General features: G+C 39.9%; 1 protein-coding gene across 1 annotated transcript; it reads right to left on the bottom strand.

The window, feature by feature from the left end:
* Window positions 1-10,453: 10,453 nt before the first annotated feature.
* On the bottom strand, window positions 10,454-88,402 carry LOC145766430 (cytochrome P450 26A1-like). Its single transcript, XM_082578140.1, has 10 exons — window positions 88,305-88,402; window positions 38,944-39,071; window positions 38,523-38,679; window positions 38,032-38,067; window positions 36,170-36,309; window positions 35,627-35,761; window positions 32,416-32,573; window positions 14,976-15,119; window positions 11,278-11,372; window positions 10,454-11,065 (listed from the first exon to the last, which is right to left on the bottom strand). Exons 1-10 carry the CDS (start codon window positions 88,373-88,375, stop codon window positions 10,837-10,839), a joined length of 1,293 nt encoding a protein of 430 aa, XP_082434266.1. The 5' UTR covers window positions 88,376-88,402; the 3' UTR covers window positions 10,454-10,836.
* Between the last annotated feature and the right edge of the window lie 55,777 nt (window positions 88,403-144,179).

A 144,179-nucleotide genomic window follows, 5' to 3' on the forward strand; every position in this document is an offset into this window, starting at 1 on the left:
TTTTAGGACCTGAAACAAAAGGGACAGGATTAGTATCAGTTTTAGTTTCAGAATTTATGTCACCACACTGACCTTTGAGAACCTTTTGTTCTTCCTTGATTTGAGCCAAGCTGTTCAACACATCTGTCATCATGACTCTCAAGTCTTCTTTACCTCCCATTGCAGTACCGTAATTAATAGTAGACTAGTTGAATAAACATTTAATAGTAGTTTTAACACAGACTTCCTAGGCACTCATTTACCTTATTCAAATACAATCTAGTTTTAAAAATGTCGTCTAGTTTTAAAAATGCAATGATGACGTCATAAAAGATGCAATCATAACGAAACTACTTTTAGGAATTGTGAAATGGTTTTAGTAACCGGTATTCCAGCTAAAACCAACAGCAAACGACCAAAACAGGTTAAAAAGCAAAAACATATATGTAATGACGCCATCAATCAAATTATTTTGCGTTTATTTTGTCTCACTTATTTGTATGTGCTTTTTAAGTTAAAATATACAAAAATCAAATATGTAAGTACATAAAAATGCCGTAAAAAGAGCTGAAACGTGATTTCTGGGAAAATCCCCGATTTGGGGGTGATCACGTGACCCAAAAAGTTGAGGCACCCACTAAAATCAAAGTTGGGTTGATCAACTGCAAAAATATGCAAAAAAACGTGTAACACGTTTAGCCTATAGATTCTCATAAGGGCCTGCACTAGAGCCGTAGTTACGTTCCAACAGTGCATTTGGCCACTGTAACTTAAAATGCAATTTGAATGCAGTCGGCCTGTTAGAACTGGCCTGTTTAATGTGACAAATCAGGCCATATTCTTTAGTTCGCCATGACAATAATTGATTTAGTTTTGAGCAAGTCATGAACAGCATATATGCTTGACACCTGGCGAACTTAACGCAGCCTACTATGAGAAAGCATATAGTTGCGCACCGTAGCCTACTTGTAAAAATCTGATTAGCATTACAGAAATCTACGCTATTATTCCATAGCATTGTACGTAGCTAACTTTTAGTTCAAGGCGCGTTTTTACGTGTTCGCCTAAGTCAGGCCTGGCCAACCGGCGGTTCGCGAGCCGCATGCGGCTCTTTACCCGGTATTATGTGGCTCTTTCGTTCATATTGTATTTGTGTTTTTTAGGAATTAGCAACAAGCAAACATAGAGACTTAGTTTTATTACCAAAAAATGCCCAAGAAAACATGATCTTATCCTTTTGCTATGCCACCAGACAGCATTATTTTACAGGAATATTTATACCCACATTTTTGTTGAAAATGCTCTCAAAATGCACCAAATTCAAATTAATTTTTCAAAAATTTCTGGGGGTGGCCCCCAGACCCCCCCGCTGCTGGGGGTTGCCTTTGGCAAAGACGCCGTCGGGCTTCGACTGCCGGCCGTCAAAACCCCCCCTTTCTAAATTCCTGGCTACGCTACTGCCAATGGGAATGATGTGGCTCTTTGCGGTTAACACAGTAAGAAATGAGACTCCTAGTCTCTGACTGGTTGGCCACCCCTGGCTTAAATGGTAAGTTTTTCTAATCTAAATTGGCTCTGGACAGATGCGGTCTAGCATCCCTTCACAGTTGGCGCGGGTAGCCTACATGGAGAACTGATAGGCCTATACAGTATACATAGTGCAGTCGCGTGAGATTTTTTGTGGGAAATTTTTTTTATCAAGATGATTCTTTGCACAGACCTTCCCCATACTATGCAGATAGCTCAGAAAAAAATCCCCATCAATCGGAAGATGGGAAACCACCTTTTGGGCCCTTTTTCCAAATGACGTTACAATCCCTTTGGGTCCAATGAAAAATTTCAAGTTTTTCAAAAGAGGACATATTATACATTATTTTTTAGCTTTTTTCAAGGGAAACAACTTTTTCTACTAACCAGAACCTTGAAAATGTACAGAAAAAGAGGTATTAATTACCGATTAAGCAAAAGGATAAATCTATGAATTTCAGGCAAATTTGAAATTATTTGTCACCTTTGGACTTGATCTTCTATATTCTTTAACAACAAGAATTAAACAAAGTAAGCGAAACATAAATTGAAGCTATCATCATCATCAAAAACGTCAAAGGTGTTGTTTTCCTCCTCGTCTTGTCCTGTTTCTTCATTGTACGAACATTCCTCTTCTTCGGTACCAACATCGACGTTCTGCAGAAGTGAAAAAAGTCTTCACTCTTAAGTTTTTCGTCTAGTCTCTGGAGTGTGTCGTTCATACTAATTATTACATAGATACGAAAAAGATGTGAAACTATCTTTGTATTTCAAGCATACTTATTACTTGCTATACTATTACATTCAACACCATGACTCCAGATATTGCTGATAATTGCAGAATTCTCTTTTCATCTATGGTTATACGATCAATTCCTAATCGAGCAGCACACAGTAAAGAGGACAGCAAAAAGCTTCACCAGAATTTGGACAGATCTTGCGATCGAGCAAGCTCTTATGCGCACAATTAAGTCGCGTGGAGGATTGACGGAAGGCAAAGTATGACAGAAAGTGTTCGACATCTTTGGGTTTTGAGTGTGAGTCAATCGGCAAGTATTCATAAAGCAATGACGCAACAAAGCAAGGCTCAGTTTTTATGAAGTAACCAGCATGAAGAGTTGGGTGCTTCAAGAAAAAAGAGGGATTACGAAGATTGTGAAAAGTTTCTGGACTGGTTAACAACGAAAAACCTATTTTTGGGACCAGATGTAAACCTGTCTTTTCTTTCAAACGGTCTCGTGTCCATCGCTGGAAAAGATGACGTCAATTGTAAACAAGCGGAGCAAATTGGTCAAAATATCCAGAAAGGTTTAGATGGAGTAGCAATTACTAACGCATCAATCAAACGCAAACATTGATCAAGCGATTAGAGTCCCTAATGGAAGTAAACAAAAGTGGTGCAAGTGGTATTGGTTCGAAAGTCATGTTCAATACGATGATTGCTGTTGCTGAAAGAGAGGAAAGCCTTGAGGAAAGCCTTGAGCAATTTTTCGAATTCGAGTTGACTTCAGAGCCAATGTCGATATTCAAGGCAGGCATGAGAAAGCCTGACAAACCTTCCCTTCGAAAAGTTCTTTTGCCTGGTTCTTCGTCGCATGCCTTGGAGGAAATCAACAAGCAAGTGACTTCTATTATCGACGGTGGTGCACTACTACATAAAGTTCGCTGGAAAAAAGGAATGAAGTTTTCGGAGGTTTGAAATTCGTATGTGAAATATATCCAAAACCATTATACCCATGCTGTTGTAGTGTTTGATGGCTATGATGACGAAAGTACTAAAAGTCAAGAGTACTTGCACCAAAATTCCACAGAGCTCCGTTCCACAGAGCACGTTTGTGAAAATTGATCCGAGCAATTCACTTCCTTTTACTCAAAATCGCTACCTCAGCTGCATCGAAAACAAGGCTGAATTCATCAAGTTTGTTTCTACCCTTCTGAGACAATCCGAAGTTGAAGTACACAACTGCTCCGATGATTTTACAATAACATGTACAATAGGGTGGTCCCGAAAATTTTTTTTTAGAATTTTGTTACAACCTCCTTACCTTTTTTTACATTGCCTAACCCTAAAAGAAGTTAATGTGCAAAATTTGGTTAAAATTGAACAATGTTTAGAGGTGCCACAAAGCCATTTAATTTTTCTCTCAAGACACAATATAAAATAGTGTGGCTTATTAACTGTTTCTAAACCCTTCTGTACTATCATCATCATAATCCATCGTCGGTTTGTTCCCCACTAGTGGGGGTGGCCGATTGTTTCCGCGCAGCAATTGTTTTTATCCCTTTTCTCCATTTCACCCTGTCCCTTGCAGCTTCCTCCTTCAGTCCGACTTTTTTTAATTCATCCTTCACTTGTTGTTTCCACGTTCTTCTTGGATGACCGCGTTTCTTCTTCCCATCCATCTTTAGATCTAGTGCCTTTCTAAGAAAACTTCCTTCCTCCCTCCTTATCACATATCCATACCATCTTACTCCATTTGCCCTTGCCATTTGGTCTATGGTCTCTCTCATCTCTAGCATATCCAACAATTCTTCAGTCCTTTTTTCCCTTCTCGTTTTCACCCCACACATTGCTCTCACCATTGACCTTTCCGTTCTTCTCAGGATTGCCAGTTCACTCTCTCTCAATACCCATGTCTCGCTACCATATAGCATTGCAGGCCGCACACAGCTCCGATATACTTTTCATTTCATCCTTAGTGAAAATTTTCTGCCATACAACATTTCCCCACATTCCCTGAACTTTGCCCAGCCCAATCTTGCCCTTGTTGTCACCGCTGCTTCACATCCACCACTTCCATCTATCCGATCACCCAGATAACAGAAGTCTGTCACTGTTTCGATGCCATGGCAGAACTCATCATCATGGCCTTTCACTTCATTCCTTCCTTTACTGCACTTCCCACAAACAAAACACTTTGCCAATCTTGTTGCGGCTCTCTTGACATTAGCACATCTTGCATGTACCCACTTTCCACATTCCTTGCATTGCATTGAATTTCTCATCACTCTCTTGCCACATATTCCACAGGGATCTACTTTGCTCTCAACAACTGTTCCTTCTGCTCCACTCACCATCACTTTTGTTTTTTCAAGATTCACCTTCATACCCTTGGTTTCAAATGCTTCTTTCCATTTCTCAAACTTTCTCTCCAGTCCCTCCATACTATTACTTGTCAAGACCAGGTCGTCTGCATACAAAATTTCACTCAATAAGCCCTCCTTCACTCCTTCAGTTACAACGTCAACCACAATAGCAAATATCAGAGGTGACAAAACTGATCCTTGGTGTACACCAACCTTCACAAAAAACTCGTTTGAATAATTTGATCCAACTCTCACTTTTGTTCTTGCATTCTCATACATAGACATCACAGCTCTCACTAATACCTCTGGTATACCTCTTTTCCTCATTGCCCACTCCATCACTTTCCTTGGTACTCTGTCAAATGCCTTTTCTAAGTCGACGAAACACATATATAGTTTTCTCTGCTTCTCTCGGTATTCCTCCTGCATTCTTCTCAATATAAACAGAGCATCCACTGTACCTTTTCCTGGCATAAATCCAAACTGCATATCATTTAATTTCACCAATGTTCTCAACCTCTTTTCTAGTATTCGCTCCACAATTTTCATTCCATGCTCTAGTAGTTTTACACCTCTATATGCACTGCAACTTCTCACATCCCCTTTTCTCTTGAACAGTGGAATAACAGTACTATGCTTCCACTCCTCCGGCATTCCCTCTCCATCTAATACCCTTTGGCTAAGTTGTAGCATTACTTCAATTCCCAACTCTCCACTTGCTTTTATCATCTCTACGCTCACTTCTGATGAACCGGCTGCTTTATGCAGTTTCATTTGCCCCATTGCTTCCACCACTTCATCACGAGTCACCTTTCCCACTGGACCCTCCACCAGATCAACCTCTGTCATATGATCCCATACATTCTCCTTATTCATAACATTTTCCATATGTTCCTTCCACACTTCTCCTCTGCTTTCCGGGCTGAAATGCAACTTCCCATCTCCACTCCTTATACATCTTCCCCCTACAATATCTTTCCCATCCTTTTTCATTTGCTTTATGAGTCTGAATACTTTGTTTTGGCTTTCCCCCATTTTATTAAGTTCCTCCTCAGCACCATTCTTCATAGCTCTTGCAACAACCCTCTTTGCCTTCTTTTTCATACTCTTATACTTCTTTTTATTCTCTTCTGACCTTTCTCTTTCTTTTTCTTTTTTCTTTTCTTTTCTCTTTTTTTTTTATTCTCTTCTGACCTTCTGTACTATGTTATACTGTAATGTCATCACGACCTTAACAAATGTTTATTCCATGGGAATTGGGCCAGCTTTAACCATGTTTTTTAGCCCAGCAACAACAGTTCTTTTTGTTACATCTAGAAAGTTCTTGCGGTGATCTGCCACCACTTGAAGGAGGCATTGTCTTTGTTTCTCATTCTTTGTCAGAACATGGATATACTTCTGAATTAGAGCCACTCCTCTCTCAGCTGTGTCGTTAAGCACTCGAAACTGTGCTGCTTTCTGCTAACCCTGCAATGTAACCATCATTTGACAGCCACAGTGACGGTGGCAATGACAGGAAATCGGTCGACAAATTCAGAGCTTTGAAGAACTGCATAGATTTTACTGAAACAAAGTCTTCTATCTCACTTGCTTCAATTTCTTCCATCTTCAAGCTGGCTTTCACGGCACGACTACTCTTTTCCAGGCTTTTTATGGTTCTTAACCATTCTTTGCTTCCTCTCTTCAGCAACACCATCATCAAAGAATGCAAATGCCACAACTTCTTCACTCAGGTACCAAAGATGGTTGAGGAATTTTCTGCATGTCACTTTGGAGACACTGCTGTTGATGGAGGCATAAGCTTTCAAATTCTTCAAGAAGGCCAGGTCATTGGCTGGTGCTGAAACTGCTACCGGTGCATCAAACCAGGCTCTGAAATACATCAACACTGCGAACAGAACAACTTCTGCAAGACCTTTCTTTTGCTTTGTTGTCAGCTTTACTTGTGCCCAGAACATCCAAATCTTGAGAGAATAAAAGACCTTGCTCATCCACCGTGCTCTGTGGAAAGCTCCGGGCTTTCTGATAACCAAAACACCCTGATCTGGCAATTCACCAAGGAAGAGGATGATCAGTTCCAGAAATTCTCTGTAATCTTCTCTTGGTTGTTGTTTGCATAGATATTTCTTTGCAGACATCAACAAGGAATCACGTTCTGGTGCGATATAAATCTCCACTGAAGGTTCACTTGCTGCGATTTCATAATCATCTTGCTTGAGATGTGGTCAGCACGCTTGAAACTGCTTGAAAATCTCGATGTCAGGCCCTGATGACGGTCCCATTGCATTGTTGAATACTGCACCTATCACTAGTTCAAATACATGGTGCCGACACGGCAACCTTAGAAGTTCCTTCTCTAGCTGGACCTAAAGAAGATGACATGCTTATTCCTTTTTCGTGTGTTGCTGCTAATTGTATCAAAACTCATTGCTACAACATTGTCTTCTACAGTAGTACCCAATCATTCAGGACTTCTTTGACTGCCAAAGCCATCGATTGTCCAGATCCATTTGTCAACTTTGGTACAGCAAGCAACTTTTCTGTACCATCAATCCATCATACGATACAATCACTGGTAACCTATCGTATTTGTCCTGACACCCTGCTGTGTCTGGGATTAGCTTTCCATCCCAATGCACAACAACCTTAACTCCCAGGGCAAGAATGTCAAGACTGAAATTGTCCTTACTGGAAATAGCAGCTTCTTGTCTTAGTGACCTTCTTGACTGACAGATAGTTTTTCGATTAATGGCCAATTCATCCACATTGTGGCCTAAACTTTGAGCTGTTGCAGCAATGATATGAACAGCTGCTCTGTCACTGACTTTGGTTCTGTCCAGAGCTTGTGCTAGTCGCATTCTTCGCTCTAGCTGTGATTGTACATTTCCGTTTTTTTGGTGTCTGCACTTCTGAAGAACTGGACTGTTCACACTGTTCAGTATTTTCAGACTCTGATGACGATGTTGAGATATCTTCTTGATAACATGCTTGCACTGCAGAAGATGATACTTTTGCCTTTTCAGCTCGAGCTTGCTCCTCTTGTTTCCGCTTGACAGTTCGTGCTTCTTTCGCAGCAAGTTCGTGATCAACTGAACCTAGGAAACCTCTTCGTCCATCTTTTTGTGCCATCAGAAAAGCACGGTCTTCTTCAATAGTAGTCAGATCCAGTGCTTTCGCGTGTGCTATGTCAAACAGTTTGTCAAGATCGGCACTGAACTTTTCTTCTTTCTTCATCTGTGTATCTGTTCTCTTTAAAGCCGCCTTCTGGAGTCCTTTCCATTGCAGAAATAACTTTTCCAGTCTTTCTCTTGCATGTATTTCTATGCATGTTATAATCCTGGCTCTCTCTCAGAATGGAATACACAATTTGATAACTTCTTTGCAACTTTCTTTGATGGTTACCTTCTCAATCTTGTGGAGATGGAAGAACACGCTAAGGACTTCCTCAGCAGAAGGAAGCTTTCTCCCAGACAGTTCCTTGGAAGTGGGACCAATCAACCAAACATAATTGTCCTTTCTGGTTTTGGGCTTTGCACCACCGATAGGCCTACTACTATTACTGTTGCTAGCCATCTGAAAAACATAGAAAGAAAAACGTTCACAACTTCATTAGTACACTACGATCAGTGCTCATCGTTTAAGGACCCCTTAAGTGCATGAAAGTTAACCTTCTGTCAGTCTATAAACTCCTCCTGCCTCTTCTTTTTCATAGAAGTAGCATATTCAATTTAGAATTGCAATTTGTTCGCTATGCTTGCTATCTTGCAAGTTCTTGGCTTCGCTTTCAAATTCTAGCCATCAAAGAATTTATGCAATACTCATTGATTTGAGTGTAAAAAGAATTTGCTTGAAGAGAAAAATTCTGCACTGGGGAATTTTTATTTTGAATCGGCAGTACCAAAAAAAAAAGATTTTGAATCATTAGGGAATCGTATCAAATCGAAATACTGAAATAAGTACCTTTAACCCGATTAGCAACCTCGCGTGGCACCTCTAAATATTAACCAATTTTTCTGAAATTTAGCTTGTTACCTTCTTTTAGCCTATGTAAAAAAATTGTAGGGTGGTCGGAATGTTTCGAATAAAAAAACTTTTTCCATACATTTCGGGACCACCCTAATGTACAATACCTTGAAAATAACTGATCTACGCAATGAATTGAAAAACGAAATGCACAAGAATAAAACTGCAAAGCAGAGGAGAAAGGCACATCACATGGCGGTTAATTACGCGAGGCAATATGCTTGTTGGTGCTGACAGTTCCATTGTAGCGAAATCCCTTGATTATGCTTCTCTTCGAAAAGGTCTAGTAAATGTCATTGCTGATGATACTGATGTAGTTATTATGTTAATATGTTACTGCATGATTGGAAGACTGACACTCATGATGATATTTACTTCGTCCAGGAGCGCTTCAACAAAGCCTGGAGCATCAAAGAAGCCAACCCAAGTATTAACAATATCAAAGAAGATCTTCTTTTCCTCCATGCATAGTCAGGATGCGACACAACGTCATCGATATTTGGGAAAGGAAGTTTGGTTACAAGTTCACGAAAATCAGAAATGCTGAAAGAGAATTCTGCAATTATCAGCAATGTCTAGAGTTCCCAAAATAAGGTCGGAGAAGCATCAATAGCTGCATTCAAGATGTGGTATGGTGGCAATGAAGATTCAACGCTTACTGCACTCAGGTATGTATTTTTACATAAGGATTATATAAATAAAATAATGTTTACACTTTTAAGATATTGTCCAATTCTAGATACCCTGTATGTAACAGTTATCTTTGTTTATTTTTAGACATGGTAAATACATGCATATGGGATGCAAAGGGATAATTGCATCGGAAAAGCTAGCTACCACCAAGCCAAAGAGCAGCCTACTTCCATAGGCTATGTCTTTACTTGTTGAAGAATTTAAATTCAATGTTATGAATGGGGATGGAGAAACAATAGCAACAACGAACTTGTCCCAATATAGACAGATATGCCTATAGCACCAGAAGCATTGACCAAAGTAATTAGATGCAGATGTAAGAAATCAACGAAAAATCCATGTGGAACGAAAACTTGCACCTGTCGCAAGCATGGAATGGCATGTGTTTCTTTGTGTGGTGAATGTCATGGTGTTGAATTGTAATAGTATAAAAAGTATGCTTGAAATACAAAGATAGTTGCACATCTTTTTCGTATCTAAGTAATAATTAGTATGAACGACACACTCCAGAGACTAGACGAAAAACTTAAAGAGTGAAGACTTTTTTCACTTCTGCAGAACGTCGATGTTGGTACCAAAGAAGAGGAATGCTCGTACAATGAAGAAACAGGACAAGACGAGGAGGAAAACAACACCTTTGACGTTTTTGATGATGATGATAGCTTCAATTTATGTTTCGCTTACTTTGTTTAATTCTTGTTAAAGAATATAGAAGAACAAGTCTAACAGTGACGAGTAATTTCAAATTTGCTTGAAATTCATAGATTTATCCTTTTACTTAATCGGTAATAACTCTTTTTCTGTACATTTTCAGGGTTCTGGTTAATAGAAAAAGTTGTTTCCCTTGAAAACAGCTAAAAAATGATGCATAATATGTCCTCTTTTGAAAAACTTGAAATTTTTCATATGTTGGACTTAAAGGAATTGTGACGTCATTTGGAAAAAGGGTCCAAAAGGGGGGTTCCCATCATGCGATTGATGGGGATTTTTTTCTGAGCCATCTGCATAATATGGGAAAGGTCTGAACAACGTATCAGCTTGATAAAAAAAATTTCCCACAAACACCACTTTTTAAGTTCCCACGACTGCACTAACATGTTCGCACAGCACCATAACAGATCCAGCCACAGCACAAAAGTACGGAAAGTGTTCAAGGTAATGCTATTAATATTTCAACCGTCGGTAAAAGCAATTAAAACAAAACTATCAAACGAATGAAGTAATCTCTTCCATATAAACACTTCATCATGTGATTATCTCTGTGGCCATGGCAACCTATCGAAACGATAGCATCAGGTCGGGAGTCACATACGCCCTCCATCGATGGTGAGAAGCGACTCTCCTCGGAACATCCGTGCCATGAATGGCAATCGACAAGCCGAGGTGTCTCAACGCGATCGTGTGTATTCACCGTGGGCAGGAGGAAAGATTGACCCGCACAAGAGGTTTGAATAGATTCTATAAAATGTACCAGGGAATAATTTCATAATATCTTCGCACGATTGCATAGGAAGCTACAGTGCTGGGTCAAGTGCTGTCGTGCCTTGGTGCAAAAGATATCGTCACTTGGTCAACCGGCCTCGCAACAGGAAGGTACTTGTAGGTCACACTTTGTGATGCAGGCGACAAGCACCAGTCGTAGTCTTGAAGTAGCAGAGCGATAACGGAAAGTAGAATGTGACGCATGAACTTGGTGCCGATGCAGCAGCGAGGGCCCGCACCGAAGGCGTACACAAGATGCTTCATCCCAGCGTTGCTGAAATGGTAGAGACTTATAAGAAAACATTTGCAGAAAATCATAACGAAAACAAAACAGTTAATGTTCTAATTCCGTCATGGTAGTTGAAAATAGGATTTCTGATGATGCAGATTCAAGTTGTATCAATGAGATCCCGCCCAATCAAACAGTAACCAGAGAGTTGCAGTGTTTATCGATACCCGCTACTGTGACGACATAATGTCACTTACCATGACCTCCATCGGTCGGGATTGAAGACGTCCGGATGAGGGAAGACTTGAGGATCACGATGAGAAGAATGAGAGATATAGAACAAGGCGTAATCCTGCAACAACAAAGGAATTATAAACGTATTCACATCATTCCTGAATCAAACTCAACAAAAGCCTTTTCCTTAAAAAGCTGACCGCCTATTTTTGATTTAATGCCAGTTTCGACTACAAACCTACCATTTATTCATAGTTTGTCAGCAGTGACGTACGCGCATACAAAAAATATTGACGCCGTCAGCGTAAACGCAAACGTTCGAAAAACCATACGCCGTATGCGTCAACGTAACTTGTAAAAAAAGTTGGCGGCGTTAGCGTCAGCGCATACGCTAGCGTAAACTCATTTTTTTGCTAGGTGCCAAACATTCACACGGTATAAACCACTCGAAACAAACAAGTTTTATTTTGAATTTCCACGAAGAAACACAAGCATCTGAAAGTTCATCTGACATTTTGCTGCGTTTTGGTTTCAATATGTCTTTGCCCATTGAAAACATTCTTTCAACTTATTCAAAATTTGGAAAGTTTGATAAAAAAAAATGCAAACAACAGCTAAAACATTAAAAAGTATGCGTTGACGCTATGCGCTAAAAAACCGCGAAAACTTTACGGGGTAGCCTTAAGTGACAACTATCTAAAAAAATGTGGCCGCAAGCGTTAGCGTAACCAAAAAGTCTACACCGCAAGTCTACGGCCTAGAATTTGCGGCGTATACGACTTAGGGTGGAGTGAAAAAATTTTTTTTTTTTAAATCAAAAAATCAGATTTACCAAAAGTGGCGTATGAACTTAAAACCAACTTCTGAGAAGGTTTTGGGTTTGTGCCACCTACACCCAGGTGGCCCATAATTTTTAAAGGTCATCCGAGGGTCAAATTTCATGAAAATCCCATAACTTGGAAACCGGTTAAGCTAGAATGTAAGAATGTAAGTAAGAATGAATTGGCTTAAAACGTTCAGAAGATCCATGTTTATATCTGTTATATTGCAACTTTTGTCTCTATTTCAACCACATAAGCCAGAATTTGCCAAAATAAAGTTTTTGCCTTATTCACATGAAAAACGTAGCATCCATCATCATGTTCGATTTTCAAATGAAATCTTTAACAATAGAATATTTTAATAGCAATGATCATTGATCATCCCTCCCTTTCCTTTGCCATTGCACCATGTGATTTCTATCGAACTACACTGCTCATTAGTGCTTAGTCAATAGTCATTCTGCTAGGCGTACATGTCTCAGTGCAGTTTGCAGTAACCTAGTGTAGGTTTTACTGGTAAGTTTCAGTTTGTCAGCTAATAAACCAATCATATAGAAGTGCACTTGAAATAGCCTAGAATTGTTATGTTGAGATTGCTGGCCCATATGCTGTATTTCTGTCAATGGGCATGTTTGTTAGAAAAATTATGACAGTGCAGAAGTCTGGTTGTACCATCCTGCCCAAATGTATTTTGAAAATTATGTGAACTGTGTATTTTGAACGCTGCACATTTATTTTGTAAAATTCAGACCGTGAAACTATATTACTGAGTTTTGAAATAACCTTAAACCGTTGTTTAAAATGCTTACAGGAAAGGCTGTGACAAAGATTTGGGAACGTCAAGGAGAGTATAAGTTTATGAGTACTGGTTCATTCCCTATGGGTGTTCTTCCCACAAAAAGAGATGTACTACAAAGATTGTTGCATGAGCGGAACTGGAGAACAAAAGCAGCAATTGTTAACATCGCTTCCGAACTTGTTGAGCGTTGGATTCACTGCAATGTTTATTGCATCACTGTAAATGGTGTAGTTTTTAGACTTCAAAAGGTACGGTAGTTAAAGATTTTAGATACATGGAATCTCGGCCTAAAAAGAAATATGGGCAGCTACAAAAAGTGAAAATTTAATCTTTTACTCAAATTTTATTTCCCTAGCTGGTTCCAAATCAAGCTCAAGAGCAAGATTACTGATGGGCCAATAAATTTCTACAGTATTGTTGATCGTGTGGTGAAGTTTCCACAGAAAAATATACGAGATATTGCATTGAAAATTCTTCGAAGAAATGCGTATTTTGCGCACCATGAAAATGTTTTGTTGGCAATGCTGAACAATGACGATGAAAGCGTTCGCCGGCTTGGGGTTAATAAGGTGCTTAGCATGTGACGAGCAGCAGGACAGTATGTCACTGAAAATGAGGCATTCAATTGTGTTTATGATGGCAGCGACCTTCAAGAATTGGCAACCACTGAAGAGTTTGGTCACAGTTCAGATCAAAAAGTAGGAAAGTTTCAAATTCTAAAAATTAATCCAACTGCTAAAGTATATTATAAATTATCCAGTTTGAATCTGAAAGCCATGTACGAGCCACCTGCATTACAACAGTTGAAGAATGAAGATATTGAAGATTTTAAACAGAACAAGTTAAAACTCAAGCACCCATGCCACAACCAAGCCGTTGAAAGGCACATTAAGTTGGTAACCGAAGCTTCATCAGCTGTCGCCAGATTTGAAAGAAGGGACGGTCATATACGTCAGAAAATAAGATCGCGAAAACGCATGAAGAGATTCAATACAGAGCAACAGTTTGCTACATAGCCAAATTCTTAATTTAGTGTTTAATTAATAAACAATCAAGCATGTATTTTCATAGGATGTTTAGAATAAGTTTAAATCGTTGGGAACCAGTATCAGCAAAAATAATATATTTTGCTTTGCTAGTTATTTCAATAAACTTGTGCTGTGTATTGCTATTGGATACGTGTAATTACAAATGAATTGATGTCATGGTTTCTGTAACACTCATTGCAAACAGTGGTGGATTAAGGTTGGCAAGGGTCTTTACCAAAACCCAGTCAGCCTTGCCCAAATTTGCAATGGATCAGAGTCGAAATATATTTTTTCTGACTTTGATAGTCCTGATGTTTTCAGGTTGAAGGTTTTCAATATTTTTTCACCACATGATAATTTTTATAATGCGACCCTGATTGTAAGTAGTTTCTTATAAACTTCATGGAAACCAAAGATGTAAATTTTGAAACTTAATGTCAAATAACATTGTAACATTATTGCATATGAGTCTTTGCTACATTATTTTTGTCGTTGACTTTTTGTCACATATCCATGATTGTTGCTTGCATATCCTTTGTACTAACTACTTAGAAAGTATTTTAAGCAGTACTTAGTCAGTTTGTACCTATTATGCCTTAAGACATAACTATGGGTGCAAACAGTTCAAATATAGCATTTTCACTTCACGTTACATAGCTTTCAAACTAAAACGTCATTTTTTATTATCATCAGCTTATGTAGTTGAAATAGAGATAAAAGTTGCATTAGAGCATAATAAACATGGACTTTCTGGAAATTTTAAGCCAAAAACCAACATTCTAGCTGAAGTGGTTTCCAAGTTATGGGATTTTCATGAAATTTGACCCTCTGATGACCTTTAAAAATTATGGGCCACCTGGGTATAAGTGGCACAAACCCAACCCCTTCTCAGAAGTTGGTTTTAAGTTCATACGCCACTTTTGGTAAGTTGTCATCGTTTACCACATTTGGCTCAATGCAGGTCCAAACAAATATCTTCTTATCTATCAAAAATACAAGCGGAGGGGGATGTCACCAAGCTTTGCCCATCATAAGAAAACAAAACTGCCATATTGTTTCAAACTTAGCATCACCTTGGGTATCTTGTAGCCTCCTATAGTGGTTGTGCGTTTCGCCAGCCTCCTCCCCCCAAACAGAGGGGGCCATAAACGCTCGACCTCTAACAAAACGTCGTCCAAGAAACCCTTGTCCTCCCTGGCACGATCCCGCAGTGGCTTCTAAAGTAACAAAGGACTTGTAAGCACGATCCAGACGTGAGAAAACTTGTGGCAAGTAAGAGATAGTTATTGGTCACACTACTCTCATAATGGTCTTGGCTGGTAAACGAGACTGCCTTGTTCCTCAACCATAATTCAGTTGAAGGATCTTGAAGGCTCCTCCTGGACAGCCACCAACAAACACGACTCTACCGCATGCTCCAAGTTGCTCTACTTAAACGGACACGATTTATTGATAGGTTTAAAGAGGATTCGTAGTTCCATTGTGACGTTTGGCTTCGATCACCGCAAGCCCGCGCGAGAAACTAAATTAGTCTCGCGCTTGCCTTCAGATGATCTCACATTTTTTGTAAATTACACGTTTCATTTTTTGACTAGGTTGAGAAAAATGCATCAGTTTTAAGTTGGTTGAGTTACAGGACGGTTATTTATTTTTTTGCTTATCACTAGAGAGAAGAAACTGAATTAATAAAACAAAAGTGCACAATTATTGTTTCTCTTCATTTCGCAAGTCGTCGAAAACTGAGACCGAAGAAAGAAAAGTGAACAAGTAGCCCGTTTCGCGCACATTGGTGACCCCGACGTGATCTTTTGGACGTGATTACAATTTTTTAACGTTATAGAAACTACATTGAACAACAGTAAATACTTCAACGAAGCAGAGGAAGATGGACAAACAATTTCAAAGGAAAGTTCTAAAAAAGAGACGATTTTCCAGTCAATTCATTTTAAGAAGAAAGAAGGACTTACAAAGGAGAAGAGAACATATAAACTGAATATTTATTGTACTGTAGTTTGTAAACGAAAAATCTCAAACTAAACTTACGGATGCAAGCGGGTATATTTTTTTTATATTGAGTGCAGTTTTGTTGATAAATTCGTTAGTATCGCTTCTACATGTCATTCAGGGTGTTGTTGTTAGCATACATAAGTAAATACTGTTAATTATACTTCATATATATTTAAAACGCTTTCCTCTACCCCGCACAGGTTCCTTTCTACACTTATGTACTGGCAGGATTGAATAACAATCCTGGCGGCGTCGCACCAGTCAGATTTATAATTCCGGATCGCTGTGGCACATCCAGAAAGAATGGATTTGTGGCCGATGAGATCCGAGCTGACAAATAAAAGCATTCGAGGGACCCTTAGACATGTGCGAGAGGTTTGATGGAATTGAAAGCAAATACTTGAGGATAAGTATTTAAGTATAAGTATTTAACAACATTACACACAGCACACCTGGTACTATGAGCTAAGTTGGTAAATTTTATAGCGAATTGCTGTCCGATGAATTTCAGAGGTTTCTTAACAGAAATCTTACGGACGGAGTCATGTTATGCCTTGTACAAATCCTAGTTTGAACAACGTTTAGGTGATCTTCAGTTATGTTATTGTCGCTTTTTTATGTATTGCATTATTTTTTGTGTACATCATATATGTTTTGTCGATTCACCATTTTTGTTTGGATACTCACATGGTTCATCTGGGGGAGGGCTGGTGTGACGTTTGGCTTCGATCACCGCAAGCCCGCGCGAGAAACTAAATTAGTCTCGCGCTTGCCTTCAGATGATCTCACATTTTTTGTAAATTACACGTTTCATTTTTTGACTAGGTTGAGAAAAATGCATCAGTTTTAAGTTGGTTGAGTTACAGGACGGTTATTTATTTTTTTGCTTATCACTAGAGAGAAGAAACTGAATTAATAAAACAAAAGTGCACAATTATTGTTTCTCTTCATTTCGCAAGTCGTCGAAAACTGAGACCGAAGAAAGAAAAGTGAACAAGTAGCCCGTTTCGCGCACACCATCACTTTCATTTTGAGCCTACTTACTCTGCCATGACATTGTTTAACTTTAAGCTTGATGAGTATATTACAACGAAGGTGGAAATTAAATCACAAACTGATAGAACTAGCTTAGTAAAAACAACCAAACTACATGGGTTTTTTAAACGTTTAGTAACATAAAAACGATGCAAAATTATACATTTTTGCTACCTGGGTAGTCTTGGCCTGGCAAAAGCTTCTCAACCAAACGACAAAACCCTTAGGTTGCACATTACTTGTCGAATAGTTTTTGTGCGACTACACAAATGTAATGTTTCTTGATGGTGTAATGTTTTTTCTCTTATATCCCAGTCTTCAATCACGATAGCCTTTTGTAGCGCCCTGCGTTTCACCTTAGGTCTTTTCAACTTTTCTTAAACGCCTGTTACCGCCTTGAAATTATCGTTCTGTTGCATATATGTAATGTTACCCAGTAAGTCAAGGAATTCATGTAGTTTGGCAAGTGTGCTTTGGGCTTCCTGAAGTATTATTAGGAATCTGCTTGCCTCTTAAGAAATCGTATGCCAATCAGCTAAACGCATTCTTGCAACCGGCACCTTTCAATCACATATGCATAACTTTTCGTCTTTTCAACGTTTTAGCTTACAGATGCTTCATTCCTCAGCGACTATGTATATCGTGTTTTGGCCAACCATTCCAGAGACAGAGAATTTTACTTTTGGTGTAGGGAGTATGTCAGAGTATGGTATAATTTTGGTGCAGTTCACTATAACATGATTTTGGTACAGTAGTGATATTACTCCTGGCTCCGTCAGGCAACGTTCAGTGTGCAGTTTCCTGGGTTGGACTTGTGATTTGGATTACGTTCTGTTGTGGAAAGAAGATTGCAATCTTTTGAGTTATGTGGTGACAATAAAAGCATACTTGCAATAAACAAGTACAGACCTCGTTCTCGGATCATTTCTGCCACATTGTTGTGCCCGAAATGTCGCTGTAGACTAGTATTACAGCTAGGTATGGGCGGATAAGTTAAGTTACCCGTTGTCCGCTACACCTTTCATTACTAAAACCTACTATTCTGACACAACAATGCGGTTGAGATTGGATTCTTGAATCTCTTCAGTGCCAAGGACTTCCAAATCTGTCAATTGTGACTCATAATGACGTAACAATGCCCCTTCGGGCACCTAATGTTGCCCATTTGAAGTTCCCCTTGCTCCTCTATAAATTTGTGGCGTATTTTGTGGCGTATTTTGGAATTTATTTATTGTAAACGCCAAACTTGAACACAACTAATTTTGAATTTAGGGGATTTTTGGTTTTAGACTAATTTGTCACTGTCAGTCGGTTCTGAGACAAAATGTACTGATTTTGTGCCAGTTGGACAAGAATTGATTTTTAGTCTAGACTAGACGAGTAGTTTATATAGTATCAGGGTTTGCAGGGCTGCGATTTTTTCTTTCTTGTCGAACGACCAAAAATTCTGCGTTTGTTTGTCGAATAGTGGTATGACGTCACAAGAGTCAGATTATAAGCGTTTGGCCGCGAATTACTGCGTGATAGAGAATTTTTTCTTTGGCATCTCTTTAGTCTCGCTTAGTACGTTAATGGTTATGCACGTACTCGCATGCAAACACAGTTAGGAGTGAAACATGCAAGTTACCAAGAAATACAGCGAAGATAAAGCCAAAAATGAACTGCAAATAAAAGAAAACGGAACAATACCACGATAATACCAAACAACGGCGTAATGCTACAGGCCTACAGCGTTTAAGGTGTGCCGAGATGGCGAACAAGCCTCTTCGTACAACATTGCAACAAACTACATGCAATCACGTAAAGTAACACAAGAACAAATTAATCAATAACAGTGAAAAGGAAAGAATATTAGTAACAACACAAACATTAATGCCAGGGCATGCTTGCTGCTAGATCTTGATTTTGCTGCCTCTGCATGACTTTAGACAGGAGATTTCCGGTACTTTTTTTGAAGATAGAAATGCCAACCATTTGGGAATAGGCAGTCAAGTGCTTTTCGCAACAATGGTTTCGCCAGTGAAATCGGAGGACCGCACATGTCAACGAATAGTTCATCTTGAATAGCTTCGTCAGACAGCGGCCTTAATCGCGAGTCGTCCAGTGCGTAGCTGGAGCAGAAAGACTCGACGATACATTCGTTGCAACAGCGCACCAGGTACTTCAAGCAGAAGTGCATGAGCTCACTTAAATCCTGGTAGTTCGTCTCGTAACTCGTTGGAGAGCGTTTCAATTCAGACCTAGATCTTTCGATTGTTGGTGGTACTTCAACATGCGATTGAGAGGTTGTTGCAACTTCCTGATCGCTTCCTGATGAGCTTGAACATCTAGTGAAGACGTGCCATCGCCAGGGCCTGACCTTATATTTGCAAATGGAAGCTCACCGACCGAACTTGAACTGCTTGTTGGTTGTGCTTGGGCAAACTCAGAAACGTTATCACTGTCTCGTCGAGAAAAGAATGTATCGATGCATTGTTCCTTATGCACTTGAACGGGTTTATCTATAAAATTTTATTGTTGAAAAGTGAAAACGTAGTGGGCGCATTTTACTAAGCATGCTTTCGCTTACCACTATTAAATTAAACATGTTCAAAATTGAGAATGCTTTGCGACGTTAGGCTACTAAACGCTATTAGCCGGAAGTTTACCTGAATGATAAGTTCCAAAGTGACATGGCAATGCTTCTCTCGATAGCTCCTTCGAACAGATCCTGCACTTCACTCGCTGTTTGCTGAACCTTAACCGCTTCTCGATAAGACCGACCGAAGCTTTTGCCATCCGTGTTGTTGGAGGATTCTTTCGTTTTTTAGTCATTATAGGATACTGACTAACTGAAGACTATCCCATCTTTAGTTGGGCAAAGCTATGCTGTTCTTACAACTTGCCTATTACCTTGCCTTGTCCACTCCCAGTGACTACCTACTATTCTTCTAGAAGCGAACTCTTATATATAGCGACCTTTCTTATCTGTGTTTCTGATTCTGAACATCTGGTCGGTAACTAGGGTATTTTCTTGATGTAAAAAACTTGCGTAATAAGTAGGCTTTATTGTGTGCTTCCGCGATTATTTTCTCCTGTATCAATCACCTGCTTTAAGTTATATAACGGAAAGGAAATCTTAAATTTGTTTTCGTCATCAAGCACTGGCTACATAAATCCATCACTGCTAAATCTTTCAAAAGATGGCATCTCGCCTGGTGCGAGACAAATTTCCAGCAGATGTCCAGACTTCCCAGCCAGCAAGCTTGTTTATACATGTCATGCATTGTGATTCAACGTCTGCAGACGTTGAATCAATGTAAAAACGACAGGTCTTGCTAGCTGGATTGTGTGCTTTTGTAAATGTGCAAAATCGCACATTACGTAAAATCACAGAAACTCTTTTAGTGGAAGGAAGTCGAGTTGCAACCGTGTTTATCTGTCTACTATTCTTTATTCACATTGCAAAACATTTCTGCAATCTTGGAACAACAAGTGCATAAGTCAGACATAAATACAAACTTGCAAACACGTTGACAACTAAAAGTAGCCTACTTCGGTTATTTTATCTATAAAAGAAACCCGTTGTGTCGAATAGCACGAAACGTGTGTTGCAAAATGTTTAATGCCAGGCGTTATAACTTCGATCAAAGCATTCTCCCGAAGTGTTCAAAATGGCGGCGCTGAAGCCTTGGGAGTTTCTCGTGTGAAGCGTCGCTTTTGGCCTTGCTTTGAAGTACCTGGCGCAAGAAAGTTTACATAAGTCAGCACTTTTATGATTGCATCACGTGATGCCCCCCCCCCGATTGTTCCTCGACCTGACGACGTTTGGTCCTCTCTCAGTTTTTTTTTCCTTTTTATTTTCCTTTTTTTCGTTTTTTTTTCGTAAGGCACGGTGTTTGTCGAATAGTGATGACGCGTGTCGAGTGACCTCGTCACCAAAAAAGGCAAAAATCGCAGCCCCGAGGGTTTGTAAAAAAAGTTTTTCTTCACTCCAATTTCTTTGATTTAGTAGGAAAGCTGATGTGCAAGTTTTCGTCCTGGTCAAAACGATATGACGTCATACATTGGAATCGACCAAAAATAGGGTGAAGTTTTTGAATAGCACTCAAACAGGCAAAAGCTGTTTTATGCCTTCACTGCTACACCTTTTTTCCGCTGTTTTCCCTCCCTAAACACTAACTTTCAGGGTTTAAGGTTAGAATTTAGTTAGCATTTAAGAAAAGTTGTGAAAATACTATTCACCAACTTCACCTTGAATTTTGGTCCATTTCGATTTATGACGTCATGGCATTTTAACAAATTTTTGTTTCGACCAAGTTAGTCTATTTTTGCTTTGATGTTTCAAATAAAACATGTCAAAAGTTTCAATTGGTGAGAGTAATAAGGCTAAAGTTTAGTTGCAAGTCAGGCAAAAACAAGATTACTGATCAAAATTTGAATGTTCAGGCAAACTGTGTGCACAAGTAATGTTAGGCTATTCAAAACAAGACTTGCTTTTGATCAAACAATATTTTTTTTAACAACGCAAACCGTTGACATTACTTATTTATTTTGTTCCCAAAACTTTCAATAAACGTTTTCCCAATGTTTTTTATCCATATGCCAAGTAATAGCCTATTTTTTTGTGTAGCGGAAAGAAAAAAATCAACTGATAAATCGGCAACACTGTTGTATGTTATTTTTAAGTTGGGGAATCCCCCGAATACTGCTCTATAATTGGCTATGCTTTTGTTAATAGTTTTATGCAAATAAGGTCAAACTTAGCATTTGATATAATCCCTTGCAAATTCCAAAATTGCTTCTTTTTGTAACACTAAAGTATCGGCCAAAATATCGGTATCGGCCTAAAAAAGTGATATCGGTATCAGCCAAAATATTGGTCGGTACATCTCTACTTCTGACACCATTGTTACGCCCGTAGACACTGCAGATTAGTTACAGAAATACACAAACGTAAAGGAACTGAAATGAGGTCTTAACAGGACTGCAGGGCTGCGATTTTTGCCTTTTTCGGTGACGAGGTCACTCGACACGCGCCATCACTATTCGACAAACGCCGTGCCTTACGGGAAAAAAAAAAAAAACGAAAAAAAGAGGAAAACAAAAAGGAAAAAAAAACTGAGAGGGGACTAAGCATCGTCAGGTCGAGGAACAATCGGGGGGGGGGCATCACGTGATGCTATCATAACAGTGCTGACTTACGTTAACTTTCCTTCGCCAGGTAGGCCTACGAGAAACTCCCAAGGCATCAGCGCCGCCATTTTGAACACTGCGGGAGAATGCTTTGATCGAAGTTCCAACGCCTGGCATCAAACATTTCGCAACACACGTTTCGTGCTATTCGACACAACGGGTTTCTTTTATAGATGAAATAACCTAGGCTACGTTTGTCAACGTCTATGCCAGTTTGTATTTCGCCGTTTGAACTAATTAACAATATTGCTCTGGTAAAATGACTGTTATGATACTTGCTATGAAAGTTTTTCACATGTAGAAAACAGACTGGTTTCCGACCAAACGTTCAGAAATACAGATGAAAAAAGCCGCTATTTTTATGGAAAGGAACATTTTGAACACTGCGGGAAAATGCTTGGATCGAAGTTCTAACGCCTGGCATCAAATATTTCACCACACACGTTTCGTGCTTTTCGACACAACGGGTTTCTAACTTTCTTCGAAGTAGGCTACTTTTACTTGTCAACGTCTATGCAAGTTTGTATTTATGTCTGACTTATGCACTTGTTGTTCCAAGAATGGAGAATTTTTTTGCAATGTGAATAAAGAATAGTAGACAGATAAACACGGTTGCAACTTGCAACTTGACTTCCTTCCACTAAAAGCAGGCCCGTAGCCAGCCGGGGGCCAGGGGGCCTCGCCCCCCTGAAAAAAATTTCACCCCATCCTGGCAAAATCCCAACATTCTTGAGCAACAGCTGCAATTATAATGATTTTGCCTATTTTCGCGTTGCAGAGCTCCAACTGGCCCAATTAACTACAATTGTTTTGTTTAGTTAACAGGTATGATGATTAAACAATTTCGCCCCCGCCCCTAACTCCTCCTTTGGCAACCTCAACAGGTTCAATTCAACCAAGGCCGACACGTGTTAGGTTGGTAAAAAAATTGTCAGAAACTGTGTAAAATAAAAATGTTTTGGGAAAGAATGATAACCTAACAAAGAGGGAATGGATTTCCAGCAGGCCTACAAACCGGTACAAATTAGGCTATACTTAATTCTTACCATTCTTAAATACTTACCATACTTAATTCATACTTAATTCATACCCATTACTTACCATACTTAATTCTAAGGGTCAGTGATAACCAATTTGTGCAGTGATAAACCAAATTTGTGCAGTTAAGCAGTGTTTATTTTTTTTCTTCAATCCAATCAGTGTAAATAAATTTTGTTTCTAGTTTTCTGATCTGTGAAGTGTTCAACCTTGCAGCAGATATTGCTACATTTGAATCTAGCACTGCCGTTTGTGAGTGTGGATTCTCAGTGTTAACCCTTTCAGTGCGTGTACCCGGTGTTACCGGGTATAGCAACATGTCGGTGAAAAGCGTGTACCCGGTAATACCGGGTAGTCAGTTAAAACCTTGTTAAAGCTAGTTATTGACTTGCACGCGCCAGCTTGGCTTGTTTCTATGCACTAGAAGTTATTTGTAGCTGTTTAAAAACGTCAAACTTTAAAATGTCGGGGAGCAATGTGCGAGGTAGTCGGTTCAATACGGAGGAAGCGGTAGGTCAGATTTTTGCTGGCACAGACAGCCAGGACAATTTTGATATTGCTGATAGAGAAGTTTCGTTTCCGCATGTTAACTATGGCAGCCCGGGAAGTGATGGGGAATGTGATTTGAATGATTTTTATGATTTACATCTTGACGATAGATCCATGGATGTGTCTCCTGATTATGATGAAGAGGGTGGCCGTCGTCGTCGTGTGAGCCTCTGGGGCCGAGGGTCTATCCTTTTACCACCCCAGATTTACGATGTTCCCGGACTACACTGGAAGACTACTAGAGAGCAGCCAGTCTTTGGTTTCATCATCCATGACATGCAGACCTTCCACTCCATTAGATGGCTTGAAGATGGAACAGTCATTGATGATGTGGTCTGCGGTCTGTTCCTCGGCACCACAGTCACAGGAGGAGGAAGAGGCCATTCCTCGTTGGCGCATGGTTGAGCGGAAAAGCCCGACGCCGTACGAAGACAGTTGAGGCGCACCCATGCCTGTCTTGGTAGCCTTAGGCCGACGGGGTGTGTGTAGGCGTCGGGGCTGAACGAATAGAGTCTGGTGGCGCTTGACTTCCATTCAGAACTCTAGTTATGGGCAGCCCAAGTAGCCGCATTGATGGTCCGCCCAAGTTTGCCCTGACTGTCCAAGCCAGCCAGGCCTGCAGGCAGATAAAGATTGTTTTAGAGTTTACCACATAAAATTGGATTATTCGGTAGCTGCACCCAGGGCCGGATTTAGCTGATGGGGGACCGTGGGCACTTTTAGATCGGGGGGCCCCCGTGCAAAAATTGTTTTAGCTCCGTCGGCTCGAAAAACCACCTCTACGTGTAGCCTACAGTAGCAGTAATCCAGCACTGCACAGCATTTTTCAGAAACTTCAAAGGCCGAAAAAAAATAATAACACAAAGTACATTTTTTCTACGTCGGGGGTCCCTTCAAAAGGGGGGCCCGGGGCACCTGCACCCTCTGCCCCCTCCCTAAATCTGGGCCTGGCTGCACCTGATAAAAAAACAGAGATTCATTAGACGTAGCCTAAAGCCTACGAGTAAATGTCCAAATTATGCTCTCACCAAACTCAACAGCCTGAAGTTTGTACTGTGAAAGCAAGCAAACACATTTATTGAAAAGCATTAGCCTATGTGATAGAAGACTACAATCACTATGTAGCCTACAAACTATAACTATTTTTCAATGTATCTTTCATTTTTTACATGGTATTCTATGGTTCTTTTTGTCCGTTTTGTGTATTTTTATCCATTTTCAGTAAACAACAAGACATTCCAACAACATTTTACTAGAAAAAACTTTTTTTTACAGATTTTCTAAAAATTGAAGCATCTAAAATGGCTGCCACGAAGTCACGTGACAATCTATCTGCGTAAAATTTTAAATTTTTCCTTTTTTTTATTAGTTCAACCTATCTTTAAATCTAAAACATAAAAGAAACTTTCAAAAAGCTCTAAGAGGAGCTCATTTTTTTCACATTCATTATGAAATGAATATTTTTTTCTACTTTTTTTTTTTAATTTATTACTTTTTTTACCAGTTTCATTTTTTAAATGTTATTCAGTAATTGATTTTTGTTCGTTTTGTGTATCTTTATTCATATTTAGTAAGCAAAAAGACTTTCTAACTACATTTCATTACAAAAAAAACGTATTCTTTACAAATTTCACAAAAATGAAAAAATCCAAAATGGCTGCCATGACGTCACGTGACAATCTAACTGCGCAAAACTCTAAAATTTTGCCTGTTTTTATTAGTCCAACCTTTTTTCAAATCTGATACACAAAAAAAATTTCAAAAAAGGTCTTGTAGTACTTTTTGTACATTCATTTGAAAATGCATATTTTTTCCTAAAAAAGGGCTTAGCACAGGGACTAGACATTAGGGTGGGCCGTCAATGCACTTTTTTTGTCAAATCACTTAGCAACTCGGCTCAGATAGGAGGCTTAGGTCACAAACAATTAATCTAAACATTTTTTTTAGATCGGGCGGCGGGAAGACGCCGCACAAAAAAATCAATATCACCTAAATACAATAAAAAACGTTTTTTTTTTCCAAAAAAAAATAAAAAGTGCGGTAGGCTAATTAAAAAAGTAAAAAATACACAAAACGACGTAAACACAGTCAAAAACAATCACAGAACGTAATATTTCTTTGACTCAAAACGTGAACGCTGTGAGCGAGCAGCAGTTCGCGTCAGAATGAGTTCATGTCTGCGGTCATGGCCGATGACTTCATCGCTCACTTCGGTGACGAGTTTGATTGCGCGCTCAACTGCTTGTGTGCAGCACGGAAAACTGTCAATCGATGTAGGAAAATCGGTCTCGACGAAAAGCTCTGTGAGCTGTTGGATGCTGAAATCGCGTAAAATTGGTGGCTCAGTGAGCTTCTGCTCGCTCCACCGGAGCAACGAGTTTGTTGTCAAGTCTGTGTACTCAAAGTTTATCCGATTGAAATCATCTTTTGTGTCCAGTAATGTTGCGGTGGCGAGGGCAGCTGCTGCTCTACTCGAAATTCCATACCTTTCCGCCTCACGCGCAACTGTACGAAGATCGAAAGTACATCGCTCCTGCTCTTCTTCGATTTCTTCTCTGCCGATCGAGCACTCTGAAGGGAAGCGCCTTCTAGGAGTTTCTTCTGTATTGTCGTCATCCGAGTCTTGAGTACATTCTTTACATTCTTCGCGTTCTTCCCGCTCTTTTTCTCGCTTCTCTCTCAAAAGCAATTGCTCCTTCCGCTCGTCCCTCTTCTTCTCAGATTTTTCCGCCTTCCAATCGACGTTTCCAATGAAACCAATGCGTGCTCCGCGTTGGTCTTTAACAAAATCAACCCCGCGTGAATGCAGCGATTTGTCGTCAACGACGTCGAAAAGAGTGTCGAGGCAAAGACTGGCTTTCATTGAAGCTTTCCACTCAGCCGTCTTTCTCGCCGTGGGGATTTTATTCTTCATCTTAACCATGGCCCATTGCTTCAGAATCTTCTTGATCACTCCCTCACGCGTAATGATCGCCACTGTGGCGAAATTGTAGATGCTTGTTATCTTAGTCGCCACTGCTTCCGCCATTTCGCGCAGCCCCATTTCCTTCTTGCAATCTCCGGTGTCCTTCTTCTTCATGATTTTGTATTGTTCTTTCACTTGGGCGCAATATCGGAGAACGTCACCACTGGTGGGAAGAACCAGTTCATTCATTTCTTTGGCAAAGCCGAACACCGGATCAGCAGATCGAGTATATGCGGCCATGTTATAACTATTGCAGACCAATTAACTGCAATTAATTGGTAAACTGCCACCGGTAGCCTACTGATTACTTGTATTCAATCAATCAATGTAAAATTCGACGTAGGCTACCGCCACCACTACGAATTACTGTACTGAATACCCGTAATAAATTGCGAATTTTGTTTTAAATTTCCCTCCACTATTGTGAATAAACTTTTCACTGAAACAGAACCCAATTATACTTGCTTCAGTCAGTAGGCCAATACCCTACCTGTTTGCCTTCTCTGAGCACTAATATATACCTGATACCTGAGTACTGTGAGTAGTCCATATTACCTTGCCTTCACTTTTATATCTACCTTACCTGCAATGCTCATACCATGCCTTCACCTTTTATATAGGCTACCAAGTAGCCTACTTACTTGCATACCCTGCCATCACCTTTTATGTAGGCTACCAAGTACTTAGGCTACCGTACTTGTATACGCCTTCATCATCTTAGGCTATCGTACTTGTATACGCCTTCATCATCACCAAGTAGCCTACTTACTTGCATACCAAACCTTCACCTTTTATATAGGCTACCAAGAAGCCTACTTACTTGTATACCCTGCCATCACCTTTTATATAGGCTACCAAGTACTTAGGCTACTTGTATACCCTGCCTTCACCATTTATATAGGCTACCAAGTAGCCTACTTGCATGTTTAACTGTATGATGATTGATGAATCAACCATGTTTGATGGGTGTGCGGCACACAAACTCTGAATATACGCCACTGCAATATCTAGGGTTGCCATCGACATGAACCCCAAAATAAGGACAACAGAAAAATTAAATTTTCATACAAAGTAAAACAAACGTTTTTGAACAAACCTCAGCATTTATACGAGCCATTATTTATCACATGCCATATTGTTTGCCAGAAACAATGTGTTCCAGCAACTCATTGTTCGTAAAAAAATACTTTGTGCATCTCAAGACAACTCAGGTCTAGGTTTACTTTTACTGTAGTAGGGATTTGGCTGTCATTCCACTAAGTTTATTCACTAATTGTTGAAAATAAGACAAAATAAGGACTCAAGTCAAAAAGAAGGACATTTCCTAGCAATAAGGACTGTAATATTTTCTAAGATAGAGTTCTTCAAAATAAGGACAAATCTTAGAAATAAGGACGTTATGGCAACCTTGTCAATATCCCTGGAATGGGGTGATTTACCGATTAGGTCCCAGTTGTGCGCCGTCTTCCTGGCGTTCAATTAAAAAATGGTTTTCGATTTCGCCATTTACTCGACAAACCTCCTCAGAAACTCGAGTTGCTAAGCGATCTGTTTCCGACGGCCCACCCTACTAGACATACCTATAGCAGCGAAAGGGTTAACAAGGGCTGACGCTCCCACTAGAGTCCAGCGTTTCTTAACCGGGGGTGCTAGCACCCCTTGGGGGTGCTGGAATAGACTGTAAGGGGTGCTAAATGCATGCAGTATAATATCAAAAAATGCCATTTTAATTTTCTGCATTTTTTTGTTATTCTGCCAGTATCAGCAGTTGTCATATCAATGATTGCTGTTTCGAAGTAGCCTACATGATTTGCTGTCATTGTAGTCATCTCCCAGTCAAATACTCAAATTGATCCTGAGTAGATTGTGCGAACTTATCTGGTGGGTGTTTTGTTGTAATATTGTTGCTCACCTCTCGCTTCTAGAAACCACCATGGCAAAGTATCCAGAGTGGATACAGCAGCCATCTTGGCAGACATGAGTGATCATAGGCTAATAGACTAAAGGAGGAGCTATGATTGACATGCAGGTGAATCAGAGTTGTGGGACAAACTTTCGTCCTTCCGCTTGCTGATTTCTGGTGTGACCAGTTGACAGCACATCCTGCATTGGCACGAGCAGCAATGGAATTGATCGTCCCATTTCCGACTAACTACCTGTGTGAAAAGGCGTTCTGCACCATGCTCCAAATGAAAACAATTGGCCGGAGCCGCCTTCAACAGGGGTTGCTCCACGATATGAGAGTGGCTTTGACAAACACGAAGCCTCGAATAGAGAAATTGGTCACACATAAGCAACAACAGAAATCACATTGATACATGTGTAACTAGATACCCAGCTGGGTAACTTAAATATGCTTAAGTTTGTCCATGTTCTTTTACTATTCTCGGGTTTTCCTATTTCTTTTATCACCAATGACGACAGTAGTTTTGAAGAATAAACAAAATGATCAATTTGTACTTCGCTTTCCTTTCAATAGTGCAGGCCAAAGTTTAATGGCGGCGTCGAAATTTTGACATGCTATTTGATCACTGGCGGTATATTTTGTATATTTTTGTCGCCTAACAAACGGTGCTGTTGTTTTAAGAGAGTTGATTCACCTACATATGGTTATAATTGAATTTCTGTTGGTGAATGAAAGCCAAACACCAAATCCTGAATCAACTTCGTTAAAACAACTGCTCAGTTTGTTAAACAACAAGAGACTTCATTACAAAATATATCTCCAGCGATCTGAAGGCATGTTAAAATTTCGGCCTGTACTAAACTTTTGGTCGGTACTGTAGTAGTCTAATGTCAATAATAGTTAGGGGGTGCTAGACTGGTCGGGCCTGTTTACAGGGGTGCTAAAATCAGAAAAGGTTAAGAAACGCTGCACTAGACGGAGCATGTTACATTGTTACAACCAAGACAGGCAAACTTAGTGCTTATGGCCTTTGAACACTCTGTATCGAAATCTATCGATTTAGACTTGTTTGTGAGACGGCTTGCATCCAAACATCCGCGACTGCAATTGCAATAGACTAGCTCACGATTGTATAGGCGGAATGTAGCCTAATCATATATATCAAAATCCTCGGCACTAGCTTCTTCGAGCCAGTTAAAATTTTTGCTCGTAACAAGTACCGCTATTTATACAACAAGTCAACAATTGTTTTGTTATGTTGGTCATTGTAATATGGTTGCCGTGATAAAAGACCAGTGTTGGTCTTAACCAGTGGCGTAGCCAAAGTGGGGGGGGGGGTTACAACCCCCCCCCCTTTGGCACGCGTGTGACGTCACGATATTGAGAATGATGCTTTCAGTCTCTTTATGCTTGAGCATGATGCTTTCAGTCTACAAAAAATTTGCCTAATTTTAAACAAAACTGCATTAAAAAAGCGAGTTGTGCCAATACCAAACATTCAAACATCTCAGCCAGGAATTAGCAACAAGAAAACATAGAGACTTAGCTTTATTTCCGAAAAATGCTGAAGAAAATTTGATCTTATCCTTTTGCTATGCCACCTGACAGCACCATTTTACAGGAATATTCATACCCACATTTTTGTTGAAAATGCTCTCAGAATGCACCAAATTCAAAGTAATTTTTCAAAATTTTCTGGGGGAGGCCCCCCAGACCCCCCGTCGCTGGGTGTCGTCTTAGGCGAGCACGCCGTCGGGCTTCGCCCGCCGGTCGTCAAAACCTCTCCTTTCAAAATTCCTGGCTACGCTACTGCTCTTAACACTAAACTGACATATTGCAATTTTTGTGGATACCGGTGTTTAAGAGGTTAAAATGCCAAAATCATTCAAATTTTTTCGGCCCCCCCCAAACGAAAAGTTGGCCCCCCCTTGCTCTACGGTCTGGCTACGGCCCTGACTAAAAGGGTTTTTGTGATTACGTAATGGGCGATTTTGCACTTGCATTCACAAAATCACACAACCCAGCTAGCAAAACCCGTCGTTTTTACATTGATTCAACGTCTGCAGACGTTGAATCGAAAAAAAGAGAAGCGAAAAATATACTAGAGTAGTCTATCACGACCGCACTGTTTGATTTGTTGTGATGTAATAATACCAAAAGTAGCGATACGCACGCTGTTACGTTAATTCACCTTAAATAACTCAGGGGGAAAGTAAGTTAATTTTGAGTTAACTTTAAAGTAAGTTAACAGCACAAATCGATTTAAATTTCCTGGAGGGTTATATTGCGTAGGCTACCCAGACAGCAAGAATCATCATTTTACATTGATTCAACGTCTACAAACGTGAAGTCAATGAAAAAATAACGAATTTTAATGCCTGCGTATCAATGACCAAAAAGAAATTTAAGTTTGTTTTACATTAATTCGACATCTAGCGACGTTGAATTATCACAAAATAACGTTAATTGTTCAACCAGGTACCGGTAACAAATTAATAGCTCACTGCGAGATGATTGCCTCGATTTACGTTTACACTGACATAATTTCGGCACAATTGGGATACTGCGAGCAAACACGAGTCTGTTTGATAAAGAACTAGCTGTCAGAATCGGAATTATCAGATGCTGTATCGGAGGATGAGGTTGTCGCGTCGTCACTAGAATACTTGAAGACGCAAAACTGCCCGTTCATGAACGCGCGATGCCATATATTCGGAAGCATGACTTTACTGCCAAAGAACCATTTATTGAATTTCGTACTACTTTTTTGAACTTGACCCCGTAGCTTTTCTAATTCCAATTTGTTTCCGTCATAAAATTCTTTACAAATTTTGAAAAATACCACACTAACTTTTCCTTCTGTTTGATAATCTATAGCAGGTAAAATTCTACTTTTTAACTGTATCTTCTTTCACCATGATTTCTATTCGCAACGACACCGGTAAACAATAAGCATTCGATGAAAAAATAACTTTTGCGTAACAATAAGCCGGTATTTATAAGGTTGCAAACTTTTTACAGTTCACAAGAGCATTGTCAGCGCATAAAATAGCTTGCGTGATGCTCTGGGCTACCGCCGTGTGACACGCGACGAAGAAACGCATAAAATTTCATTTGATTAAACATTAAAGCATACGGCAATTGCCGCCCTAATCCAAGGTTTGTTGATTTGGCGACGGCAATGTTTTTGCCGTCGTAGATACAAGCTAATTTCGAGGGCTGTATACATGTCCGGCAGGTACATAACTTAGCGCTTGATACTCCTTTGCAATCACTCAACCAGCGTGCGATTAAAAACTTAAGTACACAACTTGTGGCCACACAACTTGTGCGGTAACTCGCGGCCAAACGCTTATAATCTGACTCTTGTGACGTCATATTACTATTCGACAAACAAACGCAGAATTTTTGGTCGTTCGACAAGAAAGAAAAAATCGCAGCCCTGAACAGGAGTAGAGCTATGTGTACAAGTGACAAACCACTGTAGTAGTTACAAAATCATGCTACAATAATTACTAACTATACTCACCGGGAGGCACGACGACACGTGACTCGGTGCAATGTGCAAACACTAAGGCAATAACCGTAACGCAAAACTAACGTTGCTGAACTGTATCAAGAAAATAGTAGTTTAGGATTCATATGAAAAATATGCCTGATACCATTTAGAAAGTGGGCTGAGATAGGGCATTGGTGTTCCCATTGAATCGCACGACAGGTTTTCAGATATGCTAAATCATCTCCACAAGTTCTCTAAACCGAAGCAGCACTGACACGGGATTTTAGAGAGCAGCCGCTTCGAAACCGTCATCTCCGAATGGCCATAGACCCAACTCACCATGTCATGACCCGCCGTTGCTACGATGAATGACGTTATAATGGAGGAGAAAGCCTTCGGGATGACAGCCGAAACAAAGAGAAGGAGATGCTGCTCTAAGGTTCTTTGATTGCAGGGGAAGGCTTCGCTTTGAAGGCACGTCATCAGTGTGGTGCTACCTAATGGACAATAGACAATAAACTTCAAAGCTAAATTGATGCCAAAGGAAGCAAGTAAGGTTTTCTTGAGACTGCATAGTCACATGGGACACATAATGTGACAGTAATGTGACATCTGCAAGATTTTAAGGGGACACCTCCAATGAAAAAAAATTTTTTTGAAGAAAATTATATTGTGGACTGAAAAGATAGAGAATTTCATCAGGATTCTGAATATATGGCAGTTTCTCCACAATTCCAATTCATTCCCTGTTAAATTTTAGAACTAGTGGAGCTACCACGCGACCCAAAAGTCTAAAATATGCCAGAACGATGATATGATATGCTGAAAATATACTAATAGTAGCAACAGAAAAGCCCTTTCTGGTTTTATATATTTGTGGTATTTGTAGCTGTTGTTTTGGTCATGCTTCAGCAGTTACAAATTTTTTGTATCTTAGCATTTCAAAGCCAGTAGTGACAGTAACAATAGCCTAGCTGAAAATGCACGATTTGCTTTGTATTTGCAAACCATAACTTTAAACGCGTTTTACTCAAAATGACATTTTTTTGCAGTAAATGTTTATTTAAACAAACTCATTTGTTTATTTCTTGTCCGAATTGGCTAAAAATTGGAATGCATGCTGGTACAATGGTATTGCATCAACCTATGAGAGCTTTTTTAAAAATTTTATTTCTTGACCATTTTATTGAAAAAAATGTGTATAAATATTTTCGCACACAAGTAACTTTCAAAAAATTTTTTTTTTTTTTAGGAAAGTGACATTTTAGAGAAAAAAGCTCTCATAGGTATTTGCATACATAGGCGTCGAAATAGGGTGGGCCGGGTGGGCGACGCCCACCCAGACGTGAAACCAGGGTGGGCAAAATATGTTTCGCCCACCCTGTTTTCATGACACTTATGAAGTGTTCGTTACAATTATTTCCGTTTTTCTTAAACGCTGGACTATCCAACCAACTGCAGCGCAACCTCTTGTTTTAGGCTACGTCTCTCGCTAGGTATCCGACAGAACAAAGCAATTCCGCAACAACGCTGCGTGGAAAAAAATGCAGTACTCACTGCATTGTTGTTGCTACGGCAACTGCCACAGCTAGCAATTCCTGGTGAGAGAAAGCCACGTTTGATTTTTTCTCCGAGTTTGCGTCGGCAATTTGATCTTTTCTCCGAATGGCCTCACTTTCGTTACGTCACAATCAAACTTCAGTTCCCGGTCAGCGAAAGGGAATGTAAATATGACATCATAATGAACATGACAATAAAATAGCCGATACAAACTAAAGTAAAGACGTACTAAAACAATCGCTTTTACAAATCAAAATGCGGCAAATCCGAAGGCGCCACTTTAAAGATAACAGGTCGAGTCACGCGCTTTTTAGGTCGCAAAGGAAAACATAAAAGAAGTTTGTTTAGTTTAGCAGCGCTCTTAAGATCGCAAGATGCAAGAAAGAAAACATCCAACCTATTAAAGCTTAATTGCTGCAGCGACGCTAAACGCAGTCTTTGTGAGAAAGACCAACCACACTTTTCGAAATTAGCGTCGGCAATTGCCGAGGTGATTGTAAGGACCACAAGATTACAAGAAAAAAACTAATTTTCTTAGACTACACCAGACTAAGATGTTGATTCAATCTTACTATTGCTGGATGTTTTATTTGGGTTACTTCCTACTTCGCCGGCGCTTAGGCACGTGCCCAGCTGGGAGAATCTTTTATGAAAATATTACCCTATTTGCATTGATTTAACTCCAGTAGACGTCAAATTATTGTAAGCATCTACTCCTTGTTGCGCCGCGCTTTCCGTTATCTCGTCCAGCAGATACGGCATCTGATGATACCGATTCTGACTAGTTCATCAAACAGACTTTGTGTTGCTCGCAGTGTCCCAATTGTGCCGAAATTATGTTGGCTTATAAATATAAGCTTACATAAATCGAGGCGATCTTCTCGCAGGGAGCTATTAATATGTTACCTGTACCTCGTTGAGCAATTAACGTTATTTTATAAATCAACGTCGCTAGATGTCGAATTAATGTAAAACAAACCTAAATTTCTTATTGGGCATTGCTGTTACGCAATATGACCGGCCGGAAAAATTAAATCGATTTGTGCTGACCCGAATGTTGAATCAACCCAAAATTAACTTACTTTCCCCTTTCCGTGAGTTTTTTAACGTGAATTACCGTAACAGCGTGCGTATCGCGCTGCTCGCTTTATCACTACTTTTGGTATTATTACATCACAACAAATCAAACAATGCGTTCGTAATAGACCACTCTAGTACATTTTTCGCTTCTCGTTTTACATGTTTTAGTACAATCTTTTTCTACTAAATATTCACAGTAATTGCCGAGGCAATTTCAAATTTTGCCGTTTGGCCTCGGCAAAGTTTTTGCCGAAGTAAAAATATGCTCATTTCGAAGACCGAACCATTGCGAATTTTCAAACATACACATTCAATGAAATCTGTTTGAAAACTCTCGCCCACCCAGAATTCCTCTCTTCTAAGAAAAAATCGACGCCTATGTTTGCATATAAGGTAGATCTAGCATTTCATAACATTTCTTGTTGCTATATGGTGCTGGTAGTGAGAAACAGTGTTTTCTATTAGCATGTCAAAAAATAATTAGTGAACTATTGTCTGTGTTTGAAGGAAGCTCATTGCATCAAATTAAACTTTTATTTCATGAGACTTGCATATTCAGATGTGTCTTTTCATGCCCTTTTCAGAAATATATGGTATGTGGGGGTTCCTACAATAGTTAGCTTATCTGAAGCAAACTTCTCAACCATCAGCAAATATTGGGATTTCATTAGAGGTGTCCCTTTAAGCAAACACATAACAAAATCTGTTTTTTATTGTTCAAATCACTTTTCTTAAGTACGAAAGCTTTTCGACGCCAAAACGTATAATCGTAAACCATATCCTACATAGGCCTACATGATGAAACATGTCAGGGCATCTTAATTAACCATCACAAGTGGTGATAGTTTTCGATGACGCCATGAGATGTCTGTGCTTGCAGTATAACGTAGTGGGTGGGTAGGGCAGTTACCTTGACTGGAGGAAGTGGTGCGTGACAGAATCATACGGATGTGATCCAGAAGCTTGTCTTTTGCATCTACCGCTAAGTTGAAGGTAGATCGTCCTCCTAGTGGGATGCGGATGCTCCATGGAACGGATATTATACCTGGATGTAAATAGAACTAGAAGGTTAAATAGACAGATCAATACCTCTTACTGTGGGATGCAACAATTTAATAGATTTGCACCAACGCACAGGTGAAAACATAACCAAGAAGCATGAAGGGAGATCACAGCAGGGTACATGAGTGAAACCAAATTGATGAAACAATCTAATCAAGACATTTTAACATTTAAAGACAGTGTGCCATAACAATTGTTTTCCTTGAAAAACTGTGAAAAGTTATAACCTTACCGTCAGCAAGCAAACTCCTTTTCAAGTTGTGGACATGAGGTGAACACGCTTGCCGGAAGATGGAATAGGAAAGAAACTAAAACAACTGCCCTGAGGTATTTCACTAAAAAAATGCAAGCAGAAGTGATCTGTCGGCAGACATGCTTGTTCATAACCCACCGTGCCAGTGCTGAGTGGCAAGGTTGGATATCTCATCGCAAACCTCCATGGAAGTTGACGGATCAAGGCTAAGAAAGAGCTGGAGACACAGCTTCGTCATCAAACATTTGAATTCTTTGTACACTTTCACATTGTCACTTCTGGAAAAGATACGCTCATTAAATTGAAGAAAAAAAAAAACGATTTCTTCAATCACGAGCTGTCAAACATGGCATACACCAGGGGTTTCCAAAGTTCGGCCCTTGGACCAAATACAGCCCCTGAGACGCTTTTGTATGGCTCACAGCCACACCTGTTATTGCACAATGTGTCATTTTTGGTCCATTGACACACAGAAGTCATAGAAATTCAACATGTATTTTTTACAAAATTAATCAAGACAGCATTTTCTTACAGACAAAAGCCAGCCGAGAAGTTAGAATCATTGATTCATTGTTGTGTCATAATTGCGAAACCAACTATTATTGCCTGGAGAGTGATACAGTCGAGTATTCGTTTATCTTCTTGCTAGCAAACTCAACTACTGCTTTCGAGATTTTGCCATAAATGTAAAGGACTTAATGCTATTCACTTCTTTCTGCTTGAACCTTGATGAGGCTTCAGCTCTCCACCATCTAATTGAGCTTCTCTGCGAAGCTGGATAAAAACAAATTTCTAGAAGTACAAAAATTTGCCAAGAAAACGTTAAGCTTGTTCGATTCAAAATATTTGTGTGAGCATGGACCGGCTATAGTGGTGACAGTCCTGGTTCGATGTTCAATAGGGCGCCGGTTCGACATGGCTCAAGAGTATGTGGCCATGTCTTTGGCAAGAAGCTTAACATAATTTTCTTTAAAATTTCAAAGTGGAAAACTTGTTACTAATACTATTATTTGTTTGATGCCGTAAAGCTTAAATTTCCCTTGTTACAAGTGTTTGTGGTACAGTAATTTGTTTTTTAAGTCAGTTTGTCATTTTTTTGTCAAATGACATAGTGGTTAAACCCTTCTTATTTACTGAGGTAGTGTGCTTGCCTCTGCACACCTGTGCGTATAAATGTGTTAGTTAGATTTATTGTTATGGGGGTGATAGCTGACTACTATGACTAGACTAGATGACCACTTATGGTTTTCGGCTAAAATCCTGATTGCGCCATAATCTAACTAACAGCTGTACGGTAACTTACAATGGATTGTTTTTACTTTTTATTTACTCTGCTTGTTTGTTTATATGTGGTGCTATTGATACAAAATAAATTGACTTGACGGCATGCCATCAATTGCAACGTTCCTCCGACTATAGCCCTTGATTTTTCTCATGGTTAAATAGTACATTGCTCCAGAGAGAAATGCTTATGGCCCTTTTTAGGACTATGGCCTACTGAACTGTCTGTGTGAGCACACATTTTCGAGCTTGAACTTGAGCAACAACCGCGTGAGTTCAAAGCTGAGCGACTCCTGCCGTCGTGATGTGTTATGCTTGTCAATCACCTCGAACCAGACTTGACCTGGGTAGAGAAATCAAGACGTCAGGTGCATCCTTCAAATCAAAACAGCTATATATGTGTTACAAAGTTCCTGGATGTATTCATTTCAGATAGAAAAACAGATAACTTATACACTACAACCTAACTTACGGTATCCCGTGATACGTATACAACAATTGCATATTGCTTTGTTGTATGACCATGATATTAAACAATACAATGTTGCTGAATATACATCTTTCTTTATGCAAAACAAGATTGTAAGAGACAGTTGGACTGTGGGCACTTTGCATTATCAAATCTGGCACGCCTAGGAAAAAGTTTGGACACCCCTGGCATACACATATCATGCAGTTAGCCTTGTGTGTCATGAACAGTGAACACTGAGCACCCTCACCTGGATCTGAGGGAAGCAGTGTAAGGATGAATCACACTGCAAAAAAAGTTTAATTTTAAATATACCGTAGCTATTTAAAGTGAAAAGCACACCCATTACCCAGTGCAAAGTTGAAAAGAAAGCAACACAAGATGACATATGCAAACAAGGTAGTGACAGTATGTTGGACTGTTGGTCAATCTGTACCACTACTGATAAGCACTAGCCGCAATGACAAAAACAACAACAGAGTGAGCATACAATCGTGCATGCCACTTTAGTTCGATGGCCTAACCATCGTCAAACATGGTCTCAGGTGATTGTTACTTATGCGTTAATAAACTATACCAGGTCGCGCAACCAACCAACAGCTCAATAAAATATTTCATCACTCAAAATACTTACAAACCTGATGATATAATGATCAAACTGCAAAGCGAAAAAGGCATTCCGACACACAGTCAATGTGATGATGCAAAATGACTGAACTCCCAGTTTCGCTTCGTACCTACCTGTCAATCTGGTCTTGAAAAATACTTGGGTTTCTGAACACAGGTTCCATGCAGGAACGCAACTGCATAGCAGCCGCATCACTTTCAAACAAGATTAAATCTCCATAAAGCCGATGGAGTATACTGCGGTATCCATGCTCAAAATCATTTGCCTTTTCTAAACAATAGTAAACTAAATGAAATAACAAAGATGTCGATAAAACTATTTACTAAAATCTCGTAAATAATCCAATACAATCTGATAAACAAGCAAAAGATTAGAAAACATGCCAGCCACCAAAATTAAAACAATATTGTCAAAAATATATAACGTTGATAAAAATATGCTACAAGTAAAAATTATACCAGCACACAAGTGAATACTATAGACAAATTAGAAACAAAAAAAACAAAAAATACAAAGTCCAAGAAGAAAACGAACCACCAGCTAGCAGCTCATTGACAAGATGAGGTGAGCAAACGAATACTGTTGGATTGTTAAGGACACGGGCTTGAAATATTCTTGAGGAATGTTGCTTGATTCGACTCTGTATGAACGCTACGGGATCTCTGAACAATCAAACATCGTATTGACTTATGTAGTATTTAACCTATTTACATTTTAAAGTGAGCAAAAACGTATAGGTACCAATAATGTTGCAACTAAAAGAAGATAACGCAAAACATCATAATAAAAAGTAGGCTATTAAAATAAAAATGTAATTTATTCCATGTTATAAAAATTGTTTAAATTGCTTTTAAGTTTTGTCGATCAGCAAGTCAGTGATCAAACAATAAATGGAAGATGCAACCGCACCACAATATGTTGTGGTTGCCACATTTTTCCACTCACGAAGCTTTCAAAGGACTATCAAGGCTACAAACCCTAAAATGTAACCTAAAATGTAAATGTAACCTTGAGCAGATTGTGCAAAATTACTCTTAAGTAAATGCACTTATTTTTTTCTTAAAACCAGTGCATTCATGCACCTTTCAATGTTTTAGGAGATTCTATAGACCTCTTTTCACATCTTTGGGAACCCTTTTTAACATCGTTGGGGGGTCTAAGGATCTTTTCTTACTTTGTTGGGTAGATCTTTGGAACCTTTCTCACATTCTTGAGATGGTTTATGAAGCTGAGTTAGAAACCACTGTAATATGCGATTTAAGTATATTATACTGTGTTCAAATGTATTACGATTATGGAATTGTAAATGCTCTCCCTTGCATGGAACATTATAATTTACTTGCTACCAATGACAATAAAAAGATAATCTTCATTGTTCTTTATGTGTTCATGAAATATATAGGACACTATACAGGACAATGTCTGTAGAGTGGCCCAGCTAAGTGTGAACAAATAAAAGCTAGGTTTTTCTGATATATGAAGGCCAATAAAAACAACTCATATATCAAATAAAAGAGAAATATATTATTTTGAATAACATCCAAGAATTATTCAGCACATCGGTATCCATCTTTCTCCTTAATAACCTGGCGGAGACGATCACACGTGGCACGCACAGTTTCAGAGTCAATTTCTGCCAAAGATTTGGTCAGTTTTTGCTTCAGAACCTCAACACTTGAGTGGGATATAGAGCATGACTTCTGCTCCAAGATAGACCATATGCCTGAGACCATTGGATTTAAATCAGAAGATGGAGGCCATAACTTCTTGGGCCGAAATGACTTATAAATATCTTTGCACAAGCCCTGAACCAAAGTGGCTATTGCTCTATCCTGCTGAAATGTAATTTCTTCACTTACGGTGACTTTCCTCATGAACACGAAAGTCGTGTTGAAATTTGTTGACTAGCTCCAATTTTCAAGATATGAAATCATGCCAACCTGGACAATACTTGAGTGGGATACGAGGTCTTACGACGGGCCGCTTGTATCTCGATCGAGCGTGCTGTTTTGATTGTAAAATTCTAATGCTATAGGTTATCATCGGTCATTATCCTGAAGTAACCTCTGATTACAAAATCTGTATTATGTAACATGTATTCTAGGTCATTCGATTGCTACGTGCAGTTCTAGATTCTTCTTTAAACTTGCTTGTTTATGCCGCTCAATGCAACGTGACCGAACGATGAGTTCGTGTGATGCAACATTACGTAACCTTCTCGAAGTTACTAGACCGAACAAACCTTTTATAAATAGTGGTGTAATTTGCGTAATGAATTATTATGATGATTATTATGAGTTGATTATGAGAGTTGTGTTATGGGTTGTGGATTGGTAGTTGGTGTAGAAATTATTGTTGATTGAGAGTTGAAGTAATCGAATACAAGTAGATGAGAATTGGTGCTGATATAAATTGTGTTCGAAATTAGAGTTATTTGAGAAGCCGTTTGTTAAAGTCCTTCAAGAAGTCAGATTATCATTTCACTAGTGGAACCATTCGCATTTAATTGACTGCTTTTCGGTTTGACCCATTAAACTACGTCATTGAACCTTTCCAAGTCTTTTTCCTGGTAAGAGATAGAAAGAAATCGTGACATACTTGCTGCAAACAATTGCGTTTTTTTTTACTTGGAGTCTTCCTTGGCAAGATAAAGTTGGGCACTAAATATATTTTGTTGAAGGTAGACGATGTAAATCAAACTTTACTACTTTGAAACTTATCACTACTTTGAAAACAATCCGACCAATAGAGCACTGGTAGACGATGTATTTATCGAAATGGTCCATTTTGGAGAAGTCGATTCGGAGAGAGCCTTTTTGGGATTTTCAAATGATTGGGATTGATTGGGATTTTCAAAATCCACCAACAGCTTCTGTTTATTTAGAGAATTTGTAGGGATGATTTAGGTAGGCGTTTTTTGTGTTTTTCTTTCCATATCCATGCAAATGAGATGCAGATGAGACAGTTATTGTTTCAGTGAGGTAAATGTAAATTAGCTGATGTCTTGCGGGTATAGGCTGTAGTCAATAGTCATTACACCTCCCCAATCCCCGGACTTTCTTTTGTTTTCATCCATATTGTGACTTTTCTGCATGGGTTTTCAATGCTGATTTCAAAAATATGCATAAAAAATTTTTCGATTAACATCTGGGAAGTTATAAGGTGTTGCTTAGCAACAACTTTTTATAAAAATTACAAAAATCCCCTTTAAAACTCCTTTACTTTTAACCTAGTATGCTGATATCTAGATTATCTGAAAGCATTTCTTCTGCTTAAGAATTTAAAAAAAAAATATTAAAATTGGACAATCGGTACCAGAGTTATGACCGTTTAAGTACCCAGATTACGCAGTCACGCATGACTGATTTTTGTTAATTTATTGCCAAATGATACTACAAAAATGGTGAAAGTTGCTGTCAAGGGGCTTTTGGGGGTAAGGAGTTCAAAAAATATATTAAAAAGTGTCTCAGAGCAACAGAAAAAATATTATTAAAAAATTGATACCAACAGTCATGCATGAATGATTTTGTCACAGTCGCTTCATTCCTACAACGAGATGTATTCCTTAGGCACCACAAACGTTAAATGCCTGGAGTCATATATAGTATAACGTGGAACCGACCATCTCAATGTAGCTAACATCTGGGTACCCATTGCACTTGATGTTAGAATACACGCTTCATTGCTCGGAAAGAGCTCTGACCAAGTGCAAGATGGTCACGGTCCGCCACAATTTCAATAGCATCTCTCACCCAGCATAATGTAGTCTATGCACTATGGGCTATGGCTATGCACTATGGCCACGCCACCCCGTAACCGCTGTGGCGGGGTGGCAGCCACCCCGTTTAGGCTACATTACTTACTGCAAATAAATGTGATTTGAACGGACGTTTAAATCTTTGTTTGATCATTGGTTTTCGCTTCAAGCCAACATAAAGCAAGAGGTGAACTAATACAGTATTGCAAAGAAAATGATTGTTTTGTCGCAAGCATGATACTCGCGTAACATCAAGCAAGCTACGTGAAGATTACGCAACACGTGGCTACGAGTTTTTTCCTTGTTGTTGCGATCGTTTTATTTGTTACTTGTCATAAGTCATTGTTACATTTGTTAGGTTTACAATGGGATTTATTAATCAATAAAATACGATCTTTCCATTGCCTCCCTCAAAAATCTTTTTTGAAAATTTTTAAACTGCTCATAATATCGATATAAATTATGCCAGCTATAAAATACTTGGAAATAAAATTATCTCGATGATTGATAACTCCACCCCCTAAATAAATATCCAATTATCCATTTTCAAATTTCATTAAAAAAAATGCAATTTTCGAAAATTTTCGAAAAGCAGCTCCCAGCGTAAATGCTTTTCTTGACCAGTATGAGGTCATACTAGATTGGCTTGACACGGCATCGAAAGAAGACGGCATGGATGCTGTCACTCGAAACAATGCCACTAGCCATGTTTTATCCATGGAGAATTTCGACGTTTACTTTTCCTTGCGTGTCCTGCAAAAGCTTTTGCTTATTTTAAGCCCTGTACATATCGCTGTTCAGAAACGTGGGATCAATGTCGGAAAGGTACGTGAATTACTGGAAGCCGTATCATCAACGGTTTCTTGGAATGCAGCAACATAATTATAGTGAGGCATGTGCGTTGTTCAAAGCATGCAAAAAATTAGCTGTTGATATGGGTTTGCAGTTGCCAGCTTTGCCGCGTGGCCGTGGTGGACGTACTGCAAAATCTTTCGATGACCAGCAACAGCAACCGTTTTTTTTTTTCTACCATAGATGCTTACTCCCAAAGCATTTATTTAGACGTATTTAAACAGTGTTCTTCTTCACTTTTGTCACATTATTCACAGCAGGACATGAAAACGATAATGACATGGAAACAGTTCTGCTTTCCAAGGATCAAGCATGGGAAGAGAACAGAGTTGCTTTTGAAAATGTCGCTGCCACATATAAAGATGACATAAACCCAACACTTCTGCGTCTGGAATTGCAACAGCTGGAAAGTTTTCAACAGCAAAAACGGATTTTTGTTTCAATTATTTCGCAACTGCTTGATCTATTTGCAAGCAATGAAACAATTTCATTAATGCTTCCAAACGTGGTCTGCATTGTAAAAATATACTTATTGTTGCCTCCCATCACCTGCGAGGCGAAGCGATCGTTTAGTGCACTCAGGCGCATAAAAACCTACTTGCGATCTACCATGACGCAACAGAGATTGAACCACGTCCTAATTTTTAATGTTTATCAAGCAGAAGCTTCACGGTTACAACTTGATCAGTTGATTAACAGTTGGATTGACAAAGCTGCTGTTCGCAAAAATACTTTTGCCAAATGTTAAGTGTCAGAGCAGCAACGTAACAATAAAATTCACGACATACTTCCTGTGCTTTGTTTTAAAGTTGCTTTGTAAATTATCGAGCTACAAATCAGGTGTAAAAAGACAATAGCATCTACAAAACACGCTTAGTAAAAATCAAACAAAAACATGCAGTTTGGAAGTTTTTAGGTTGCCATATTGTGCTATCCGCCACCTCGTGCAAAAATAAAAGTCGGCGCCTATGAGTCTATGTATCTAAATCAATGTGGCAAAAAATGGATTAAGTCAGCTGAACATAACGATAACCTTCTGTAATGCATTTCAGGTTTCACAATTGATCAGTTAGCATTTTCTACTTGTATGATTATAACGTATTGTTTACACTTCTACTGTCTAATATTCCGTGCGTATTCATGTATCCATCATGGAACTGAGGAAGAGTAAAATGAACAATGTTGGTTTGCTTGGTAATTTGCAGCCTTTAAAACTTTTTAAGGAAAGACAGTTTAGACCAACTAATGGAGATGTTCTTTAGAAATACATATATCATCTTCAATTAAATCCTTGTAACCACCAGAGTGGGAAGCTCGCAGCTTGGGATACAACAGTATGTCTAGCAAAAGTATGGCAGCCTGCTTGCATTCCGCTGATGACAAAACAAAATATCCAAAACAAAATTATTCGTTTGGTTGATGAATACAAGAAATACAAACATGCCAAAAAGGAATCTGCTGCCTTAATTAAATTTCGAAAAACACTGACAACACGATTTATGATATCTGCTAAGAATGCCGAAAAGCATATTAACAAAAACAAAACATTGCTACCAGAAGATAAGGCAGAAGGTATACAGTTTCTTAAATCAGTGATTCTTAACCTTTTAACAGTGGGGGACCGGCAAAAGTTTTAAAAAATGTTTGCGGACCGGTAACCAAAGATCGTAGTGAATAGAATGAATATTTGTGACGTTTTGTTAACCAAAGTTGTCGTTGCGCACCATAATGCAAGGTTTTAGCATATGATTTGTATTCAGGACGAAAATTAGAATAAAACGGCAATCAAATCAACTCAAACAGAAAAATGTCAATCCATTTCCATTTGCATACAAAATCAATGTCAGTGGGAAATTTGCTACTATTACGCTGCCAGTAGCCTATGTGAGGAAAACAAGATATCAAAGAAGTTTCTAAAACACCTAGCTCTGTTTCGGCATCCAGGCAATTTCTTTGCTTTGTAAAAGCCCGACATGAAAAAGAACTGTCGTTTCTAAATAGCTGGTTGAAACAATTACCATTAAATCGATTGTTTTGAAAGTTAGACACGAATTCGTTTGCAAGAGATAACCAGAAGTGTGACGATAATGTTTTTCGAATCTGGACTGCAAAGTAGAAGCATAACATATTGTAATTCAATCAGACTTTCTCTTTCATGAAGATTAAGGTTGCATGTGTTGACATCATCAATGCATGGACTGTTTATCCAAAAGTTTTCATGTCGAGGATCTTCATGTTACGCGAAATAAATCGTTAAAATTGTTAGCCAACTCTTTCAATTGTTGACTCACAACGCTCAGCACCTCTTTTTACTTTTTTCACCACTCCATTTCACCAGCATTTTCCACAGCAAATCGACGTCTTCATTCCATTCTTTGAAAAACAAGATCTTTGCTTTCTCAAACTCCGATTCCAGCAAATTAATTTTTAAAGTAACATACCTATTAATTTTTGATACGGATGCATGAACAAGACATTTAGTACAGATAAATGCAGATTCTCAGTGCAGATTTGACTTAATTTATTGGGAAGATGACCAGGAGAGTAAATCAAGTCTTGAGGTAGATGGCTGAGAATCTGCATTTATCTGTAAAAAATGTCCTGTTTATGCATTCGTATCAAAAATTAATAGGTATGTTACTTTAAAAATCATTGGGCTGTTAAGCATACTGGGAACAAACATACATCATACTTTATTATCTTTATTTGATTCTTCAATGCATAATTCTTCAAGCAATTCAACCTGTATCTATCAAGGGGTCCAAGAGATGCTGGTTGGTTTGTTTAAAGTAATTTAAGAAACTGTATATCTTCTGCCTTATCTTCTGGTAGCAATGTTTTGTTTTTGGTAATATGATTTTAGGCATTCTTAGCAGATATCATAAATCGTGTTGTCAGTGTTTCTCGAAATTTAATTAAGGCAGCAGATCCCTTTTTGGCCTTTTTGGCATCTTATATTCATCAACCAAACGAATAATTTTGTTTGGATATTTTGTTTTATCATCAGTGGAATGCAAGCAGGCTGCCATACTTTTGCTAGACATACTGCTGTATCCCAAGCTACAAGCTTCCCACTCTGGTGGTTACGAGGATTTAATTGAAGATGATATATGTATTTCTGAAGAACATCTCCAGTAGATGGTCTAAATCAGGGGTGGGGAACCTGCGGCCCGCGGGCCGAATGCGGCCCGCGTGACTGTTCCATGTGGCCCGCGTCAAAATTTCTTTACCCAAAATATATTGAAACAACAGCTCAAAAAAGAGTAGGCTCTGCATTCTCGGTATATTGCGAATGGCCTCCTATGACTAATTAATCCATCATAGAAGGCCATTTGTAACAACAATGTGTACGTCACAATGTGACCAGTGATTGTTAATCGCTCAGTTATGCCATTCGTGAAAAGTGTTTTGCAGAGTAGCCTACTTCTCGAATTAGCAAAATTTTACGTTGTATAATGGCTTCTGGAAAGAAAAGAAAGATTGGTGATGAAGGCAGAATGTTCCAGAAAGATTGGACAAAAACAAAAGCGTGGAGATGCAGTTAAGAGTTGCAACATCTTCCGTGTCAGCAGACATCAAACAACTCACCAAATATAAAAACTTTCAGCCATCCCACTAGCTGTGAAAGTGAAATAAATCATTGTCTACTTCGCTGCATATTTTATCTGTAAATAAAATTCTGAAATTTTTAGTGGCCCGCCTGTGTTATTTCTCATTTTATGTGGCCCGCAATACTAAAAAGGTTCCCCACCCCTGGTCTAAATTGTCCTTCCTTAAAAAGTTTTAAAGGCTGCAAATTACCAAGCAAACCACCATTGTTCATTTTACTCTTCCTCAGCTCCATGATGGATACATGAATACACACAGAATATTAGACAGTAGAAGTGTATACAATACGTTATATAATCATACAAGTAGAAAATGCTAACTGATCAATTGTGAAACCTGAAATGCATTACAGAAAGTTATCGTTAAGTTCAGCTGACTTAATCCATTTTTTGCCACATGATATAGATACCTAGACTACATTATGCTGGGTGAGAGATGCTATTGAAATTGTGGCGGACCGTGACCATCTTGCACTTGATCAGAGCTCTTTCCGAGCAATAAAGCGTGTATTCTAACATCAAGTGCAATGGGTACCCAGATGTTAGCTACATTGAGATCAGGGCTGCGATTTTTGCCTTTTTCGGTGACGAGGTCACTAGACACTAGGGTGGATCGATTTAGGTGGCTAAAACACTTTTTTTCTAATTTTGCTTAGCTTGGGGTTGGAAAACTTGCCATTGGGTGTATAGAACATTGTGTAAAAAATGTATTTCGATCGAACAAATTTTTGATCTGCCATCAGCCACTTGAAAATTTACTATTTCCTTCTACATTAGGGTGGATAAATTTAGGGGGGTGTAAAACTTTTTTCCTCATTTTACTCAGCTTTGGTGGCCAAAACTTGCCAATGAGTATATAGAACACTGTGATAAAACTATATTTCGATCGAACAAATCTTTGATCTGCAACCAAGCCATTAGTCATTGACTAAAACCGCAAAACTACAAAAATACATGCAAATGTATTTAAATTTGACGTTAGCATAGAGATTTATTGCAATGCAATGGAAATGATAATATGCATCAAACTTCCTCGCTATAGATTAAATAGTCACGTTTCGATTCGAACTTGGGCATATGTTGTCTTGATTCAATGTGTGAGCGTATAAATCCATCTCGCGAATTAACCCCTCACACCGCCGCTGAAGCTTCCATCACCAACTTGACGCACCTTTCCACCACTTGCGTTTGACACGGAAATCGCGGAAATAGAAGTTCTGGAGTGTCCTTAGCTGCAATCATGTCTCCTAATTTTTGGTCTCTCATTATTTCTTGTCACAGGAAGCTCGGTGAGATCGAGAGCCTGACAGTCAACCATATCGTAGTATTCGTTTATGGGCGGAATGCAGAATCGTTGCATTGTTCTCTGTTCGCGATGTCTTGATCAAGCTTTCTGAATTCACTTAAGTCCAAGCTCACGGATTATCTGCCTCTCATCTGTGATCATGGCCAACGTAATGTCTTCTGAGTGTGCAAAGTATCCATTTCTCTGGAGAACAGTATCGTGTTTTTGCATTAGATATGTATTTGCACATTTGGATGGACTAACAGCCGGACCACGTGAATTTTCTTGTCCTCTTGGTTAAGCTTATTTATTTTCCGAGAAGTATAATTGACGTGTTCGAATTTGACACTGTTTTATAGCGAGCAATTAAAACAAATTCGCAAAATAGCACAAGCAGATGTCATGATCAATGCCTCAAAGGAATGGGGTATTGATGAGAGTTTTCGAGCATTGTGTTTTGACACAACAAATGTGTATTGACACAGCTCACTACCAAAGATCAGAAGGGGTTATGCAGCCCTCGAAATTAGCTTCCATCTACGACGGCAAAAACATTGCCGTCGCCAAATCAACAAACCTTGGATTGCGGCGGCAATTGCCGTATGCTTCAATCAAACGAAATTTTATGCGCTTTTTCTTCATCGTGTGTCACACGGCGGTAGCCCAGAACATCACGCACGCTATTTTATGCGCTGACAATGCTCTTGTTAACTGTAAAAAGTTTGCAACCTTATAAATATTATACTGGCTTAATTGTTACGCAAAAATTAATTGTTACGCAATAATTGTTGCGCTTTCATCGAAGGGAATGCATATTTTTGACCGGTGTCGTTGCGAATATAAAAAGTGGTACAAAATTGGATAAATGGTTCTTCAGCAGTAAAGAAAAGTAATGCTTCCGATCATGTGGCATCGTGCGTTCATGAACGAGCAGTTTTGCGTCTTCAAGTATTCCAGTGACGACGCGACAACGTCATCCCCCGATGATTCTGACTAGTTTATCAAACAGACTTTGTGTTGCTCGCAGTATCCTAATTGTGCCGAAATTATGTTAGTGTACTGTATACATAAATCGAGGCAATCTTCTCGCAGGGAGCTATTGATTTGTTATCGGTACCTGATTCAGCAATTAACGTTATTTCATGATAATTTAACGTTGCCAAATGTCGAATAAATGTAAAACAAATGTAAATTTCTTATTGGGCATTGTTGTTGTGTGATATAACTCGCTGGGAAAATTAATTCGATTTGTGCTGACTCGAACGTTAATTCAACCCAAAATTAACTTATTTCCCCCCTCCCCAATGAGTTATAACGTGAATCACCGTAACAGCGTGTGTATCGCGTTGATCGCTTTATCGCTACTTTTGGTATTATTACATCACAACAAATTAAACAGTGCGGTCGTGATAGACTATTCGATTATTTTTTTCTCTTCTCGTTTTACATGTTTTGGTACAATTTTTTCGTAATAAACGTTTACAGCAATTGCCGAGGTAATTTCAACTTTTACCGTTTGGCCTCGTCAACGTTTTTGCAAAGTGGAAATATGCTAATTTTGAAGACTATGTGAGTGTTCAGAGCAAGTAAAATAGTCCGAGGTGAGGTCTTGGTGCGATGTTTCTGCTGATTAAACTCCCGCTGCAAGTAAACAAAACAGGAAGAAATTTTGAATAATTTTTGTCCGAATTAAATAGTCATTTTGCGACGGCATTTGTATTGCCGCAGCAGAATGGCCATTATGACGTTTGCAACGGCATTTACCACGGCAATTGCCGTGTGCCGCCGCTAATTTCGAAGACTGGTTATGAGATATAACCGTCTTTACCACTCGGGTTTATCTCAAAGCCTGGATGACAGCTCCTCTGGCAGCATGTACCCCCAACTATGATCTCCTGCTCTTGCAGTCTCTGGTACTGTACAAACACATTAACTCAGCCATTTGTAATGCAGCAGCAGTAAAGCTCGTTGGCTACCTGTGGTATTTATCAGAAGAGTTAATTGGACTGGCCTTGCTTAACAAGAATGTTCCTGCAACAGTGAAATGAAAAATGGTTCTCGCATTGGGTAATGAGGGTCATACAGGTCGGTCGAAGTGAATTCATGTAAATCTAGAAAAAAAATCAAGTAAGTTGTCTGGACAACTTTGTCACACAAAGATCCCAAATGCTTTTTGAGAGAATGAACCTTCCTCCTGATGGTTTTCTCAAAGCAGATCCAGAGACATGGAAAGTGCGAGAAGGTTTTCAAGCAGCATGTGACATTGTGCAGGGCTGCAGGCCATAAAAATTGTCAACAACCACGCAGAACAAGGAGTAGCTCTAATTCAGGAGTTCAGTGGCCTACTAACAAGTGATGAGGAACAACTTCAGTATCTGTTACAGGTTGTGCAGTTGTGCACGAACACAGAATATCTTTGTCTGACAGCAACAAAAAGACACTCACTGGGAAAGTCTCAATGGTTCATGGGTATCAATTGTTTGGCACTTGACTTTGTATGTGCAAATGTGTATTGTGCTGTGTATCACATACATCAATTACAACAATTCCAGATTTTACTGAAATTTCAACAAGTTTCAGCTACCACTAAATGTTTAAAAGAATGTATGTATAAAACTTCACATTAATTGTTTTTGTATTCATTTTGTAAAATTGCAATATTCCAAAAGTACATATTAAGCATTGTTTGAGTTTACCAAGTTATAGTACTCTCCAACCTGATGAAGTTGAACCAAAACAGATGTATATTTGCTATAAGGGTTTACGAAATACATCTATGTATAGTTTGACCCATTTCGTCAAATACCCCCAAATTTCGAAAGCCTTGAGCTACCGTACCCCTAAACATTAATATTTTTCAAAAATATTTTACACAAGGTGTTTTTGTAGTAAATGGAAACTTTTGAAAGGGTGAGACTTTAACATTTCAAAATTTCACTTTTTTTGAACCACCTTATTGGACATTCACTAAAACTTGACACCTTTTGTGTCAAACTGCCACTACGGTACATTATTCCCTTTTTGTAGGTTTTCTTTGATTTCTTACTAATCTGGTAAGTACAGCACCTGTATGTACTATACTGTTGAACTATATTGGTAGATTGCACAGTAATCTTAACTTGCATTACAACTGGCTTAATACATATATACCATAATTCAAACACATATAATTATATAACTTGGTCATATTGGGTCCAATTTTAAAAAAAAATTTCTCCTGAAATTAGAGCGAAGATTTCTTTAAACACACAAAGTAGCAACATATATGGCAGCTATGCCAAACTGGCCGGAATGGCCCGTTTCGGTGAGTCCGATTCGGTGAGTCCGATCCCTTAACGGGGGATTTTTTCAATTTTTTTTTTAAATTATTGGGTACCGTAGCTTAAATTATCATTGCCGTTTTTAGGGTTAGGGGTTAGGAACTCACCGAATCGGACTCACCGAATACCAGTATAAATATTCACATTTAGCATGAATTAGTTGTTGAATTTCATGTTTTTTAGGATAATTTTTGGATAAATTTCTATAACAGGGCAAAAATTAGTTTTTAGCAAAAAACTCAAAAACTGAAGACTTTAGGCTATTTAAATGTATTGAGTGGTGATAGGAAAGTGGACAACTGGACATTCTGCATCCATAGCACCAAGAATGAAGTCTCTAGCACTTACAGATCTGAATATATGACCAAAATATGAATTTTTGGCCACGTCGTCACGGAAACGCAGAATACCGGCGTAAGACGTCTTTGAAATCGAAAATATTTTGTTGTAAAGTTGATTGTGACCCCAAATGCAAGTTTTAGCAAATGGGCTAAAAAATCCAAAGAACTTTATTTTTTTTGGTACATCCTAGTAACCGCCTTTGTTGGGTTATGTTCGGGAAATTCATTTAAAATTTTTGCGGCACTTGCTTTCTTTTTTGTGTTTTCAAATAACTGAGCAAAAAAGTCATCTGTTTCATGTCTGTCAACATCAGTGTCACGGTTGCTTGCTGCATCGTCGATGTTGAAATTGCTATGGTTCTGTAATAGGTTAACCATTTTGAGATGTAAAGTAGGGTGTTTTTAATTTTCTCATATCGTAAGTTTGATTTGTACAGGGCACCAGGTTCTTACAATTGGTAAGAAAACAATGTCTTTCAAATTTCAAGAAATTATTTCAACATTTACAACTTTCGCAAGGAGGTTGAAAAATTTGCAAAATCAATAAAACAAGCAACTTTACAACACGCAACCAAATAACCAGCTTTATTCAGTACTTTTAATATGCACGCATTTCAGGCACGTTTATAGGATAACAAAGCAAATATTCCTCTAACAACCTTTACACTGTGTTTCACCCATAACCTAGACGATCAGAAGCAGTGGCGTATTTAGAAAGCTTATTAGGGGGGGGCAATACATTGTGTCAGTCAATGTCAGTCAATGTTCAGAATTGCCAAAAATACTGTCATATGATATTTGAACGGCCTCATACTTTAAATCAAGAGCAATTCCGCAGAAGTTACTGTTCAAATCTATGAACCAACAGAAAATATCAAACACATCAGAACATAAACAATAATGGAACATAAACAATAAGTTAGTCCTTAAGACCTCGAATACTTTTGAATATTCTCGACGATTTGGCATGACAGCCATCGCATTAAACTTCGGAATGGCCCGCTTCTGCGAGTCCAATTCGGCTAATCCGATTCGTCGTGTCAGTTCAGTTGTTTTTATTTCTGACCATCATATCAAAAACAATACACGTCAACATAGCAAAGGTAGAAGTGACAAAACGCAAACGCTAAAACGTGTTTGAATTCGTCATGTCCGTTCAGTTGTTTTTAAGGTAAAAGCAACAAAACGCGAATGTTAAAACGTGCTTGTGACCGAAGTAAGTTATTGAGTTGAAAGAAATTTGGCACGGTTGCAACACCTTCAGAAAAATTTAAGATGTGAAGGAAAAATAAAACAAAGAAAATGTTACAAAAAAAAATCGTGTTTATATCTATAAGTTAGTACATTTGAATAGTTAAAATGTTTAGTTTGGATTAACAAATGTGTGGCCTACGGCTACAGCTTGGATTGAAAGGAAATTATCAGGTACCGTAGCCTAGTTATCACTACCAGCAAAAATTTGTTCCAAGAACCCAGTTAGCCTAACAGTTCATTTTTACATTGTAGTAACAGAATGTAAAGGCTAACCAAATGTTTGGCCTATTGTTTTAACGTTGAAATCGTGTAGAAAATAGAACTTTGATGACTAGGATACGTTGCAAGCCTTAAAGCAGCCGGCGGCCATGACAGCTAAGTAGTGCTTGAATGACCGCCTGTGCTACCTCCTCCTTCGGCCAAGTTTGGCCGCCGGTTTCTTCTAGCCAATTATTTAATTTCGCAATAGAATGATCGTGGATTAAATGTCGAAAATATGTAGTATCAAAGAGTGACGCAGAATTAGGTCAGCGCATCATAGTCACTACTGTTGTATTGAATATATCCAGCTGCGATCACCAGCGCTGTAAGTCTTGTTTGCAATTCCCGATGTTTATTTTAACAAGTGTTAATCCGAAGTGCTAATTTACAGAGGCTGGCAGTATTGTCGTTTTTATATCGATTCAATGTTGTCGGATATTGAATTGTTGTTAATAAGGAGAACTAGGTTAGTTGACATCCGTGGGTAAAACACGCGTCTTCATAGTTGAGAACGCTGTGGGTTAGTGACTTCACACCCTCAATGGTGACATCATAACGGAATAAATGGTCAGGTTTTATGAAAGGCGGTATGCAGTTAAAACAATTTAGGGTCGTTAGATGTCCCGCAATACCGGATTACAATCCCGATAAAGCATTTAATGCGTGGTACAACGATTCTATTGCAGGACGTCGCCCAGACTTCAACAACGCTAAGTGATCATTTTAACATTGTTGCAAGTTTAATGCTATTTACTTGTGTTTTCGTTATTGTATTTTGGCCTCCAAGCACGCAGATTTGGCCTCCAAGCACGCAGATTTGGCCGCCGAGAAGGAGCTCACGGTAGGCCACGATGGCTGCCGGGAAAAAAGACGAGTTTTAAGGCCTGCGTTGAAACTGAGAAATATTCACAGAAGCCCTTCGATACCTTGCATTTTTAAGATAATGTATTTAGACGTTGAATCAATGTACAAATGAACTGTTAGGCTAAATGGGTTCTTGGAACAAATCGAAGGGCTTCTGTGAATGTTTCCCAGTTTCAATGTATCCAGTCAGCAAAGTTCTCTTTTCTACACGATTTCAACGTTTAGCGAGGTTAAAACAATGTAAAAACGGCAATTTCTGCTGGTCGGGATAACTAGGCTACGGTACCTGATAATTACCTTTCAATCCAAGCTGTATGCTACACATTTGTTGATCCAAACTAATAATTTTAACTATTCAAAAGTACTAACTTATAGACATAAACATGATCTTTTTTTGTAACATTTTCTTTTCGTCTTTTTCTCTTCATTTCTTAAATTTTTCTGAAGGTGTTGCACCCGTGCCAAATTTCTTTCAACTCAATAACTTACTTCGGTCACAAGAACGTTTTAACGTTTGCGTTTTGTCGCTTCTACCTTTGCTATGTTGACGTGTATTGTTTTTCATATGATGGTCAGAAATAAAAACAACTCAACTGAACTGACATAACGAATTTTAATTTAATAGTTCAAACATTTTATTTTTATTCCTTTCTGCACGATTTCAACGTTTAACGATGTAAAAACGGCAATTATAATTAGGCTATGGTACCCGATAATTCCCTTTCAAAAATAAAATTTCAAAAACTCGCCAAATAAGGCACTCGTCGAAAAAGGCTCTCGCCGATTAGGGACTCGCCGAAAAGGATTAGCCGAATCGGACTCGCCGAATAGTAGCAGACCCTTGAACTTAGAGTTTGCGCTTGGCAAATATGTCAATGACTGCATCATACTCGAGTACAATATCCTTGTTTAAATACATCTGAGCTAGACCATCCAAACATGGCTTTTAATTTTTTTTGGCGACGGGAAATTTTCTTTGATGATGCTCCACCACCTGCAGAACGTACTGTTTCTGCTCCTCATCTCTGGTCAATGTCGAATTGAACTCTGTCATAAGCGCCACTCCTTGTTCTGCCAAATCGTTTGTCACCCTCAGGGCAGAAACTGTTTCCTTGGCACTTTGGTACACCTCATTTTCAGCCCAGTATTTAGGATCAAAGGGTTAAGAAGCTTTTGTCTACTCTAGACCAAGCATTGTGAATAATCGTTCAGTTGCAGTGGTGCAGAAATCAGACAGTTTTCTCTCAGCAATATCGGTAGATACCATGGCCCGGATTGGCGGATCTTCGGATCCATGACTGTTTGCCATACTGCGAACCATTTCCCTCTTATCAATGTCAGTGACTCCGTTGTCAAACAGTGCAAAGGCAATGAGACCTTCCGACAAGTACCACAGGTGTCTGGAGTAAGCCTTGAAGGCTAATTGAGATACTTCTCCATCAGCATACGTTGTTAAGTTCTTCATAAAATTCAGGTCGTTGAGAGGTGCCTGTATGGCTGAATCACAGCTGTACCAGCGGCCTATGTAAACACTCACAATAAATAAGCACATGCGTAGCAATTGACTGGACGTTTTGGGCTGCGTCTGTCTTCGGCCAGTGGTACGAAGGTCCAGTTGGAATTGCTTCCTGAACAGCTATATTTTAAGGGAATATATCGCTCGTGCCATCCATCTGGCTCGATGAAGTGCACCAGGGCAGTGGTTCCCAACTCGTGTTTAAGGCAACCCATTTTTTTAAAAAATTCAGTTCGGTACAATCTTGCAACCCAAGCAAATTGTTGTAATATTTTAAAAGCCATACAAGATTGTGCTGCAAACAAACAGCACTACAAAAGCAGTAACTTTTTCGGAAAATAATATGTTTACAGGCCTCGAAATTCACGGCGGACACGGCAGTCATGTCCGCCGTCACAGCATGTGGTGTCCGAGGAAAGTACCATCTAGATCGGTCATATTTGTCCGCCGAGAAATAGCGATACAAATCGTCATTGCATAGCACAAACAATTGTTGCAAATATGTAATTTCACGCGCATTCTAGCCTGTTTTTTTTCGATCATTTATCGGTCATTGACCGATTTTTTAGGAAAATGTCCGAAAATAATATAGTCAATTTGGTCAAAATGTCCGAAAAAATACATAGTCAATTTGATCAAAATGTCCGAAAAAATACATAGTCAATTTGGTCAAAATGTCCGAAAAAATACATAGTCAGTTTGGTCAAAATGTCCAAAAAAAACAACGTTTCTAAACGAAACTTAATGTTGTAGCTAGTCAGGAAGTGCAAATTTTGGTTTGTATCAGCTACTTGAAAGGAAATATTTTCATCAGACAAAATGACCGAAATAAATAAAAAATGACCGAAAAGTCTCAGCAAAAAAAAACCCAGATTCTAGCGCGCATCTAGAAAATGTGAATAATGCATCCCTTTTCTTAGAAAGGCACTAGATCTAAAGGTGGATGGGAAAAGAAAACACGGTCGTCCAAGAAGAACGTGGAAACAACAAGTGAAGGATGAATTTAAAAAAGTCGGACTGAAGGAGGAAGATGCAAGGGACAGGGTGAAATGGAGAAAAGGGATAAAAACAATTGCTGCGCGGAAACAATCGGCCACCCCCACTAGTGGGGAACAAACCGACGATGGATTATGATGATGATGATTAGCTTCCATTCAAGCAGGAAAACTTTCGATTTTTACGTTGCTTCAACGATTGGTGACATTGAATCAGTGTAACAAAGGTGAATTCTTCGCTAAGAATTGATAGGAGTACCGGTACTTTTACACTAATCACGCACAATTTCGTTCAAGTCTTACGTCACAATGTCTGGCTTTGATCTCCGAGTAATATTGATAAGGCAAGGTTGGTTACAAAATTAGATTATACGAGTAGGCTATTACAGCAAGTTGCAGCAAAATTTGTTTAGTTTTGATATTACAGTAAAAAAGAAAAGGCCCAGGGAAAATTTACTTTCGTTCACATGACACGCAAAAATAAACCTATAGAAAAAAGCCTAGTGAAACTTTGCACAACAAAAAATAGTAGCGTTAGTGTAGAAGTTTTCGGACTCGTGTCCAGAGCATTGTGACGCAAGAAGCCACACGACCTCATTTGGTGGAAGTTAATCAGTTATTGTCCGCCGAGATAGCTGCTCAGACCGGACACTAGGGTGATTCAAAATCGATGAAAATAATTTTTTTTTGAAAAATTTAACTCTCACCCCCTAAAAGTGTGATGAGTAAAGCAATAATATGATACATAAAAAAAATTTTGTACTACCTAAAGGATTAGTGGTGGCACATCCAGTTTCAATTTTTGCAAATTGGATGAAATTTATTAAAAAATAACATAATTATTATTATGTCATTGAAATGGTAGATTTACTGATTCACATTATTCCACAAAGGAAGAACAACACCTAAAACACAAATACATGCTAAAAAAAGCTATCAAAGCTAGAATACAACCTGACAAATTAACACACACAAAACAAACAACAAAAAATTCGCGTTTTTGTTGGATCAATAATACTTGATAAATATCAAAAACACTGTCTTAAAAAATCATCAAATATTTACAAAGATTCAATGAATGCAGAAATGTTATTTTGTAATGTAGATATGTGTTCAGCGTTATCACAAAGTTAATGCACATTATTGTTTTTCAATCTGGCTCACAACGGTATTCTTACACTGTCTGGAAATTTTTTTGTTGCTCAGTCATCTCTTGAAGAAGAAACTGAAATTGCTCTTCAGTCTCCGAAAGCAGCTTGTTAAATCGCTGTACCAGGGCCACACCTCGTTCGACATGATCGTTAGCCACTTTTAGAGCCAACACCTGTGTTTTAGCTTTGGCATAGTCATCTCTGTCATCCCAAGTAATCGGATATAATGAAAGGAGCTCATGTGAAATGTCTGACTTATGGAAAAATTCCATAGTGTCTTTTGACATAAAGTCCTGCAGCTCTTTTTCAGCAATTCTGGACGGAGGTTGTTTTTGCCCTCCAGGTTTTGTTGCATTCTGAGAGAGCTCATCATTTTCCTCTTGGTTTCCAAGCTCACCGAGCTATTAAAAAAAGCCAGAGCTACTAATTCTTCTGACACGTACCGTACCATATGTGGTGTGAAAGTTTGTTTGAAGTAGCTTTTGAAAGACCTGAGCAGATATGTTTATACCCTAAGACTAAGAGCTATTTCATTAGATTAAGATCTTGTCGTGGAGCTTCACTTGGCAAAATGCAAGTAATCCATGCTTTCACATATACTAATGAAGCAAAGAGTCAGCTTAAATTGGCTGCGAAAAAGCCAAATCTTTTAACAGTACAATACCTTGGGCTTGGACATCCATCGAGTGTGGTGGAATGCACCTGGACAGCGGAAGGCAACCCCATTGTGAGGTTGTTCTCCTAAAAAAGTTATAAGCAATTCCAGCAGGTCTCGGTAATAATCTCGTGGGTGTCTTACAGACAATTGTTCATTTGCAAATGTCAACAGATCTGCACAAACTGGCTAGATGAAGTTATTGACATGTGGATCAGTTGGGCCTGGCTGGTAATTGGATTGATCAATAAAGTTCCATTTTTCGTGAAACCGCTTGAAGAGGCTGATGCCTGGAGCAGAGGACATATCAAATTTTGTTTCAAATGTGCTTTTCAAAATAAGTTCCATAATGTGATATCTGCAAGCAAAGTGAAGCAACTTTTCCTAAGTTTTTGCTCCAAGAGTGCATGCACCAGCGTGTTGGCCGGTGTTTGAGGCAGTGGTGTCAAAGCACATGGCCTCACTTTCGCACTAACTTCCCATTCTTCAAGTGCATTAAAAATAGCAGTTGCCATTATGTCTCCAGTTCCTGAAGCAAGTTTCGGTACCCAGAGAAGCTTGGAAATGCTGTGACCGGAAACTGGTATTGGTAAATGGTCCACATGCTGCTTGCCTACCAGATCTTCGAGGAGCTTGCCATCCCAATGCACTTTTAATGGCTCATTAGGATTTTAGAATGGAACTGATCTTTTATTTCATTCATAATTAATGTTTAGTCGATACTTTTGTCAATGGTGTCTTATGGTAGAAAAACTTAGCCTGAATTGAGCAGGGTCTCCACCCACCCCCGCCACTGTTTCTGCTGATATATTACACAGCTCTCATGTCAGTGATCCCTGTGCGATCTAACGCAGCTGCAAGACCAGGTGATGACTTTTTCAGGCACTCTTTCTTCTGGTTTACGAAATTACTGCCATGTGCTTGTAATATTTACCCAGTTTTTGATATATTTTACAGTAGCATTTTGACCAAGAATTTCTGTGGTTCTGGTCAAAACGATGGTAGATTGGTAGTGTAACGCATATAGGAAAACTATGAAAATTTTGCATGGGCTGTGCCACCTCTAAATGATGTCTGATTTCAAAAATCTTTTGGAATACATGTTTTTGCATGATGCATCACATATCTAAGGGGTGAGAATGATGAAAAAAAAAATTTGTTTTTTTTTAATCACCCTACCGGACACGTTTGTCCGCCGTCAACAAAAACAAATTTCGAGGCCTGTGTTTATCAAATCACTAATGAGATGGCTGTGCTGGCTTGCTGTCAGTGAGTTTTTGAAATCGAGGCGTCATTTTGCTTAGGCATAGCCGCATGTCGGCTTTAACTTCCAGCCGGTTTCGCTGTTCAGTTTTCAATACACACATGGCGCTAAATCTAATCTTACAAAGCCAAGTTGTTGCAAATGGAATCTGTTTTTGAATCCCTAATTGTGAAACTGTGGGATACACTTTGTACATGGAAGCCCAAAAGTGGATGTTTGCAGAATCTTTGGGGTATTTGTCTTTGAAAAACACAAAAGAAATACCAGGCCTCGAAATATCCGGCGGTCATGACCTCCGGAATGACCTCGAATGTCCGCCGAAGCCGGCTCATTGGTCGGTCATAAATGACCGCCGCAAAATTCTTGACAAAAATAGAGCTAATGCAGCAAAAATATATTTTAAATTTGAATTGTAACAATTGTTTGTTTAACGCGAACAAATACGGAGCTGAAGCAATAATAGTAGGGATGTGCCGATTACAGAATTTTTGCCGATGCCGATTCTTAAATATTTGCCGATTCCGATTCTTTGGTTAAATGATTAAAGCTGCTTTTAGTTGGCGCTCTACAAGTGGTTGCGATTTTGATACAAGTTGCTGCCTTTGAAATGTCTAAAAGCGTTCACTTTGTCGCCTGCTCTAGACAGCGTGATTTTTTACGGTAGTTCTTCGTTTCTTGCGCGCTACAAAGTGGTGATAGACACGTTTTATTTGTTGCGGAAATCAGTGAAAAGAGAAAAATCGCCATTGCTCACAGAGTGCAAAATCAACGTAGCTTAATGCAGTGTGCAAAATATTATCTTGTGCGGTTTGCAGTATTTTTCTCGCAGAATTCAAGAAGGTGCCTGAAACAAGAAGATAAAAAGACTACAGTGTAAAAGAAAATGAACGCAGCGGTATTGAATATACAAAAACCTTTAAAAAAGTAACACACCAGCCTTGCATTCAAAGTGCATCAATAGGCGAAAAAAGAAAAACATCTTGTGAAGAAATTAGTATTGTTTTCGAACGCAGAGTTGCAGCCAATCTTGTTGCTTAGCAAACACGTGAAGATTACCGGGTAGCTGATTTGATTACGTAAAACTTGCGCAATCACACGATCGTTTGTTGAACGCATTAAGCGTAATAGGCCAATACTTGGAAGTTACTTCTCTCTGCTTAGTGAATTAACATTAAGCAATTTTCAGTGATTACGAATTTTACAACGATTAAACAATAATTACAAAGAACATTTCCGCTTTTTAATATTCAAAATTAAAGGCACGTAAATTAAAATGCAATATCATCAACTTTTCTCCAGTTGCTGGAGTAAGTCTGTTCCGTTGAGGCGTAAAAATATTGCCACCTGTGCTAAAAATTCGTTCGCTTTCGATCGACGATGGTGGTGACGAAAGCAATTTATTTGCAATTTTGCTCAGCTCAGGAAACATAGTATTATTTGCTTTCCACCAAATCATTTCTCTTCTTGCTGCGCTAAAAATGTCTGCATTAAGCTATATTCTACAGAACAAAGAAAACTCCCTAATTTTGACGAATGCCGACTAGAGCCGAGACGCGAAATTTTTTTTTTCCACGAGATTTCTGTCTCATTGATTTTAGTCACTCTAAAAGTAAGATTTTCCGAAAGTGTTTTGAGAGATTGGTTGATTCAGATTGCGAAATAACTATTTACCAATGAAATTCTGCAATGATAATAAAATATAAGCTTTCCCTAACCCTACTTTTTTTGAAAAGCTCTTGTGCACCGCTAAAATTAATTTAAAGAAAAAAAAAGTTTGACTTCGACGGGCGTCGAACCCTCGCTCTCACGGTCACTAGGCAGAGGATGAAACCACTGAACCAACTGTGCCAACAAGAAAATGTTGCATTCACACGGTTTTAATACAAACTTTTACCAAAATATGTAAATGAGACAGAAATCTCGTGGGAAAAATCTCGTCATTACACGACTGTCATTAACGCACTGATTTATTTGCAAGCAAACTGTTCCAGTACACTTCAGGGTCGGTTAATTAAGCCATGAACCATTGCAGAGTTATTCTGTTGTAGAAAATCTTCTTCTACAAACACGACTACTGTGGTGTGATTTTGTGCAAAATCTACATGCAAAAATTATGTCCTGTTGAGATATTAAATGTCCGCTGAAAGGGCCAGTCTGGTAGGACATGCTTGACCGCCGGAAAAAAGTACAAATTTCGAGGCCTGAATACGGTTTGCTACTTCTGTCATTATGTCCATAAATTGTTCTGCAACATGGATGGAAAGTTGAGGCAGATCTTTTCGAACAAATGGATCAATTATCCAATTATTTTGGTTATTAAGTGTTAGAGATTCTCCATAGTAGTGCACAAACTTTTTGGCAAACTGTTCCAGGTGTCTAATTATCGTTTGCTTAATACCAACTTCATTGCCACAGATATATTGCGAGCTGAGGAAATATATCGTGCTCATCTCTGGTGACATAACTTTTCCAGAATATGAGTTTTTTGTGTTAAGCAGAAACTTTTCCGGCGCGATCAATCACCGTAAAACCGTTGCCTTGCCTATATAAATTTAGAAAATTCATAGAGTCAAATATATCGGCAAGGTAAGCAACTTTTGCCTTGAAATCTTCTTGCAAAAACTTCTCGGCTAATCTCACAAGTTCTGTTGCCTAAGGAAGATAGCAATCTCCTCTTGCAAATTACAAACTCGCTTCAGGACACGACCTCGTGACAACTATCGCACTTCTGTGTGCATCAGCAATGCTTGATAATAATCAGAATCCACAAAGACGAAAACAAATGCCGATTTAGTGGACTTGTTTTGATGAAGTTTACACACTTCACATCATTCAACACTTCGTGCACCTCTTGACAGCTTTTTTGCAGCAAAGGCCTCTCTGTGGAGAAAGCAATAAGTCCATACAGCACTTGGGGCTTTGTCTTTGATGCGTTTCACCACAACAGACAGACTATGCGTGGTCCAACGTGTGGAAAACTTTGTCATAGTTCGTCCGGTATAGCGTTCTTGACATATAGTGCACGTTACAACAGGCCTCGAAATTTGTACTTTTTTCCGGCGGTCAAGCATGTCCTACCGGACTGGCCCTTTCAGCGGACATTTAATATCTCAACCGGACATATTTTTGGCATATAGGTTTTGCAAAAGATCACACTATCAGTATTGTGTAGTCGTGTTTGTAGAAGAAGATTTTCTGCAACAGAATAACTCTGTAATGGTTGATGGCTTAATTAACCGACCCTGAAGTATACTGGAGCAGATTGCTTGCAAATAAATCAGTGCGTTAATGACAGTCGTGTAATGACGCAATAAACACAATTGAAAACAACAATCCAAATTTCCTTATTATAAAAGCAACTACGATCACTTATTCCGCGGTTTTCGCGTTATAGAATCGTTGTGCCAAGCGATCACTGCTGGCGCAGTGCAGAAATTCTATTTCTATCAGTATCAGCGTGAATAAGGTCGCCACATTCGCCTAAGCACGTGCGGAACCCAGCTGAGACTTGCTTCTCTGTGACGTTTCTTTTTAACAAACGATCAATGTAACGCAATAATCCTCATTGTTAGAATTAGAATACATATTCTGCCGAAAAGTTCAGACAACTTTATTTCAAGGTAACATTGCAAGGCGTTGAAATGATGTAAAAATGGCTACTTTTGCCATCAGCTCGTTAACCACGCCACTCTAATGTGATGTTTAAAGCAATTGCCTGTACTATTATTGTTTCAGCTCCGTATTTGTTCGCGTTAAACAAACAATTGTAACAATTCAAATTTAAAATATATTTTGCTGCATTAGTTCTATTTTTGTCAAGAATTTTGCGGCGGTCATTTATGACCGACCAATGAGTCGGCTTCGGCAGACATTCGAGGTCATTCCGGAGGTCATGTCCGCCATGACCGCCAGAAATTTCGAGGCCTGTTACAATATATATCCCGTGACTTTGTCAAGTTAATTTATATTTAAGACTGAAATTTTTGTTGGGTTTACATTTAATAATAATAATAACAATAATAAAAGCAAAAATTGTTAAAACTTCTTGCACTACGATCATGCTACAAAGCTTTCCGAGGTCTCGACTTGAAACGCTTCATGACTTGTGTTTATATTTTCCAGTTTTGTGATCGATCTCATCACGTTTTAAATTTTTTTTATTGTTATTTTTTTCGCCCAAGATACAATATGCCTGAAAAACAAGCGACCCAAAAAAATTATCAGGCGACCCAACTTTGGGTCGCGACCCATGAGTTGGGAACCACTGCACCAGGGCAACGGAGTTTGACACCTCTCTTCGGCACTCCTTCGAGAAATATGATACTGAGTTCTAATAATTCAGCGTAATCGTCCCGAGGATGATTGAGATCCAGCTTGTCGGCCGCTGACCTCAAGATTTCTGCGCGGACAGGTTGTAACTGTTCAGAAACAGCAGGATCGTCCAGAGATGTGCTAAAGTTTGCTTGATCTATATTTGGCCAGAAGTCGCGGAACCGAGCGAATAGGTCGATGACTGGGGACGTAGAAACAGCATCTACCAGAGAGAAAATTTTTTCAAGGAAAATCTTCGACATGTGATGTCGACAGGCTAAATTCAAGAGTTGTTTCTTGAGAGAAGCTTCGATCAAAACACAGACTCCGTTCTGCCAGCCAGTGTTGACACTGGTTGTGTCGAAACACATTGCACGTACAAGATCCGCTATGCCCCAACTATATATTTCGGAGACCACTGCTTCAGCTTTGACGATTGATTTTCACGATTTCAGTTTTGGTACAGCCAGAAGTTTGGTAACGTCTTTGCCAGACACTAAAATTGGCAAACGGTCTACTTTGATGTGATTGTATTGCTCATAATCACCCATGATCTTCCCATTCCAATGTATGGTCAGTGGGGAGAAAGGGTCAAAAGCCTCCTTAATTTCGTCTGACAGCTTTTGGCAATAGATCTGGCGAGCTTTGTGAATTGAACTTGGGCTAATCATCAGATCACCGGTTAGATGGAGCAATGGCTTGGACACCGCCAGTGCATTTAAAATATGAACGGCCTTTTTCGAGGTAGTATTGGTCCTGTCCAATGCTGCTGCTATCTCGGGGGTTACTACAGCAATTCTACCTCATCGGAATTTCGGCAGACAGCTTGCAGCACTGGACCCAGGCTGTTCGGAGCACGTCGATCCACCAGCTGATGGATGACATCCATCTCCAAACTTGTCGAGATTATCTTCTTGCTGAGTATCCATTTCTGAATCACTGGATGCCAGTAGTAGTAGTAGTAGTAGTCCAGTTTTAATCCGGTGATGTCCCCGTTACCGAGGGTGGCCGGATTCACCTCCAAGTGCCGCAATCGTCTTCACACCCTGCCTCCACATCGATCTGTCTAGCGCGTCCTCTCTTGTCAAGCCCACCTTGCTGCTTTCTTCCTCAACTTGCTTTTTCCATGTTTTCTTTGGTCTTCCTTGTTTTCTACGACCCTCCACTCGCAACTCCAGCGCTCTTCTCAAAACATCATCTTCATCCCTTCTCAAAACATGCCCATACCACCTCACTCCATTCGCTTTTGCCAACTTATCAACACTCTCATTCAACCCAAGCAAGCTCATAAGTTCTTCGGTATTCCTTTTGTCCATCAGCTTTACACCACACATTGCTCTCACCATCGCTCTCTCAGTTCTTCTTAAAATCGCCAATTCGTTTTCCCGTAAGCACCATGTCTCACTTCCGTACAGCATTGCAGATCTCACACAACTAATATAAATTCTTCCTCTCATTTTCAACGGAAATCTTCTACCACATAACAACTCTCGACACTCTCTGAATTTCACCCAACCAAACCTTCCTCTTGCAGTCACTGCCGCTTCACAACCACCACTGGCATTCAATCTATCTCCTAGATAGCAAAAGGCATTTACTGATTCAACTTCGTCATTCAGCTTTTCAACAGGACCAATCATTCCTTCCTCAATCTTCTTGCATCTTTCACATTCAAAACCATCTCCAGATCTGCATGTCACTCTGGTTAAATTCAGTATGGTTAAATTAGTAGATTCGGCAACACGAACTGCTTCCGCCTCAACTCACTCTCTCTCCTTTAATGGTCTATTTCTCACTCACTCGTCTCTCCTGCATAGAACCATATCAACGCCAACCATGGAACCTAGGCGCCCCTCTTCTCTCTGGGCAGGAAGGAACTGGCAATCTTCTTCTATGTTGATCATTTCCAAAGCATTACTGTGTGCTATATCGAATAGGTGATCCAATGATTTCTTAACCCATGTATGCCTAGCGTCCTATATGTAGGACACCAACTAAAATTAAAATTTTTCTTCGCACGTTCAGTTTTTAGATTTAGATGTTCAAGTCAAAATACGTTTATGAGTGTTTTTGCAGCATATATCACTACTTTTTTCAAAAATTGCTTGTTTTGTTGAGACTTGACATCATTTTCAATTTTCCCGATTTTGCTAAGTCTGAAATTTCGAAGATGCATGTCGAATAATATCAATAAATCTGCATATGCAAATAAGCTTCCAAAAATAATTGTCATTGTCTTTATTCGTTATGTATCAACATATTTTACAGCAAATGTTTAAATTTAATTGGCACCAAAATTTTCGAGAAAATTGATTCAAAAGATTGGTGTCCTGTATATAGGTCGCGAGGCACACGTGTTAGCAAAATGAAGCAAAAGCGACAATCAATTCCCACGCATCAAGTGGTATCAAACAGCGATTCTCTATGATTTCCACGCTGTATAATAGGGTGGTCCTTAAAAATCATTTTTTTGAAATTTACTGCTCCTAACCCTTAAAAAGTTTCGTCCTTACAAAAAATGAGGTCTTGCAAAATTTTTTTAAATTTGAAGATAATTTAGAGGGTGCACAAGACCCCTCAAGTTCCGCATCCCCCTAAAAATGCAAAATTTGGATATCTCGAAAACCGCTTGAGCTAGAGGTGTGCTTTTGATGTCTAAAGATGAAGAAGACAAGGTTTTCTATATGCTTTCTGAACATTGAATATGCCTATCTTGAGTAAAAAAGCAGTTATTTTGAAAAAACTACTTTTTAAGGGTTTTGCGTGTAAGATTCTTAGTTAAACAATAGTGTAGACCAAAAAAACACAATTCTACAATTTATCTTTCTAACCTGTTAAATTGTGATGTTACAAGTAAACAAATAGAACATTGCAAACATGTGTTGTAGGGTAATAGGGTGGTCCTTGCACAAATAACAGGGTCGGGTAAGGTGGTCCTTACGAGAAAATTCACTTAAATTCTGAGACTCGATAATTTGTTTTTGAAAAAAGCTACAAAATCACTTCTTGTAATCAAAAATAGGAAAAAAATGCGCAGTAAACTATATCATACAAAGCATAAGCTTAGCATTATGACAAATTATTGGGCTTTATCAGAATATCACTGACCGCAAAATTAACTAGCTTTTCGCATTGCTTTGGCATAAAAATCACATAGTTTTTCTGTCCGCATTGTTAATTGTTTGCCAACATATGCTTGTCAGCTAAAGTGGCTTTATTGCAGTTTGGAAATCGTTTCCGAAGGTCTGCAACCACCTGCATTAGATACTGAACCTGTTCTTCATTGTGAGTGAGGATGCGGTTATATCCCTCTTATGAGAGCTACACCTCGCTCAGTGTGGTCATCTGTGACAGTTAGAGTGTCTACTACCTTTGATGCCTCACAGTAAGCATCACAGATTGCCCAGGTTTCTGGATCCTGTTCCATAACCTCAGTTGATATGTCCAGTTCTTTGAACAGTGACAATGGCCCCTTATTAACCTGGTCAGACAACTCCAGTCGATCAGTCATTGCAGAATTGATGGTCAGTCGTTAAGGGGCATCCTCAGTTTCTTCCCGCTTTTGTATTGCTTTAACCATGAGTCTTTTGGTTTGGGCCGACACAGAATGATCAAAAAAGGCAAGAGCAGCTAGTTCTTCAGACAGATACCACAGGTGGGAGGAAAACGTGGATGATACAGCATTCGACACTGCAGTGTTAATACTGGAATATGCTTTAAAAGATCTAGATCGTTATTCGGGGCCGCAGCAGGAGATTCTATCAATGCCTTAAGGTACAATTTTGTAGCAAAAATACACATTTGCAAGAGCCCACTCCTTTCTCTTTCTGTAAGTTTAAACTGGTCATAAAACATCTAAACTTTTAATGAGTACAAAATCTTCGACATTTCTTTATGCATTGGGCCAGGAGTCATAAAATGAACACCCCTCGGAGGAATAGTAAATCGTAACTCTTTTCTTTCCTTCAAAGATTTTTCAGCCCAAGCTATTAAATCCACATCGATGACTGTAGCAGATATTTGTTTGTTTTCAGCTATTGTGGTGAACCTTGTCGTGTCTATAAACTCCCAGCGTGTTTGAAATCTTTTAAATACTAGAACATCTGGTGAAGCAATGCTTCCCATGATTGTGGTAAAAGCTGTTTGTACTAGCAGCTCATGAATATGATGGCGGCATGCTAGATACAATAGGTCTTTTTGCAGCTTTTGTTCAATGAGAACACATGAGCCAAGCTTTCGCCCTGTGTTGGAAGCAGTAGTGTCAAATGATAGCGCAATCACTTGTTCTTTTTAGGCCCCATTCATTGAGAGCTTCTACAGCAGCTTTTGCTTGTTTTGATCCCGTTCCGTTTGGCAATTTTGCTACTTGCAGCAGCTGAGAAACCCCATTACCAGTTACAATAATCTGCAAAGTGCAAGCGGTCGACATGCTGTTTGGTTGTCAAGTCTCTGAGAAGCTTTCCATCCCAGTTGACAACCACAGGAACATTAGCTCGGAACTCAGCTTTAAGTTTTACATGAATTTCATGAAGTTTTACATTAGCTCTGAACTCAGCTAGACTTAGGGACATGAAAACAGTACTTACAGGTTGTTAAAGATTATGAACATTGTGTATCTGCTGCCTAGGTCGCTGGATTTCTAGTCACTTTAAACACTGTTTTTTGTTTACTTGTAACATCACAATTTAACAGGTTAGAAAAGTAAATTGCGGAATTGTGTTTTTTGGTCTACACTATTGTTTAACTGAGAATCTTACACGCAAAACCCTTAAAAAGTAGTTTTTTCAAAATAACTGCTTTTCTACTTTAGATAGGCATATTCAATGTTCAAAAAGCATTTAGAAAACCTTGTCTTCTGCATCTTTAGACATCAAAAGCACATCTCTAGCTCAAGCGGTTTTCGAGATATCCAAATTTTGCATTTTTAGGGGGATGCGGAACTTGAGGGGTCTTGTGCACCCTCTAAATTATCTTCAAATTTAAAAAAATTTTGCAAGACCTCATTTTTTGTAAGGACGAAACTTTTTAAGGGTTAGGAGCAGTAAATTTCAAAAAAATGATTTTTAAGGACCACCCTACTGTATAACAAAGTAGATGTGTTTGTTTTTAGAACAATAACATAATTATCGTAATTTACTGAATTTTTTAATTTTTCTCTTGACGTTTTTACATGGAGGGCATCTTGACGTAGGCGAATTCGGCTTCAAAGCGATTTCAATCCGCTAAATGACTTATTTCAGTGATGTGTTGCTTTGCTAATTTTCATCTTCGTATTTTGTGAACTTTAGTTTCAATAAAATGCTCGATGACAAGAGATTTCCCATTTATCACTTTGAGCGATAACGATTAAGCCTACGCATTACGCACAAGAAACTTGCGAAATTTGATAGCGGATTTTCCTAGCGTCCTATATGTAGGACGGTCTTTTTCTCGACCAGTACTAACATAATTAAGAAATAATTAATTGTGAAATGGTTTTTTGGGCATGATTATGCAATACTTAAATTTTCAAATTTTTTTTTTTAAGTACTTTCACTTTCGGCACAAATGGGTTAAAGTCTGTCCGTTTGACTAACTCAAGCGCACTCTTACGATTGCTAGATTTTTTCAAGTTTTGCCATTCCTTGTGTAATTTTTTCACCTGATTAATCACATGGTTTTGATGGCGTGTTGGAATTCGTGCTCAAGTCCAAATAGACAAAAGCAAAGATACTGTGTTCTTGACACTACTTTTCAAATCAAAACCTTTTTTACAATGAAAATCAAACAAAACTTGAAGCACTTCTCCCTCGATGGTAATTTTACAGCACTGAAATGACCTGAACTGCTACTTACCAGCCAAATTTCATCTTTAGACCTTGTCACAGCCATTGTACAACCGCAAACTGTTAGTAAACTGAAATAAATGCAACAGCACAACAAACTTGACAGTGTAATTTTTGTAGTTTTACGAGGTGTTGCAATTGTGATGTAACAATGCTTTATTTGTTTTGTGAAGTGACGTAGCCTACAAGTACCGGTAATCGCTTATATTCCGCCGCTAGATAATAGGCTAAACAACCTAAAGTTTAGCTTCGTTGCGCAAGTAGTAAATGTCAACGGATTTCAACAAAAATTTGCCAAAAAGGTTTTTTTACTGAAAGGAAATGAACACCACCCTGTACATTAATATTAACAATGGTTAGAATTTTGCGTATTACGCTAAAAACACCCCAGGAATATCTAAAGAAGGGGATACGAAGGCTTTTATTACGTCTGACAATAGAAGGGCTATTGTTTATCGTAAATAATCTCTGTTTACCGTAAAATGACAATTGGCACCGATAGTAGTTTAATAAATCTTGTTATGATAACCTGCATTGCGCTGTTAGCATCAGGCCTGGATACTCACTGCATGCTCATGGTTACTTGTTAATTCAACTACTCGTATACTTGCTTTACATCTAGCCTACCGCAAAGGCTTTGTTCAGAAAAACAGCTTACTGCTAACTTTTCAACTGTCTTTCCAAACAAGTATTTTTTAAATATGCTCTATGTAACATTTACTAATTGTCTTCTGTAGCTGACTGTACCAGTTGAACTACAAAACTTTCTGCAATTTTGAAAAGAACCGCATGTTTCACGAGCTGCAAACTACCGCCCTGGTAGTGTCATCAGAATAAGGCAATCGCTGTGAGCCTTCGTATCCCCTTCTCTAGATATCCCTGAAAACACCCTAACGTAGAGCCGTCTTAATTTCTTCACCCTTGTAAAGCCAAGGAAGTCGGAATTGTAGGTGAAACGCAGCAGCTAGCTGGCAGTCGCTATCATCAAAGACATGGCCAAATCTGTTTTCTAAAGATTCCAACAATCGGGTAAGTAATGGCAGACAGACAGCCATCTTGATGCTGTTTCGAAGTTCTTATAGTCTTTTCCTCGTTATGCCCATAATACAGGGGTCGATCTTAACTATTTTTTTCACTAGCCCACCAGACTAGTTGCTCCCCGTTTTCACTAGCCCGCACGACTTTTCACTAGTCCGACCAGTTTACTGACTTTTCACTTGTCTGATGACGTATTAACAATAGCGATAACTACCCAGCTAACACTCAGCGTTACACACTTTGTAGTAACGTTGAATCAGCATTTGATCACGATATATTATACAGACGAAATCGGTTAATAGTATACTGCTTAAACATATCAATCGTTTATTTGAATCGGATAAAAGCATCAGGATTTGCTTCTAGTTTGCATACTTTGTTCATTTAATCGTATAATTGTGCCTGTTAGCGAAAAGAGAATGTCTCTTTTTTGCTTTGCATAATTGTCTTCAATGTTCAAAGGCGAAATGAAGCAGAGGGAGACAGACGCATGCGATCAAAACAAAGACAAGTGTCTGTAATCCCAGGCCATAAGCTAATAGACATCGCACTACAAAAAAAACAATTTTCACACAGCTGGGCTTCATTAAAACAAAAGAGCACACAAAAGGAATAATCACACTTCCCAATAAAGAAGTTTAAATGCTTTTGATGTCATCCGTGGGCGACTGGCTTTCCAAGAAATGGACACGGACAAATTATTTCGGCTAGAGGGAAGTGTTGGAAAGCATGTCCAAAAGTTTAAACCAGAAAACGTTGGAGAATTTTTTTTTTAATTGCTAAAAAAAAAACAGCCTACTGTTGTGAAATGCAGTGCATAATTTCATTTGTGCAGTTTCGTTCAGTTGAAGAACATAGCAAATTAATTATTTTACCAGACAGCGCAAAAGACTTGAAAAAAAAACTTTGCGATTTCAAAACAAACAATGAGTGTGAGCCGTGTTTATCTACCATACGACTATTTTCGTAGGCCACGTTCCATACTCAAAACTACACAGCTGGTACGGAGCTAAAAATAGCACGATTGAATCAAAAACATCAACGTCAAAGTTTGCGTTGTGACATCACAGGTATCGGTGAGATTAAAAGAAGTCCGATTGCCACAGTTTGCATAAAAATGGTTTGATCGTAAATGCTTTCCCAGTCAGCAAAGCTGGTCTTTTTTACATTGTTTCAACGTCTGCAGATGATAAATCAATGTAAAAGGGACCAGTTTTGCTGGTTGGAAAATACAGCATAGTGCTATGTAACACAGAACTAGTTAACTCTTTAAAGTTTAACCAGAATTGTAAACAGTTGTAGGAAGTATCAGTTGTAATGTGGCGACCGCCGACCTGGCGTGCTCATTACTACCACGTGTCGTGTCTAGCGAACATGCGAGAAAAAAGTAGTCACGTGCTCAGTTGACCTACTTTGCAGCCTTCTTCGTGCAATTTCACCTCTGGCAAGCAAATTTCTGCAGTATTTCAGAGTGAGAGTGACCTCAGTGACGTCGCCAATCGCCATTTTGTAAACCAACATTTTTCACCAGCGAATATTTTCACTAGCCAATCGGACTAGTACTGCAACATTTCTACTAGTCCGCGCAAATTTTCACTAGCCATTGGCTAGCGGACTACCGCTAAGATCGAACCCTGTAATATGCCTTCTCTTCTGATTGCAGAATGTCCAGAGATTGGCATATTGGTCGCATTACCAGTGGGGTTTGTTTCAGTCTCAGAAACTTTAGACCAGTGGCGGATATGGAGCAAAATTTTAGGAGGCGCCAAAGAAGTATGGAGTAACCTCGCTGCAAACGGCTTGGGAAAATTTTTTGCATTTTTATCAAATAATTGCGTATCTTAAGCAGAATGGCTCATTTCGGCGAGTCCGATTCGGAGAGTTCCCTATTCGGAGACTGCCTTTTTCAGAGAGTTCCCTATTCGGAGAATTTTTGAAATTTTTTTTGAAAATTATCGGGTACCGTAGCCTAATTATCATTGCCGCTTTTACATCATTTAACGTCGCTAAACGTTGAAATCGTGCACAAAAAAATGGAAATAAAATGTTTGAACAATTAAATGAAAATTCGTCATGTCAGTTCAGTTGAATTGTTTTTATTTGTGACCAATGACCATCATATGAAAAACAATACACGTCAACATAGCAAAGGTAGAAGCGACAAAACGCAAACGTTAAAACGTGCTTGTGACCGAAGTAAGTGATTGAGTTGAAAGAAATTTGGCACGGCCGCAACACCTTCAGAAAAATTTAAGATATGAAGGGTCCGACTTAAAAAAGTCGGACTGAAGGAGGAAGATGCAAGGGACAGGGTGAAATGGAAAAAAGGGATTAAAACAATTGCTGCGCGGAAACAATCGGCCACCCCACTAGTGGGGAACAAACCGACGATGGATTAAGATTATGATGAAGGGAAAATAAAAAAAAGATGTTACAAAAAAAATCATGTTTATGTCTATAAGTTGGGTCTGCTACTATTCGGTGAGTCCGATTCGGTGAGTCCGATTCGGTGAGTCTGATTCGGTGAGTTCCTAACCTCTAACCCCTAACCCTAACCTTAAACCCCTAACCCTAAAACGGCAATGATAATTAGGCTACGGTACCCGATAATTTAAAAAAAAAATTGAAAAAATCCCCCGTTAAGGGATCGGACTCACCGAATCGGACTCACCGAATCAGACTCACCGAAACGGGCCATTCCGCTATAAGTTGGTACTTTTGAATGGTTAAAATGATTACCGGTAGTTTGGATCAACAAATGTGTGGCCTACAGCTTGGATTGAAAGGAAATTATCCGGTACCGTAGCCTAGTTATCCCGACCAGTAAAAATTTGTTCCAAGAACCCATTTAGCCTAAAAGTTCATTTTTACATTGTAGTAACAGATAACCAAATGTGTGGCCTATCGTTTTAACGTCGCTAAACGTTGATATACCGTAGCCTAGTTATCCCAACCAGCAGAAATTGCCGTTTTTACATCGTTTTCACGTCACTAAACGTTGAAATAGTGTAGAAAAGAGAACTTTAGCTGCCTAGGATACGCATACTAGGATATTCCACAATATCGTTTCTTTTATGGTTGAAATTATTGACATGACGAATTTTCATTTAATTGTTCAAACATTTTATTTCTACTTTTTCTGCACGATTTCAACGTTTAGCAACGTTAAAACAATGTAAAAGCGGCAATGGTAATTAGGCTACGGTATCCGATAATTTTAAAAAAAAAATTCAAAAAATCTCCGAATAGGGAACTCTCTGAAAAAGGCTGTCTCCGAATAGGGAACTCTCCGAATCGGACTCGCCGAATAGTAGCAGACCCATCCATAGGCGTCAATTTTTTCTTAGAAGAGAGGAATTCTGGGTGAGCGAGAGTTTTCAAACAGATTTCATTGAAATTGGTAATTGGGTATGTTCGCAATTTCACATTGGTTAGTCTTTCTCACAAAGACTGCGTTTAGCGTCACGTCAGCAATTAAGCTTTAATAGGTTTGATGTTTCTTTCTTGCGCCTTGCAATCTTATGAGCGCTGCTAAACTAAACAAACTTCTTTTATGTTTTTCTTTGTGACCTAAAAAGCACGTGACTCGTGACCTGTTATCTTTAAAGTGGCGGTTTCGGATTTTCCGCAAAATGTTTGGACAGGTGACTGCTGATATTGCTGCTGTATAGCTTCTGTTGGTCTGCGCAGATAACCGATTGTTTTTCGAGGCCCACAAACAGCAGCTACAGTAACTGGTAGGCTACTATCAGAGTTATCATCAGACGCATTCACTGGAATTCGGAAAAAAAGCTTCCTTTGCAACACACGACCTTCCCGAGCCGGAAGCTGATCCGGCAGCATGCTAACGTCAAATGGAGCAGGTAGAGATCCATGGCTCAAGCCTCATGCTGTTTTCTACAACTACCGGTGCATTGCCTGAGACATGGACTTCACCACTGTCCATTCTTGAAGCACTGCTTTCTTCATCAATGTCATCTCTACGTTCATTCGTGCTGGCTGTGGCTTCTTCAGCATTATAATCTCGACGCCTTTTGAAAGCTGGTTTTAAAAATACGCAAATAGATGTTTGACTTTGCTTCATGTTTAACTTTTCAATAATGAAATGACAACATCGTGCGGTATCCCAATTTATAACCAACAACAAGTTTGTGAGGAAAGATTTGTAAAAAACGATTGTTTCAGTGCGTCTTTAGTTTGTATCGGTTATTTTATTGCCATGTTCATTATGATGTCATATTCATATTCCCTTACGCTGGCTGACCCGGAATTGAAGTTTGATTGTGACGTAACAAAAGCGAGACTATTCGAAGAAAAGATCAAACGTGGCTTTCTCTCAACAGGAATTGCCAGCGTGTGGCACTTGCCCTACCAACAACAACTGCAGTGAATACCGCCTTTGTTTCAACGCAGCGTTGTTGCGGAATTGGTTTGTTCTGTCGAATACCTAGCGAGAGACATAGCGTAAAAAAAGAAGTTGCGCTGCAGTTGGTTGGATAATTCAGCGTTTAACAAAGACAGAAACAATTGTAACAACCACTTAATAGGGTCTGCTACTATTCGGTGAATCCGATTCGGTGAGTCTGATCCGGTGAGTTCCTAACCTCTAACCCCTAATCTTAACCTCTAACCCCGAACCCTAAACCGGCAATGTTAATTAGGCTACGGTACCCGATAATTTAAAAAAAAATTAAAAAAATCCCCCGTTGAGGGATCGGACTCACCGAATCGGACTCACCAAATCAAACTCACCGAAACAGGCCATTCCGCACTTAATAAGTGTCATGAAAACAGGGTGGGTGAAACATATTTTGCCCACCCTCGTTTCATGGCAGGGTGGGCACCGCCCACCCGGCCCACCCTATTTCGACGCCTATGGACCCATCTTAAGTCAGGTAGGCTACCAGTCATTCCCACATCACAAATCAACACCACAAGTGACAATCAGTTGTACAGTTGAGGCAATGCCATAATGCCGCTCGTGGCAATTAAAAGCAATAGCGAATGTGAAATGATAATTTAGGTATTTTCCACTAAAACTTTAGGCTATACAACAGTGATTGCTCCAAGTAGAGATGTACCGATATATCGGTATCGGTGATATCGGCCATTTTTTTAGTATCGGTATCGGCAAAATTTGGCCGATACTGTGGCCGATACTAAACATGTAATAAAAAGGCGTTTGCTGCGAATTTTCTGCAGAAGCAAAGATATAGATTTTTTAAGTAGTAACTAACGTCACATTGATGTAGAAAAATAAAAACCTGTTCAAATTTTTGATACCTCACACTCCCATGACTTCATGCGCACACCTTTTGGCATTGTTTGCTTACAGTGATTCTTTCACTCAAACAAAACGTTTTGTTTCAGAAGTTTTGCGTTGTTCGATTCTTAAGTTGTGAAGGAGACTCAATTGCTCCAATATTTATCATTTGTGTTTCTTTTTTACTCTCAACAGAGGATAAAACCAGGCCAGGACTGCCCAGGTGGCGGAAATGTGTATAATTTTGCATCGTTTTTGCGTTGCTGGACGTTTGGGGGACCCGTGTAACTTGGTTCTTTTTGGTGGGCTGGTTCTGTCGGTTTGTGATTTGGTTTCCGCATTTAGTTATGGTGGACTCGCCAAGCTTGGGCAATGTCGTGGCGGAGTGGGTGGGAGCGGTGAGACTGCGAGTCCTCGCTGGGCTGGTCAATAAGTGGTCTTCCAGAAATAAACGAATGCCAATATGGGTTTATGCCTGATAAAGGAACAAGGAATGCGGTCTTCATTCTGAAAAACCTCGCTCAAAGATCAATCGAAATGCAAAAAGACCTGTACTTGTGCTTCATCGACTATAAAAAAGCTTTTGATAGAGTTCAACACAATGAAATGTTATGCATGCTCGATAGAATTGGAATAGACGACAAAGATCTAAGAATCATTCAAAATTTATATTACGAACAATCAGCTGCTATCAGGATAAATGATGACTGCAGTGACTACACGCCCATTCAGAAAGGAGTAAGACAAGGTTGTGTGCTATCACCTGACCTTTTCTCATTATACAGCGAAATAATTTTAAGACATATTGAAGATGAAAGAGGTATTACTATTGGAGGAAACAACATTAACCACATACGATATGCTGACGACACCGTTTTGATAGCCGAATCGGACGTAAAACTGCAGAACATATTAGATATTGTGTGTACGAAAAGCAAGATATTTGGCATGGAATTAAATAAAAAGAAAACAGAAACAATGGTCATAACAAAGAAAAAAGCAACCGAAACTCCTATTTGTAATTTATCAGTTAATGGAACAATTCTTAAACAGGTCCAAAAATTCAAATACCTCGGTACTATGGTGAATTGGGATGCAAGAGACGAAACAGAGCTCAACATAAGAACAGCCCAAGCAAAAGCAAGCTTCCAACAAATGAAACCAATTCTTTGCAATAAAAATATCTCTTTCAAAACAAGATCTAAAGTTTTAAAATGCTATATTTACATATCCTGTTTTTCATTACAACTCTGAAACCTGGAATATTTCAACAAAAATGGCAGAAAAGATTAATGCTTTTGAAATGTGGTGCTTCCGTAGAATGCAACGCATTTCATGGCTGGCAAAGAAAACAAATAAAGAAATTCTACACCAAGTGAACCAAACCAGAACTCTGTTAAAAAGTATGAAAACCAGACAATATAAATTTCTCGGCCATGTAGTAAGAAAGCAAAAACTGGAGCATCTCTCTTTAACTGGTAAAACTTTTGGAAAGCGGGCACCTGGCAGACAAAGACAAACACATCTGGAACAATTTAACGACAAGACAGAAACAATCATTCATGCAACATATAATAGGAACATTTGGTCTAATTATTCATCTGAGGCCCTCGATGCCTGGTTCAGGCAAGGCAATTGAAGAAGAAGAAGAAGAATCAACTATATGTTTCTCGGGAGCCGTTTTGCAGCAAGAATTGACATCGACAAGAATTGAAATGGCTAGTGTGGAAGCTGCACCGTTGTGGTTGGCGGGTTGCAGCTGCTCGCTGTGCTGGTGGGTGCTCGGCTTTGTGCTGGTGGCTGGGAGGGGCGCTCCTTTCTTCACGGTGGGGTTGTCGTCTTGGGCGCGGCAGGACCGTTTTGATTGGTTTGGTGTGGATTCGTGGTCCCATTGCTTTCGTGTTGGGCCTGCTAGTTCTGCCGTGGAATTGTTTGGGCTTGGTGGGTAGGCTATGTTGCAGCGAGGGGTGGAAGTTGGGTCGCGGACTGGTGGAGCCGGCTTGCTGGGGGCAGCCGGGTTGCATAGTTTTTTTGGACGTTTAGCAGCGTGGGGGCGATGGGGGATTGTGCATTTTTGCTGCCTGGGTGGTCTTGGCCTGGCAAAAGCTTTTCAACCAAACGACAAGCGCCCTTAGGTTGCATATTACTTGTCGAATAGTTTTTGTACGACTACACAAATCACTTGGTTTACATTTTACATCTTATAATCAATTATGATAGCCTATTTGGAGAGTTTGAGCAAACACTTTATTTAATTTTTCAGAAACCCCAATTATGATGTAATGTTTCTTCCCTTATACCCTAGTCCTCAATTATGGTAGCCTTTCATTACTAAAACCTACTATTATGACACAAAAATGCGGTTGAGATCGGATTCTTGAATCTTTAATAAATTATACCAATTGAAAGCTTTTTTTAATAGTTTTTATGCAAATAAGGTAAAACTTAGCATTTGATATAATACCTTGCAAATACCAAAATTGCATCTTTTTGTAACACCAAAGTGTCGGCCAAAATATCGGTATCAGTATCGGTATCGGCCTAAAAAAGTGATATCGGTATCGGGATCGGCCACAATATTGGTATCGGTACATCTCTAGCTCCAAGTGAATGAAAAAGGGGTAACTACCAAAATTCATTTCAATAAATCACCAACCTAGAGTGCCTGAAGCTCACTGGTGCATAGCCCAAAAAAATGCATTATAAAAAACATTCAAACGGTGAGGCCTAGGTGTACACTGTACTTAGTACAAGTGAGTGGTACTCAGTTAAGATATTGCGAATAAAATAATTATTCAAATATGAAAAAAGCACTTGCAGCAATAAGAGTTTACTATTTCTATTTTGTAGAATAAGCAGCCTATGCCCTATTAGCAAAACAAAATACTGTGAACTGACAATGATGCAAGTGAGCAAAAGAACAATACGATTGAACTACTTGTGCTGATAATGTTACAAAAACGTCTCAATACATAATTGTAAATTGTAACAACGTATAAAAATGACATTCGATTTCCTCAAACAAGTAATTTGATCACAAACATGTTTTGAATAAAATACGTAATAAATGTAGCAGAGATGTGTTCAAGACCAGATCCAGCTTTACTGTCCAAAAGGTTGATGCATGGCATTCCATCCTATCTCTCTGCCTAAACTGCCATAAAATCTAGATTGCTACCATGCATTATATACATAATTTATTTAAACTTGAGTTAAAAAAAGTTTCTTTATTAGTTATTAGTAATTTATATAATGTCCATTGTCTCTTGTACCGTTATCAGCGGTTAGTAGGTCTACTTGCCGAGACTAAACATCACGCATTGTTTTACGTTAGTAAAATGAAAATTTACAAGTTAAAGTATATATATATGGCATAAAAAAGAAATTTGCATGTAGACATAAAAAAATAAATTGGAATTTTAGGGGGCGCCATGGCGCCCCGGCTTCATTTGTGCCGGAACCGGCCGCGAACTGATTTCATCCGGCCCGCCATGTGCTGCGGAAATAACAGCTGCACTACAACTGTTACGAAAAAAAGGTTACCAAACGTTTTGTAAAGGACTTACGTTTCTGTTGAGCTACACACAACCTGCTAATGATTTTTCCATATGCATATTGTTTCTTCTTTTGACACCACAAACTTTGTTGTTGAAAACAAGATTTTTTTTTCAAGAGCATGATGCCCTGTTGTGTATCACAGCAGGGGATACCGAAACTCTCCAGCAACCTTTCCATTTTCATCACAACTTTGCTATTCCGACGCTGACGTTGTTATTTATAGTGCTCAATTCAAGTGAATGGAGATTCTTATTTGTATATATATCTTTTAGCTATTTGCATTCGGCCCGCAGCTGTTAATCTCGAAGCAATATGGCCCTCAGAAAAAAAAGTTTGATGACCCCTGAATTCTAACCCTTTTAACATGTTTGCGGAAACTGCAATCAGCGACTTCAGCTTTTTTTAATTTTTTCTCCCGATCTTTTCCTAACCCTAACCCTTTTAAAATGTTTGCGGAAACTGTGATCAGCAACTTGGCAAACTCTTTGGATCATTACTGAAAATTTTAAAATGTTTGCAAAAAGACAGAAACTGTGATCAGCGACTTCGGCTTTGTGCTATTTTTTTCTATCGATCTTTTCAGTTTGTTTGTTTGCGAAAACTCCGAACAGCAACTGCCACCACACTGACTGGGGATACAACTCCATCAACAACGACGGAGATAGTCTGGCCGCTTGGGCAACCAACAACAACCTCGCCCTCTTACACGATCCTAAGGGCGCACCGAGCTTCCACTCCGGTCGTTGGAACACTGGCACGAACCCAGACCTGGCTTTCGCAAGTGATGACCCCGATGATCGCCAGCCGGACAGACGTGTGTTAGAGAAGTTCCCAAGGTCTCAACACCGACCCTCGCTAATCACGGCCCCCTTGCTTGCCACACCTATTCCGAGCAAGCCTGTCAAGCGATGGAACTTCAGAAAGGCCGACTGGGAATACTACAGCTTCCTCACAAACGAAGCTACGCAGTACCTCCCATCCCCACACACCATCAAAGTGGATGAAGCCTACCAGGACTTCTGTGATGCAATCATATCTGCGGCAAAAGACTCCATCCCGCGAGGTCGACGGAAAAACTACATACCTTGCTGGGATGTGGAGTGCGACAGGCTTTACCGCGACTTCCTCCGTTCCCCCCAGGGTACCGCCACCACCAACTCAGCAACAGCCCTGCTGGCAAGATTGGATTCAAAGAGGAAGAAGCGCTGGACAGAAGCCATAGACTCAATCGACTTCACGCACTCCAGCCGCACAGCTTGGAGTACACTCAACAACCTCACTGGCAGATCACGTGCCTCTCGTCGCCAATGCCCCATTTCAGCAAATGCCATCGCCTCACAACTTGTGAAAAATGGAGTGCACAGAACGAGAGACCGTGAATCAGACAAGTCCGTCCTCAAGGAAATGACGGACCTCTGGAAGGTCCCAACACCTGTCGAGGGCAACATCTCTGGTGAGTTTACCCCAGAAGAATTTGCCTCCGCCCTCCAGCACCTAAAGCCAGGCAAATCCCCGGGCCTTGACCACCTATGCCCGGAACTAATACTCCAAGCTGCCCCCTCTATGAGGTCCTGGTTAAAAGAATTCCTTTCCTGCTGCTTGCGTCACCTGCGCATCCCAAGAATCTGGAGAAGAGCCCTAGTGGTTGCAGTCCCAAAGCCGAAGAAGCCCCCAGGGGATCCGAAGAGCTACCGCCCCATCTCTCTGCTCTGTATCCCCTTCAAGATACTCGAAAGACTTATCTACGCCCGTGTCGAACCGATAATAGACCCTCAGCTCCCTCGGGAACAAGCCGGCTTTCGCCACGGAAGATCAACTGTAGACCAGGTCACCCTGATGACCCAAGACATCGAGGACAGCTTCTCGGCAAAAAAGAAGGCTGGCGCCGTGTTTGTCGATCTCACGGCTGCCTACGACACTGTATGGCACAGCGGCCTTACCTGCAAACTACTCCGTCTCCTTCCTGACAGGCACATGGTCCATATGATTATGGAACTTGTGCAAAACCGCAGCTTTACCCTTTCCACCGGTAGCGGCCGACGAAGTAGACTACGTCGACTCAGGAACGGCGTCCCACAGGGCTCTGTCCTGGCTCCCCTCCTCTTTAACACTTACATCTATGACCTGCCTGACACCATCTCCAGGAAGTATGCTTATGCAGACGATCTGGCTCTCCTGCATCCAGCCGGAGATTGGCAGTCAATGGAGAGGAACCTAAGCCAGGACATGTCAACTATATCAACATCTCCAGAAATGGAAGCTACAGCTCAGCAAGGCAAAGACAGTGTCGGCGGCCTTCCACCTAAACAACAAGGAAGCAAAACGTGAGATCAACATTACCACCGATGACGAACACCTCCCCTACTGCGCCGAACCCACCTACCTCGGCGTAACCCTGGACAGGTCACTCACGTACCGACGACACCTGGAGTCACTGCGCAAAAAACTATCTGCGCGCGTTGCACTTTTGAGGCGGCTGGCGGGTTCCGGCTGGGGAGCTGATGCGAAAACCCTTCGCACAGCTACCTTGGCCCTTGTCCATTCTACCGCTGAGTACTGCGCACCAGTGTGGTGCCGCAGCTCTCACACCCGCCACATTGACACCGCCATCAATGACGCACTACGCACTGTGACTGGATGCCTGCGTCCCACTCCAACGGACTGCCTTCCCATCCTTGCAGGCATCCAACCTGCTGAGCTTCGCCGTAAAGGAGCCATGATTTCCCTTGCTCGTCGCGCACTGGACCCCGACCACCTCCTCCACAGTACATTCCAGCGCCTACCTGGAGGACAGCAGCGACTGAAATCAAGACGCCCATTTGTGCCCGCCGCACGACAGCTGCTGAACAACGTTGAAGATCTTGGAATAAGTGCGGCACACTGGACGAACTACACATGGAACATGGAGTGGCAAAACAACACCTCCCGACTCCGTGATTTCCTACCCGACGTCGATCCCCACCGTCCGGGAATGTCCCTCGCAAGACTTGCGTGGGTCCGGCTTAACCGCCTACGAACCGGCGTCGGTCGCTTTCGTTCAGACATGTGCAAATGGGGCCTGGCTCCCTCACCGGGATGCGAGTGTGGCGCCACAGACCAGACAGTAGATCATGTCGTCCATGACTGCCCAATCCATCAACCACCACATGGAGCGCTTGGACTGAAGGCCCTGGATGACGAAACTGTCGAGTGGCTGATGACATCATGCCCAAACATATAGTCCAGAAGAACAGCTCATACGACGAAGAAGCAACTTCGGCTTTTTTGAATTTTTTCTCTTGATCTTTTCAGGGTACGTCGTACGAACTGAGGGTACGAACTGTTCAGGGTACGAACTAGGTTGCACCTACTTAGCGGCCATGGCCGCCGGTTGCTTGAAGGCTAGCTAGTGAAAAAAACATTAGCCCACCATTCAATAATGTTCTTACTAGAGATGTACCGATATATCGGTATCGGTATCGGTGATATCGGCCACTTTTTGAGTATCGGTATCGGCAAAATTTGGCCGATACTGTGGCCGATACTAAACATGTAAAAAAGGTGCTTGCTGCGGATTTTCCAGAGTAAAGATACAGATTTTTTAAAGTTGTAACTAACGTCACATTGATATAGAAAAATAACAACCTGTTCAAATTGCTGATATCTCACACTCCCATGACTTCTTGCGCGTGCCTTTTGGCATTGGTTGCTTGCAGTGATTTTTTCACTCAAACAAAACGTTTTGTTTCAGCAGTTTTGCGTTGTTCGATTCTTAAGTTGTGAAAGAGACTCAATTTCTCCAATATGTGTTTCTTTTTTACTCTCAGCAGAGTGTAAAACTTGTAAAAGTTTTTCATCCACACGACGTCATGAATGAAATTATATCTCAAATCGGCGTAATGACGTGACATCATCTAAATATTTTATCGAATAATAAATTAACAAATTCGATTGTCACAAGTGGTTTGGTTGTGGTAAACAAATACGTTTTAACTTTGAAACAATGAAAACTATTAATACTACAAAAAGTGCTCAATGCCAAGCAAAAAGGCAAAGCAGAGCGAATTAAATCAAATGTAGTTATTACTATCTGAAGCCTTTACAAATTGTTTCACTTAACGGATCATCAGAAGGTCTTAAGATTCTATTTGAATAAGACCTTCTGATGATCCGTTAGGTGAAACAATTTGTAAAGGCTTCAGATAGTAATAACTACATTCGTTTTAACTTTGAAGTGCATTGAAACAAAATATCCATTACCGGTAATCGATATGTAATATAGGCTATGTACGGTAGTCAAATTCCATATCAAGAATAAGTCCATATTTTTAAGGTTTACGTCAGCTCCAGAGATCAGTAGGCACAACAAGACCTTTTACTGATTGGTTCAGTGAGGATTCGTGGTCCCATTGCTCTCCTTTTTAGTGAATAGACTCGTTTTCAATTCATTCTTATAAGACATTACGTAATGAAAAAATATGTGATAAGGTTGGAAGACATTACGTCATGTCTTTTCAATACAAATTGAAGTTTAACATTTATTCTTTTGTTCATAGTCGTCCACCTTCAAAGCGGTATTACAAAGAACAATTTTCGTTATGGGGGGCATCAAGAATATGTCGACATGACTTTTAAAGTTTACGTCAGCTCCGGAGATCAGTAACATAAAATAGGCCTAAGGTTGTTCTCTTTGATGCAACAACACCATTGATTGATTGGTTTAGTGAAGATTCGTAGTTCAGGCCTCGAAACAACTTTTTTTTTCCGGCGGCCAAACATGTCCGACTGAAGCAAGCTGTTCGGCGGCCAATCACAAGCACATGGCGGCCATCGCAACTTCGACACACATCAACACACAGTCTTCGAAATTAGCACATTTTTTCTTCGGAGAAAAATATACTAGAGTAGTCTATCACGACCGCACTGTTTGATTTGTTGTGATGTAATAATGCCAAAAGTAGCGATAAAGCGAGCTACAAGATACGCATGTCGCACGCTGTTACAGTAATTCACGTTAAATAACTCACGGGATGAAAGTAAGTTAATTTTCGGTTGATTCAACGTTCGAGTCAGCACAAATCGATTTAATTTTCCCGGCGGGTTATATTGCGTAACAACAATGCCCAATAGGAAAGTTACGTTTGTTTTACAATAATTCGACATCTAGCAACGTTGAATTATCATAAAATAACGTCAATTGCTCAACTAGGTAACGATAACAAATTAATAGCTCCCTGCGAGAAGATTGCCTCGATTTACGTATACACTATTATTACACTAACATAACTTTGGCACAACTGGGATACTGCGAACAACACAAAGTCTGTTTGATAAAGAACTAGTTGTCAGAATTGGAATCATCAGATGCTGAATCGGAGCACGAGGTTGTCGCGTCATCACTGGAATCAGACACTTCAAGAAGCTCATCGCTTGGCTGTAAAGCTACACTGTTATTGCCGTTCACAATGAAGCGTCCACGTTTTGCGGCTTTCGGGCTTTGATACCAATCCGCACGCCTCTTTCTTTTTCATAGAGATCCATCAGGGTGTTGACTGAGGAACAAATCTATGGCTGTGCCATAACGACTGGTAGGAATGTCTAACCCTAACCTTACAAGCACTCGTGTGGCCTCTGCATTTTCATTGCCGACGCTAATTTCGAAGACTGAATATATCGCATCAATAAAGTGTATTGTGATGTCACTTGCATCCTGTGGATGTCAGACATCAGCTGCTGGGTCAATCAATAATGTTAACAATTCAAGCATAGACATTAGACAGGGTGTATTTTGATTTATCGGATACTTTGACTGCTTTCTAATCCTTTGTGATTATGATATAAGTGGCAAAGTACTTTATTCACAAGACCGTTTGCGTAAAAAAATTTCGGAACTTCATGGCGGACAAATGCGGCCGACGGAAGAGCGAGACCCGGCGGACAAAATGTCGGTTTTTGTAGGTTCATCGCGGCCATGGCCGCGATGGCCGCCTTCAGTGTCGAGGCCTGTAGTTCCATTGCTTTCATTTTGAATGATTATACTGATTTTCAATTTATTCCTACAAGACATTACGTAATGAAAAAATATGTGATAACTAAGAATGGAAGACATTACGTCATGTCTTTTCAAATCAAAATGAAGTTTAAAAATTATTCTTTTGTTCATAGTCGCAATCCACCTTCAAAGCGGTATTACAAAGAACAATTTTCGTTAAGGGGGGCATCAAGAATAAGTCGACATGACTTTTAAGGCTTACGTCAGCTCCGGAGATCAGTAACATATAAAGTTGTCCTCTTAGACGCAACAAGACTATTGATTGATTGGTTTAGTGAGGATTCGTAGTCCCATTGCTTTCATTTTGAATTATTATACTGATTTTCAATTTCTTCCTACAAGACATTACGTAATGAAAAAATATGTGATAACTGATAACTAAGAATGGAAGACATTACGTCATGTCTTTTCAATTCAAAATGAAGTTTAAAAATTATTCTTTTGTTCACAGTCGCAATCCACCTTCAAAGCGGTATTACAAAGAACAATTTTCGTTAAGGGGGGCATCAAGAATAAGTCGACATGACTTTTAAGGCTTACGTCAGCTCCGGAGATCAGTAACATATAAGGTTGTCCTCTTAGATGCAACAAGACTATTGATTGATTGGTTTAGTGAGGATTCGTAGTCCCATTGCTTTCATTTTGAATGATTATACTGATTTTCAATTTCTTCCTACAAGACATTACGTAATGAAAAAATATGTGATAACTAAAAATGGAAGACATTACGTCATGTCTTTTCAATTCAAAATGAAGTTTATTCATAGTCGTAATCCTCTTTCAAAGCGGTATTACAAAGAACAATGTTATGGCGCAACATGCAGCATTTCAATAAAGTTCGGGAACTGTTTTTTTTTCTTGTTCATCTGCGCTTTAAATACCAGTCATTCTCCGTTGTTCATCCACTAAGCAGTTTAGATCAACTGTGGTTAGCCTGCTTGCAACAGGAGTTATACTGTACAGACAGTGGTGTAGCGTAACTATGGCGTGACTTATTTAATTATGGGGCACTCCAGAAGCAAAAATATTTAACTTGACATGAAAATTTAGCCTCGGGCGATTTTTGTTCTGTAGCCTAACATTCAAAATTTTACTTATTACGCTATTTATTATAGCCTACTCGAGTATAGTTCGAGATTTTCACAAGTGATTTTCACCGCAAAAAGCCAGGTTCGACTTATACATTGGACAAGCTGTTTCCAGCTCGGCAGCCTTCAAAATTAACGCATTTTTGCTGTGACAAAACTGTTGCTGACCTAGAAAACTGAGTGTGAAACAGCGTCGGCCGAAGTAAAAGTTTTGAATACGTTTATTTGCCGTGATTCAAACTTCATTTTCAAATGTAATGAGTTTTTGTCAATTCTAAACTTTATACACTTGTTGAACAATACGCAAAGCTCACGAGACAAAACAGCAAAAAGAGCTGATTTAAGCAATCGATATTTTTTATTTTTGCGTGTAGGATATAATCGTTCTTATTACGTAACATTCCATGATCGTTAAAGTCGATTAGCGGCCGCATAAAACAATGATGTCAGGTTGGCTAGTAGGGTGGCTCGTTTTTGAACTTTTCTTTTAAATCTCTCGGTGTAGTGGGGAAATGGTGCCAATGAGTGAGAAAAAACTCATGACAAAATTTGAGATTCGTAACAAATTGTCTTCAGCCTCCTCCTGGGGCTCAAAAATCAAAAAATGAGGTCAAAAACGCAATTTTTCCAAAAATGTTTTTAGTTTGGGTAGACACAATATTGTTTAGACTTTAGATATAGCTAATTAACCTAAGAAAAAAAATTGGAGTCATTTAAAGTTTTAAACTATTCCTTCAGCTCCCTCACAGCTTCGGAAAATTTCCATTTTGCTGAAACAGCTTACTATAAAAACAACCAAGTTACATGGGTTTTTTAAACGTTTAGTAACATAAAAAAGTTGCAAAATTATACGTTTTTGCTATCTGGGTAGTCTTGGCCCGGCAAAAGCTTCTCAACCAAACAACATTGCACATTACTTGTCTAATAGTTTTTGTTCGACTACACAAATGACTTGGTTTACATCTTATTATAAATTATGATAGCCTATTTGGAGAGTTTACGCAAACCCTAAAATATTAATTTTTCAGAAACCCCAATTATGATGTAATGTTTCTTCCCTTATACCCCAGTCCTCAATTACGGTGGCCTTTCATTACCAAAACCTACTATTATGACACAACAATGCGGTTGAGATTGAATTTTTGAATCTTTAATAAACTATGCCAATTCAAAGCTTTTTTTAATAGTTCTATATGCAAATAAGGTCAAACTTGGCGGTGGGATGGTGCAACGGATAAGGCGTTGGCTTTCCAATTATGCAAACCTGGTTCGACTACCGGCTTCAGCTGGTTGTTGATAAACACCGCTCACCTATACCCAGGGTGTAATAAATTGGATGGGCATAGTTGCTGAAGTAAAGGCGGCCGAGAGAGAGGAACTGGCCACCCTACTCTCCTTAGTGTCGAAGGCTTAGTATAATGAGAACCTTATATCTTCTCATTCCCCAAAGCTCAGTATCTGAGTATGGGACCTTTAAAAAAAAGGTCAAACTTAGCATTTGATACAATTCCTTGCAAATACCAAAATTGCTTCTATTTGTAACACTAAACTAAAGTATCGGCCAAAATATCGGTATCGGTATCGGCCTAAAAAAGTGATATCGGTATCGGTATCGGTATCGGCCAAAATATTGGTATCGGTACATCTCTAGTTCTTACCTTATGAATTCGTATGATTTGTCTCCCACTATGGCATAACCACAATATCCTGGAACTGCTTTTATTGCCATTGAACATTAAGATTAAAATTACATTCTGAATCATAATGATAAAAATAAAAACATCCAAATATTGCCATATCCACTGCGCAAACTATGCTTTTGCGCTGTGCATGACAGGTGCAACCAAGTTCGTACCCTGAACAGTTCGTACCCTCAGTCCGTACCCTGAAAAGATCAAGAGAAAAAATTAAAAAAGCCGAAGTCGCTGATCGCAGTTTCCGCAAATATTTTAAAATTTTTAGGGTTGATCTCTAAGCGGTTGATCTCTAAGGGTTGATCTCTAAGCTGTTTAAACTGGTCAAAATTAGGTTTAAACTGGTCAAAACTGATGAAAACCCAGAAAAATATTTTTATGTAGTGAATGGTCGGCTACCTGGGCTATGGGCTATTTAGGAAATGTGTATAATATAAAAGCAGTTGTGAGTTGTGACCATTTTGATATGCAGGCCTCGAAATAGCTGGAGGCCATGGCCGCCTGAACTTTCATTAATGGCCGCCAATACCAACCTGTCAGGCAAAATTTGATGGCAAATGTTTTCCATAAAAAAAAAATTTGTTGGAATAAATTCTTGTACTTCAGTTGGCTGTGCAAATTGTTCATCGTTCTACCAATCATTTTTTGGTTCATCAGAAACTTATTTTTAGAATTTGAATTTTCTTAATAATTAAAATAGCCATATTTTACGGACCATAAGGCGCAATTTAAATCCTTTTTTTCCTCATAAATTGATCGTGCGGCTTATAAGCCAGTGCGCCTAATGTATGGATCAAGTAGTGCTTTATTGCCTACACTCAAAACCAGTACCGATACTATTATTATATAAATAAACCACGGTCTTACACAATGAATTACGGTAAAGGCAACTAGCAACTGTGATATTCACTAGGCCCATTTTTGCTTTTGCTCATTGTAATATTGTGACTTGCTTACATTTCTTACGCATTTTTGTATAATGAGCTTTATATGGTAACCCATACTCCTTAAAATACGTTGCGTTCTATAGCCCTGTGCGCCTTACGTCTGAGCAAAAGACTAATCAAAGCGATTTATTGACAGTTTGCCTTATAATCGGATGCGCTTTATGGTCCGTAAAATACGGTAACCAACTGATTGAAATATCAAAAATAAACAGAGAAATTGAATATTTTTTGTTCCAAATCCAGCATTTAGGTTATTGTTGATCAAAACAAAATATACTTGAACATCATTACTAAACATGGAGGGTAATATTTTTAAGGCAGTGGCTATTTGACCGGCTCCGGTCTTTGAATCTAAAACACTATTTGACCGGTCATGACGTCACTACATAAGCACTTTTTTCTTTCAAAGCAAAAGACGATAAGCGCCTTAAGTTTTAAATTCAACACGATTTCTTCAACTGAGACCGTGGCGCATACGTAACGTCTCGGGCTGCCATTCTAGAGGGAATGAGTTCAATACTATCCGGAAGCATTCTTTATTTTTTTTTTTAACTACAAAAGGATACAAACTGATATGAATGAATCAACAAGTGAATAAAAAAGTTTCAAAATAAATTAAAAAAGTTTTTTCTAGTCTTTATTTTTAACAAATTCCTTTCATTTCTTTTGGGTCAATAATGTCTTTTTAGATATTACTTTTAAAGAAATAAAAAGAAGTCAAAAGGCATGTAAATTTCACTCTGTGTGGAGCTACATGTACTTGAGAGGTTAACTGTTATTCTCTTATTCACAAATTAAAAAAGGCAGTGGCTATTTGACCGGCGCCGGTCTTTGAATCTGAAACACTATTTGACCGTCATTACGTCATTGTCCAGTCACTTTTTTTTCTTTTTCTCTTTCAAAGCAAAAGATGAGAAGCGCGCATATAAGTTCTGAATCCAACCCTTTAATTCAACTCGTTACGTGGCGCGTGTGGTACGTCGCCGCTTCCTATTCTAGAGGGACTGAGTTCGATACTACCCAGAAGCGTTCTTTTTTTTTAACTAAATTTTGACCCAAAGTGCAATTTGTTAAAGGCAAAAATGTATTGCTTCGTTTGGCAAACACGGTCACATCAATCAATCATTTTATTTTTCGTCATAAACGCGACCGGGACGAAAAGATACTAACTACAAAAATCGATAGCCTATAGACCTCCCAGCACGTTAATGAACGGAAAAACGTGGCAAAACCTTGAAAAGTTTAAAACGTGCCTGAATTGAAAAATTATGTAGGCTATATACCGTATCAGTAGTTAGCACGGCCACAATCGGAAAATTACCAAGAGAAATTCTCAAATTCCAGCAAATTAAAAAAACTCGAACTTTATTACTCACATTTGAAAAGACATAAAAAATAATTAAAAACTGACTACAAAAATGCACTTCGTGTCAAAATTTAGTTAAAAAAAAATAAATAAAAAAAAGAACGCTTCCGGGTAGTATCGAACTCAGTCCCTCTACAGTCGGAGGCGGCGACGTATCGCATGCGCCACGTTACGAGTTGAGTGAGATGGTTGGATTTAGAACTTATATGCGCTTCTCGTCTTTTGCTTTGAAAGAGAAAAAGAAAAAAGTGACTGTATAGTGACGTCATGACCGGTCAAATAGTGTTTCAGATTCAAAGACCGGCGCCGGTCAAATAGCCACTGCCATTAAAAAAACTTAACTTTATTACTCACATTTGGAAAGATTTAAAAAAATGGGCTGTAGGCTACTCAAATTAAAAATTGACGACAAAAATGCACTTTGGGTCAAAATTTAGTAAAAAAAAAAAAAAAAAAAGAACGCTTCCGGATAGTATCGAACTCATTCCCTCTAGAATGGCAGCCCGAGACGTTGCGTATGCGCCGCGGACTCAGTTGAAGAACACGTGTTGAATTTAAAACTTAAGGCGCTTATCGTCTTTTGCTTTGAATAAGAAAAAGAAAAAAGTGCTTATGTAGTGACGTCATAACCGGTCAAATAGTGTTTCAGATTCAAAGACCGGAGCCGGTCAAATAGCCACTGCCTATTTTTAATTCAATTGAAAATCAACTTGATTCATACACTAAAGGGGTTTTGATCAGTAATAGGTGGTCAAAACAGCCCGGTTTAAACCAGGTTTTAACCGGGCGGTTTAAACCTCCCCGGTTTAAAACCGCCCCGGTTTAAACCGATCAACCCTGAAAATTTTCCTCCTGAAAAAATCAAGAGAAAAAATAGAACAATACCGAAGTCGCTTATCGGAGTTTTCGTTTTTCCGCAAACATTTTAAAATTTCCGGTAATGATCCTAAGATTTTGCCGAAATTGCTGATCGCAATTTCAGCAAACATTTTAAAAGGGTTAGGAAAAGATCGAGAAGAAAAAATTAAAAATAGCCGAAGTCGCTGATCGGAGTTTTCGCAAACAAACAAACTGAAAAGATCGAGAAAAAAATAGAACAAAGCCGAAGTGGCTGATTGCAGTTTCTGTTTTTCCGCAAACATTTTAAAATTTCTGATAACGATCCTAAGAGTTTGCCGAAGTCGCTGATCGCAGTTTCCGTAAACATTTAAAAAGGGGTTAGAGTTAGGAAACAATCGAAAGAAAAAAATTAAAAAAAGCCTAAGTCGCTGATCGGAGTTTCCGCAAACAAACAAACTGAAAAGATTGAGAGAAATCAATAGAACCGTTTATCCGCAAACATTTTAAAATTTCTGGTTATGATCCTAAGAGTTTTTTTTGTTTGCGGAAACTGCAAGCAGCGACTTGGCTTTTTTTAATTTTTTCTCTTGATCTTTTCAGGGTACGAACTGAGGGTACGAACTGTTCAGGGTACAAACTAGGTACCGTAGCATCCGTGCATGACAATGGTGATAATTAATAGGCTACTTTCAGTCATATCGTAATCGATTAATCGTCCACCCCGATAGCTCAGTTGGTTAGCGCGTGACTTCTGGAATGAAGAAGTTTCAAGATCAAGCCACGCTGGTTCAACTCTCAGGGTGTGCGCTTGAGCAACGCATGTTATGGTAAGGACTGCTCTCCATTCAGCAGCACCCTAATGGAAGGAATAATTCCAGGCAACAAGACTTCAACAATCGGAAACTTCACTCTGTCCTGCATCAGTGATTCCCAGCCTCTACAACTACAAGTATGCGAAACTGCCAGGATTAAGCTCTGCAAGAAGCTTTCCCAGTCCGAGGAGAAAGATTCTGTTTCTCGGCAATGGAGCGTAGCAGAAACTCAGCGATAGACACATGTTTCGCCTATGAGGCTGGGCTCATCAGTACGATACCGCACCACTAATTTCTGCCACATAGTTCTCAACTGCTGCTTTTGTCAGTCAATTGAGTTCTTACCTTTGCGGAAAGAAAACAATTAAACCAATAAAGATTCTATCAATCAATAATGTTCAGTGAAATAGAACGTTTTCAGTATAGAACACTGTTGCCACTCTCTTGTCATTAGAGTTGCCAGATGTTCACTATTTTAGTGAACAAATCACTATTTTAAGAAAATGTTCACTGCAAACTATTTTGCTAATAGTGATAGTGAACATGTTCACTATTTTGACAATTAATTTTTGTCTACAATTCTGTCAATATATTTTAGCCAATAGCAATGGATTGACCAGTGACTATACACTTCTGCTGCTTGGAAAGTAAAAGCACATGAGTCTCGTGCTTTGAGGAAAAACCCCTAATATGCTACCCCAGTGTAATTTCGCCAAAGCCAGGCTTGGCCAGCACGAAGCCCAACCGTGGAGTGTACACTGTACAGCCTAGGTAGCTGACAAACTGAAAGCCACTAGCCTGAGTAACTAACAGCCTAGAAGTTTGGCCATTTAACTGTTTGTTTATAGACTGTGTAGGCCAGCTACTCAATCATGTGTGATGTGGCTAATAAGTTAAGAATTAAGATCATCGCTGGAAAAGTGGACTAACTTCTTTCAGAAAAAAACTGCACCTAAATTGTTAAAATTTGTCCAGTATGTGGTCACAGCGGTAAACCATAATCTCTTCATGGGAAAATTGTAACGTAAGATTCCCAAATCCGTTCGTCTGCATGCAATGACCCAAAAATAAACACACTTTCGAAACGTCTATTCAAACAGTGTATTCCAGTAAAATTAGCCCGAGGCTATCGAAAATAGGTGTAACGCCTACACCTCTAAAAAAACTGTCACTACAATACAGATTAATTGGATAAAAGACGGAACCTTTGTCCAGCTAGCAAGCACTAAGCCAACAGTTAAATGAGCGGCCAACTTTCAAGCAATCATTTTACGAATGAATCAGAAAAGATATCAATATCTCAAATTCACGTAGAAAGTAACTGTGACGCAATAAAGAAAGACAATTATGAAGTCATTCCAACAGGTGTTTAAGCTGATGTAATATTTCCTGTTTAAACAGGCCCAAACAGGTCCAAACAGGTCTTATGAACGATGGTGCAATTTTGGCACATGCTTTAGGAATTTCCATGACGTAATATTCAGTAGACTTGAACGGTTTTATATGACGTTTGATTTGTACAGAGATTGGCCGTAACATAGCGGCCCCTAGTTATGACAGTCTAACATGGCATAACTAAAAAAGAATTGAAGGACAATCGTGAGCCAATGAATAAAACACACGATATACAAATTTTTTGAATCACTCACGTTTAAGTTAATACGCAAATACAAAGGGCATGCAAAGAATGAACAGCAATAAGAATAAACACGACGATACATGAAATTGGTACCATAGGTACACGCTAAATGACGCTATATACAATGGTTGCGCTAATAACCGACTGTTCCGGGCTCAGACAAAGGTCGACCACCGCAGACAAAACCAGGCTCAAACCCTAACACTTAGGTGTTCTTTACGGGGGCGAGGCACGAAATATCCCTCAACACGTAGTCTACTTTCACTTTCCCCGTAGGCTACTCTCATCATAGTTGCAGACGGCAACTTTGGCTCTACGAACCACAGGCTTCCCTTTCCTAATTTGTGGAACTACCTCATGCACCCTCCCAAGTTGATACTTCCCACGTTTACCAATGTCTTGGAGAGAACCTACCACTACAAGTTGACCAGGCTCCAAATTCTCGGCCATTTTTAGCCATTTTTTCCGGCCCTGAAAACCTGGCAAGTAAAAATCGATTCATTTATTCCAAAACTGCTGAGAAAGTGACAAATTGAACCGATAATCCCTTCTTAATTGGTCACGATCATGTGGTTGCCCAACAGCACAGTATGGGTCTAAGTATGGGGTCAAAAGTGAGGCAGGAGTGATGACAGTAAAATCCCTAGGGTCGTCACTCAAAGGTACCAAAGGGCGTTCGTTCACGATCCGAACGGCACTGCCTGTGTACGTAAGCAGTTCAATAAAATTGGGCTTACGAATTGAAGAGTCCAAAATGTGAAAAAATGCGATTTTAAATTGTTTTACCATTGCCTCCCAGGCGCCACCTTGCGCCGGAGCATACGGAGGTATAAATTCCCAGTTTATCTCACTCTGTCTCAGGGCGTTGTGAAATTCAGCTGATTCTATCAACTCGGGTAACTTCTTAGATGCTGCCTGAAAGGTACTTCCATTATCGGAATAGATAGCATTAACCTGCCCACGTAAATCTGTAAACCTTGTAAAGGCAAGTAAAAAATCACTCAGCGACAATGACGTGACCAGCTCAACATGAATAGCGCGAGATGCCATACATGTGAATAAGAGTCCCCAAGCTTTTTTGTGACTCCTACCTTCAACAAAGGTCAATGGTCCAAGATAGTCTAAGCCGCAATCAAAAAAGGGTTTCCTATGGGCAGTTGTGCGAGACAAAGGTAAATCAGACATGAGCTGCCTTATAGGCCGAGCTTTCTCAATCGCACATACACCACAATCATTAAGATACCTCTTCACGGAAGCATTACCATTAGCGATCCAAAACTTCTGTCGCGTAGACAACAAAGTGTGCTGTACTCCACAGTGCGCATTTCGATTATGATGCGACAGTACAACAAGCCTAGTGAAGGGGTGTTTCGAAGGCAAAACAATCGGATGCTTTGCTTCTAGAGAAATCTCGGGAGAATTACTTAAGCGCCCTTCAATGCGGATTACACCAGCATCATCTACACAAGGTCTGTACTTTTTAAGTGAACGCAATTCCTTCAAGCGTTCCTTCTCACGTTGCGAAGCGCCAACACTACCCCGCTTTATCACTTCCTCAAGTGCATCCGGCGATCGTTTGGTCATTAAATGTAACACATTGTTACGGCCAATCTCTGTACAAATCAAACGTCATATAAAACCGTTCAAGTCTACTGAATATTACGTCATGGAAATTCCTAAAGCATGTGCCAAAATTGCACCATCGTTCATAAGACCTGTTTGGGCCTGTTTAAACAGGAAATATTACATCAGCTTAAACACCTGTTGGAATGACTTCATAATTGTCTTTCATTTATTGCGTCACAGTTACTTTCTACGTGAATTTGAGATATTGATATCTATTCTGGTCATTCGTAAAATGATTGTTTGAAAGTTGGCCGCACATTTAACTGTTGGCTTAGTGCTTGCTAGCTGGACAAAAGTTCCGTCTTTTATCCAATTAATCTGTATTGTAGTGACAGTTTTTTTAGAGGTGTAGGCGTTACACCTATTTTCGATAGCCTCGGGCTAATTTTACTGGAATACACTGTTTGAATAGACGTTTCGAAAGTGTGTTTATTTTTGGGTCATTGCATGCAGACGAACGGATTTGGGAATCTTACGTTACAATTTTCCCACGAAGAGATTATGGTTTACCGCTGTGACCACACATCGCCATACACGCTCTTCTGAACAAACTTCACAGTTAAGTCTAAGGCTCTATTAAGATAAGAGGCGTCCAGTTTTGGCTTCATAAAGCTACGCTTTCTCGTTTTACAGCACAAAAATTCAACAAAAGCAACCAAATAAGCAATTCTCTTTTTCATAACATACAAAGAAGGTGCGGCCTCGATCAATCTGTGAAGGCCACCCTGTCCAACGTCAAGCGACCCCTCTTCGTCACGAAGATATAGGCTATGGACAGGTACTGGAGTGGGATTTTCTACAGATGGAATTTCTTCACACTGATAGAGAAGACTAGAACCATTTAACCACAACTCTCGAAACTCTTTCTTTGTAATAAGATTTGGCCTTGTGCCAACATCAGCTGGGTTCATATCGGTAGGGCAAAAACGCCAATCCTGGGCTCCAGACAACAATAAAATATGCTCAACTCGACGCGTAATAAACTTATTCAAACGTAAATCAGGGTTCTTAACCCACTGCAACACAGTCCGAGAATCACACCAAAAATACTTACTGCAGTCGGGCATCTTCAATGCCTCGTAGGCCTGCTTCACGAGTCTTGCTGTATTCAAAGCGGCAACAAGCTCTTTCCTAGCTATCGGCCAAGAAAACTGATTTTTTACAACAATGGTAGATTTACCCAGAACGAAAGACACACTCGGAACTCCGTTAACCAGTCTACGTAAGTGAACAACAGAAGAGAAAGCTTGATTCGAAGCATCACTAAACCCATGCAATTGATATGAAACAATATCATCCGGACTGCACACACCAGAGTTTGCAAAATACCATCTCGGTAACGAAAAATCCTTAAGCAGGTCCAAAGAGCGAAGCCACGACTCCCACTCTTTAACAAAGCTATCAGGGACCTCGGTGTCCCGATCAAACTTGTCTATCGCCAATTGCTGAAGTATAAGGTGTGCTTTTAGAAAAAATGGCGCTCCAAAGCCTAGCGGATCAAAATTTTGTCCAAGCTGACTGAGCATACTTCGGCGCGTGTGTTTAGCTAAGGGCTTTAAGGAACATGCGATACGCATCTCGTCAGACTCGGTTTGCCACACACAACCCAATGTCTTCGCTGATGGCAAAGTCATATTTTCAGTCTGAAAGTCAATGTCACGAATCAAAGGTGAAAGCATCTCATTATCCAAATTTGACAAGACAATCATAGCCTCCTTGTTAGCACTCCACTTAACAAGTTTAAACCCACGGCTATCAAACAAAGCAATTGATTCATGAGTGATTTGCTGAGCTTCCTCTAAGCTATCAGCCGAAAATATAAAATCATCCATGTACATATTATTTGCAATATTGCAGAGAGTCAATTCACCAGCACTGCTGGGATTCTGCTCGATCATTTTCTTTATAGCCAAGCAAGCGATATACGGGCTACTCTTTATTCCCCAAGGGTGTACACAAAAACGAAATGGTACCATCCTACCATTTTCAAGGTCATCATCTTCAAACCACAATATACGAAACAAATCCCTTTGCGACTCAGGTAACTTTATTTGAAAGAAGCATTTAGTCACATCAGCCATGAGACCAAATCTACCAAGCCGAAATCTAGCCAAGACATCTACCAGAGGGTTTAACAAGTCAGGACCCGAAAACATTACATCATTAACACAAGTTCCTCGAAATTCAGACTTGCCATCGTAAACAATGCGCTTTTTTAATTGTGGCGTCACAAAGTATGGTAAATACCATTCAAATCCCTTGACATTTTCTGCTTCACCCGCACGCTCAATATAGCCATTAGATTTAAGATCTTTCATGGTGTCAGTAAGGAAATCACGAAGTTCAGGTTGTTTTAAAGCTTTCTTTCTTAAAGCAGCAGCTCTATCTGACGCCAACACAAAATTGTTAGGTAGATCAATATCTTCCTTCAACGGAACAGGTATCTCAAATCGACCATCTTTCAACTCAATATTCGGTTCGACAAGTTCTCTAGCCAAAATATCATTGCGAGACAATTCACAGGTTTCATTTTGCAAAGTCAAATCCTGAATGACTTTATTCAGGTCTGCTATTTCCATATCGCGAGACTCAATTTTACGCTGAAAGCCAGAGATGACATCCGACTCTGAAGACGTCTGCACTCTGCACACTTTAGCAACGCTTTCAACTAAGGGTGACTTACCACCACAAGCCAACCAACCGAGAGGAGTGAGCAAAGCATGCGGTTCACTACGATTGTCACCAACACGCTCTTCTTTTGCACACATCAAATAAGCGTTGTCGTTGCCAATCAGTACATCTACAGTACTACAATCATTCAAATGAAACATATTCACGTCATGAAAATGACGGAAACCACTTAAATCTTGTTTATGGGGTAAAGTTTTAACATCGTCAGCCCAAGCTGGGTTAACCACCGAGGTTATATCACAAAACAGTTCATCAGTCTCTAACGACTGGATGTTGAGTTTAACAAGGTCAGCACAAGTAGGTTTCTGACCAGCCAGAGTATCCATTTTAAACGACGCTTTATCATACGGTTTAAGACCAAGTTCGCACACCAAGTCACTCGAAACAAAGGTCAACTGCGAACCAGGATCATGCTGACAATACACCAACTTCGATTTGCCAGTCATTGGATTCAAAACACGAGCAGCAGTAACGCGGTTAAAGGCTGCTTTAACATTTCCAATCTTAACATTACGCACAGGAACTCTGGCACCAGCATCATCTTTACAGACCGAATCCAGAGAATCACGTGACGTCACATAAAAATCATGCAGAAGAAAATAGTGTTTCCTATCGTTGGTAGGTCCACACTTACGACAGTTATTTGCATGATTACAGTCTCTAACCATATGCTGGCGCAAACAATTCAAGCATTTGCCAGCTTTCACAATGACATCTCTCCGATCTTTAGGTGTCAAGCGCAAAAATTCTTTACAATTAGACAAAAAATGATATTCAACTTGACCACGTGACGAACAACAAAAACACGCCGGTATGTCACTATGTCTGGCCACACCGCCGCGCGGTGCGCCAACAGCAGTCGAGTACTGCGAACTCCCTGAAATCACATTATCATGGGGCTTTACCGACGTCTGCCTAACCGGACATGAAGGCAATTTTCCTTTGCCAAACTTTTTAAAATGCTGCGACTCACCAGAATCGCCCATTAGCATAATGCTAAAATCAGTCGACTTGCGCGTTTCCTCCCGTACTACAAAATCAAACAAACTCTGAAAGGTAGGTTCCTCAGTGCTACCATACTGATCACCTAAAAAGTCAAGATAACGCTGCTTAGCGTCAAACGGGAGTCGCTTAGCCAAATCCAAAACAAAACGTCCTTCTAATTTATCACGCTGACCATAAGCTTTCGCGTAAAGCAAACACTGCGACAATTCATCTTTAAACTCTTTCAAATCACTGGAAGAGATAGAAGTCAATTTGCTACCATAGCGATACTTTCTAATTTCTGGTTCTGCGAAAAGACCTCCACGAACTCCAAAACGTTGGGACAAGCGAGATAACGACATTTCTATCCTGTCTTCCTCTGACAAGCCAGGAGTGTCGGAAACCAAATTAGCAATCGTTTGTGCAGCTGTTCTAACACAAGCTGCTTGCAACAAAGTCAAACGAGTTCCCTTAAAGGGCGAAGCTGCCATCAAGGCCATAACACGATTTTTAAAGAAGATAAATGGCATATTATTGCCATCGTAACCAATCAAGGCCGCCTTATCGAAGAACGTCCTACTATTTTGATATTCAAAAAAGCAATCCTGCTGTTGAGAACTCGATTTAGCGGGAGAAGACAAGCTATATCCCTTAAGGGGCTGAGTGGGCTCAGTCACATGCACAGCCCGATCACGATCCTCAAACACGTTAAAATCAGGAGACACGATACGCCTCTCACAACCACCCAAATTACGTGTAGCTGGGCGATCAAAAACTAGCGGCGCTGAAAACTGTGAAAGGGGCAAAGCATTACTGCTAATGGCGGCCCCGTGACCTGTACGCTCTGGGGGAGGAGTTCGGTTGTAATTTGCAGACCTTGGCTCTACAGCCTTCGGAAGACCCTTAGCCGCGGCCCCGAGACCTCCTGAAACAGCTGGAAAACATGTGGATTGTACAGGTCCACTTACAGATTGAACAGGCGTCTGGAAAAGGTTAGGTAAATTAAACTGCGATTGATGTTCACTTCTGGAATGCCTAGAAGAGCCCTTCCTAGAGCTACGCCGGGAGCCCAACTCAGAACGATATTCAGCTAAAGCTACCTCCTTACGTTGTTCAGCCCTCAACTGTGCGTCTTTGAGTGTGAACTCAGCAGCTCTCGCTTCGGCTTTCGCGGCAGCCTCAGCTCGAATGGCCTCAGTTCTCGCGGCGGCCTCAGCAGCTCTCGCTTCGGCCTCAACTCGTATGGTCTCAGCTCTCGCTATGGCCTCGGCTTTGATCTGGAGCTCCTCTCGTCTTAGCTGTAGGTTAATTTGTGCAACTATCCGTGACGAGCTCTCAGACATCCTAGTGCTTACATTTGAGGCGCTATCCTCAGGATGTATGTCAGCATCCAACCTATCTGACAACTCACTTTCTTTTTGTTCGAAGTTATTTTTTAACGAGTTAAATTCGGGATCTACCCTATCACGAAGTTCTGCCAAGATTGCAGAGTTAACAATTTTACTCAAAAGAGCATGGAAATGCCGTAATTCCTCTTCTAAAGTAGATAACTTAGATCTAAAAATTAACAGTTCCTGCTTATCACTCAAAGAACCTAGGGCTACAGAAAGTTTCCCAATTTGAGTCAAAATATCCCGTCTAAGATGCCGGGCCTCTCGAACTGACTTAGCCTCATCGTTAATGGGTCCCTCCCCAGAATGGCCTGCCCGACCGCAAAGAACATCATCAGGCTTAAACTCAGTCGAGTCGACGGCGGTCGAGTCCCTGTCACCACCGAGTGTAGACATATTAAATGTTAGGGCTAAATTTAACAATTAAAAAATTAAGTTACACAAACACACAAATTACAGTAGTTATAAAAAACTTAACTGCAAAGACCGTAAAAATACAAAAAAGAATTTAAATGCACGATACCGTAGCTGTACGAGTATGTGAAGTCCAAACGTCCACAAAACTTGCTTGGATTCTTCCACTTGAATCTTCAAGCACAGATGGATTGCCTTTGATCTTCTTTCTTGCCAATAAATGTCAAAGTTATTTTTCTTCTGTACCAAACTGAGAAGAAATGTCTTTACTTTTCTTTACTTCTTTAGACTACCAACCAATAAGATCTTCTTTTATTATTTCTTTGCTTCTAAGTGCTTCTTGGCCTACCAACTAACTAACTTCGTCTTTTATTTTTTTTTGCTTCTAAGTGCTTCTGTGCCAAACACTAGACAGAGAATCGTCTTTTATTTTTTATGCTTTTAGTGCTTCTTGGCCTACCAGCTAACAAGAACTCGTCTTTTATTTTTTATGGTCACAGCGGTAAACCATAATCTCTTCATGGGAAAATTGTAACGTAAGATTCCCAAATCCGTTCGTCTGCATGCAATGACCCAAAAATAAACACACTTTCGAAACGTCTATTCAAACAGTGTATTCCAGTAAAATTAGCCCGAGGCTATCGAAAATAGGTGTAACGCCTACACCTCTAAAAAAACTGTCACTACAATACAGATTAATTGGATAAAAGACGGAACCTTTGTCCAGCTAGCAAGCACTAAGCCAACAGTTAAATGAGCGGCCAACTTTCAAGCAATCATTTTACGAATGAATCAGAAAAGATATCAATATCTCAAATTCACGTAGAAAGTAACTGTGACGCAATAAAGAAAGACAATTATGAAGTCATTCCAACAGGTGTTTAAGCTGATGTAATATTTCCTGTTTAAACAGGCCCAAACAGGTCCAAACAGGTCTTATGAACGATGGTGCAATTTTGGCACATGCTTTAGGAATTTCCATGACGTAATATTCAGTAGACTTGAACGGTTTTATATGACGTTTGATTTGTACAGAGATTGGCCGTAACAGTATGCAATGTCTATCCCTGTATTTAATGCCAATGTTGAGAGAATTTTCAGTGTTATGGGTAACATATGGACAGATGAGCGCAGTGGCGTAGCCAAGGGGGGTGTTTTGAGGGTTACAACCCCCCCCCTTCGTCACGTGTGTGACATATTGAGAATGATGCTTTCAGTCTCTATGCCTCAAAATAAAGTTTGCCTAATTTTAAACGAAACTGCATTAAAAGAGCGAGTTTTGCCAATACCAAACATTCAAATATCTCAGCTGGGAATTAGCAACAAGAAAACATAGAGACATAGCTCTATTACCGAAAAATGCCCAAGAAATAATGATCTTATTTATTTGCTATGCCACCAGACAGCACCATTTTACAGGAATATTTACACCCACATTTTTGTTGAAAATGCTCTCAGAATGCACCAAATTCAAAGTCATTTTTCAAAATTTTCTGGGGGAGGCCCCCCAGACCCCCCCCCCGCCACTGGGTGTCGCCTTTGGCCAAGACGCCGGCGGGCTTCGTCCGCCGGCCGTCAACTCCACCCCCTTTCACAATTCCTGGCTACGCCACTGCTTTGAGAACTTTGAGGATGCGGTCGCGCGCTTTCAAAATGTTCACTATTTTGAGGAAAAATATCTGGCAACCCTACTTGTCATTGAAAAGTACTACGGTATATTTGACTAAAAAAAACACTAGATTCACAAAAAAAAACACTAGCATCATAAATACACGATCATTTACGTGCATAATGTACAAAAATGACAGCTAATGGCGTTAATGACTGTTAAAAGTCCTTAAAATTTCAAAGTAGAACTGAATTTCCTGGAAAGTGAGGTGCTGGTATAGCATCAGCAGGGTTGCCAGATTGATAAAACAAAAAAGGCCAAATGCATCCCCAAAAAAGGCCAAATTATAGAAAAAAAGGCCAAACCTGAGGTTCTGTTCGCTTTGTTGAAATCAGTGGTGTTTTTGCACTTACTTTCAACAACAAATTAGATAATATATACCCAGTTTCCAGAGGTGGGCAATAGCGCGCTACTTTTTTGGTAGAAGTAGCGGTAGCGGCGCTACTTTCTAGTTGGAGTAACGTTTGCAGTAGCGGCGCTACTTTTTTTCCAAAGTAGCGGTAGCGGGAGAGGCGCTACTTTTTGCCCACCTCTGCCAGTTTCTATTGTTCTACATGTCATCTGTTAAAGAAGAATTGCTTAGTAAAATTCCTGAAAAAATGCAATCCATAAAATACAAACAGTGTTCACGAAATTATGGCCAAGTTATCTGTCTCCGTATTGTGACATAGATGGTCGCGCAATCGTGACGTCATCATTGCGATGCACTGTCACGCTTGAGCGACAATCTCTCGTCATTCTTTCTCTATTTTTTCTAACTTGTGTTTTACAAACGTGTTTCGTCTTCCTTTTACGATGTGTGAATCTAACGGACGGACGTAATAAGAGTGTGAAGTGACTATTCCACATCACAATTGAACCCGTCTCTTGTTAACAATATACCATCAATCTTCACTCAACACATGTGGAACTTGAGTCGAAAGTTAGGAAGAAGACAGGTTGGATAGCAGCTCATACATAGCGGTTATCAAAAAGAAAGAACATCTTCAATTGTGTTAAACGGGAGGTCACTTCATTTGTGTGGCTCTGGTCACTTCAATCGTGAGTCTGTAAAACATATTCAATTGTGTTGGCTCTGGTCACTTCAATCGTGAGGCTGCAGTTACCGATCTTCAATTGAGTTTCGCTGGTCACTTCAATCGTGAAGCTACAAGAATTGTTTTTTGCTGGTGTTGTGAAACGCATATTGCTGGCCAACCGAAGCGGCCAAAAAACAGCAATCGAAAAAGCGAAACCAGATCACCAAGTCGAGAAGCCACTAATTCTACTGTGGGGCAGTATAAGCACGGTTACTTTATACTGCCTGAAGCGGCTGGGGAACGGTCACCAGACCAACAATCCGTCAACAATCGAACTGTCCGAGGAGAGCAAGAAACTGTGATATTCCACCGACTACAAGACGAAGCGCGCGACGCCATTTTGAAACTGGATCACGTGGACAAGGGGTGCGTTTCTCGTACTTGTTTCTGGGTACGCTTCTCGTAAAAGCAGTACTGGTGCGAGGACTATTTCCTGCCTCTGGTCAGTGTGCTACTTATTTGATTGTGTATGTTATCAAGCTTTTATAGCAAATTTGTGTAGACTATCGGTACTGATATTTAGTAGTGAAGGATTAATTTGTTGATTACCGTACATTAATCTATTCCATTTAATAAGTTACTAAAATAACTATGAGTGCCGCTTCCCTTGAGGACTGTCTGTGGGTCTCGGGCGGGCTGGGGAGTGTACAGGGGCTGGTCCGCCGCTCTTTGGTGGGGCGAGGTGGATCTGTCGCGGAGAGTGGGGCCACCGTAGCGCGGCCTCCGGTGAGTGGACCAGTTGTACAATCGCAACTGCCCTCAGAGGTCGGTAGAGAGGAGATTCAACAGAAAGTGTTAGGGCTACAGAATGACAGGGAAGCCCGTCAACGAAGGTGTCAGTTACTTAGTGACATCAGTGCGGTCACGAGACAGCTGGGGAAACTAAGAACCAGAAACCAAGTCATAGGGTTTGAATCACAGCATGTCAAGGCTCTAGATTGGAGGGTTAGAGACTTTTGTGCTACTACGCAGAAGGAGGACGCCGAACCTCGAGTCGCCCCCGAGTTTGAGATGTTGGTGAGGAGATGTAAGGAACGATGGGAGGAGCTATAACAGACTCGCTCCCAGTCAATTCAGCTTCCCTGCCAAACATAACAATTGGAGTCCCTCCCTCATCTGCAGGAAAAAACAGAAAGTCTGCGCATATTCTAGCTCAGGTTGATCTGGAAACTCAATTAGAACAGATTCAAATTGAGAACCGCTTAAATGAGGCGCGAAAGGCAAGGAAATTGAAGGAGGTCCGGGAACAGGAAGCCCGAGAAGAGCGTAAGCTGGCCAGAGAGCTTAAGGAGGCCCGGGAACAGGAAGCCCGAGAAGAGCGTAAGCTGGCCAGAGAGCTTAGGGAGTTACAAGTACGTGCAAGCTTGCAGAAGCAGATGGCCATATCGGAATGCTATACAGAGAAGACACATAGCTTGAGGAGTTATCGCACGCGGGATTCCAAGACGAGCGCCCAGGTGAAAGATGGTCCCCATCTCAAGGAAAGCGAGAAACTAAAAAAAGCCCCTCACTCAGTGTTGTCTAAATTCTGTGCCCATATGGAGGCTGCTGACGAAGCAGACAAGTTAATGGCCCCTAGCTTAAATGTACCTGTCTATGAGAGACCTATTAGACCTCCGCCAGGATTTACTGATACTACTAGGTATATCCCTGACCCTAAGGGTAGTGCAGTCCATGATGGGTATCATGGCTTACCCCTGCATGAAAGTGACGTGATGGCAAGGAGAGAACAGCAACCGCCCCTAGCCTACGACGGAGCGTGCGAAAAGGCGTCAAGGAAGGACTATCTTGACATGGCCTCGCTCATAAAATATGACGGGTTTTCTATGCCCTTTATTGTTTTTAGAAACGAGATAAATGCTTTGTTAGAAAAATGCCCGTATGAGTTTATGAGACTGAGCTTGATTAGAGCAGCATGTATTAAAACTGCTGCGCAAGACATAAGCTTGGTGATCAGTAGCACCCCGGGTTACAACGAAGCAATGCGTGCTAATATGGCATTGGAGCGTTTGTCTTTAAGATTTTCTGTTTGCGGCGGTTTTAATTCTGAGGCTTGTGTTAAAAGTATCCGATTTGGACCGCGTGTGTCGGGGCTGACATTACTGGTTGGCGCAAGTTTCGGGCAGAATTACTAGATTGCCAAATATATGCGGCAGCATACAAGCGGTTGGACTACCTTGAAGGGAAATTTGTCTGTGATCTAGCTAAACGTTTGCCCGTTTATGCGCGTCAACGCTTCATTGATTTCTTAGGTGATAAATTTGGTGGTACGGCAGACCCTTCCTTTGATAGTTTGTTGCAATTTGTCATTGCGGAAGAAAATGCGAAATCAACCGACTTTGGCGTTTGGTTAATGAGTGAGGACCATAAGTCGAGCAATAACCATTCTGTTGGTAAGTCGGAAAGTAAAAGGGACGCGGGTGCATTTCAAGTGAAACATACGGCGGCCAAGGTTGACGGCTATGGTAATATAAATTCCGCAACGTCAAAAACGAGTGTCTCGATGTGTGAGTGTTGCCTTTCGTTTGGTGTGAATGTGGATCATGGTTTGGAGGTATGTCATCGTTTGCAGGGTATGACTGTGGCAAAGCGTGAAGAGTTTTTCTACAAACATTGGCTCTGTTATAATTGTGGAGGAAAGCATCGGGCTAGAGATTGTCGCTGTGTCATGAACTGTGATCAGTGTCAGGACGCCAACTACAAAACGCCAAAGCATTTCGCTATGTTGCATGAATGGGTCGTTAATGGTAGGCCAGCAAACAAACCAGTTCCAAAGAAGGTACGCGAGTCCGCTGTGGACAAAGTTGACAAGTCTGCGGTTAATAAAACTGGAGTTCAAGGTAGAGAAAAATCAGTCTCTTTGAGAAATGTGAAAGTGACACCTTGTAAAGTTTTAAACCGAACAGTTGCTGTGAAGGTCATAAACCCGGCAACTGGCTTAGAAAAGTTGGTGTACTGTCAGCTTGATTATGGATCCCAGATAACGCTGGTATCAAAATCTTTGTGTGCAGAGTTCCCGCACAGCAAACAATGTCGGCTGATCGTTGGCCAACGGTCGCGAACGTCGCGGTCGGCTTTTCGCCGCAAAACAACCATTTGCCAACTAACATTATTTCTTTAACTGGACAAAGAATCAGTAAAAAAGGGTACAACATGTTATAATTTGGTGATATAAACCACATAAAACATTTTTTTTACCAAATATATATTGTGTAAAACTTGGTTGTGGACACAATGCTAAGACAATGGTGGGCCAACGTCGCATTTGTCGTCGTGGGCATTCAGTTGAAAACCAACCTCCAGCCACCGATTGTTTATTTTGATATTCCGGGTGAAATAATCTTACATAATGAAAAGTACCCATTACAATTCTGTGAATTGAAGCTTTTATAAATTTTTATTTCAACAAACGTCAATATCATAAATAGGTTGTTAACACAACGTTGAACCAACGAAGAACCAACGTCACGTACGTCACCGTGGGCATTCGGTTGTCAGCCAACCTTTTGAGAATAAATCTCAATTTTGGTGTTTCTGGCAAACGAATTAAGAGATATGGCAAGTATGTATTATAATTCTGTGAAATGAAGAATTTTTAAAGTTCATTTCAACAAAAATTTAATATGACTAATATAGTTGTTGACGCGACGTTGTGCCAATGGTAGACCCCACAGCGCGTTCGTCGCCGTGGGCATTCGGTTGTGAACCAACCTTTCTACAACAAATATCATTTTTCGTATTCACAACAAAATAATTCGAAGCATTGGCCAGTATATGTTACAATTTGACGAAATTAAAGTGAACAAAGGTTTATTCTAACAAAAACGCTATATAAAAAATATTTTGTTGAAGCGACGTTGAGCCAATGGTGGGCCCCACAGCGCGTTCGTCGCCGTGGGCATTCGGTTGTGAATCAACCTTTCTACAACAAATATCATTTTTCGTATTCACAACAAAATAATTCGAAGTATTGGCCAGTATATGCTACAATTTGACGAAATTAAAGTGAACAAAGGTTTATTCTAACAAAAACGCTATGTAAAAAATAGTTTGTTGACGCGACGTTGAGCCAATGGTGGGCCCCACAGCGCGTTCGTCGCCGTGGGCATTCGGTTGTGAATCAACCTTTCTACAACAAATATCATTTTTCGTATTCACAACAAAATAATTCGAAGTATTGGCCAGTATATGCTACAATTTGACGAAATTAAAGTGAACAAAGGTTTATTCTAACAAAAACGCTATATAAAAAATATTTTGTTGAAGTGACGTTGGGCCAATGGTGGCCCCACGGCACGTTCGTCGCCGTGGGCATTCGGTTGTGAATCAACCTTTCTACAACAAATATCATTTTTCGTATTCACAACAAAATAATTCGAAGTATTGGCCAGTATATGTTACAATTTGACGAAATTAAAGTGAACAAAGGTTTATTCTAACAAAAACGCTATGTAAAAAATAGTTTGTTGACGCGACGTTGAGCCAATGGTGGCCCCACGGCGCGTTCGTCGCCGTGGGCATTCGGTTGTGAACCAACCTTTCTACAACAAATATCATTTTTCGTATTTACAACAAAATAATTCGAAGTATTGGCCAGTATATGTTACAATTTGATGAAATTAAAGTGAACAAAGGTTTATTCTAACAAAAAGGTTTATTCTAACAAAAACGCTATATAAAAAATATTTTGTTGAAGTGACGTTGGGCCAATGGTGGCCCCACGGCACGTTCGTCGCCGTGGGCATTCGGTTGTGAATCAACCTTTCTACAACAAATATCATTTTTCGTATTTACAACAAAATAATTCGAAGTATTGGCCAGTATATGTTACAATTTGATGAAATTAAAGTGAACAAAGGTTTATTCTAACAAAAACGCTATATAAAAATAGTTTGTTGACGCGGCGTTGAGCCAATGGTGGGCCCCACAGCGCGTTCGTCGCCGTGGGCATTCGGTTGTGAGCAAACCTTTTGCCAAAAAATCTTAATTTTATTTATTTATTTGCAATCAGACTCAAAGTCCATAGAATTCAAAATGCTTAGCCTACGCAATTGAATCAAATAGTTTTCAATTAGAGAAAACACAAGTCTCACGAAACAAAGTGTTACAATCACTCATACAAATAGCCTATATTAAAATGTTGCATGACCAAATGCTGCATAAATTTGATTAAAGAAATTCATCTTTTGATAAACGTTTTTACAGCTTTTCAATAGTTTATAAGTCAGTAAATCGGTTGGATATCGGAAATTTTTGGAAATGAAATATAAGCCGTCGCCAAAAATTCATATAAAAATAATATTTTGTTGAAAATACAACCAAGAAAACTCAAAATGCAAAAATTTTGTCTTGTTTGAGGATAAGGATTTTCGTTAGCCTACATCTGCCGTATTTAACGTTTGACTAGAATTAACTACATCAAAATAAAATAATTTAATTTGGACCAAAAAAATGATTTCATCATGTTTTTACAGTAACCGCAAATATCCCCCATAAAGTAGCCTACAAATGATCATATGAATGTTTGTGGTGGGCAAAACTATTTCTCAACCATTCAGACTTTCGAGTGTTCAATACAAATTACTTCCTTTAGCCACAAAACTTGTTGTTCTCATCTCGTTTGCTTCGAATTTTCGAAGTATTTCGTTTCGACCTAAAAGTTTCTATTGAAAAGCAAAGTCCAATTTTTTCACATTCATCCAATGTTTGAAGATGTTGAATCAATGTAAAATGCCTGATTTTGTTCGCCAGTGATTTAACCCAAATAGAATTGTGGTTTAATTAAATCCAAAGTTTGATTGAATTGAATTAAGTTTAACTACTAGATTCACCCGTACAACAGAGCAGAAATTGATTTTCATTGATTCAACGTTCACAGATGTTGATACAAAAGCATGCTTTGCTGGCTGGCAATAAACAGCTCTTTGTTAATTAGGTCATGCATTGGTGTTAATTAGGTCATCCTCTTCTTTTTTCATTTTTTTCCCATGCTGCCCTGCTTTCAAATTTATTCACAGTGAGTTGTGACGGCTTGAAGGCTTGTACGAATTACAAAGATAATATTGCGGTGCTTTGGTATGTCAGCAAGGTCCAACCAATGAAATTGCGAAAGATTTTAAGCCTACAAGCTCCAGCCTCGAATACTATCATTAGTCGCCTGGAAAAGCATTGGTGAGTGTATACTAGGTACTGCATATCGCTGTTTTTATTGTTGTTAGCATTTTTGATAAAGCATGAGATGGTTCAATTAGTTCAATGTAGTAGCCTACTATAATTAATTATAATGCAATACCGATACATAATTATTCATAAATTTAGATTTTAGGACACACCTGGGTGTGTAGGGGAGGATGAGGTAAGTTGAGCCATTTTTTATTTAAACGCTTCTACTAAGAAAACCGCTTGGTTTACAATAAAAGTGAAAGTGGCAGCATAATGGTTGATGCTTTGGCCTTAATTTAACAAAAAAAAATTTTTCATAATTCATAAGAATATTAAAAAAAAACATGTTTTAAATATTACGTCATTTTGGCTCAACTTACCTACTCCACGTGGTAAGTTGAGCCGGGGTGTGAGGAAAGTTGAGCCACTCGTTTTTGTTCAACAACAAAAGCTGTAGCGATGGTAGCCTACATTATAAAATGCTATGCAATACATATGTTCACGAAATTATTGCCCAGATATTTGTTCCGAATTGTAACATGGACTGTGACGCAATGGTGACGTCATCATTGCGATGCACTGTCATGCTTGAGCGACAATCTCTCATTATTTTTTCTCTATTCACTAACTCGTGTTTTGCTGCTTGGCAAAAACGTAGTTCGGCCTTTTACGATGTGATAAATCTATCGGACGGACGTATTAGAGTGGGCAGTGACTAATCCACATCATAATTGAACCCGTCTCTTTTTGACAATGTACAATCTTAACTCAACACATGTGGAACCTGAGTCGAAAGTTAGAAAGAAGACAGGTTGGGTAGCAGCTAATACATAGCTGCTACCAGGAAGAAAGAACAACATGTAAAAGGATAAATTTATTTTGTTGTGACCAGGGGCGGATTTAGCTGATGGGGGCCCGGGGCACATTTAGATCGGGGGGCCCCCTGCAAAATTTTTTTTCAAGCCTACGGCTCGAAAAACCACCTTTGCGTCTACAGTAGCATCAATCCAGCACTGCACAGCATTTTGCAAAAACTTCAAAGGCTGAAAGGAAGAAAAAATAACACAAAATCACATTTTTTCCACGTAGGGGGGCCCTTCAAAAGTCGGGGGGCCCGGGGCACCTGTCCCCTCTTCCCCCCTAAATCCGGGCCTGGTTGTGACTGTTCGGCTGTGAAATTGCGCACTTCCCAGCCGACAAATCTTCCATTTTTTTGTTGATTAAACGTCAACAGACGTTGAATCAATGTAGTACTAGCAGATCGTGTCAACTGACCTGCAGAACAAAAAATAAAACGATGAATTATTACACAATCCTGATTAAATAAACCTCCAAATGTGAATTTTCTAAATCAATTTCCGTTGTCTGTCAGATCTAAACTTATTCCATATGCCACTGATCAAGAGAGCATGGAAACCGGAATTTCTGCTGACGGCAGAAAGTTTCTCCAACTGGTCGTGTGAGGAAGCTTTAACGACATCCTCTTTAAGAAAAGCACACTCATCGTCTGCTTTAAAGACAAAGGACAACTTTTCCTCGGACTTTCCAGGCACTTTTTTAAAAAGTTGGCCTCAATTTCTCCATCTTCATTGAAGCATTCGATTTTACCAATGTAATGCACAGGTCGGGTTTTCCCTTGCATGTTGCTAGTAGGCTGCAAGTTACACTACAAATAAATTTAAACTTCAATAGACCAATGGACAAATTATTTTTTCCAGAGATTTAGACTATTAAAGAGTAAAATACACTTTGTTATCTATTTAATGACTACATATATCATCACTTAACACTGGCAGCTGAAGTGAAGTAAGTTGAGCCACCGGCTCAACTTACCTGTACATCATTGGCTCAACTTACCTCAAGGCCACCATTAAAAGTTAAACGGGAATTTCTCCAGTCATATATGAGCTAGCAACCTCACTTTAATAGTTTCTGAATAAGCTAACATTAGTGATTACTGTTAGACATATCAATACTGGTGAATGCCATAGACATTTTGTAAAACTCAAAAAATATTTTTTTTCAAAAAGTTCAAAAAACTTCCCAAAATCACTAAAAACAGTTTTTCTGTCTTTCTACAAGACAAAGACCTATAATCTTTACAGAATAGCTCCATATCAGATAAACGGTCAGGTAGGTGGCAGTAGAAAGTTGATGCGATTTTTATTTTTCGAGTTACGGGGGGTGGCTCAACTTACCCACTGGCTCAACTTACCTCACCTTCCCCTACTGTGCAGTGCATTGATTTTTGTGTTAGTTTCGATAATACTAAATAGCTTATCTCCTGTTTTTTCGATGAAGTCAACTTTTTGTAGCAAGCTTGCGCGGTGCGTTTTTTGTAAGGATTCTGAAAGTAACGAAAAGGTTCCAGATGCTTGTTTAATAGATCAATGAAAGGTCAATTCAATACCATTACTTATTTTAAGTCAGTTTGTTTTAAATGGACACTGTTAAGCAAAATGTTTCCTCCTACATTGATAAAAAAAGCTCACCCTCAATAATTTGTTTATTTTTATGTCGCCAGTTTTGTGGCTCAGACTACTGTCTTGTATCGCAATTTTGCAATTTTGGTACGATCTAATTGATTAAAAGCAATTAGTTTTAACATAAAATCTAAAAAAACACTAAATTATTGGGTCAAGTTTTTGTTAGGTTATTAAGGTCATTTTCACATTTTAAAGTAAATTGTTTTGAATATTCAGGTCGATGAAAACTTGCTCTATTTGTGAGGAATAGGCTGATGATGATGGATGATGGTGATGACGGATGATGATGAGGCTACATCAGATTTCGATAATCCTTTTTCACTACAAGCACAAGCATGGTCAGCTTAAGCATTTACCCCTTTACCTTATGTTTCTTTTTCAACAAACTCTCAGTTTTTAATGAATAATAACTACAGACAAAGCTTCTGTAGTTAATTTAATGCAAGGTTGCATGAAAAAGGTGTTTATTACAGTGACGAAAAATCATAATTTTGTATTTGTAATAGAAGTAATTCGCAAAATCTTTGAAGAAATGATTTCAAAGTTTATTTGTAGCAGGATAATTCTCATTTTCTTTTCCAGACTGTTGTAATCAATGTAATTCTGAGTTTATCCATGGGAGATACTTTCAGAACTTTTTCAGTGTGATTAGTTCATTGCTTTATGGGAAAAAGTTGCTTGTTAGAGTTAGTTACGTGGCTTCAGCAACCAACCTTTTCCACTAGACATATTGGTTTGGACCAGCTATTGGCAATTTATCCCAATGACATTATTATTTTTAGATGGAGTACGAAGAACCCATAACTTGTCCACAGCAACAAATTCAAATATCCATGCCGCTATTTCAGACTGGCTGAAATACGCAAGAGATGAGGACTGAGAAGTTTGAGAAGAGGAAGACAGGAAATTTGATTTAATTTGCCTCATGCCCTTTTCTAGACCGCTGTTATATTTAGCATGTTCTTTGTTTTTGCTGTGATGGTTAGAAATAAAAACAAACTTAACTGCCATCTGTCCTACTCTTTGCTTGTATGAGTGCCTTTTCTAGCAATGTTGTACCGAGTGGAATGCTAGTATGGTAAGTGATAAGGTTTACTGCGAATTGAGGCCTCGATCCCACGTCTTCGTGGTCATCATTTTCAGCTCAGATTAACTCGAAAAAAGTGAGTTAACAACACGCCACCATGTGGTCAAAGTTAAGAAACGTTTTCGGTTTGGTGAGGTCGTAATGTCTAACCCTTGTCAGATCAAAACGTGAGCGTTTGGTCGTAGATTAGCAAATGATGGCCAACGCTAGGCCCACGAGTAACCAAATCGTTTTCGCCAGAGAGGATGATAGTAAATTGCGTCTTCCACGTCGACCCAACGAAAGCGTTTGGTCGTAGGTTGGCCAACAGTGCACTAACGTTGGTTCTACGATTAAACAACTCTTTTTTGCCACAGTGAGGATAGTTGTAGGCTAAATTGCGTCGTGGATCCCACGTCGAACCAACGAAAGCGTTTGGTCGTCAGGTTGGCCAACAGTGCACCAAAGTTGGGTCTACGATTAGCCAAGCATTTTTTTTGCCACAGTGAGGATAGTTGTAAATTGCGTCATGGATTCCACGTCGAACCGACGAAAGCGTTTGATCGTAGGTGGCAAAGGGTTGGCCAACAGTGCATCAACGTTGGGTCTACGATTAGCCAAGCCTTTTTTCGCCACAGTGAGGATAGTTGTAAATTGCGTCGTGGATTCTACGTCGAACCGACGAAAGCGTTTGGTCGTCAGGTTGGTCGCAGGTGGCAAATGGTCGGGAAAGGGTTGGCCAACAGTGCATCAACGTTGGGTCTACGATTAGCCAAGCCTTTTTTCGCCACAGTGAGGACAGTTGTAAATTGCGTCGTGGATCCCACGTCGAACCAACGAAAGCGTTTGGTCGCAGGTTGGTCGCAGGTGGCAAATGGTCGGGAAAGGGTTGGCCAACAGTGTGCCACCGGGGGATCGACGTTTAACCAACCGATTTTTGTGACTGACGATTCGCCCAAGGTGGCCCGCTGGCCAAATTTGTTACGCGCCAACGTCGGAAACCAACGGAGGGCCCACGGGACGTTTCCGATGGTCTAACGTTGGACCAACGACACGTTGTTGTGCGGGTTGGGGTTACAGCCCTATGAAAACATTTCCTTTACCATGAAAACCTTGAACGGCGACGCGAAAGTTGATACTGGTTTGGTCAAATTTGTGGTAAAATCGTTGTCGACTGGTGAGAGTTTTAACATAGACAATGTTGTGTGTTCGACGCCATGGAGCGATGACATTGAAACCTTGCCCCATAAGCAAGAATTGAGTGGTTACAGACATTTTGATGACATTAGTGTGTTTGAATTAGAAAGTCGTCAGACTGTGGACATTTTGATAGGCGATGACTGTCCATTCTTGTTAACTGTGCTTGAAGAGCGAGTTGGTAAAACGTAGTATGAGCCGCACGCGATCAATACACCGTTGGGATGGCTAGCCGGTGGAGGGCGGTGTCCTCTCTGTTCGGACAGTCGTGTCACAGTCAGGAAAGTGCAGGTTCGCGATGATCTTGAGAACGTGAACTGGTTAAAACGTGAAAATTTGACGCGCGACTGCATTGCGGATGAATTAAGGCAGGAGTTAAAAGAGGCCACGCTGGCAGATTCGCGGCGTAGCATGTCACTCGCTAATAAGTTTTGGGGTCACTGGACAGATTTCTACCTACCTAAGTTGCGGGGTCGAAGAAAATGGAGAGACATCTGTCGCAATTTAGAACCCGGAGACTTGGTCCTCGTATGGGATATGAACGACCGACCCAAACGAGGGGACTACCAAGTCGGCAGAGTGGTTGAAATTTTACCGCAGGATCGAAAGGGTAAAGAGTTTGTGAGAAGGGTGAGGGTGGTTGTGGTAGCATGGGACACTAACACAAAGAAGTCGCACGTTGAAACCGTGCTTCGTGATATTTCTTGTGTTGCTCCGGTAGAGGGCGCGCGGGCACGCACTGCTGTGCTCGCTCCAGTTGGTTCGGGCCCCCCAGATGGACGTTAAGGGACGTCAGTCATAGAAAATGTGTTCACTTTATTATTAATGTTAAATTGTTTATGACTTGTATGATGTATGCTGCTTATGCTCACTGTTTACAAATTAAATAGATACAGTCTGGCTGGAACCGTATGTATTTGTCAAGTACATATTGTCACTTTGAGTTACGCCAATATCGCTTACAGCAAATTTGCTTGTGGTGCCTGGGACTAAGCTGAGCATCTTATTCATTCTTTCACATTTAATTTAGTATCTTCATATGACAACTTTGTTTTGTATAACTTTAGGTGTATGGTGTGTTAGTACTGTAATGTCGTGTGAGCATGGTCCGTTTTAAATACCTTCAGATAGCAGTGCGGCACTACAGGCTCATCTACATGACTATGTCGTATGTATGTTATTTTATACGACAATATTATGCGGTACTGCAATTATGTTTAATGTGTGTTAGGTATGGCCAATGTTGAGTAATTTCGTTTAGGCAAAAATAATCTTCTGGAGGATGGATATCGTAATATTCATCTTGGAGGCTGCTATGTTCACGAAATTATGGCCAAGTTATCTGTCTCCGTATTGTGACATAGATGGTCGCGCAATCGTGACGTCATCATTGCGATGCACTGTCACGCTTGAGCGACAATCTCTCGTCATTCTTTCTCTATTTTTTCTAACTTGTGTTTTACAAACGTGTTTCGTCTTCCTTTTACGATGTGTGAATCTAACGGACGGACGTAATAAGAGTGTGAAGTGACTATTCCACATCACAATTGAACCCGTCTCTTGTTAACAATATACCATCAATCTTCACTCAACACATGTGGAACTTGAGTCGAAAGTTAGGAAGAAGACAGGTTGGATAGCAGCTCATACATAGCGGTTATCAAAAAGAAAGAACAAACAGATAGGCATGGAAACAATTACAATACCGTACAACCAGGGCCGGATTTAGACCATGAGAGGCCCTAGGCTATTCCATTTGTGAGGCCCCTCCCTATTTTTAAGCTCAGGATTTCCCTCTAAACAACACCACATGTCATTGCTTAATGTTAAAAATATGAGTGCATTAAACTCTTCGTTCTTTTCATTTTCCACGATCATGGGTTACAATAATTGTAAAGTTTATTTACGAGGACAACAGGACATAAGAAATAGTTACAGCCATAAAATAGAGTAAGACTAGGCTACCAAATTTTTTTTCTAGCTTTCGTCAAAGCAAAATCATGCATAAGTTCATCAAAATTTGTCTGTTTGTTTGTCACTCTCAATGCACAGAATGCTCAGTGCGGACAACCTTTCTTGAGACATTGTCGATCTCAGTTTATTTTTGACGATTTTGAGCCTTGAGAAAGAACTCTCTCTTGAGCAGTTAGTGACTATTAAGCTTAGAAACAGTCTTAATATTGCTTCTACATTACGAAAGGCAGTGTTAAATTTTTCCTTGCACATAATTTCATAAAGGTCTCCACGAGACAAGGAAATAGATCAGTTTTAGCCAAAACTCTGGTGGGCTAAGGTCATCACTATCATGGAGAGCATTGCACGCCTGAGGCAAAGCTCTCTATTCTTCTTGCAAATCATCTAAATCAGTGGTTCTCAACCGGGGGTCCGCGAAGCAATTTCAGGGGGTCCGTGAAAGTTTTCGAGTTTGCAGCATGATTGATAAATTACGAAATTTAAAAATTGGTTGGTTGTGCTTTATTTGTGTATTATCGTGATTTTCAAACTGTAGGCCTACCAAAGAACTGGTGTGTCGTTTGAAATTTCAAAAGATATTGCACAAAGGTTTGGTTTCCTAACTAAAAAAAATATCATATAAATGAATTAATTTTTTAATAAGGCTAAGTTCAACTTAATTCTTTTTAGACTGCAGTCTATTGATCAATGCTTAACTTAGAAATGCAAACGTTAGTCAGCAGTCTATCACCACTGGTACCCGGTCAATTGGTCGAAAGACATTTGGTCGACAGTCATTTGGTCGACAAACATTTGGTCGACAGGACGTTTGGTCGACAGACATTTGGTCGACAAGACATTTGGTCGACAGGACATTTGGTCGACAGACATTTGGTCGACAGGACATTTGGTCGACAGACATTTGGTCGACAGGACATTTGGTCGACAAGACATTTGGTCGACAGGACGTTTGGTCGACAGAACGATTCATTTTAGGGTTAACTAACCCTAACCTAACCCTAACCTAATCCTAACCCTAACCCTAACCCTAACCTAACCCTAACCCTAATCCTAACCCTAACCTAATCCTAACTTAACCTAACCCTAACTCTAACCCAAATGTCCTGTCGACCAAATGTCTTGTCGACCAAATGTCTGTCGACCAAATGTCTTGTCGACCAAATGTCTTGTCGACCAAATGTCTTGTCGACCAAATGTCCTGTCGACCAAATGTCTGTCGACCAATTGTCTGTCGACCAAACGTCCTGTCGACCAAATGTCCGTCGACCAATTGACTGTCGACCAAATGTCTTTCGACCAATCGACCGGCCACCATCACCACTCACAGTTTTGCAATGACAAAGATTATAACGAATTAATATTGATCAGAAAGGAAAAAAAGAGAGAAATTGTTTGTAACGGTTGCAAAATTCTATTGATTTTTGATAAAATTTATAGAAAAACATCAAATCAACATAATATAAATTACTGATTTTTTATGCTGTGTGCCAACATAAAGCTCATAACATAATTTCGTCAATGCTCTCATTCGTCATAAGTGCGTCGCGAGTTCAGCAAATTCTTTTAAGTGTGTCGCTTCGAAACTTATGAAACATTTGATTCCATTATAAGAGAAGCAATATATCTAAATTTCAGTTAAAATTTTTTTAAGGGTCCACGTCCGCTTTGAAGGTGTCAAAAGGGTCCACCAAAACAAAAAGGTTGAGAACCACTGATCTAAATCTTCTTCGTTAACAACAAAAGAAAAGTTGATGCTGCCACTATCAAAATTAAAAAAAAACAACACTAGATTCCCCAAGAAAACCACTAGACCACTAAATTATTTCAAAAACTACTAGATCTAGTGGAAAACCCATAGGAGTGGCAGCCCTGATATCAATTACCGATACTGTTTTTTGCAGAGAAGACTACGATGCGTTAACATAGAAGCTTCCAGCAGAAAGCGTGTAATAATTGCCTTTATTATGATACAAACATCGTAATAATGACTGTTTACAACGTGGTTGAAACCAGTTGTGTATAGAATTTTCTACTCTGAAAAGCAAAGCTTGATATAAGTAGAAAAGTAGAGTTTACTTTAAGTAGAGTTTAAACTTGTCAAGTTTTTAAAAGAATTACAAACTTCGAAACCGAATTTCGAGGCCCCTGGACGTTGAGGCCCTAGGCTTCAGCCTGCCAAGCCTATTGGTAAATCCGGCCCTGCGTACAACTGAAATATGTAGCCTATAGGCTATAACATTAGGCTAAGCATCATTCTGTAGACTAAAAAGCCATTAACGTCCACCAGTGAGAGCCTGGTGACTAGTGAGCAGAGGAAAAAGGAGATAATATTGGCATATCACTTAATGCAATATGAAATAGAATATATGTACAATATTTAGCCTATACCCAATACAATTACTTGTAGCCGCAGTAGCGTAGCCAGGAATTTTGAAAGGGGAGGGTTTTGACCACCCAACGGCGGGGGGTCTGGGGGGCGTCCCCCAGAAAATTTTGAAAAATTACTTTGAATTTGATGCATTCTGAGAGCATTTTCAACAAAAATGTGGGTACGAATATTCCTGTAAAATGGTGCTGTCCGGTAGCATAGCAAAAGGATAAGATCATGTTTTCTTCGGCATTTTTCGGAAAAAAAAGCTAAGTCTCTGTGTTTTCTTGTTGCTAATTCCTGGCTGAGATGTTTGAATGTTTGGTATTGGCAAAACTCGCTCTTTTAATGCAATTTTGTTTAAAATTAGGCAATTTTTTTTTAGACTGAAAGCATCATTCTCAATATCGTGACGTCACACGCGTGCCAAAGGGGGGGGTTGTAACCCCCAAAACCCCCCCTTTGGCTACGCCACTGCTTGTAGGCTACGGTACATTAAACACCCAACACTGCAAAATCAGAGAAATCAATTGCATTTATGTCCAACATCCTTCCACAATGAACACTCCTTATTGTAGGAATGCTAGCACCTCTGCCATTTCGTTACTGCTAGTTTCACTATAAACAATATCAGATGTGAAACGCCTTATCATTATGGCACTGGCATCAATCTTTGTGCAACATTTTCCATTCAGCAGCATGTCCATTCGTATTCGCAAAATCGCTTCCAAAAGCTCACTCTGCATTTTGTTTCGTGGTTTTGTTTTTACTGCAGTAAGTAATGAAAAATTCCTCTCTACTACTGCATTACTGCCAGGGATGCAGAGACAAGTTAAAGCATAGCTAGCAAGGTCTTTGAAATGGGCATGATGTAAAACGCTACACCAAAACTTTTCACTTTGTTACCAAAAGAACTATGAAAACCAAAAGAAAAAAGGCCAAACAAATGCCAATCGGAAAACTAAAAAAGGCCAAAAAAAGGCCAAGCGGCCAAACAAAAATTGTCCTGCCAAACACGTTTCAAATGGGGCCAAATTTCAGAAATTTGGCCGTAAAAAGGCTAATCTGGCAACCCTGAGCATCGGCCGCCTTGGTCAGTGACGTCATACAAAAAATGCAACTATTTTTAGGAAGGGTGCCAAAACACGGAATAGAAGTAAAAGCGGAATGGCTATTGAATTTAAAATATTTGTAGTGAATAGTGCCTCCAGCTTTCTCATTTCTGCTTAGATCGTTGGAAAGCACGATGCTTCATCTACCCGAATGAATTAATTGCCAAGGCGATTTGATCATTGTTCATCATAAGCCGCCACCCATTTGCTGTGATCGGTGAATAGTGCCTCCACCAAATATGCTGTAGCTTTCTGATTTCTGCTCGGATTTTAACAATTTTACTATCGTTGGAAAGCATGATGCCTCATCTACCCGAATGGAATAATTGCCAGTCTAAAGTAGGTATTATATTTATGTAGCGCTAAAGTAAACTTTACTATTTTGTACCAATTCTTGACAATTCAATTTTTAAAATAAAAATACCAAACCAACACAAATTAAAAGAGTATGTCTTGGTTTATTTACCTAACAACTTTCACGTTTATATGTTATCTACAAAACGAGAAATCGTTGTTCAAACGTAACCGCTCGACGAAGCTTTTTACCAAAACAATGCAAACACAAAGCGATCAATTTCGAGTGTTCATTATATTTAGAGTGTTCAATTTCGAGTGTTCCATTTCTTCAGTTATGTTCATCCAAAAGGTGTCGCAAAACTTTTCGCCAGGAAAGATTTTAATTTGAGTAGAGGGTTCGCGATATTCGCTTTCGGGTCAAGATTTTCTTGGGGCCATAATATAGATTATATAAGGCTAAAACTACAATATTAAATTGTGAGATCTACAACAAGAGATATTGCTGCGATCGTAATACAAAAATAAGGAATACAAGTAGCCTACTTACCAATATTCTGACGTTTTCTTTTGTAAAACCTACTGACGTGCGGGGTCACCAATATGGTAACATATATTTTACGTAACTTATAAAAATGTGGTAACAATCATTATTATTATATTTAAGTGTAAGGATAGTTTATATTTAAGTATAAGAATGTTTGTTTATAAGTTGAGTTGAATTTTACGGCTGTCTGGCTACCTGATGAAAGTTCTATCTATCTAATTTAGCTATCTGATTCCATGAACTAATTTCCACACAATTGTTATTCGAATTATAATTTTAAGTTATCAGAAGGTGTTCATATAATATTGTAGGTCTCTAACACAATTTGAATTTATACATTACAGAATAGTGAAATTACAGAACAGGGAAACATTATTGAAATTACGGAACAGGGAAACATTATTACAAATCATTACATTTTTAACTAAACAATCAATTTAATGTTTTCTGAGAGCTGAACTGGTCTAACTGGGCTGGTTTGATGTGAGCTGGTTTCGTGTGAGCTCTCGTCAAAGGGCGAACAAACCCTTTTATTTTCTGTTCCCTTTTTTCTATTTACTTCGGGAGCAGTTTACATGGAAAATTACAGAAACTTTAGTAAAAGGCAGGAAAACTTATATGTTGAAATAATGGGTCGCTACAACTGCAACAGGGCATAGTTCTTTAAAAATACATTAGCCAATGTGCGACAATGAGACAATGTCATGAAAAAGCAATGTCGTTCGGATATGAATAGAAAGTTACAGGAAATAAATTTTCGACACATTTCACCAACAACACTTGTAAAAAAGATGTAACAAAATACACACCACTGTACAACACTATCCTTCGGACGAGTCAGACCACCTCGATTTAATTTATCAACATATGAACCAAATATTTCATAATAGAAGTAGGCCTATGTGTCTTCTGCAATAGCACATCCATTCTTCAACTCAACATACCCAGCAATATAAACCATTGCAATTAAAACCTCTTCTGAAAATTTCCCTTCCAAAGCACATAAGCTATCCAAAACTTCAAGCTCACTTTCTACAAGATCACGATTACAAGCGGCACAAGCATGACCTTCGGCAACATCAAACTTTAAATCTAATTGAAGTGAGAGCTTCGCGTGTTAAATTCTTACTTTTTCCAAAACAGACTGAGCAGTAATGAAATAGGTACATACCTCCAGACCCTTGTCGAAGTTTACTGAAGCACTTTTCTAATGGGTCTGTTGCATGACGTACTCAATGTTAAGTACGTTACTAAGTAAGTTACTGTTAAGTACGCCATGGTCTGTTGTAAACCAGCCAAAGATTGCAAAATCATTTCCACATGAAAGTAAATACTTTGCTTGATCTACAAAACCATGGCATATATGATACAAGAAGTTTATAAGAACACAACAATCCCAGTAGACTTATAATTTGAATTGCAGTTTGGTACGCAACACTTTAAAGGCATTTTTTAAAACAGAGGAATTATCTTTCATGCAAATTAATCAGATTAGTAAATCTAAATAATATCAAACCATGCATGTTAACTACTTTGTAATGACATGCAGATCATGAATTCTCAAGATGTAGCCTATGTATTGCAAAAATCAAAACATCTCAAGAAATAAATCAAAGCATAACAAATAAAGATCCCCCATCATGCATGTACTAAATAAGATGCTACAAAACTAAACAGTTATTGAAACTGGGCAGTCAATCTATTAAAAATTGTTGTACTACCAGTAGGCCTATAGCCTATTGAAAGTTAGTTTTTAAGTTAGTTGAGATTTGTTAGTTATCTATACAGCAGGCCTCGAAATTTGTACTTTTTTCCGGCGGTCAAGCATGTCCTACCAGACTAGCCCTTTCAGCGGACATTTAATATCTCAACAGGACATATTTTTTACATGTAGATTTTGCACAAAATCACACTAACAGTATTGTGTAGTCGTGTTTGTAGAAGACGATTTTTTACAACAGAATAACTCTGCAATGGTTGATGGCTTAATTAACCGACCCTGAAGTATACTGGAGCAGATTTGCTTGCAAATAAATCAGTGCGTTAATGACAGTCGTATAATGACGCAATAAAAACAATTGAAAACAACAATCCAAATTTCCTTATTACAAAAGCAACTACGATCACTTGTTCCGTGGTTTTCGCGTTATAGAATCGTTGTGCCAAGCGATTACTGCCGGCGCGGGTTGTAAATCTCCATGTCAGGACCGTCCAGACAAATGCGCATTAGTGACTCAATAGTGTAAGCCCTCAATAGTGTTAACTAACTAACACAATAGTGTTAGTCTAACACCCTCCCTTCTGTGCAGAACTTCTATTTCTATCAGCATCAGCGTGAATAAGGTCGCCACATTCGCCTAAGCACGTGCGGAACCCAGCTGAGACTTGCTTCTCTGTGACGTTTCTTTTTAACAAACGATCAATGTAACGCAATAATCCTCATTGTTAAAATTAGAATACATATCCTGCCGAAAAGTTCAGACAACTTTATTTCAAGGCAACATTGCAAGGCGTTGAAATGATGTAAAAATGGCTACTTTTGCCATCAGCTGTTAACCACGCCACTCTAATGTGATCTTTAAAGCAATTGTCTGTACTATTATTGTTTCAGCTCCGTATTTGTTCGCGTTAAACAAACAATTGTAACAATTCAAATTTAAAATATATTTTTGCTGCATTAGCTCTATTTTTGTCAAGAATTTTGCGGCGGTCATTTATGACCGACCAATGAGTCGGCTTCGGCAGACATTCAAGGTCATTCCGGAGGTCATGTCCGCCATGACCGCCGGAATTTCGAGGCCTGATACAGTACCGTAAGTAATCCACACAAATTAATAACATTAGCCTACATTCTACAAAGATTAGCTTTGGTAGCCTACTGGTATTTAAAAAAATAAATGTAATATCAGTGAAGTAATTTTTTGTAAATATTGATATCTTATGTTATGTATAAGAAAATGGTGAGTGGACAGAAGACATGTTGCTGGCAAGCAAAAAAATACATGAAGATTTGTAATATAAAGTACAGGTAAACATTTAGTATCAATATATACGCCGATTGAGCACTTTACTAGGGGCACCTTGCTATGCATTGCGCAAAGCTCACTGCTTGCAGTTTGAGCACTTTGGCAAGGTTGGCAGTAATACTATTTTTAGTGCTTACGTACCACAAATAGGAAAATGTCACATGGAGGTAAATACCTTCAGAGGTAGTTAACCTGACTGGTAAAGCAGTAGTCAAAAAGCGGTGGTACAAAAAAAAAAAAAAAAATGGTACTGGAAAACGTACTGTCAAAGGACATGAGCACTTTACTGCCAGTTGAAAAGGGAAAATCAGTCAGAATTCTCGGCTCTAAATTGGGGAAAATCAGTCAGTTTGTTGTTCTGCAGTGAAACGAAATCAAAACTTGGTCAGGAAAGTTGAAATTAAGAATTCTCAGCAAAAAGAAAATTATCAGTTTTAGAAACAGTAAATTTGCTAGCTGCCAGTGAAAAGTACGGTGACCTACTCAGTCTCGAACCATTCGCTAATTTAAAGAAAGGAAATTCGTCAACCTCAAGTCTTTAGTACCCTACCCAATCAACACGGAATACTTTAATACCCAATCTTTACCCTAGCTAACCTTTCCCACCCCTATCAAGCACCGGGATTCGCAATTCCAGCCCGGGCTTGTTACCCCCATCTTTACCCCAAAGATCACACTAATTTTTGGTTTAAAGAAGAAAGAAGATCAAAAAAGACTTTAAAAACTGTAATTATTTGTGTTTTGTTGTTTTATAGTAATTTTCATAAATAAATTCATGCAACACTTAAAAACCAAAAAATCCTAGCCTAATTTTTGAACATCTTTGCATCAATATTGTCAGTTTTTATCAATTCGAATAATTTTAGTTATATTGTGTAACCAGCTTGTGTGCTTTCTAAATTTCTGTAAAAATAAGCTAATTGACCCATCTATTTTACCCAAATTTTCACCCATTTTGACCATTTTTTTTATCATAGCCTTTTAGCATTAATTCTTCGAAAATCCTAGTGTTGCCAGTGATCTTTCAACATAAATTTATTTCTTCCTTCTTAATCTTAAATTAAACGTTGTTCATATTTTCTTTTTATCCGGAATCTTTCATCCTTGAACTAAACTGATTGTTTTCTACCAATTTTGCGACCTTTTGACTTGTCTATTTATTGTTGTCCTGTATTTTAGCCGTAAAGTATCTCGTATGGTCACTCTGCCAGCTGGCATAAAGTTTAATGGTGACATCACAATCGAAAATTCAAACAATTGCTCTTAAAGCATTAATTATCCTTTTTCAATCAGTCTCACTAATTCGTAATCAAACTTTGTTTTCTTTTCAACTTTAACCGACATTTCCATTTTAGTATTATTCATTAACATAGAATCAACGTAAATTGTTTTTTTTTTATTTGTATTTTTGTCAATTCTTTAGCAAATCTCTGATTCAACCCTCAATTCGATTGCAATCTGTCACTTGTTATTTAAATTGTTAGTTAACTCTCCAAAACATAGAAACGTCGCTTTAAACTTTAAACAATTTGTAATAGGCTAACCAGCTTTTTAGAACTATTTTATTTAAACCATGTTTCGCTTTTCAAGTCGTACAGGTTTGAAGACTACTAGAGATAACCTGGCCGGTGTTGGTTTCTCCTTCCCACCTTCTCAGTCCACTAGCTTAGGCTGGCCGACGAGGAAGCAGGTTCCTGTGAGTGGTCACTCACTCAACCCAGATGGTGAAGCCTCCCCGGTAGACTCACTGCTTTTTGCGAACTCGTCACTTCGTCACGGTGGCGAGTGTCCGATCCGCGATTCCGCACCACATCGTGCCTACTCCACCCATTTCGAGCCCCCCTTTCCGAGGTCAAATAGACTGCAGTCCGTCTGCCCTATTCACCTCACCCTCCCGAATCTATTCCCCCTTCTCTGTCCTTTCTCCACTTGCAGGAGGGCATCTCAATCTTACCGAGATGTGCAGGTGTATCAGGACCATATGCGAGCATTTCATGGTTCGCGCGCCGAGTTCCTGATCACCTGCAGCAGGTGCTGCCGTGTTCTCCCTCGAGCTTACAAGCTGGATGGGGCCCAAGAGCACTGGCAATCTTGCCCCGAGGGCCTTCAATTGCCAACCTGCCTTCCCTGGCCGAGCAATGACTCTACACCCTCGGAGAGCCAAACCAGACACCCTGTGATGACCAAGCCTGGGCTTTCCTACGCCTCTGTTTTCAGGCGTGGAAGGCGCCGGCCCTCAATTGCTGGCGCATCGGTCGAGGGGTCATCCCCTCTTCCTCCTTCCTCTGTCATCCGTTCTCAAGTCTTCTGGCGCCAAGGCCTAGACAGCACTTCCACTTTGCCCCCCCCGCCTGACTTTATGCCTGAACTTTTCCGTACTGTTCTATCTCATCCAGGCAAGACTTCGCTCAGCCCTGCTGACACTGACAGCTTGCCTGACCTAGATGTGTTGTTTCTTCCTCGTCTGTCTTCGGCCGGACCTGGGACGGAAAGTGGGGACTCTTCCGACTCGTCTGACTCGTCGAACAGCGAATCTCTTTCCTCTTCCTCCAATTCTTCGCCCGATTGCCCGACCACGGACTGTTACGGCCTTACTGTTAGCGCGAACCCTTTTCTACATGTACCTCTGCGCAAGTCGACCTCCACCGGAGCCGTGGCAGGGGTCTCGCTCGGTTTATCCAAGCCGGCTTCGCGTCCCTCTTCTTCTTCTTCTCTGCCTCTGACGGCTTCCACCGGAGCTGAAGCTGGGGACTCAATCAGCTCTTCCAAGCCGCCCATGCAGACTTCTTCTTCCAAGTCTCTCCAACGCTACCCATCTCACTCCTCCTTACCCTTTAATCCTGTTTCCATCCCTCTAATACAACCTTGTACCTCGACGCTGTCTGCTGAAGCCCAGCCTTTTACCCCACCTACCCAAACCACCCACTCTAATTTCCTGTCAACTATCCCTTTCCAAACCTTGACTCGACCCCGAAGTGACGCCATGGCATGCAACCAAGCCACGATTGACTCCGGACTCCCACAGACTACCCCAGGGATGTCCATCATACCCAACACTCAACGATCCATCCAAGACCCTGTTAAACTTGTCAGGGAAAGTAAGACGAAGAGCTCCAGGCGGGCTCTTTGCAGTTTAGTGAACCTTACCTTAGCGGGTGGCATAAATTTCGACCAGTTCTGCATTGAATTGGAAGAGTGGCCCATCTCCATCTGCCGAAACATTTATAAAATCTACGCCGCGGTATTGGCCCGGCGCCTGCAGCGATGGGCGGTGGAGGGGAATGTTATCAGCCGAGAGCAAAAGGGATTCATGCCCACAGAGGGCGTCTATATGAGCATGTGTTCATGCTCGACACCATCCTCTCGGATGCACAGTCACGCAAAAGGCCTGTGTCAGTTGCGTTTCTGGACATTGGAAACGCCTTTGGCAGTGTTCGGCACGAATGCATAGCCGAGGTCCTGCGTCATTTCGACGCCCCCACAGACCTTATTGAGTGCATCTCCGACATATACGTCGACAACATCTGCACCGTCCGCTGCGGCAATGGTGAAACCGATCGTATCCCTGTGGGGCGGGGAGTCCGTCAGGGCTGCCCGTTGTCTGGGCTGCTATTCAATTTGGTCATCGAGGTGCTCCTCAGGGGCGTCCGTGACAAAACGGATTGCGGCTACAACCTCCCTGCCAAAGAAGACGACATCAAAGTGCGTTGTATGGCTTATGCGGACGACATCTGTCTCGTTTCTTCCGATCGCGAGCAGATGATCTCTCTTCTATCTGCTACTGAACCCTTTGTTTTTTGTTTGTTTATCTTTATCCTGCATTGCGGAAAAGCGGACTTGAGCGCTATGCATCGGTGTACGCCTTCCGACATACACCTGACCCACGCTGCAGCCGACGGCAATGTCTGTTTTCGGTTGTCTACTTTACTTATGACTTAAATTTGGTACTACCCATTACTCGAAATCGATCACTAGGTAGAGGCAATTATCGTAAAGTTTCTTGCCCAGAGAAACAACAGCAAGTGCGGGTGGCTGGAGTCGAACATGCAGGCTCTCGACTGCGAGCCCAACGCGCTAACCACTCGGCCACTCGGCCACGGCACGGCCCACCCTTCTCTTCCTGGTCCGGGCTACTGTTCAACCTACGCAAGTGTGGCACCCTTTCCTATGGGAAAGTGTCGGCGTCCCGTCTGAGGGTCGACCCGAAAACTTTCTCCCTTGCCGGGGAGGAAATTCGAGTCATCCCCAAAGGCGAGACGTATAAATACCTCGGCGCTCGAACCGGTTACGCTCGGACGCATCCCTAACCCAACCCTTCATCTCCATTCTGGAGAAGCACATTTCCTTATTGATGAAATCCTTTCTTACCCCAAGCCAGAAACTTCTGGCACTCACTTCCATCATTCTCCCGTCCGCGTCATACCATCTGCGAGTGCGGCGCTTTAGACAGTATGAGCTTCTGAAGCTTGACCGACTGGTTTTGCGGTGTTTGAAGGTGGCGTGGCGTCTTCCCAAGTGGGCCTGCAGCGCATTCTTTTACTGTAAGCCTGCATTGGGAGGTTTGGGCATCACGAACTTGTGTCGCGAAAGTGACACGCTTTCGCTAGCTCATGCTTTCAAGATGCTGACGTCACCTGACAGCATTGTCTCTGCCGTCGCTCTCGGGCAGCTTAGGCGTCATGCCTGTCTGAGGTTCGGCACTCCAGATCCCACGACTGACCAACTGGCCAGTTATTTGAATAGTGACCCCCCTCCTGACGGCGCCCGTCCTAAACCGTGCCCTACAGGCGAGAGCCTGTGGGGCCGTGTCCCGGCGGCCACCCGTCGCCTGAACGTACGTTGGTCCGCCCGCCCGGATGGCGGCCTTGAGTTGGCCGCGGGGAGCTCCACAATCACCCCTCCTATAAGGAAAAAAGTGGTGCCGACCCTCCATCAACACAATGTATTTATTCAATGTATATGTACCGGCATGTATTTGTTGTTCGTCACGTGGTCAAGTTGATTATCATTTTTTGTCTAACTGTAAAGATTTTTTGCGCTTGACACCTAAAGATCGGAGAGATGTTATTGTGAAAGCTGAAAAATGCTTGAATTGTTTGCGCCAACATATGGTTAGGGACTGTAATCATGCAAACAACTGTCGTCAACGTGGGCCTAACAACGATAGGAAACACTTTTTCTTCTGCATGATTTTTATGTGACGTCACGTGATTCTCTGGATTCGGTCGGTAAAGATGATGCTTGTGCCAGAGTTCCTGTGCGTAATGTTAAGATTGGAAATGTTAAAGCAGCCTTTAACCGCATTACTGCTGCTCGTGTTTTGAATCCAATGACTGGCAAATCGAAGTTGGTGTATTGTCAGCATGATCCTGGTTCGCAGTTGACATTTGTTTCGAGTGATTTGGTTTGCGAACTTGGCCTTAAACCGTATGACAAAGCGTCGTTTAAAATGGATACTCTGACTGGTCAGAAACCTACATGTGCTGACCTTGTTAAACTCAACATCCAGTCGTTAGAGACGGATGAACTGTTTTGTAATATAATTTCGATGGTTAACCCAGCTTGTGCTGAAGATGTTAAAACTTTACCGCATAAGCAGGATTTAAGTGGTTTCCGTCATTTTCATGACGTGAATATGTTTCATTTGAATGATTGTAGTACTGTAGATGTACTGATTGGCAACGACAACGCTTATTTAATGTGGGCTAAAGAAGAGCGTGTTGGTGAAAATCGTAGTGAACCACATGCTTTACTCACTCCTCTCGGTTGGTTGGCTTGTGGTGGTAAATCACCCTTAGGTGAAAGCGTTGCTAATGTGTGCAGAGTGCAAACGTCTTCAGAGTCGGATGTCATCTCTGGTTATCAGCGTAAAATTGAGTCTCGTGATATGGAAATAGCAGACCTGAACAAAGTCATTCAAGATTTGACGTTGCAAAATGAAACCTGTGAATTGTCTCGCAATGACATTTTGGCTAGAGAACTTGTTGAACCGAATATTGAGTTGAAAGATGGTCGATTTGAGATACCTGTACCGTTGAAGGAAGATATTGATTTACCTAACAATTTTGTGTTGGCGTCAGGTAGAGCTGCTGCTTTAAGGAAGAAGGCTTTAAAACAACCTGAACTTTGTGATTTTCTTACTGACACCATGAAAGATCTTAAATCTAATGGTTAAATCGAGCGTGCTGGTGAAGCAGAAAATGTAATGGGATTTGAGTGGTATTTACCATACTTTGTGACGTCATAATTAAAAAGCGTATTGTTTATGATGGCAAGTCTGAATTTCAAGGAACTTGTGGTAATGATGTAATGTTTTCGGGTCCTGATTTGTTAAAACCTCTAGTAGATGTCTTGGCTAGATTTCGGCTTGGTAGATTTGGTATCATGGCTGATGTGACTAAATGCTTCATTCGAATAAAGTTACCTGAGTCGCAAAGGGATTTGTTTCGTATATTGTGGTTTGAAGATGATGACCTTGAAAATGGTAGGATGGTACCTTTTCGTTTTTGTGTACAGTACACCCTTGAGGAATAAAGAGTAGCCCATATATCGCTTGCTTGGCTATAAAGAAAATGATCGAGCAAAATCCCAGCGGTGCTGGTGAACTGACTCTCTGCAATATTGCAGATAATATGTACATTGATGATTTTATATTTTCGGCTGACAACTTAGAGGAAGCTCAGCAAATCACGCATGAGAGAATTGCTTTGTTTGATAGCCGTGGATTTAAGCTTGTTAAGTGGAGTGCTAACAAGGAGGCTATGATTGTCTTGCCAAATTTGGATAATGAGATGCTCTCACCTTTGATTCGTGACATTGACTTTCAGACTGAAAACATGACTTTGCCACCAGCGAAGACATTGGGTTGTGTGTGGCAAACCGAGTCTGACGTGATGCGTATCTTATGTTCCTTAAAGCCCTTAGCTAAACACACGCGCCGAAGTATGCTCATTGCTCAGTCAGCTTGGACAAAATTTTGATCGGCTAGGCTTTGGAGCTGCATTTTTCCTAAAAGCACGCCTGATACTTCAGCATTTGGCAATAGATAGGTTTGATTGGGACACCGAGGTCCCTGATAGCTTTGTAAAAGAATGGGAGTCGTGGCTTCGTTTTTTGGACCTGCTTAAAGATTTTTCGTTACCGAGATGGTATTTTTCAGACTCTGGTGTGTGTAGTCCGGATGATGTTGTTTCATATCAATTGCATGGGTTTAGTGATGCTTCGAATCAAGCTTTCTCTTTTGTTGTTTACTTACGTAGACTGGTTAATGGAGTTCCTAGTGTGTCTTTCGTTTTGGGTAAATCTACCATTGTTGTAAAAAATCAGTTTTCTTGGCCGATAGCTATAAGGAAAGAACTTGTTGCCGCTTTGAATACAGCAAGACTCGTGAAGCAGGCCTAAGAGGCATTGAAGATGCCTGAATGCATTAAATATTTTTGGTGTGATTCTCGGACTGTGTTGTAGTGGGTTAAAAACCCTGATTTACGTTTGAATAAGTTTATTACGAGTCGAGTTGAGCATATTTTATTGTTGTCTGGAGCCCAGGATTGGCGTTTTTGCTCTACCAATATGAACCCAGCTGATGTTGGCACTCGGCCAAATCTTATTCCAAAGAAAGAATTTCGAGAGTTGTGGTTAAATGGTTCTAGTCTTCTTTACCAGTGTGAAGAAATTCCATTTTAAGAAATGCCACTTCAGTACCTGTCCATAGCCTATATTTTCGTGGCGAAGAGGAGTCGCTTGACGTTGGACAGGGTGGCTTTCAAAGATTGATCGAGGCTGCACTTTCTTTGTATGTTATGAAAAAGAGAATCGCTTGTTTGGTTGCTTTTATTGAATTTTTTACTGTAAAACGAGAAAGCGTAGCGCTGTGAAGCCAAAACTGGATGCGTCTTATCTTAACAGTGCTTTAGAGTTGGCTGTGAAGTTTGTTCAGAAGAGCGTGTATGGCGATGTGGTACATTTAATGACCAAACGATCGCCGGATGCACTTGAGGAAGTGATAAAGTGAGGTAGTGTTGACGCTTCGCAACGTGAGAAGGAACGCTTGAAAGAATTGCGTTCACTTAAAAAGTACAGACCTTGTGTAGATGACGCTGGTGTAATCCGCATTGAAGGGCGCTTAAGTATTTTCCCGAAATCTCTTTAGAAGCAAAGCATCCGATTATTTTGCCTTCGAAACACCCCTTCACTAGGCTTGTTGTACTGTCGCATCATAATCGAAATACGCACTGTGGAGTTCAGCACACTTTGTTGTCTATGCGACAGAAGTTTTGGATCGCTAATGGTAATGCCTCCGTGAAAAGGTATCTTAATGACTGTGGTGTATGTGCGATTGATAAAGCGTGGCCTATAAGGCAGCTCATGTCTGATTTACCTTTGTCTCGCACAACTGCGCATAGGAAACCCTTCTTTGATTGCGGCTTAGACTATCTTGGACCATTGACCTTTGTTGAAGGTAGGAGTCACAAAAAAGCTTGGGGACTCTTGTTCACATGTATGGCATCTCGCTCTATTCATGTTGAGCTGGTTACGTCATTGTCACTGAGTGATTTTTTACTTGCCTTTACAAGGTTTACAGATTTACGTGGCCAGGTTAATGCTATCTATTTCGATAATGGAAGCACCTTTCAGGCAGCATCTAAGAAGTTACCCGAGTTGATAAAATCAGCTGAATTTCACAACGCCCTGAGACAGAGTGAAATAAACTGGGAATTTATACCTCCGTATGCTCCAGCGCAAGGTGGCGCCTGGGAGGCAATGGTAAAACAATTTAAAATTGCATTTTTTCACATTTTGGACTCTTCAATACGTAAGCCCAATTTTATTGAACTGCTTACGTACACAGGCAGTGCTGTTCGGATCGTGAACGAACGCCCTTTGGTACCTTTGAGCGACGACCCTAGGGATTTTACTGTCATCACCCTTGCCTCACTTTTGACCCCATATTTAGACCCATTCTGTGATATTGGGAAACCACATGATCGTGACCAATTAAGCAGGGATTATCAGTTCAATTTGTCCCTTTCTCAGCAGTTTTGGAGTAAATAAATCGATTTTTACTTGCCAGGGCTTCAGGGCCGGAAAAAATGGCCGAGAATTTGGAGCCTGGTCAACTTGTAGTGGTGGGTTCTCTCCAAGACATTGGTAAACGTGGGAAGTATCAGCTTGGTAGGGTGCATGAGGTAGTTCCACAAATTAGGAAAGGGAAGCCTGTGGTTCGTAGAGCTAAAGTTGCCGTCTGCAACTATGATGAGAGTACGGGGAAAGTGAAAGTAAACTACGTGTTGAGGGATGTTTCATACTTTTGAGAAACTATGTGAAGTATATACGACTGGAAATACATAACAAGTGAATATAATAAGTTAACAAGTGAGTCAGCTTTTCTGTATAAACACATTCAGTGCATTATTGGAAGTTTTATTAAACTTTATCTTTTTGAAAGGGGATAAATAACGATAAAACAACATGCAAAGTTAGCAATAAAATGCTAACCAAACGCAATAAATTGGTTGTCAAAAATAAGTGGCCTTTGTAAAAATTAAATTTCAATGTCTTATAGGCCACATACTCCAAGTTTTATGAGTTTATTTTATAGAAGAAGACTTAACCTATCCAAAACCAATAAAAACAAAAAATGGAAAAAAAATATATTCTTTTAAATATTTGAGCACATTACCCCCTTAATGCTATCTATTCCAATAATGGAAGCACCTTTCAGGCAGCATCTAAAAAGTTACCCGAGTTGATAAAATCAGCTGAATTTCACAACGCCCTGAGACAGAGTGAAATAAACTGGGAATTTATACCTCTGTATGCTCCGGCGCAAGATGGCGCCTGGGAGGCAATAGTAAAACAATTTAAAATTGCATTTTTTCACATTTTGGACTCTTCAATACGTAAGCCCAATTTTTTTGAACTGCTTACATACACGAGCATTGCTGTTCGGATCGTGAACGAACGCCCTTTGGTACCTTTGAGTAACGACCCTAGGGATTTTACTGTCATCACTCTTGCCTCACTTTTGACCCCATATTTAGACCCATTCTGTGATATTGGGAAACCACATGATCGTGACCAACTAAGAAGAGATTATCGGTTCAATTTGTCACTTTCTCAGCAGTTTTGGAGTAAATAGATCGATTTTTACTTGCCAGGGCTTCAGGGCCGGAAAAAATAGTTAAAAATGGCCGAGAATTTGGAGCCTGGTCAACTTGTAGTGGTGGGTTCTCTCCAAGACATTGGTAAACGTGGGAAGTATCAACTTGGGAGGGTGCATGAGGTAGTTCCACAAATTAGGAAAGGGAAGCCTGTGGTTCGTAGAGCTAAAGTTGCCGTCTGCAACTATGATGAGAGTACGGGGAAAGTGAAAGTAGACTACGTGTTGAGGGATGTTTCGTGCCTCGCCCCCGTAAAGAACATTTAAGTGTTAGGGTTTGAGCCTGGTTTTGTCTGCGGTGGCCGACCTTTGTCTGAGCCCAGAACAGTCGGTTATTATCGCAACCATTGTTTATAGCGTGTACCTATGGTACCAATTTCATGTATCGTCGCGGTAAAATATTGCAATCTATTCTCGTCATTTTCAAATTGTTGCTTGAAAAGTTGGTTGCATATTAAAACTGTTTTGCTTAGTGCTTGCCACCTGGACAAAGTTTCCGTCTTTATCTCAGTAATTCGTATTGTAGTGACAAGTTTTAGTGGCGTACGGTGTTGCGTTCCAATTTCGACAGCCTTGAGGTTATTTTTACAGAAATACAATTCTTAAATAGACGTTTTCAAAAGAGTGTTTTTTTCGGTCATTGCATACAGACGAACGGATGCGGGAATCTTATGTTACAATTTTCCCACAAAGAGATTATGGTTTACCGTTGTGACCACCGTCTGTTATGTGATTGAATAATGCTTATCAAGATGGTATAGGCCTACATCACAGGAAACAGTAAGAGGCAGTAAAAGGTAATTTTAATGAAAGGTAAATTCTAAACTAAAGATATAGGAACAACATGACTTGATATTATGATCAAAATGCAGGGGCTACGGACACTTCCTGAGAGTGGAGGGTAATTTAAGCAGGGGCGGGAACAATGTTTTGACATCGACAGGGGGCATATTGGATTATCGCATTACATATACTTCTGGTAACATGCAAAAAGTTTCAATCTCCAGACAAAATCATTTTTACATACCGGTAGCCTATGTAGTAGGCTACCGGTATGTAAAAATGATTTTGCTGATTTTGATGATTTAGATTGATTGATATGATTGATGATTGATTGATTGATATGATAGATATGAAGATATGATATGAAGATATGATTGATATGATTGATAGATCTGATTTAGATTGATTTTGATTTTGATGATTTTGCTGATTTGATTTTGGTAGCCTATGTAGTAGGCTACATTCAGTAACCACGAAAGGTAAATAAAAAGTTTAGATTGTATATCTTAGATAGAACATACAAACATGTTAATGTTAGCAAAGTTCCAAGAGTTGAAACAAAAGAGCCCCATCTGCCCCAATGAATGTTGAAGCGTTATCAGCTCATTATTGTACAATATAAAATCTTTTAGATATAACCAAGTTTGCCTGTTCCAATCTAAGAAACTAGCCTTCGACGATGGGCATCGCAGACCACTCCTTGCACACAGGCATCAACAACTAAATTTGTATAATATGCTGGCTGAAAGATGCGTTTTCATTATAGATGCCTTATACATTTGCGCTTTTGTTTTCATTATAGATGCCTTATACATCATGTAAATTGGCACGAAAAGGGGAAGGCTTACGCTCTGCAGTGGGCTCTCACAGGCTGAAAATGATGATGATACATTTGCGCATTCACTAGCAACCAAGCCTATCTCGTTTAGTTTAATCTCCACAAAGTTCGACTACAAGTGATGTCATATCACTAGGTGGCGTAGACGAGTTTGCCACTTCAAAGAAGCGTGAGAGAGAAGCGCCATAGAGCGTGGGAGAAAGGTCGGTTTCTTGACTGTGGGCCTCAATTGTAAGGAAGTGAGTTTTTCAACCCGTATCGGATCTCTTGGCAATGGATTCTAGCCAATGTTAATTCGATAGTGCAGTTGCACTTTAAAACGAAAAATGAAGCATAGCGCGTGACGCTTAAAATCGACAAATAGTTGACTGTGCTATCACTTCCTTAAACTAAACAATAAACTGACGGCGCTAGTCTCAGCGTCAACAAAAAGTTGACGCAGTCAACGTACAACACTGACTTTTTGTTGCATTGAGTAACAAGTCTTATAGTGATGATACGAGACAGTCAGCCTCTTCAAGTGGACAGATTGCTGGATTGGTTCACAAAAGCAAAAAAGTTTTATTAGTCACATTTGAAGTTAATATTAGCCATTAAATACTGACTATAAGGCGTAATCCACCATCCGGCTTTAGCGTGGTGGAGTTTTGTGAGGAGTGACATGCAATGAATTATTCTATGGTTAAACCGCAAGGCATCTCGCCTTGCAGCCAAGGAAGTATCTGTCCTGTGGCGAGTGGAAACATCACAAAAAGAAAAAAATCTCTTGAGATTTCACTCCAAAGGAATTCGCCACCGCCTTCCACCCAGTGAAACCACACAAGTCTTCAGGGCCGGATAAAATCTTTCCTGAGCTTGTGCTCCATGCTGGCCCTGCCCTAAAGTTCTAGTTACGTAGATTCCTCTCTTCCTGCCTGTACCACCTTAAAATCCCAAAAATCTGGAGAAGAGCTTTAGTAGTTGTGATCCCTAAGCCTCATAAGTCATCAGAGGACCCAAGGAGTTATCGTCCGATATCCCTCCACTGTGTTCTTTTCAAGATCCTCGAAAGACTGATCTACATTATGCCATCGCCAACCCAATCATCGACCCGCTCCTTCCAAAAGAGCAAGCTGGGTTTCGGCGCGGAAAATCCACTGTAGATCAGGTCACACTCTTAACCCAAGACATCGAGAATTGCTTTGAGGCAAAAAGAAGGCCGCTGTCTTTCTATATCACAGCGGCCTTACTTGCAAGCTGCTTCGACTGCTTCTTGACCGACATATGGTTCATATGATTACGGAACTTGTCAGGAATAGGTCCTGGCTCCACTTCTTTTCAACATCTACACCCACGAACTGCCAACCAAGGTCTCCGCAAAATACGCTTAGTCGCTTATGCGGACGACCTGGCAATTCTCCACTCCACAAAGTCGTGGGAAAACCTAGAGGAAACCTTGAGCTAGGACATGAAAACTCTCTCAGCTTATCTCCAGAACTGGCGACTGAAACTCAGCAAAACCAAAACTGTGGCAGCAGCTTTCCACCTCCACAATCGGGAAGCTGATCGTGAGCTACATGTCCACAACAACGGAAATCTTTGTCCTTCTGCCCCGAGCCAACATAACTTGGGGTGACACTGGACAGACCACTCACATACCACCACCATTTGGTGTCATTGCGCAAGAAACTGACATCCCGCGGTGCGCTACTCAAGCGCCTGGCAGGCTCTAGCTGGGGGGCGAGGGCTGACACTTTGCGTATAGCAGCCTCAGCCCTTGTCTACTCTTCTGCAGAGTATTGTGCACCTGTTTGGTGCCGCAGTCCTCGCTGCCATAACATCGACATTGTCATAAACAGCACCCTGCGCACAGTGACCGGATGCCTGCGTCCCACATCATTGGACAATCTCTCCATTCTCGTTGGCATCCAACCCGTTGAGCTTCGTCTCGAAAAAGCCACTCGGTCGATGGGCACTAGAGCCTAACCACCTTCTCCACAACAAGATCTCTGTCTCTCAAACGAGAACCCCGTCGACTGAAATCAGGACACCCATTCGTGCCAACCGCTAAACTTCTGATCAACGAAGCTGATAAACAAGATATCTCTGCGGCTACGTTGGGCGGACCGTAAATGGAATTCTGAATGGAAGTCAAGCACCACCAGACTCCATTCGTTCATCTCCGACGCCGACACACGCCCCATCGGCCTGACACTACCAAGACAGGCATGAGTGCGCATCAACCGTCTTCGTACGGGCGTCGGGAATTTCCGCTCAAATATGAACCAATGGGGATTGGCCTCTTCCTCCTCCTGTGAATGTGGTGCCGATAAACTGACCGCAGACCACCTCATCAATGACTGTACCATCTTCAAGCCACCTAACGGAATGGAAGGTCTTCGTGTTATGGATGACGAAACCAAAGACTGGCTGCTCTCTAGTAGCCTTCCAGTGTAGTCTTATGAAATATCTGATCTGACTGCATGTCACCTGACATATAAATAGGTTAAGTCACTCTATATATAACTGACATGATGGTCACATGACTTGCTTCTGCTGTAGTGAATTATGAAGTTTTATACTTAAATTCATCTTCATTGACCAAAAGCTTGATTGTCCAAGAAATACACCATTGGAAAACATTGAATTGGAGAACTGTTTACCTCCTTATTTTCACACCCTTTACCATGACAACCACTGCATGCCGTTAAACAACTGAGGTCATGCTTCCTACATGAACATCTTTTTGTGCCACATTGATTTTTCATTGATTGGCATTTGCATCTTATAACCTGCAGGACACACTCTGGAACAACTTCATTGTCCGTCATTATTAGAGAATAGTTGTTGTCTTCAAGTTTTCCGCCCCACTCCTCTTCATTTGACTCTATTTCCCTGCTGCTTAATGTCATAATCAATGTGCAAGGCCTCGCGACGAGCTGCTTTGTATCTTGACCGAACGTGCTGTTTTTATTGTGGAAGGTTCTTTTGTTTTTCACAATTGCCAAATGTTGTTTGTCATGACGTTGTAAGGATGTTTATCAGTAGATCTTTGATTGCGAAATCTTTATTATGTAACGTACTTCCAGAACATTCTACTGCTACGTAAAAATATGAAAGCTTCTTTTGCTTGCTTCTCATGTTTGGCCAGGTGCAGGGTGTATGACGTCACAAAGATGTTTACGTGTAATGCAACTTGACAAAACAATTAGTTCTGTAACATTACGTAACCTTCTCGAAGTTGCTAGACCAAACAACCTGCTATAAATAGTGGTGTAATTTGCGTAAATGATTATTATGAATTATAAGTTGTAGATTATTGTTGTAGTAGTTGTTAATAAGTGGAGAGATTATTGTTGATTGAGAGTTGAAGTAATTGAATACAAGTAGATGAGAGTTGGTGCTGATATAAATTGTGATCGAAATTAGAGTTACATAAGAAGCTGTAAGTGAACTTCGTTAAAGTCCTTCAAGAATTTTCATATATCATTTCACTAGTAGAACTATTCGACATTTAATTGACTGCCTTTCGGTAATATCCCTTTAAACTACGTCATTGAACCTTTCCAAGTCCCTTTCCTGGTAAGAGATAAAAAGAAATCGTGACACTTTCGTGAAACAACTTCCATATGATTACTTGATGATGTGCACGAAGAGCATGGTAATAAGCTGCTCTGCTTATTGGTGGCATTTTTCTGGTTCCAACACACCTTTGGTTGCCATCTCCATGTAGGCTTTCTATGTCTAAAGTAAAATTAATAATGTAAGGTAGGCAGAAAAACCTACCACATTTCAAACTAGGAAAATGAGACAAAACTTATAAGCAATCAAAACATTTATTGTCTCATCTCAGTCAAAAAGTTACCATTTGATGTATTTATGTTTTAAAGATTACATCCTGTAGGTGGCGCCCTCGACATGTAATACATTATTGCAGGCGATTTTGAAGTTTTCGAATACTTGGCGAGTCATTTCTTGCGATATTTTTTCCACTGTTTGACGAATAGACGCTTTTAGTGCTTCAATAGTTGTTGACCAAGTTTTGAAGATTTCAGCCTTAACACATCCCCAGAGAAAATAATCGCAGGGGAAAAAATCCGGCCAACGTGTTGGCTATCCCACATCACCCGCAAAGAGATGACATGAGATGGAAACAACCATTGATTTTTTTCGCGGTATGTGCGGTTGCTCCGTCTTGTTTGCACTTAACATTTGCATATAACGATCCGACGTAACTGAAACAGATTTATCCTCTCTTTCAAAGAAATAAGGTCCCCAACATCAAAGTTTGCAACTGCACACCACATAGTTACTCGGTCGCTGTGAAGTGGTCTTTGGTGAAGTTTTTTGGGATTGCTTTCGGACTAGTAGCGAAAATTCTGCTTGTTAACATAACCAGACAAGTGAAAGTGGGCTTCGTCACTGGTAATCAAAATAGCACTTGCAGCAACATTACGAAGAATATCCTCAAATCATGATACTCGGGTTTGGTAGTCATGTTCGTGCAGTTCTTAAGCAACCATCATTTTGTAGCGATGAAATTTCAAATCCAGATGTAAAATGCGCCTAACAGTGCTATAGGAAAGCCATAATACAGAAGCGTGCTTGCGAGCTGAACGACTAGAAAATTGCAAAATTAACTCTTTTACAGCAAGGATGTTTGTTGGAGTTCGAAACTTTGAGGCCTTCCAGGTGGCTTTCGCTTTAGTGCTGAACCTGTAACTCTGAAATCTTTGACTCAGAGCATTACAGATTTTCGATTTGGACCAGGATCGTTACGGTTTAGTTTGAAATGAGTCTTAAAATTTCGTAGCGTTCGAGTCACAGATTCCCCATTTCTAATGAAATCTTCCACTATAAATGAACGGTGTTCGTCAGTCCAGGCCATTTTACATACAGATACAAAGTTTTAAAAGTTTGCAGATAACATTATTTTCTTATAAAAACTAAAACCTGAAACAGAAATGATAAGTCCTTTGCTGCAAAATTTCAGTTCAACCTCCTGTCAGACTGCTAGCCTACAGCTTTGGTACAGTAGGCAACCGTAACAATTTGAAATGTGGTAGGTTTTTCTGCCACACCCTATATAAAATAATATTTTATTACAGAGATGTTTAAAAGACCAAAGAAATTATCTTGAATTGCCTCTCTTTTGCGTTAATTTAGCTAAAGTGTTACACTCTTCATGCAAATTGTACAAATGCAATGTTTTTGAGATTTGTGCTAAATTGCTGATTTGTTAACAGTTCTGCTGCTGGAAACGAGTTAGCTCGTGCAATTGTGATGTAATTTAACGTCACATGACGTCACAATGCCCCAAAAATCCTAATGTGTTGCCAGTCTGGGGGCCTGACAGGTTGCTTTAATTTTAAACAAAAAAAAAACGATTTTTAACCTATTTCCCCGCCAAATTCTTAAAATTAAATAAAAGTCAAAACACCAATCTGTGTGAACAAAGCTCGAAATACAGCAATGACTTCGAGGTCTAGAAATTCTTAGACTGGGATCATGATGCCAGGCTACTAGTATATTGATCAATGCACATAGGTCATGTAAAAGAGCTTACTTTTTATGCAGCAAGGTACCGTAATTGAAATATTCTATTATTTTTTAAGGTTTAGACTAATTTACCTATTCATTTAGAGTCACTAGACTAGACTGCTTACTGGTATTAGCTAGAAGTCCTGTAGGCTATCTAACCCTAGTCGCTAAAAAAATCCAAGCAAGCATTTTCTTATGAATATATGCTATGACTATGGTATGATGTCAACAAAACTTTTGAATGTAATGTAAAGGCAAACCAAACGTGGTAGCCTATAGGTTTCATCGAAAGGAAATATGTTTGCAATCGCCTAGTTGGTTAAGTTAAACTTCGGTACGGTACAGTAGCCTAGCTACCGGCCAGCAAAAATTGTCATTTTTACATCGTTTCATCGTCGCCAGACGTTGAAATCGTGTAAAAAAGGAACTTTTGCTAACCAGGTATAAGTTGCAACTGAGAAATATTTACAAAAGCCATTCGATTTGTTCAAAGAACCGAATTAGCCTAACAGTTCGTATTTACATTGATTCAATGTTTGAATACGTTGAATCACTCGGCCTATCGTTTTTCTTTACATTGATTTCACGTCTGAACAGGTTGATTCAATGCAAAAAAAAACTGTTTTGCTGACTGGCGCGCTTGTAAATGCAATGGTCATTTCGACGATCAATTGCAACACCGATTAGCTCCAAAATTTTAAAGTGCGTTTCAATAGTTTGACAACCCATTTTTTCATTACCATGGCAACCAGAGAAAGAGGAGAACTATTCTCACTTTTTCAAAACGCTGGCAGCTAAAGTGTTAATAGGCTACATGTATTTCGTTAATTTTTTGTAGGCAAAGTGGGGCGTGTTGTCACAATTTTTACAAATCACCATATATCTCGTTCTTTACCAAATGGTATCGAGATGCTAGATAGTGCAATTGAAAAAGGTATCATTAGATTTCTTTTTGCTATAGCTAAAGTTTTTCCAGGTTATTTCGTTTTTATATAAATGCATGTTTAATGCAGGTGGATGGGCTGTGATTACACGCTCCACCCTGGGGCGTGTTGTCACAAATTTTCTGCACATGTTTTATGATTTAAGTGACAGAAATCAGCAAAGAATGGTTTTAATACTGGCTGAACAAAATAAAAGAATATTCAAAATGAAAAAAAAACTAATTTACAACGTATTGGTAAAGAGTTTATGCTCATTGTCAGAAACAATAAAAATATCATCTTGAGAAATCAATAATCTTACAGAAATAAATAATATTCACTTCAGTCAACACTGTAGCAATCCAAGTCAGTAGAGTCAAAACGAAACTGGCTGGTCGTTCTGGTGGTAGAACCTTGTATAAGCTTCGCAAGCTTGAGAAAAATATTGTTTAACTCGTGTACACTAACATCTTCTAAATCAGGAAAACGAAATAAATTTATTCCATATGCAGACTTGATTCTGCTCATGAATGTAGTTTGGAATTCACGCTCTTCAGCATCGATTTGAATGATCTGACCAACAAAGCACTTTTTAATCTCCTTCGATCCAAAACACACTAAAACAAAGTCATCCACTAAGAAGTCATCGAATTGAAGCTGCAGAGGTGAACTTGGCAAGTCTTTGTCGTTATTACTCTCATCAGCTTCAGAGTCATCATTGCACAATTGTGCCAGTGGAACATCATCTTCCTCATCGCTGCTATCCCTAGATAAAAGTGAGTTTCTTTTTAGGAACTGCGCTCTCACCTTTCATCGATTTTTTTCGTTTTGCGGCCTTTTCCTCAGCGATCATATTTCTCACAGGAGTATCAGTGTATATCATTGATTTACCTTTCTTTCGTGAAGGTTTGTTACTTGCTCTTGGTGGTAGCTGTCAAAATGGTCTAACATTTTCAGCTATAATAAATTCAACTTCATTGCCAAGCACTTCAGATGACGTGGAGAGGAATTCCATAGATCCATTTGGTAGTGGTCGATCCGTCCGGTAGCTGGAAAGGTATTCGTAAGGGAAAATAGCATTTTTGTCGAACGGAAATATTCCAGCTTTGCGAAATCCGGAGCAAATATTGCTTGGTGTAAATGCTAGGGAAAAGCATAAGAAACAATTAGAGGGATAACATGAATTGTCATGGATTTTCCTATATTTTTCCGCATCCACGAATCCATTTTTTGGTTGGCATACTTTTTAAAGAGTCCAAATACAGAGATATCTAGAGGCTGAAGCCTGTGAGAGCAATGAGGAGGAAATCTCAAGAGGGTTATGAAATTTTCTTTTGCATAGTCGAATATAGAAATATCGACGTGTGATGAACAATTGTCTAAAAGTAACAATAAAGAGTTTTCTTGGGATGGGTTTGCATACTTCACAAAGTGTCCCAACCAGAGCATAAAAGTCTCAGTATTTTGCCATCCCGATTGGCTTTTATGTCCAATTGTCCAATGGCAAGATTACCACTGGAAGCATTAAGCAGCCAATGTTCTTGAATTTTTACTCTAGGAAACAAAAAGAAAGGCGGAACAAAATTTCCCTTGGCATTGGCAGCAAAGCACAGTGTAACTAATTGACCACGCTCTCGTGTAATGGCTGAACCAACCCTTTTAGAATCCTTTGCTGCAAGAATCTTTTGAGGTTTTTGGACAGTTGTGAGTCCAGTCTTGCCCACATTTTATATTTGATTTGGCCGAAATCCTTGTTTTCGATGGAGAACCTCTTCCAAGTTATTCATAAACAATCCAACGTTATGCGGGTTAAAATTCGCCATTCGATTAATAGAAGTTGGCCATGGCAATCGAAGAGGCACATCTTTATTCTGGAGCAAGAAACCTCTCAACCAGTCTTTCTTTTCTCTTCCATAAAGAAGGTAT

The sequence above is a fragment of the Aplidium turbinatum genome, chromosome 3 (assembly GCF_918807975.1).
Source record: "Aplidium turbinatum chromosome 3, kaAplTurb1.1, whole genome shotgun sequence".
Classification (NCBI taxonomy): domain Eukaryota; kingdom Metazoa; phylum Chordata; class Ascidiacea; order Aplousobranchia; family Polyclinidae; genus Aplidium; species Aplidium turbinatum.

Coding starts and splice junctions, on each gene's coding strand:
- LOC145766430 (XM_082578140.1), bottom strand. CDS start 88,375: ATGGCAATAAAAGCAGTTCCAGGATATTGTGGTTATGCCATAGTGGGA. Junction 38,068..38,522: donor TTTCAAGACCAGATTGACAG/GTAGGTACGAAG, acceptor CTTTTTTTGCAG/TGTGATTCATCCTTACACTG. Junction 11,373..14,975: donor GAGGCTACAAGATACCCAAG/GTGATGCTAAGT, acceptor TTGTTGTTGCAG/GATTACGCCTTGTTCTATAT.